The 144,179-nt window shown below is 43.0% G+C and overlaps 2 protein-coding genes and 1 pseudogene across 4 annotated transcripts; 1 reads left to right on the forward strand and 2 right to left on the reverse strand.

Annotated features, from left to right (window-relative positions):
- Window positions 1-60,803: 60,803 nt before the first annotated feature.
- Rpl37a (ribosomal protein L37a) lies at window positions 60,804-62,855 on the reverse strand. The gene is made up of 4 exons (XM_048344799.1): window positions 62,774-62,855; window positions 62,306-62,434; window positions 62,046-62,128; window positions 60,804-60,915 (listed from the first exon to the last, which is right to left on the reverse strand). Exons 1-4 carry the CDS (start codon window positions 62,774-62,776, stop codon window positions 60,852-60,854), a joined length of 279 nt encoding a protein of 92 aa, XP_048200756.1. The 5' UTR covers window positions 62,777-62,855; the 3' UTR covers window positions 60,804-60,851.
- Window positions 62,856-67,977: 5,122 nt separating this feature from the next.
- On the reverse strand, window positions 67,978-121,629 carry Smarcal1 (SWI/SNF related, matrix associated, actin dependent regulator of chromatin, subfamily a like 1). Of its 3 annotated transcripts, none has more exons than XM_048344796.1 (18): window positions 121,442-121,629; window positions 120,392-120,424; window positions 118,850-119,736; window positions 117,919-117,969; window positions 112,618-112,830; window positions 111,879-111,929; window positions 106,557-106,743; window positions 102,828-102,978; window positions 101,356-101,514; window positions 98,804-98,869; window positions 92,801-92,941; window positions 88,250-88,465; window positions 83,950-84,020; window positions 79,070-79,172; window positions 73,892-74,074; window positions 72,602-72,702; window positions 71,589-71,685; window positions 67,978-68,431 (listed from the first exon to the last, which is right to left on the reverse strand). In XM_048344796.1, exons 3-18 carry the CDS (start codon window positions 119,676-119,678, stop codon window positions 68,198-68,200), a joined length of 2,853 nt encoding a protein of 950 aa, XP_048200753.1. In that variant the 5' UTR covers window positions 119,679-119,736; window positions 120,392-120,424; window positions 121,442-121,629; the 3' UTR covers window positions 67,978-68,197. The 3 variants fall into 3 exon arrangements, with proteins under 3 accessions (XP_048200753.1, XP_048200754.1, XP_048200755.1); XM_048344797.1 differs by having other exon boundaries at window positions 121,409-121,629; XM_048344798.1 differs by lacking the exon at window positions 121,442-121,629 and adding an exon at window positions 120,913-121,163.
- Window positions 121,630-141,398: 19,769 nt separating this feature from the next.
- LOC125349906 lies at window positions 141,399-142,024 on the forward strand (annotated as a pseudogene).
- The last annotated feature ends 2,155 nt before the right edge of the window (window positions 142,025-144,179 follow it).

Genomic DNA, 144,179 nt, shown 5'->3' on the forward strand with positions numbered 1-144,179 from the left:
AGTCTGTTAGCCTCCCAGCCCCCACTCACATCCAGGTCTTACCTCTCCCCTCAGCATGCCTCCACCCTCCCATGGTTCCTCCCTGTGTGTCTCTGTGAACAAGACCCAGCAAGTCCTTCCAAGCCCACTGCTTCATTCCTGAAGAGAATAAACAGCTCCCGCCCTGGCCTGCCCAGTGGAATTTCTAGCGCTCTTACAGCAGTCCTGACCCTTTGCACTTGAGACCGTTTCCAAACCCCTTTCTCTGCATCTGAGGTGCAGGCCACATTCCTAGCTTCTAAAAATTTCTTGATTATAGTACTGGTCTCTGACTGATAGGATTCTCCTCTATCCCCAGGCCTCCCTTCACTGAGCTGCTGTCCTCTCCTTTCAGAAGGGAATCTCCCAAGAGGTTCCTTAGCAGGGCTGATTTCTCATGCTGCTGTTGTCTGGGGTAAAGCCCTAGAGACTGGAAGGACCTATAGGTTGATTTCTGAATCAACCTATATATCTGGAAACCTGCCTCTGCCTCTATTCTGTCAATAACGCTGTGCAAGTTGCTTCCCTTGGTAGAGCCTCAGTTTTCCCATTTATATAATGGGAAGGTGTGACAGGCTGGAAAAGGCCCCCTTCTGTGCTATCCACATCTCAATCTCTAGAAACTACAAATGTTACCCTTAGGTTGGAGTCTTTACAGGTGTAATTAAGGATCTTGAGATGAAGAGATTATCCTGGTGGATCTTAAAAGCCATCACAAATATCCTTTGAAGAGATTACAGATACACAGATAAGGCAGTGATCCCAGAAGCAGACACTAGGGTGATTGGCCACAGGTCAGGAATGCCTGTAGCGACCAGCATCTGGAGAAGGTGAGAACTGATTCTCCCTTAGGTCCTTACAGCTTTCTGCTGAGACTGAGCAAGGGTCTACTGCTTCAGGCTGAATTGTCTCCACCCCAAATTCATATGCTGAAGTTCCAACCCTCATACCTCAGAATATTGCCATACTTGGGGAAAAGGCCTTTAAGAGGTGAATCAAGTCAAAGGGAAACTCATAGAGAGTAGCTCTGAGCCAATAAATGATGTCCTTATAAGGAGAAGAAGAGATGCCAGGGATCTGCTGCACCAGTGAAGGCCATGTGAGGTCAAAATACTGAGGAAGCAGCTGTCTGCAGGCCAGAGAAAGAGGCTCTGGGAAAAGCTACCCCTGCTGCCATGATGGTCTTGGATGTCCAGCTGAAGTAATTTCTGCTGTTTAAGTCACACAGCCTGTGGCTCTGTGTTACAGCAGCCCTCACAAATAAATATATCTGTCAACACTGTAATTTCAATCCAGTGATGTTGAGCTTAGGCCTCTGGCTTACAGAGAAAGTCAATTTCTATTGTTTTAAGAAACCTAGCTTGTGGCATTTTGCTATGCCAGCTAATACACGGGATGCTATCTACCACAGACTCCAAGATCAAATGTCATAGATAGATTTGGAGTAGGGGCATTTATTTATTCTTTTGTGTGTTTTGTTTTTGTTTCTGCCAGACCTGGGACCTGACCTCAGGGCCTGGGCATTGAGCCTGAGCTTCATTTTTGCTCAACACTAGCACTCTACCACTCGAGACACAGTGCCACTTCTAGCTTTTGTATATGGTACTGAGGAATTAAAGCCAGGGCTTCTTGCATGCTAGGCAAGCACTCTACCAATAAGCCACATTTCCATCCCTTCTTGCTCCAGCTTCTTTTCATAAGCCTCATCTATGAAGAGCCACAGGAAGCCAAGTTGTGGTTCTATATCTGTGTCAACACTTCACCACGGCTATAGCTAACATTCTAGGATACTCATTCTATGCTAGTCCTTATGCTAACTGTTGTATCTAAATTATGTCATTTAATTCTATGAGAATACCTTTAGTATGGATACTACAGCCTTACAGGTAGGGAAACTGAGGCACAAAAGATGTAAGAGTTTGTACAAGGACATGACAGTACCAGAAGACAAATACAACGTGTTGATATTCAATCCCTCCTTTAATTCCTAATAAGCCCTAGGAGAGAGTAAATCCACCTTTTACTAGTTAACTTTAACTTTCCACTATGTGTTAAACAGAGTTTGGAGTCAATGGATAGATAGATGGATGGATGGATAGATGGATGGATGAATGGATGATGGAAGACAGTTTCTGCATTCCAAAGTAAAATCAAGACAACGATCTTCAGAAGACAAGGGTCTAAGGTCAAGAACCAATACTGGTGGGCAACAATGGTGCTCTCCAGTAATCCTAGCTATACAGGAGGCTAATATCTGAGAGGACTATGGTTCAAAGCCAGCCTGGGCAGAAAAGTCTGTAAGAGTCTGTCTCCAACAAACCATTAAAAAAGCTGGACTTGGAAAAAGCTGGACAGATGGCTCAAGTAGTAAACTGTCAGCCTTGAGCAGAAAAAGCTAAGTGAGAGCATTCTTGAATCTGAGTTCAAGCCCCAGTACCAGCACACACAAAACCCAATCAAACACTAATACCATAAATATATAAACAAACAAACAAATCCAGTGTTCTTTCCAATGCCCCAAATTAGTAAGAAAAGAGCCCAATCCAAATAGAGAAAATAGGACTTCAGGAACTCTTACAACTCTTGCTAGCTGTATGCTTTTAGTCATATAAACTCTCTATGTGGGAGTTCCTTTGTCAGTACAAAGAGATAAGGCTATCTCCCCAACCCCTGGTCAGGCTGCACTGGAACCCACAGAACTCCATCACTAAGATTCCTTGGAGAGAAGACTAGATTCAAGAGCTACACATTTCAGAAATTGATGAGGGCAGTCTTTGTCTTGTCTCATTAGACTCAGGTCCTTCCTGGGAAGAGAGCACATGTAATTCCCTATCCATAACATTGAAGGGTCCCCCTCAGAGATGGCTGATCAGTCTCCAGATCTGAATTAGAAAAATAAAGGACAAGTAGAGGCTAACCTGAACTCCTCCCCCTACTGAGTAAAACCCCATAACATCTCTTAGGAATCAGGAAAACATTTACCTGGCAATTATATTCTAACGCATTTGGTTGTCCCTCCCTTGGGATGGAGGCCTAATCACCATGGAAAATAATCTCTTTACAAAAGTGTGTATTTCATAACGTAACCTTTATTAGAAATGTTCCCCTATGCACATTTGTCTTCGAAATATTTTAAAGCACATCCAAATAGAGTAAAATGATGCTTCAAGTAGAGATTTACAGTTACATTTTCACTGAATATACAACAAGACAACCATGTGTGTCATCATCCTAGGTTTCAGAGGTTGGCTTTCTCAACCCTGGCACTGTGGATACTTCGGTCAGATAATTCTTTGTTTCAGGGGTTGTCCTATGTACTGCCTGTGTATTGGAGGATGTTGGACCACCCTTGTTTGTACCCAGTAATGCCAATAGTTTCTTGTCTCCAAGTTATGACAATATACAAAAGGCTACAGACACAGGCAAAGGTCCCCTTGGGGATAAAAATCATCCCCAGCTGAAAGCCATTGTTCCAGAAAGAAAGTCATGGCACATTTGAAATGAAGTATGGTAATTTCTGTTGACAATACAATGAATTCAAGTTAGGGGTCCCTACCTGATGCTTCAGCTGAAAAGAATATGCGCGCGCACACACACACACACACACACACACACAGAGTAAATCATATATATATAATACACACATATATAATATATATTGTAAATCAGATACACAAGATGTACATACCTTTAAAAGACATCTTCAAAGTTGGTCTCTGTAATGTGATGAACCGTCAATATTTCCTGGCATGCCAATGATGGCATTCCAGATGGATCAATTATTTATTATCTTGATTTCTTGTCTCTTCTTTTACAATGGTGCTTTCCAGTTTGGCACACCTGTAATACCAGCCATTGAAAGGTAGAGGCAGAAGGATTGCCAGTGGGAAGCCAGCCTGAGTTGCAGAGTTGTCTTGAAAATAAAGAGAGGCTAGGGCCATAGCTCAATTGGTAGAATACTTGCTTAGCATACACAAGGCCCTACATTTAATTCCCAGTACCATAAAAATAAAGTAAAATAATAAAAATAAAATGAGACTTTTTAATGGTGTTTTCCAAAACATGCCACCTTCTGATGAAGTGTTGCCATTAGTCAAGTTTTGTGCAGGAAAAAAAGTTCCCAATGAAGAAATTCCTGACCGACTTGTTAAAGTTTATGGAGAATGTTTTAACTCTGAAATGTGTGTAAAAATGGAGTATGAAGCCTTGGGAAGAGTGAAAAGAAGCTGGCTTCACTCAAGGCTATTTGAAGCTGAGAAAAAACTAATCATTGCTGTAAATAAGAGGCTCAGCAGGAAAATGATTGGATTAGAAGCCAAGAAGCCATCTGCAGAAACAGTTTCATGAGCCAGGTGCCTGTGGTTCAAGCCTGTTAGCCTAGCTCAATTGGAGGCTGAGATAAAGAGAATCATAGATAGAGGCCAGTCCAGACAGAAAAGTACATGAGTATCCCCAGCAAAAATCTTCACTGAAGCTCTAGTTCAACTGGTAGAGTGCCAGCTAAGCAAACAAGCCTAGCAAATATAAAACCTTGAATTCAAACACTAGTACCAGAAATGCATGCATGCATTCATGCATACATACATACATACATACATACATACATGAAAAAAGCATGTTTGTGGCTTTAGAAGTTGAACTGCTAATGTGTTTCCTTCCCTCAAAGACTACATTGACTCTGAGGATGAGCAGGTAAACAAACCAATCAGTTATAGAACTATGAGAAGCACAGAGCAGGAGCCTGCTGCTCTGTAGACCAGCCTAGCAGCAGGAACCTCTGATACTCTCTTGAGCACTCAAGGAACTGTGTGAAACTTTGGGCTTGAGGACACCAGGTCTGGAGAAACTTGTGACTAGGCCTCCTTTTCAGTTCTTATTGCTTCACTGCCTTGCAATCCTAACTATGTGGGGTTCTAAGCACAGTTTCTCCTCTTCAGCATTCGGTGTTTCTATAAAATCAAGAGGTTGGACCACATGATTTCTAGGTCCCCATGGAATATCTAGCTCAAATTATTTGCATCTCTCGTTGCCTGCAGGCTAGTGAGGACTGGTTTTCTGGGATTATGTTTTTTCTTTTTTGTTTGTTTTTGTTTTTTGAAATAGGGTCTTATTCTGTGGGCTAGGGTGAGCCTTGAACTTGTGATCTTCCTATCTCAGCCTCCTAAGTGCTAAGGTTATCGGCATGTCTGACCTTTTGTGGTTTTTATGGATTTGAATGTTCTGATGGCTTCAGTAGTTTCCAAGAAGGTCATAGGTTCTAGACTCTAGAAGTTTTCTCCTGAGGTAACAACCAGCCTGTTTTGGAAAGAGCCTACATGATTATCATTCCACCAGGAGGCTTTCTTTGGGTAGACCGCCATCCATGCTAGCACTGCAAAATGACTGTGCATTTGAAAGCAAAAGCTAATTGTGATCGTATAGTCTGAGCCTAAGCTTGACTGAACTGGAGTGGTAGTTTACTTATTTGGGCTCTCCAAAGAATCATATCTAACTTAATGAGAAACTAAACCTTGAAAATGTTAATAACAATCATAATAAGAGCAACTGTTTATTGATTGCTTACAGTATGTCAGATCATATGCTAAACACACATCTCATTTAATCTAAGTAATTTGTCCCAAGTCCCTCAACTACTAATCAACAGATCTGGAATGAGATCCAGGTTGGTCAGAGTGTTAGATCCTTGAGTATCCACCCTGCGATGCCCTCACTGTCCCGGGTAAAATCGGAGGAAAGCTTTTACTCATCATGCCTGCATCTGTGAGAGTTCTCAGAAGGATCACAATGTTCCTTTTTTCAAGATTTTGGGGTACACTTTGCAGAGTTTCTAAAGCCATTACCCTCACTTCTGGCTGTGTCTAAGCCGGTATGCCTCTTCCCCCACCCCTAGAAGTCTCTGGGTCATGTTAACATATATGGCTTATAAACTCACTGGATCTGCATTTTCCAGCCATTTCATTTAGCATCCTTAATCTTTGAAAGGCTGCAGGAAGGGGAATCAGTATAGTGGGCTGGACATATAAGGCAAACAGAGACATATTAAGAAAATATGATGTATCACTTATTTATACTCCCCCTGGCTTTGAAGCCCACCTGGGTTCTACTTGTCCAAATTACCCCTTTTCTGAGCCTCAGCTCCCTCACTCACCCAATGATGGGAGTAAGTCCATCACCTGAAGTTGTTTTGTATTCCCAGAGGTCATGCCTCCACCAGGTTCGACCAGTAAACGTTCCAAATGGGTACTGCTATCTGTACTGTTCTCGTTAGTTGCAAGCCTAGCTCCTTCTCACATTTACCCTGCTGGTCAATACCATGCCAATCCCGATAGGCTCAAAACCTTGCCTGCTTCTGGAACTCTCTTCTGACATTGTCACCTTCCCATTGCATGAGAAAAAATAGCTCAAATGAACTATGTACCCATCAGCAATTGAGGCACAGGGGACTGTGCTCCATAGAGCAGAGCATCAGTTGCAGAGATAAGGACAATACTCACGGGACTTGGCCATAAGAACATACACAACACTGGTACACAGGATAGTTGCTGTGTGTTGTCTGAGACTCGAAACCAGTGCTTTATCCAAGCCCAGGACAGAGCTGTATCAGAGGCCTGGAGAACCTAAGGAATCACTGGGTAGGTAAAAACACTAGTAACCTACCAGAGTCAGAGGTATCTTGCTGGCACTAGAGGTAGGTGCTGTTGCTCTGGTGGTGACAATGATTTGTGTGTGGGCTGCTGTTTCCACTCCCAGAGGGCAGAGCTCATGTTTGGTGTTTCCCATTCAATAAACAAAAAGTGACCACAACAGGGCTGGGGCAAAACCATGAAGAGAAAGAGCACTGACCTGGAGATCACGAGGCCTTCATCCTGGTTCCATCCTAACCATCAGCTCCTGGCATGGGCTTGAGCAAGTCCTCTACTCGGGGTTTTCCAAATTGTGCTCCATGGAAGGCGGGGTTCTGTAAGTTCTGGAGTACAAGGGCAATGTTGAGGCAGAGCAGGTAAGGAGCAGGCTGGGATAGCTGATTATCGCTCTTTCCCTGACTTCAACCAAAGAGGCCTTCTTATATCTTGTTTGTGCACACTGAGGTTCTTTTGTAGCTTCTTGGAAAAATCACCTAATTTGTTACACACCACATTACATAGGTCAAAGAGGCAAGTGAAAGAGTTTGGTCAACATCATGCAGTAAGGATAGAGATCGTCCTAATGTCTCTTTTCTTTCATGTTTTGGTGCTGAAAATTGAACCCAGGGCCTCAAGCATGACAAACTCATACTCCAGCCCCCAAAGTCTTCTTCTAGATAATAGCAACGATCATCCAGGGAGAAACCTTATCCTCAGTTCTTCCAGACTTGGAGGGAAATTATGGTTTCTAAATTCTTTAAAACCACCACCTGAAGAAAGGGCAAAGTAAAGTATGCCAGCACACCAGCTCTGCCAAAGACCACGTGACATCTGGGCCGTGCCCAAAGGTGACACTGGTATGTGGTTGAGTTCTTAACAATTCCACTCCCTACTAATAAAGAAGGGCACCTAAGTCAAGAGAAAGAGGCCCACTGGTCACTCTGAGGATGTTCTAGAGTAGCCATCACTTGCTCCACCATTTGCCTTTTAGCCACTGCCCAGAAGTTATTGTAACGTCTAAGGTTTCTCTTCCTTCTTTTTTTTCAGTCAAAATGGACTTTATTTTTCACAGGAAAAAAAATTGAACAGAAAGTATGCAGAGATTCTATAAACTAACTCTTCCTTTTTGCGTGTGTGAGTGTGTATGCTGGTTCTGGGGCTAGAATTCAGGGCCTGGGCTCTGCCCCTAAGCTTTTCTTTTTGCTCAGTGCTGGCATTCTACCACTTGAGTCACAGCTCCACTTCCAGCACTTCCAGGGTTTTAGTGGTTAACTGGAGATAAAGGTCTCACAGACTTGACTGGCCAAGCTGACTTTGAATCTCCATCCTCAGATCTCAGCCTCCGGAGTAGCTCGGATTACAGCCATGAGCCACTGGTGCCTGACTGGTTCTTCACTTTTACATTAGGATAGCGTGTTAGTTACAATGGATGAACCAATATGGATATGTTATTACTAAGTAAAGTCCATAGTTCATTCTAGGGTTTGTTCTATTTTTTTTCTTTTTTTTTTTCCTTTAAAAAAAATCAGCAAGCTATGGTTGGTACATTATGGCACAGAAATATATCTCAAATGACTTAAGTTCAACAACAAAGGGGAGAACTTATGGTACCCAGACTTTCTTTCCCCTGTCATCCTAGGATTAGATGACTATTTGATCTGTATGTCAGCTTTCTAGGCTTTGTTCCACATAATTTGTGCAGACTTTCATCATTATAATACTTAAACCTATTAGGAAAAAAATCAGCTCTCAAACCAACAAATGTCATCAAATCTACTGGGACAGTGTTCAAAGCAAAGTCCCTTTTGAGTATTGCTCCTCAAAAACAGAAATCCTCAAAACATTAGATGCTGTGCTTATTACAAATTTAAACTGGTTGCATTGTTTGAAAGTTTAACTGAGGAAAGTTTTTAATTAACAATGTACTTAAAAGTCAAAACAGTGTTACAGACACTTGATTTCAAACCAAGTAGCTTTTATGTTTAGAAACACAAAGGAGGAAGAGGGAAGAAAGGAAAGGGGAGAAAAAAGAGGAGAGAAGAAAAGGGGAAGGAAAGTAGAAGAAGAAAGAAAGGTGAAGGGAAAGGAAAGAAAAAGAAAATGGAAGGGAAAGAAAGGCAAGGGAACTTTTAAAAATTAATTTATTTATTGTCAAAATGATATACAGAGGGGTTATGGTTTTATATGCAAAGCAGCACGTACATTTCTTATCAAAGTTATTACCTCCTTCCTCATTTTTCTCTCATCTTTGCCCCTCCCCAAGCCCCTCTCCACCCCAAAGTTGTGCAGTAGTTTTACAGCATATTGTCTCCTAAGTCTCGCTGTTACATTGATTTGCCTTTTACCCTTTGTCTCTCCATTTTGATGTCCCCCTTTCCTTTCCTAGTTCCTATATATGTACATACCAAAATCAATTGCAGTGATACCAGGGGTAAAACTATGGGTAAGAAAAACAAAAGAAAAAGGCATAATTTCACGTGGTATGTTGAAAATAACAACTTATTTCCATAACTTGCAGTTCATTTTGCTTAGCATCATCTTATGTGTTCATATGTACATGGCTATTGAGCTACTATGATCTTCTGCTAGGACTATCCTAGACATGTACTAATCATTACCAATGAGGGAAACCATAGAGTCTATGTTTCTGTGGGTCTGGCTCACTTCACTTAGTATGATTTTTTTTTCCCAAGTCTTTCCATTTCCTTACAAATGGGCAATGTCATTCTTCCTGACAGAAGCATACAATTCAATTTTGTATATATGTACCACATTTTCTTGATCCATTCATCTACTGAGGGGCATTTGGGTTGGTACCATATTTTAAATTGTGCTGCAATAAACATAATTGTGCTGGTAGTTTTAGTGTGGTCTTGCTTGTAATCCTTTGGGTAGATGCCCAAAAGCAGGGTTGCTGGGTCATAGGGGAGCTCTATGTTTAGCTTTTTGAGGAATCTTCATACTACTTTTCAGAGTGGTTGAACAAGTTTACACTCCCACAACAACAGTGTATAGGGTTTGCTTTTGGCCACATCCCCAACAGCATCTGTTGTTATTGGTTTTTTTGATAATGGCCATTCTTACTGGGGTGAGGTGGAATCTCAATTCCAAATGGATCAAAGACCTTGAGGTAAAAGCAGATACCCTGAAAATGTTGCAGGAAGGAATAGGAGAAACACATAGGCTCCTTGGCACACGTTGAAACTTTCTTGATAAAGGCCCAGAAACACAACAAATCAAAAAAAGGTTGGACAAATGGGATTGAATCAAACTGCAGAGCTTCTACATGGCAAAGGACTTAGCTTGCAAGATGACTAGAAAGCTCTCAGATTGGGAGAAGGTCTTCACTGGCCATACAACAGACAAAGGGCCTCATATCTAAAATATACATAGAAGTAAAAAAATTAAGCTCCCCCAAAACAAATCCTTGAAGAAATACTGCCCCTTTAATAAATGGGCTAGAGACTTAAAAAGAGACTTATCTGAAGAGGAAATGAGAATGACCAAGAGGCACATGAAGACGTATTCAATATCACTGGCCATAAAAGGCGCTCTTGTTTACAACTATGTTAAGAACAAACTATCACTACGCCAAACTAGATAATATTTTTTTAAATACTGTGAAGACAAGAGATAAAAAATTTAGCCAACTTTGCTGTTCTCTGAGTTGTTAAATCCCTCAATATTTGCAAACGTACCTTAAAAATGCCAACTCCTAAAGCCTACATTTCTATTTCAGTTCTTTCCCGTGGAATATTTTGGAACTTTGTATGTTATGTTTTATTCATTCTGTTCCTAGTTGTATCTAAACAACTTAGACTGTTCTCATTATTACCAGTTATTTATTTGACCCTGATACTGACTCTTTTCATTTGAAAGGAAGACCACTGTTAGAGGAAGAGAAACCAAACATTCAATTGCAAAGTGGGAAAAGCCATGGAAGTCATGGCTTACAGTATACATTTTCTTCCTGTGTGACTAGTGGATTTTATTTTGGATCAGTGGGTTTTCTTCTTAGCACATTTTAGTTGGAAATTTTTGTTATGACACTTCCATATTTGCATACAAGCTACCCCATCGATCTCACCTCCATCACACTCTTTTATCTCCTTTCCCCACTTCTTAAAACAATTCCAGCAGGTTTCATTGTTCTGTTTTCTTTTCCCTCACATTTTTATTAGCATCAGCTAGTTGTACAAGGGGGCTTCATTCTGACATACTCTATACGCACACATGTGCCTTAACCACATGCAGACCATCACTTTGACTCCTTTCCGCTCTCCTTCCCAAACCAACCTCAGCAAACTTCATTTCCCCATTTTCACACGCACATAAAGTATTTTCAGACCCTTTCACTTGTTCCATTCACACTTCCCCTCCCACCAGTAGTCTCCCCAAAATGTCACTATTTTTTTTAGTTATACCAATGGGTTTCACCAGTATACTCTTAAGGGAAATTAGTGGACATGGCTAAAGTAAATAATAAAGAGCTGATCTGACTTCTGGAATCCAGTATCACTTTTATGATAAAGTTTCCAGCTACCAATTTCTTGATAATTTTTATTATGTCTCATGAATTATACATGGGGGTGAGGATTTCATTGTTACATTGCCATGAATATTTACAATGTATTCCAACCAATCTCACCTCTTAATGCCCAGCCAGTGGAACACTTGTGTTAAAATTCTCCCATAATTCTTTCATATTACTATTACTTAGCAAGTTAGTAAAGGCATGATACTCATTAGGAGTTGAGGAGCATATAGTAACACACAGTTTCTCTGTAGTTTAGCCAGCACATCCTGATCTCAGTCTAGAGCTCTCTGTGGGTCTGTCCTCCCTGCTAATCAACCCAGGAGAAGTTTATTTTCACCATGTTTTTCCAAAAGAGCCCATGACAGTAAAAAGGAGGACGCATTCTCATGCTCTTCCATAAAAGTAAATTAAGCCCATAATTCATTCCTTTCCTCATCTGTGGTATAAAATGAGTATATAAACTCACAGTATACTGGTATACCACTTTAGTGGGGGGGGGCTCCAAAAGAGAGAGCATGGTGAGAGAAAAAATCAGTTAAAGGACTACAAATACAGGGGTCAATAATGTATAAATAGTAATGTGCCAAATGGAATTATCTTCTCAAGAGAACTTTACCTATGGAGGAAAAATGTAGTTGTTGCTGCAAAAACACCCATCTATATGAAGTAGGACTTGGTGTCGATAGTATGACTGGAGAGAACATTGTGGGCAGCGGTTGTGATTGTATGTATGATTTTTGGCAACAATTTAATAAAATAGTTACATATAGTTAGACTACATGAACACTTAGGGTGAACAAAAAGCCTTGTCTGTGGGAGACTGTAGACAACATTGCTCTGTGCAAAAACCAAACTGAATTGTTTTCCCATGTATGAGGCTTCATACAATTAAAGAGTTTTCCCTACATGCACTTCAATTTCACAGCAATAATGGCATAGGAGAGAGGGGAGAGAAGAAAGGGAGAGAGAAAGGAAGGACAGAGAGAGGAGAGGGAAGATGGAGAGGGGAGAGTGAGGTAGAGTTGCAGTGTCCCCTTCAAGGGCACTATGCCCAATGACCTAAAGACCCCTGCCCACAATCTACCACCACTTCTAATAATAGCAAGCTAGGGACCAAGCCTCTGCCCCATGTACCTATGGGAGGCACTTAAGATACAAACTGTAGCTAGTATTTAAACGTCGAAGAACACACCCATGCAAGCTATCTAATCCCTTGATATAATAATGTATTCAATTCAAAATGATTACTCTATCATTACCTGGGCTCTTCCCACTACCAGGGCTTCCTGCAACTGCAAAATGGTGGTTATATAAAGCAGGAACCTCTGCATCCAGAAAGCAGCCACCACTTTCCATGTGTATGCTCTGTCTGCATCTTTTTTCTTTGTTTTTCTTAATCAGCTCTGCTCTTGTTTGCTGCTGCTTAGCAAGATTAGTGAAAGCAAAATTGTAATCACTGAACACAGCACTTTGGCAATCAAGATATTTAAAACTTTCAATCTTCAGCGGGTGGGAAAAGAAAATACAACATTCAAGACTCTGATTAATAAACAAGGTGGCCACAAATTTTCCTAATGAAGACTTCCCTGTCAGGCCATCATAGGAGATCTGACTTAAGTTTGTTTCAAAGCTACCATTAAATAAATCATTAATAACTCAGTTACATTCTAGAGTTTTGAGTCCATGATCTGTCAGCCCCACCATGAATGAAGAAAATGGTTGAGAATGTAGTATATTCTTAAAATATCCAGAAGCATGGTACGCCATGGCATCAATGACAGAAGTGGCATCAGACCAGGAACCCCATTCTCATGAGTTTCATCCTTTCCAGTGAAACACATTTCATGAAGGACTGGTTCATAATGACTGAGTGAATCTCACACATCAGAATTTCCAGAGTTCGATAAGACTGTCCCATTCATTACCTGACATTCGGATATCCAGAGCATACAAATACCAACAGCCCTAAATTGTATGTCCCACAGAAGATGTTGCTCCATATTGGAAAAATGGTATTTAGGAGGAGACTACTTCTTCCTGGAAGCAACAGTGGAAAATCCTCAGTAAAGAACCTCATGAAATTCTTAGGCGAATCTAAGAGTTACTGAACTAAGTCAAGCCCTCTGCAGTCCCTATTGAGCACTGAACCAGAGCTCTCAGGAGAGGCGGTAGTTCAGGTCTCCCAACTCCGGGAGTCCTTAGGATCAAGGCTTCTTCTAACGTTGGCTTACAAGACTGTTTCTGGTCTGACTCCTGCCTGACTTTCTAGCAACCTGCCTCATTGTTCACCTCCCATTTGGTGCACCATTACAAAAAAAAAAAAAAAAAAAGAACAACTTTCCATTCCTTTTCTCTTTCCTTCTGCTACTCGTACTTATGATTCACTCAATTATTGTTTCCCCCACTGCCATATTTATCCATCATAGAATACTTATAAAGCTCTTTCATAATGACCTATCTGCATCACACATTGGATCCTAAGTTTGAGAGGGCAGGGACTCTTGTCTCGAGTACTTAGTGTCCTTGGTACATTGTGTGTATCAACAATCTCGTAGTCCTCGCTTAATGGAAAGATTCTGATAGTACAAGCTCTCCTTGACTCTCCCTGGATCAGATGTGTTCTCCAAGTCACAGACCAAAGATAAAAGCTCTCAGTGAAGGATAGGATGAGTTGAGTGGTACCCAGTCGTCTCCTTATTCGCCTGGGGCCAGCCTTTCCTAATTTACTCAAAGGTCTTAGCAACTGTGCATGATTTCTTGGGCAAATGCTTCCCAATTTTCCATTTGTCAGAATGCTGGAGACTACCTAAAAATACTAGGGGCTGGGAATGTGCCTTAGTGATACAGTGCTTGCCTAGCATACATGAAGCCCTGGGTTCTATTCTTCAGTACCACATAAACAGAAAAGGCCAGGAGTGGTGTTGTGTGGCTCAAGTGGTAGAGTGCTAGCCTTAAGCAAAAGAAGTTCAGGGACAGTGCCCAGGCCCTGAACTCAAGCCCCAGGACTGGCAATAAATAAAATTACTAACCTATATGTACAATCAAAATTTTCAGAGACCTTCCCCAGACACTGAGAATACTCCTGTTTGGCACAACTTAAATAAGATCAATGTAATGTGATTGAGTACCGAGAGTAAAAAAGAAGTGGGACAACTTACTGCATCTTTATTGGACAATGTCAATGCTGCACATAGGATGATGTTTACGGGCTGGGAATATGGCCTAGTGGCAAGAGTGCTTGCCTCGTATACATGAAGCCCTGGGTTCGATTCCTCAGCACCACATATATAGAAAAGGCCTGAGGTGGCACTGTGGCTCAAGTGGTAAGAGTGCTAGCCTTGAGCAAAAAGAAGCCAGGGACAGTGCTCAGGCCCTGAGTCCAAGCCCCAGGACTGGCCAAGAAAAAAAAAAAAAAGGATGATGTTTACCTGGAGTCAAACAGCAAGCGCTTGCTCAAAATTGACTTAGCACTTTTCACAAAGCACATCAGATTGTTGCAAAAATGGTGCTAATCAAATTGAAGGAGGAGGAGGAGGAGGAAGAAGAAGAGGAGGAGAAGGAGAAGACAAAACAATACAAAGCAGCAGTTTGGAGTTGAGAACAAAGAGTCCCAGAATAGGCTGATTTCCACACCACAGTCACTGCAAAACAATCCTTTGGAAAATTCTTTTTCTTTAACAAGTCTATTTATCTTGTCTTACTGTATTCTTGCAACAACGTAAAAGTTCCAGGCAGTCTTCTGTACTGTCTAAAGCCTGTGGCCTATTTTTTTTTTTTTTTGTAATTGTTTTGTTCTGGGTGCTGGGGATCAAGCTCGGGGCCTTGGGAATAGAAGGTAGGCAAGTGTTCTCCCACAGATCTCATCCTCAGCCCTTAGTTTCTGGGACAGGGTCTCACTCTCTAGCTCAATCTCATTTTGAACTTGTTATATAGACCAGTATAGGCCAAGATGGCCTCAAACTTTTGAGCCTCCTGCCTCTGCAGAAGGATCCTCTCCAGAATACTGGGATGACAGGTTGTTTTACCTCTCCATACCTCAGTTTCCTCCTGTGGAAACAGCACTGGTGATAGTACCTGCCTCCAGGGGTATTACAGGAGTTACATGGGTCAGTATGGACAATAATCTCATTGCATGGTATCTGGTACTAAGGAACAAGAAATACTACCTGTCATTAGCAAAGCTGAGTGCACAGGATTTCCCAAGAGGGAACTGAGCATTAGGAAAGCAAGCCCCTCAGTTGTTCTTTGCAGCTCCCATGAACGAGTACAGCTGGGATTATAGCTGACATTAGAGGATTGGGTTTTAATATTGTCCAGGGACAGGAAATAAAGTCTAGATGTTGCAGGAGGTGGCGTGTTGGCACTGAGATATCAGCATAAAGCCAGACCTCTGAGAGGAAAACATCCTTTAAAATTTTGTAGAACATAAAAAGTCAATCTCTAGCATAGCAGAGAGAGAGAGAGAGAGAGAGAGAGAGAGAGAGAGAGAGAGAGAGAGAGAGAGAGAGAGGAAAGCTTGTTTATTTTGAACTGAACTCTAGCTCAGGAGGGGAAAATGTCTCTCTTAAGAATTCAAAACCACTGGCATGAGCCTTTGGTGGGTTTGGGGTTTGAATAAATAGTTCCTGTACAACTTAGAAATCCCTGGGCTAAGAAATAACATAAAATTTGGCTTAGGCCAATTATACTCTGTTAGAAGCAAACATTTTGATTACACTGGTTTCTCCAGATTAGAGCCCTGTTGAAGATGAGCTCACAATCTGAAATCATACAACACACAAAGAAAAAAATATGACAAGAGTCTGCAGGCCTAACAAACAACAGGATTAGACCTTGTAGAACCATAGATTATAATGCTACCATCAGAGATTTTGAACTAGGTCTGTTAAAATAGCTAATAAGATGCCATAAGGCTTTAAAAAGAGAAAAATCCAGAAAGTGAGTAAAATCAGGTAGACTATTTGTGTGTGTATATGATAGTACTCAGTGCCTTATCCTCTTGCTTGACTTTTTTGCTCAAGGTTGATGTTTTACTACTTGAGCCACACCTCCACTTTGAGTTTTTTGCTGGTCAATTGGAAATAAGAGTCTTATGGACTTTCCTGCCTAGCTTCAAATTGTGATCCTCAGATCTCAGTTTCCCCAGTGGCATTAACCACCAGCACACATTTAAACATAAAGCAAATAGTGCTTTTCTTTAGAAACTAAAAAAGTTTATTAAAATATAGCACATCACATATAGACTAATATATAGTTGAGACAAACATTGCTGAGAAAGAATGAGAAAACTTGAAGATAAATCTAGGAAATTATTTGAATGGAGATAAGAGAGGAAAAGAGAAAGATAACCTCCGGAGACAGATAGAATAAACTAAGACAGAAATTCTAAATGAGAGACTAGTTTGATAAGGCAGTGTTCAAAGAGAAAGTGGCTAAACCCTGATGAAAGATAAGAAGACTTTTGTTTCAGAAAATCACAGTAAACTTCAAACTAGATAAAAGAAACCAAACCATCTTTTTGATATACCATAATAGAACTAAACACAAAGGGCAAAGAGAAACTTTATGACAACAGAGAGAAGAAAGAAAAGAACACAAGGACATTTTGGGAGAAGCCATGAAGACTCTGTGAGCACAGTTGCTGCTAGAACCTGACACCCAGTAGTGGGCTTGCATAGAGGAGCCAGTGGGGGACTGACCGTGTTGGATGGGGACAGACACTTCAGAAGCACTTAGCGGTGAGGGGGGAAAAGAACTCAGATTTGAGATGTGGGCAAACTGATTTCAGACATCCTTATCGTTATTTCATTCAGGATATTTTTGTGTTTTTCTAATGTGAAACTAGTCTCCTTAGTGTGGTTTCACACAATTTGTCCCCAGACATATAAATCAATGATACCTGCATGAACACATATGATTTCTAACAGACAACCAGTAATTATTGATAGCCCACTTCCATAGGGAAAAGGCTAGCACTTGTGAGCGATGCCAAAAAACAAAACAAACAAACAACAACAACAACAAAACCAGCCTCCTCATGAGCACTTTGCTGCTAACTTAAAGTACAGGACTTGTAACCTGGACAAACCAGAGAAAGTCTTTTTCAAAGCCCAACACATGGACCATTTGCATTAAAATCAACCTAAAGTAGTTCTTTAAAATGCAGATTATGAAGCCCTACCCTCAAATGGACTAAATCAGAATTCCTGGAGTCTGATACAGGAATCTTTTTACTGAGTTCCAATTATAACATGCACAGGACCTAGAGAACTGGTAACCACTAATGACTAATCTAATCAAGGCAAGCACCTTGAAAGGCAAATTCACATTAATGCAGCTCCAAAGGTGTTTTTCTTGCTTCTTTTTAGCTAAAATTTTATGATGAAAGTTAAGCATGTCTTCCATCTTTATGACAGAAGTTGAGCATGTTCAAAAGTGTTCCTAATCACCATTTTAACCTTCCAAATATATTCTCCATGACCTTCAGTTAAGCATGTCCCAAAACATGTCCACTATCTTTACTTTTTGAACTCTGAGCTAAAACTGATAAGGTTAAGGCATGTACTCCTTAACTGAGTACGTTCAGGAATGTACTCACCTCTCAAGTGTTTTCCTATAAAATGACTATATATAGGAAATAATCACCTCTTGGAATAAAATCCCCATGCTTCCTGTGTTCCAGGAGGACATTGCTTTGTAAATAACTCCATGCTTCCTTATGTCCTGCAAGCAACAACTCTTTCTCTATTTCTTGGCCATGCCTACATTTGTCTTATACTGAAACATGTGGACGTACAGCATCATGTTACAGAACCACTCACTGTTTAGCATTTCCTTCAGCCCCCCAACCTGAGTCCATGTTCCTTCTCAATGTATGACACATCAAGAAGCCTCATGACAGGCACATCGAAGCCTCCTTACCTCGCTTTGTATGTTGTGTTACACTCAACCAACATATAGGATGCACACCCATAGAAGAGGATCCTCTAACTGGAGTCCCACAATGCTTCAGTGACTTTATCTTACCAATTTCTACCCTGTGGTAGAACGAATTGTCCTCATTCTTGGCTACTTCTTCATGTAGTCTGTGAAGGAAGAAAATATCCGTGGCCAACTCTGTATACCTGATGCATAGCACAGAACTTGGCAATGCTTGTGGAATGAATGGATACATTGATTTGAGTTGCTTATGAGCCACTTGCCAATCAATGGTGTTGCCAGGGCCACACCCAGGTCTTTAATTATCCCCAAAGGCTGTAAATCGTCCAACCTAGCCAGCTATTCCAGTAGTCATTTTTCCCTCCCAGTCTTTTGAAGGCAGATGGAATTTCTCTTTTGCCATAAGAAAATCTGGGGTGTGGGAAGGCAATACATTCCTTCTCCCCAACTGCCACACAGATTTCTGTCTATGTGCCTAATTGGGAAGGGAATAAGGGCTGAATGGGGCTGATCATTTAGAGGCTATAAAATGGGAACCAACCGGGAATGTAGTAGCTTAAAACAGTGATACAAACCAAAACACACATTGTTCTAGCTCTTTCTATGTGCCAGTCTGTTTCCTCCGAGGAGTACTGAGATGAGTAGGACTTGCATCCTACTCTGACCATTTCATAGGGAGGACAGATACACACACTACTCTGACCATTTCATAGGGAGGACAGATACACACACTACTCTGACCATTTCATAGGGAGGACAGACACACACACACACACACACACACACACACACACACACACACACACACAGAGCATAGATTTCTCTAGCCTAAACAGCTTCTGCCCTTGGGGGTTTCTCTGCAGATATCCATCCTTTTTTTTTTTTTTTTTTTTTTTTTTTTGCCAGTCCTAGGCCTTGAACTCAGGGCCTGGGCTCTGTCCCTGAGCTCCTTTTTCTCAAGGTTAGTGCTCTACCACTTGAGCTGTAGCATCGCTTCTGGCTTTTTCTGTGATCAACTGGAGACGAGTCTCATGGACTTTCCTGCCCAGGCTGGCTATAAACCTTGATCCTCAGACCTCAGTCTCCTGAGTAGCTAGGATTACAGGTGTGAGTGGGCTGGCACCCAACCCGGCTGATATCCATCCTTAAGGCTGCTGTTTTGGTGCTTACCGGGTCTATGTGCCATGAGGCACCAAGGCTCTACCAGTGCCTGGCATGCTTCAGTGTCGTGAAATCCTAGGCATCCCCAGAGATCTGGAATTTAGAAATAGCCTCAACTTCCCACCTGCACACATTCCCTACTCCCCACCCAACAGACTGGTTCCTGCCTGTCTCTCCAGGTGCTTTGCCTCCTTGTCTTTTAGCTTTGGGTTCATACTTGACTCCATGCCTATGTTTTCACTAGTTTGGAACCGTCTCACAATGAAAGGAAATGAAGTGTTAAGCCAGAAATAGAGTAAATACTGGCACCAAAAAAAAAAAAGTCAATAAAAATAAGTCCAAGTGACTAAAGAGGATATGGTGACTAGTCTATTCTCATTCAGCTCCTGTCCCATAGCCACAAAGCTGCTCCCTCTTGTACCGTTCCAGAGATACTCTGTACATATAAATACCAAATTCATACATACATACACACACATACATTTTATTTAAAAAAATGATAACATACTATACTCCTTGTTCTTCACCTTGTTGTTTTCTTTCAGCAGTACCCTCAGAGAATATTTCATGCACATTTATACAAAAGGATTTTCCTATTTTTGTTTTTATACCTGAGAAGAATTCCATTATATAGATACACAATGTACTTAGTCAACACCTTATTGATGGACTTTTGGGATATTTCTAATTATTTAGTATCACAAGCATTATACTAACAACTATAATTTTGTTATAAGCAAACACTACATTATTATATTACTATAATTACATATGTGTGTTATTTTACACATAAATAAGAATAATATGCTAGAAGTGAAATTACAGGGTGAAATAGTTCATGCTAAAATAAAGCTTTTAACAACTAATGAACAGTTTAACAAAATGAATACCCATAAGCTGACAAATGTTTTGTTGGTAGAAGGGGGTGTCATGGGATGAGGGTAGACAAATTAAGAGGGGACTGATGGGTGAATACAGTCATTATATTCCATGTTCCCATGTGCACACTTGAGGGTATAAGAGGGTTGGGAAAGATGGGGGAGAACAATAGAAGGGGTGACATTGATCAAGATGCATTGTACTTATAAACTGACTTGTTGAATTGAAACACCTTTATACAGCTACTTAAAGATAATAAAAATAAATAAAATGAAGCTTTTGTTTTTGTGCCAGTACTAGAGCATGAACTCAGAGACTAGGCACTGTCCTTTAGCTTTCTCACTCAATGCTGGCACTCTGCCACTTGAACCACAGCTCTACTTCTGGCTTTTTGCTGCCTAAGTGGAGATAAGAATCACACACATTTTCCTGCCCCAGCTGGCTTTAAACCACAATCTCAGATCTCAGCCTCCTGAGTAGTTGGGATTACAGTCATGAGCCACTGGTGCCCATCTAAATGAAGCTTGTAATTGCAGAATATGGTGTCAGAAAGACTTAAGACTAACGGTGGTTCTTGCTATACTTTCTCCACTCTATCATCTGAATCCATGGTGGTGCCTTGTTTTGTTTTAGTTATCTTTAAGTCATTGTATGAAGGGGTTTCAATTGAACATGTCAGTTTATGAGTTCAATACATCTTAATCAAGGTCACCCCTTCCATCATTCTCTCCTTGGTCAGTGATGGTGTTTACATTTATCTCTCTCATCAGACAATAAGTAAATGAAAGCAAGCACCTGTGTTATCAGTGACTGACATCTAGTACCATGCACAGAAAACAGTAAGGACTACTAAGTAGCAGCTAAAGAAAAGAGGGAAGAAGTTTTGTCTTGAATGGAGGTTAGGCACAAGGTATGATGACCCAGAAAAGGATTTGTTACCCAAGCCGTCAGATTCTGTGGTCTCCTAGAATTAGAAAGCTTTAGCTCTCAAACGTCTCCAAGCTGTACCACAAGGAAAATAAGAGTAACCACACCTCAAGTCCAGGTTGTAAGAGAGTAAACATACTTCCTAAGACAACAACCATGTTAGAGTCACAATCCTGGCTGAGCTGGGTAAAGACCGAGTGGTGAAAGGCAACCGCTCTCCATTCTAGAAAGGGGAAAAGTTGAGCTGGAAGTAGAAATAGAGTTTATCAGGGGAGAAAAAAAAGATAACCCTGTGGCTGGATTTTAGTTTTCATTAGATCCACATTTGCTCTCCAGCTTGGCAGAATGATTTTGACAACTGTCTGTCTGTTTTCATCTAAATATTCCCCAGATGGCTTCAGTATTTGACTATGTGGTGTAGGTCTTGGCATAAATCTACCCACAGGACCTTCAAAATATCTTATCACTAAGCAGATTCAGTAAAACAAAATGAACAAGTCATTGTTACTAAACTGAATTGTCTCTAAACCCAAGATTCAGGCTGGGTATTCTTTTCAAATATGGAAGCCACCAGAAGACCCTCCGTAGAATGTATTGAATCTAATAGTGCATGAAGGCAGAAGATTAAAGGTACAGGAAGAATGTGCAGAGGACTGAGAGCCTCTTCCTCCCCAAACCAACAAAATCAAGTTGAGGAGGAAGCAAGAGAAGAGGAAGGACAAGGCAAGAGGAGATAAAGGGAGAGGAAAACAGGGAGTAGTAAAAAGAGAGTTGTTCCTAAGAGAGATAGACAGACGAGCCTGGGGCAACTTCATATGCTCTGGTTCAAGAGAGGAGGAGGAAAGGAAGGGAAGAGAAAAAAGAAGGTGGAGGCATGTGGAGACCTGCAAGGTTGCTAGGTACCTTCTCCATGGACCAAGGGGAAAGCATGCCTAAATCCTACCCCCCACCTCTTCACTGCAAAGAGAGGTCTTCCTTAGGGAAGGCCTCAAGAGTCCACCCAAGAGGTTATGGAAACAGGATCTGTGGGTAGGCAGACTGGAGAGGCCTTTGGCAATGCTGCCCTGGTATGTGAAAAATTTGTTCTGCTTGGATAGTTGGCAAACATTTTAGAGGCAAAAATGGAATTTATTAACAGAAAATATTTATCAAGGATTGTTCTCTTCTCCCCCTCTCTGATCTTTTCTCCTTTTTAAATCTTCCTAGGGTGGAGGACTTCATCAACAAAGTTCTTTCATCTTTGCTTGTGGTTTGCATCCTTGAGCCTAACTTGAAAGAAGAAGAAGATGGCTTTAGGGGGAAATGTCTCTTGCTCTCTCCACCCTCCCCACCCCACCCCCCACTAAGCTTCCATCTCCAAAGGCAGGCACCAATTTTCTGCACTGGAAAGAGCTCAGGTGAACAGTGCAAGAATTCCAAAGGAATTCACAAGTGTTTAGTTGGTATAGGCTTAATGTCTGACAGTCAGATCTACTGACCTAGGTCTAAATCTATAATCCACTACATATAAGAAGTGTAGCTTTCATCTTTTTTAAGCCACCATTTTCTTGGGAGTGAAGTGAGGAGAAGAAGAATACTGAACACTCAACATTGCCATGAGAACTTAATGAGATACTTTATGTTCCATGTCAGATACAGGGTCTAGCCTAGAACAAAAACTTCAGTGGACACCAGTTCTGGTCCTTATAATACAGGACAGAGGCCTTAGCTGTAACCCTCTCCCAGATTGCTCAACCACGGATTAGGATGTGGCTGCTTTGGGCATCACTTAATCAAGGCCAGGAACGAGCCCTGCCTTCATGAAACCTACATTTAACCAAACTCAGCAAAGTAGATGACGTTCACTGAGGGTTCATTAAGGATCAAGTGTTCCAAATGTATTACCACTGTGAACTTACTTAACCTTCACAACCAGTCTAATATTATCCCTACTATTATGCTCAATGCTAGAGAATGACTGAACCAGTACAGGAACCCAGACCTTCTGGCCGAGTCAACTTTCTTACTGTAGTGAATGATATTGCTTCACTACAGGATCTACCATGGCCTTGGTCATTTTAGAAACACAATAGGCTAGAGAGAGAGAGAAGAGAGAAAGTGAGAGAGGGGGCAGTTTTTCTGTAGTAGAAGAAAGAGGGGGCAGAGGAGCCTTGTGACAGGCAGTGGCAGAGCCAGCTTCTAGAATCCTGAATTGATATCGCAACACCATGAAAGGGAGAGATGGTCAGATGTGTTATTAGTCAGCTGGGTACAGTTGGCTCATGCCTGTAATCCTAGCTACTTAGGAGGCTGAGGATCACAGTTCAAAATTAGCCCAGGCAGAAAAGTCTGTAAGACTCTTATCTCCAATTAACCACCAGAAAACTGGAAGTGGCACTGTGGCTCAAAGTGGTAGAGCCCTAGCCTTGAGCAAAAGTGCCCAGGATGGTGCCTAGGCCTTGAGTTCAAGCCCCACGACTGACAAAAAAGAAAAGAAAATCCAAAAAACAGTGTTAATGAGCCCCACTGGCCCTTTGGAACTTCAGGTTGTCACTTCAATTACCAAATGGAATTCAGTCCAAATGTAGCTGTTTTTCCAGGTACCTTTAGTAAGAGGTCTGCATTCAGCATAGTCTATGAGGGAAGTGGAAGACAGCAGGGCTCTCATTTGTGGAACTAGAAACAGGCTTTGGGTCATGTTAAGCTCAGTGCTAATGAGCTGGAACGGGCCACTGCCTGGCCCTGTCTCCAGAAACGGATGGTAAGTTCTGTGTGGCCCTACATCGAAAGAGGAGCATGTGCCATGCTTCGTCATGAACCAGGGAAGACATCCTTGGAATGACCTGGAGGAACCATAGGCAGGACTCCACTTCCTCCCTCTATCTAAGTAGAGCCACGACCCTAGCTGTATGAACTGGTATGGACATACCAGTTCCTAAAAATATTGGCGAACTTCTATACACCTTGGGAAGTAATCACTATCCTGAACCCATTAGTGTGCTCGATCACCCACTCTCCTGGCATCTTCAGATCTCACTCGGTCTAGCACCTAGGGCCTCTGGGAGTTGGCTATAATTTACATTGGCCTAGACTCCTTCTTACTGATTTTCAATAGTTTAATCCCCCCCCCCCACACGATGAAGCTACCACATGGGATGAAGTATCTAAATAAAGCCACACAGGACCCATCTAGGGCCTATCCCCTGAGGACAAGTCATACAAAGGAAATCAGAGGGAATAAAAGATGCAATTTAGTGGTGAGGAGAGTAAGGGCTTGGACCAAAGCTCTGATTAAGGAGCTATCCTCCTGTGGCCTACTAGGTTTTAAACACAGGGTTCAATGTTGCATGCATGCCTCCCCTCCCCCACTACTCCCGCCAGCCCTCCAATGCCCTCTGTGGCCCTTCTCTGCCACCAGATCTATGGACAAGTCTAGCAGCCAGTAGCCACATTATTAATCATCATGATCTTCTGTACTCTCTGTGGTTTCCCAGATCCTTGCTTTCCCTCTCCTCATTGCACACTCTCAGGACTTACACTCCTAGACAACATGTACTAGAAGAATGCAAGACAGAAGAGCCCCAACAGACTCCCCAGAGACCCATAGAATCCTCTGCCTAGTCGGGTCCTAAAGGTCACCCAAACAGGGCCAACTTCAAATCCATGGAAGGCGGGAGGGTAAAGGAAGGACAAAGCCCATTCACCTATTGCTATGGAAGGGTCAGAGCCTGATAAGGGGTTTCACAGGCTCTGGAGTTGGGTATCCAGGTCCCACACTTGGTCTCCATTCCTACCAACATCTGACACTAGACACATTATTGAAATTCTCAAAGCCCAGTTCCCTCAGTTACAGGAGAAAGATCATTATAGCCAATAATTCTTGTGAGGATTAAACATGGCATGTGACCATCATTAGCTTTCTCCTTTGCTTTCATCTTACTAGGTTGAAAGGATAAAAACAAAAGCTATCTCCCAAGCAATACAAATATCCATAAAAATAAATGGAATCTATTCTGCTATCTACATATATTCTCTCATGTCTTTATCTGGCCTTTCCTTCCTTTGGACTCCTCATCCCTGATCATTTCCTAGGAACAAAAGGGTAAGAAATGCCCAGGTAATGAGGAGATAGTTCCTGAATGCAGCAGGTATTCAGAAGGGCTGGTTTCTGCTATTTTATACTATGTATCAAGAATCAAAGTAAAGCATGTGAGCTGGAAGGAAATCCAACAGAATGGGAACTCTGGTAAGCTGAGGATTCACGTTGGAAATGTTTTATTTCCATTATTGAAGAAGTAATCTATATCCATTGTACAGAAATTGGAAAACGAAGAACATTATAACTAGAAAAACATTCAAAAGAAGAATGGCTGATTTCTGAATGATCTATCAGAAAACAGCAACAATCACAACCATTAGCTCCCTATGACCTGCTCACCACCAGCAATGTCTGCGGCACCATCCTGAGCACACACAAGTTAGGGTTACACCACAGCATGCAATGAGGTCCCCATGGAGACAGTTACGGGCACCCAAAGCTGACAAGAAGTGTCTGCCAGAAGAGGGAAAAGGAAATAGTTGGAGGGAGATGTGGAAGGCAATAGGCTTTAAGAGGTAAAACTCCTGCTCATCATCACCTTCCTTCAGAAAGAAGGACAGAGAGCTTGGGGCTAGAATAAGACAACTTTACAGGATGGCTGGGGCTGGTGCTGTTTTAAGATAAAGATCAGTAACCATCTGCTTGGCCTGAGGACTTGCTTCCTCACGCCAGGTGTGGCCAGGTTTCTTTTATGAATAACAAATCACTCACAGACTTCATGGTTAAAGGATAATAATCACAGTTTACACTTTATGGGCCTGCTACACTGTCTGGGCACAATAGGGCAGCTCATTTCCACTGATTACACAGCTGGGGTGCTTGCCTGGGAATATCCAAGATGGCTGCCCCCAGGGCTGGCATGCTGATGCTGGGGATAGCCAGGGACTTGGCCAGGACCTTTCCTCTCCACAGGCTACCCTGGCATCTTCTCTGCATGGTGGCTAGGTTCCAAGAGCAAATGTCCCAAGAGACAGGAAGTGCGAGCTGCCAGTTTCTGAAGGATTGGGTCCAGAAATTGACACAACACCTCCTCCACTGAATTTATTTGTCAAGGAAACCTGATGCCAGGTTCAAGGAGAGGAGAATGAGGGTCAAAGAATTAGGGGACTATATTTTAAAACTGTCACCAAGGGAGACAGACAAGTTCAATGCTAGGGAGGATGCCTTAGGTCATAAACATTGTGGTGCTCATGAAGGACAGATAGGATGAGAAGCTGTGTCCATCAGGTCAGGGCCCACTTTGGCCTGGGTAGTGAAAGCCCAGGGTCTCTCTTTGGTCCTATGAGAATACAATTTCTAAGTAGATCCCTACTTCCCTGGGCTACACAATATGGCTCTATTCAGCCTCTGGGCTTTCTCCTCCACCCTTCAGTCCCTCAACTCTAAAGAACTTCAAGTTCCTGAGGACTCCCTGGCCTGTGTGAGCATACACATTCCCATGGCTACTAGAGCCCCTCTGGTTAGGACTTCAGGAGCCAGCTCTAAAAGCCAGAGAATACCATGTTATGGAAACGACTGTTATATCATTGTTGTAATTACTTTCAACATGCCATGTGAAACTGTAGCTTCTATTGTAGATGATCCTCTTGTATCCCCTTCCTGTGGTTGTACCCGCACTATCACTGTATCTTATCTGAGTACATTGGAAACTGTATATACTGGTATTAGAACTAGGGAAGTGAAAGGGAATATCAAAATCAAGAGACAAAGGATAAAAAGACAAACTACTCCAAAAATAATACTTGCCAAACCATTTGGTGTAAACCAACTGAACAACTCATGGGAGGAGAGGGAAAGGGGGAGGAGGGAGTGGGTAATGAGGGAGGAGGTAACAAACAGTACAAGAAATGTACCCAAGGCCTAACATATGAAACTGATGTACCTCTCTGTACATCACTTTGACAATAAATGGGGGAAAAAATAAAAGCCAGGAATCATTCTGGTACCCATCTTGTCCAGTTTCTCAAAACCATCCTTGGAGGGTTCACACAGGGTCAGAAAAGCTACCCAGTCACACAATACTAGATTGGGATGATGGTCCTACAGCATGTTCTCTTTCTACCATATGCATGTCAACTTCTGGGAGTTAGGCTTTATTTTCTAGGGAACTGAGGTACTTTAACCCAAGCAGCTACTGTATAGGACACAATGTCTCACTCATCATGTGATCATGACAAATGCTTATCCTTTGGTCAGCAGCCTTGTCAATGGCAAACCACAAAAACTCTTACTAATAAATTCACTTTCCTTTCTTCCTATACTCCAAAAGGGCTGTGCATTTTATGAGATATTTGAAGTACAGAACAGAAAAAGAGGACTTCTAGATAGATCTATTACCTTACCTCCTCAAGTTCCTAGGTCTTTGGTTCCCCTCCACCTCAAAATAAAATTAAAAACCACGAAGAAAAATATACTGATATACAAGTAGAGCTATACAGGGGCCAAGCTTCAGAACAGAAAGGTCTGTGTCAACTTTATGGTTATGCTCTAGAAACCTTTGGTTTTCTGTAGTACAGGCCCTTGGAATTGAGTTCAAGGGACCAGAACATTCTGCAATGGGAATAGTCTACCACATCCTCTCTCTTGCTCTGCACTGAAAGGATCAAGAGACAGGCCAGACCAGTGCCATCTACATCCCAGGCCATGACCCATTAGTCAACAAGTTCCAGCATAGCAGACAGAAAACAATAGCCAAGTTGCTATAACTCACCTAAATGCCAAACCACTGGGCCCTTGTATTTACCCTGTGGAAGTACCAAGGTGTGTGTGTATGTGTGTGTGTGTGTGTGTGTGTGTGTGTAATTGGGGAGTTAGCAAGTAAGGCAAAAATAAATTTCCTTGTCAATCTGAAGATATGAGACATGTATTCCATCCATTTAATAGAGGAACTGTCTGTTACCTAGTCTTCCTTCTAAACCTTCTTTTATTCCTTTTCTGTATCGTCTCTCACACCTACTATACCTTAGCAGTCCTTTTCTCCTCTCCTATTGTCTGTCTCCTTCCATTTTCTCTTTTCTCCTTCTCTCCCCTTCCTCCTCCTTTTCTTTTTCTCTCTTCCTCCTCCTCTTAATCCTTCTTCTCTTTCTTTTCCTTCTCCTTCTCTTCCTCCGTGTACTCTCTCTCTCTCTCTTCCTCACTCTTTCTGTTTCTCACCACCACTACCACCACATACACATACAATCTAATACAATGGGCTATTTTTTTTCTTTAGAAGCCATTAGGAAATTCTCACATCTGGGAATCTGGCTTACAAATTTATAACATTTGTGTTCTGTTTTCTGGAATCTCAGAGTCAACCTCATGACCCTGTTCCCTTTATTAAAATCTAAGTTGCATAGCAAGACAGGCATATTTTCTGCTGTAGCACTGTGCTAGTTTTATGTTACTGTAACAAATGCCTGAGATAAAATCAGCTTATGAAGAGAAAAGTTTTATTTTGGCTCATAGTTTTAGAGCTTTCAGTTTATGGTCAGATAGTCTGTTGTTTTAGCGTCTATGATGAGGAGCTACAACATGGCAGGAGTGTATAGCAGAGAAAGGTGCTTACTTCATGGAGATTGAGAGGGAAGGAGAGAGGTGGGGGTCAAGGTCCCTATACCTAACTTCCCCCCACTAGTCCTGACCTCCTGACATTTCTACAGCCTCCTAATCGTGCCACGGCATGGGGACCAAATCTTTAAGACATGGACCTTTGGGGGAACACTTACCTCAACTTTAGCAGGCACAAGCCTTGTGAGAGAAGCACTTTCACCTGCATAGCCTCTTCTTTGGTGGTTTAATAGACTGTTACACAAGGATGCTTCAGAGATTTCTGGGCCTTTTCCTGCCAAACAAAAATTGTAGAACTCTTCTTCCAGAAAAAAATCAATAGGACATTAAAAAGAGACCATCAGTAATAAAACTTGTCTCTAGCTTCTCCAGAAAGATAATGAGCATTCAAGTACATAGGTTTAGGATACAAGGTTTCAAAATAAACACAGAAGGGATCGATGATAACCCATGTCAAACTCGCTAGTTCAATGTATTTGTGAATCCAACCTTGGAAAAGAGATAGGAAGTATGAAAATGCTAGTTACCAAGTAGCCCTGGTTTCCAATCCTATATCAATCACTTAGCATCTAAGATGTAAAGATACTTACTTCAAAGCTTCAGCTTCCTCATTTATAAAACAGAGGCAAATAAAATCCAACTCTGCCAGCTGCCCAGTGGCTCATACCTGAAATCCTAGCTATTCAGGAGGCTGAGATCTGAGGATCTTGGTTCAAAGCCAGCCAGAGCAAGAAAGTCCATGACACTTTTATCTCCAATTAAATGCTAAAAGGTGGGGCTGGGAATGTGGCTTAGTGGTAAAGTTCTTACCTAGCACACATGAAGCCCTGGGTTTGATTCCTCAGTACCACATAAAGAGAAAAGGCTGGGCTGGGAATATGACCCAGTGGTAGAATGCTTGCCTCATATACATGAAGCCTTGGGTTCGATTCCTCAGCACCACATACATAGAAAAAGCCAGAAGTGGCATTGTGGCTCAAGTGGTAGAGTGCTAGCCCTAAGCAAAAGAAGCTCAGGAATAGTGCCCAGGCCCTGAGCTCAAGCCCCAGGACTAGGAAACACACACACACACACACACACACACACACACACACACACACACACTGAGGGTTGAAAGGATTCAATGATATAGTGACTTAAGTTCTCAAAAACTGGTAATTTTCCCTATTCCAACATCATCATGTCCAGTGTAGTAGAGGTAATAAAGATATGTACTACCAGAATCCTACCAACGAGAAGACAAGGCCATGATGAAGGAAAGTGAAATGAAGAAGAAACTCAGTAGTCTACCAAAAAAAACTACCCAATTGGTGCCAGCCTGGAATTAATCCCAAACCAGGAAGGGCATGCCCTGAGACTGAAGGCTTCCTGGAGGAGATGAGCCTCTAAGAGTAGGAGGTTAGAGCCACATTGAGGCTGGCATTCCAGGCCCAGGTCTAGAGGGAAGAACCAGACTGACATGTTTGCAGGGGTGTAGGAATGAGAAGAGAAGCCCTGGGAAGAAAAAGAGCCAAAAGTGGTGTTGCAGGACAGGGCAGGAGCATGATGCGTAGATGCCAGAGAGAAAAGGAGAGAGAGGACGGCCGCCATGATTTCACCAGAATGGGGTTAGTTGTAGGTTCTGATATCATGAGATCAGAGAGTGATAGAACAAAACTCGAAAGGCCTCTCCACTGCTCTTCCTGGACAAGAGACAGGTCAGAGGAGCTAGTGGGAGAATTGTTAACCAAGGAGAGAATGGCGTGGAGGTGGAGGATACACAGGATCGGGAATCAGGGCTGCTTCCTGGCTGGAAACAGGATATAGCAAGGGAAGTATACTGACACGGAGGCTGAGAAATTAGAAAGGGAGTTTCCTGAAGAAAAAGCCATTTGTCAGTCTTGGACAAGTTTATGTGAGACACCTAAACCGTAGCCCTCCATATGGATGAGAGCATTTTCACCAGAGCAGGCAGAGCCTAGGTCTTCTTCTGTATAATTCTACTTCCCCTTTTTACTTTAGTCCAGTATTATTGTTCCTAAAATCTCAGTGGAATTCATAACTAGAACTGCCCACAGGCAGAGATTTAGGCAATCGGTCCAGAGGAAGCCAGAAGTGTGCTCAATACCTGAATTTCCTTAAGATAAGATCAGGCCCCTGAAATGATCAGCTAGTAGATTCCCCAAGTGCTCTGTTTGGACTCCTCCATTTTTTGGCGTAAGAATTCATACTGGGTAAAAAAAAAAAAAAAAAAAAAAATCTCATGTCTTCAGGGAGAGTAAATACTACAAAGAATGTTAGAGTCATCGGGCCCAAAGGTAACATGAGATGGTCTTTATGCTCTTGATAATATCCTTCCTGGGTTATTATATATGTTCCAGATAACTTCTAGTTTATAACATATCCTTCCACTGTCTTGAAGGATCCCTGGGGTGAATTGCAGAGGGAATATAGATGGGTCACCTTGTGTCTCCAGAGAAGCCCGCCCCTTTCTGGTACTGCAATTTAGCAGGGCTCTGGTTGGCAAAGCTGTGTGGGTTTCTGGGCACCAGAATAGCAAGCAAGCTCAGAGGCAGCCAGCAGCAGAAAGTGAGGAAGGAAGTTCCAGATGGAAGCAGCAGAGGGTGAAGATGCTTGACTGCAGGCCAGCTTCAGGATGGGGGGAGAGAAGTGGGGGCTTGGAATGCCCTAAAAGATTCCAGACCAATGGAGAAGTTGCTCAGAAAAGGCTAAGTGTAGCAGCACGCACACCCAAAGGAACGTCTGGTATTCAGCCCCCAAGTTAATAAGATTTAGGAAATTATTGACACCCCAGGATTAAAATCATCCCTCACTGTAAAAAAATATCATGTCTATCATCTAGTGTTTTGCCAAGATTATCAAAGCACTGTTCTCAGAGATGGTAATCTGATTCATTTGGAGCTCTTTGTACTTCTGCCTTCTATTCCATGTTGAGAAGGGAAAGAAGTCTGACTTCTGATTCTTCTGGACAATTTGAAGGAAACAGATGAATACAAAGGAAGTGGTTTCATCAATGGAAGAAATGAAAGTTAGAGAACAAAAAGACTTTCTTGGAGTCCAAGATGGTTGTGAGATAGACCACCTTAACAGAGAGTCTCTGTTCCTCTGGGGAAGAGACAATCACTCTGAGCCTCCATTTCCTCAGCTGTAAAATGGAAGACCATTCTATGACTTGCTTTAATTAACATTACAGAGAATAAAGTCCAGGGAGATGCCAAAGGCCATAGTATTTTATATGAACTAAGAGGTCATCCAACATAAAAAATGGCAAGATGAAGACTCTTTTTTGCCCCTAGATCATCTTCCAGAAGCACTCTATGGATGAATGGGGCCCATACCATCGGGAACATGTCACTAGACTATATTCGTTCTTCAAGCTATCTATTTTCAGATAATAACCTGCTTTCTTCCCCTAAAGAACTGTGCTTTAAATGCTACCAGTGCTTGGTCCCAAGTACTCCAAGAACCCTTCCAACTAGCCATCATCAAAGTTCCCAAGATGCATATGGCAGACCCCTCTTAGAGGCAACTGGAGGTTGGCTTATAGCCAGTGAAGCCTAAACAATCATCTCGATTATGGATTTCAACTGCAGCCCCAACAACTTTAGAGTCCTGCTGAGATGAATTGGTGGGGAATGGGAAAGCACCAGAACTACTTTGGGGTCTCCCACCCCTACAGAAGCCACAGCAGCTTTCGTGTCATTGACCTTACATATTGGATACAAAATATGCTTTTATGTGCAATGGGAGTTCTGTGGCACTAAACTATTTATAAAACATTTGTCTATCCTAATAAATTTTATAACGAAACCAAAGCCTAGAGAGGAAAAATTAATCATAGTTAAAACTTCTCTGGAATCAGATACGAAATGCAACAAAAGAATTTCACTGGGAAAGATGCCCAAGCTATTAATCCAAAGTTACTGTAAGATGCACATAAATCTCATTTATCCTCATGTTCTTACAGTTAATTCAATTTCCCCATTCCTACAAGCCCTAAATATGTCTAGGACAGGTAGAGATGCTGCCATTTCATAAAAAGTTCTCTGTGTATCCTTCCTCTTAGCGCTTCTCAGATTTTTTTTTTTTTTTGCCAGTCCTGGGGCTTGGATTTAGGGCTTGAGCACTGTCCCTGGATTCTTTTTGCTCAGGGCTAGCACTCTACCACTTAGGCCACAGCACCACTTGTGTTGCTAAGGAATCAAACTCAGGACTTCGTGCATGCAAGCCATATTCCCAGCCCTCTTCTCAGATGTTTTGAGCATGTTTACACTTGATACTCAGAAGTGCTGATAGGTCTGTACTGTGAATATTTTGAGTAGAGGAATCTGGTCTAATTTCATCAATGTGCATGCTTCATGCTAAACACAGTGCCAATAATAATTGATAGAGTTCAACAACAGACATTTACATAAATGAATAAATGAGTGAAGGAAGGAAGGAATTCTGCACAAACATTAATTCCCTGGCTTCTCTTCTCCAAGTAATATTCTCTAGAGTTTTGTCCTCTAGGTCACAGATAGTTGATGCTGAAATATTCTCTCTCAGGGGAAAGCTGGGCAGATGTACTTGGGAACATTTTTTTAACTAGGTTGGCATTGGAGAGGAAACAGCCAATATATTTAGCCACCCATGGCATGCCAAGGCCTTATTGAGACCGAAATAGGCACTGTAGGAGGAATCTCAATTAAATATTTTTCTAAGCAGTCAGTTCTGGGCTTTGCCTGAACATGGATACAGAGCAGGGATAAAGCACAGGACAGAAAAATCAAGAGGATTTTAAGTAGGACTTCTAAATCAAATCAGGGCACAGATCCTTGCCATGCAAACCTGACCCCAGAAAGTACAGGTGCTGCCCTGCACTCCACAGTTCAAGAAGCAGCACATCCTTCTTCCAGACACTTCCCAAACTCCTTACATTTGAGAAGACCCCACCTCCACACTCTAAAATAGTACCATATATTTGAAATCTTCTTCCCATGAACTCCAATCAACCATTGCTATTAGTCAACATTCTCTAAGAATCCTACCTCATCCAGAAAATGTTTCCGGAATTATTTGAAAGGAAACAATGACATTTGGAGCATGGAACTCGGCCATACATCCTGATTCTCTTTCCTTTAGTAAAACATGAAGCACCTCAGGCCAGAGGCATAGGAACCACGACCCTAAAGAGAAGGGGCTACTCAGGTAGGTTCTCACATTAAGTAGAATGTGGTGGAAAATGGTCCCTGGAAATGATATAGATAATCTAGTGTGGTTCATCTGCCAATATCTGCACATGTGAAAAATAACAAATATCTTTCATGGTTTTTTTTTCATATCTAGGCTCATACTATTTTGAAAACAGCTTTTACCACTTAAAAATGTATCATCAACATTTTCCCATGTCATTGAGTATTCTTTCGCAAAATGAGCTTTAACATCTATATGGCATGGCCTCATTTGGAAATCATATTTTATTCAGCCATCCTCCAGCTGTTAAGCATTTAGATTGCTTCCTGTTATTATAACATTAACTTGAGCACCCTCAGGGTGAGGTTTATATTCATTTCTAATCATTTCCAGGGCAGGACTGCCTGGTGGTTACCATGGCCCCAGCAGCTGCTCACCCTGATCTCAATCCCACTGTCATGTCTTGTTAGTCCTTAGATCTTGCTCAAGTCTCCCTGTGCTTCATCCTCTTTAGTGTAAGAAGCTCTTACCTTACATAGTGTAACCAATGTAAAGAACTAAAAACAAGGCCATCCTTCATACTGTGTTATTAACTTTATTAGATCTTTGTATTATGTTCTTTGAAGAATTTCTGAGCCAGCAATATTTTTTTTACATTGTTAAGGCTTTTGAACATTGTCAAATTGTCCTTCTGACAGATTATGCCAAATTACCTTCCCCAAAGCAAGTTGTGAAGACACTGGTTATCCACCATGTCCTATACCTCCTCTTTAAAAATACTCAAAATGTTTGCTTTTGGCAACCTGGACTTGAGCCAAGTGGTAGGATTCAACACTCTTAACCCCTTTCTCTCAGATCTCTCAATGGCTGGGTATTCTGTCTTCTAGGTTCTTTTTGTATGTCTCTGATGCCTCCTTCCTTTTTCTTCTGCACTCCCTTTCCTGGGACAAGGTGGTGTTGATGGTTCCTAAAACCAGACTTCAGCAATCTTCTCTCATTTCTCCACATCCTCATTTCCCACGACTCATCCACCCCATTATACCTCAGCTTCCTACTAGGCCTCTCTGGTTTTCACTTCCACTAACATCTTCACCCTATGCTTCCATTTACTTATTAATTATACATGAATATCCTGCCATTTCATATATCCAAGTCTGACACCAGAGCTCTATCATATTCTGTTCCCTCTCATTTCCCTCAGACATTCTAAGCTCCTGTCACCAAAGCTTGATATTGCAAAGGAACCTTGTACCATGTGTCCAGGATCTGTGGTTATCAACTAGGATGCAAGGTCTGATGGACCATCTCTCTCCTTCCATTTCTAAGCCTATCATTATATTTGTTTTGTTGGGGGTTTTTGGTAAGACAAAAATCAGCATTCCTACCAGCTCTCCCCACACACTTCTCCCTCGAATCATCTTGAAGATGGCTTTTTACACACACACCTAGTCTCCGCTTTCTCAGGGATGTTGTGTAAACTTCACAGCCTGAATAAAGTCCATACTCCTCCACACAGCAACTCAAGAACTTCATAGACCTGACCCCATTCTTCATTTTCAGCCCTGTCTTCTGAACCTGACCTTTTTGGTAGCCAAATCCTATCCATCCCTCCAATCATTTTACTCTTTGAAGGCTTTTCTAACTACTCCCACAATAATAACCCATGTAGCTAGGACAGTTGAACTACAGGTAATAAGCTAAAGAACATTCAAAAATGGTTCAACCATAAGAATATCTGTTATCCCACATTTCACAGGAAATCTACAGGGGTAGACTGTGCAAACAATCCAGATAGATACTAACCAGCATCTATTTCCCCTCCCTCTTCCCTACCAGAAGTTCAAGTGAACACTGCCTTAGGCTTCAAGTAAGTTGACTCTTTTCGTATCCCTAGTGAGAAGTTAGAGACCTAAGTTCTGGAGCCAGAGTTCAAAACTTAGTTATGCAGCTTCCTAGCTGAGAATCCCCTGGGAAAATTGTTTAAATGCTATGATTTGATTTCTCAAGTATAAAACTGAGGCTATCAACAGTTCTCCTTATCCAAAGCATTGCTAAGGAAGCGTATTAGATGAGAGGATATGTGTAAAGCATTTGGGACAGTGCCTGGCACACAATCAAAGTTGTATTTATGGAGCATGTGTGCTTTTTACACTGACTCACTCAACAATCATAGTATTTGCATATCCCTGGTCTTTGCCTGGTTTAGGAAAGCCATGGATCCAGTGTTGGACAAAAAAAGTCATGGGAAAAATCCCATAGAGAACCACTTTTATTCTCTGCAGTCGAACGTGATGCCCAGGCTGTGCAGCCAGGAGGGACGGAGTCACGTTTGATTGAATGACCATCAGAGACCCAAACTCTCGTCTCTGCTCATTCCTCTTCCCTGTACTGGCTTCTTCCAAGTTGCAAGTTGGTTTCAGAGTCCCAGCCATCATGTGTCAGATACAACAAAGCAGAGGAACAGAATTTTCCCTTCCTTGTGGCCATCTTTAGGAGGGAGTTTCCTAGTGGCTGCTCAGCAGATCTCCATTCTTTCTAGAATTATGTCACACGGTCTTTCTTGAACCAACTGGCAGTAAAGAAACTAGGATTCCTATAAGCTGATCATGGTAAGCCATGCCCTGGGAATTGAGGCCTTATTTCTGGAGATCATGTGCTTCTAACAACTTCCTTACTAGTTTGTTCACTGGCAGTACCTGGGTTCTGGCTGATACGGCTGCTACCCAGCTGGGTACCTTTGGAGTAGGTCATTCAATATTCCTGTGTCAGTGTGACATGTTTAAAGTGGCAATAGAAAACAAAAATCCATGGAGGTGTGGTAAGCACTGTATCAGCTTGAAGTGGCTGCGTGAATAAAAGGGTTTTATGAATGCTGAAGTACTGCTCTCTGCCTTTGGAGGAACCCATGTGCTTAGACAACTTTAGAGTGAGTAGTCACAGTGGTCTGAGTGAGAAGCCCCGGTCCTTTCTCTGTAGAGAGCTCTCCAAGCTGCCTTCTCTTAAAATCCACACCTGAACCAGGGTCCTCACTGTGGGCCATGCCTCCCTCTCCAGCACCCATCTTCCAAAGACCTTGTTTGGATTAAAGAATGTTCAGGGAAGAAAATGCCCAACCTTGCTCAGAAGCCCATGCCTACCAGTATCCAGTCTCCCTATCAGGAGGTCTGGAATGCTGCATTGTCATTGAAAAGTTGAAGGTCATCTGTCTTTGGCCCAGTCTCCAGAGGTCTGAAAGGGGCAGGTTTTAGTAGTAATAGTTTTCTGAAAGCGTGAGTTCCAGAGTCAGTCTCTGAGTTCACTTCTGAGCCTCATTATCCAGTGGTTCGAATGGTCTAAGGTAGACCATTTAGGCTTTGATCCTCAATTTCCCCAGCTTTAAAATAAGGATAAGGGCTGGGAGTATGGCCTAGTGGCAAGAGTGCTTGCCTCCTACACATGAAGCTCTCAGTTTGATTCCCCAGCACCACATATATGGAAAACGGCCAGAGGGGGCGCTGTGGCTCAAGTAGCAGAGTGCTAGCCTTGAGCAAGAAGAGGCCAGGGACAGTGCTCAGGCCCTGAGTCCAAGGCCCAGGACTGGCCAAAAAATAAAAATAAAAAATAAAAAAATAAGGATAAAGATGTCCACCTTACAAGGCTGTTTACATTGCTCCTGACATACAGCAAGAAGCCACCAGGCAGAAGCTGGGATCTACTCCTAACAACTGCTAGACAAAAGTTGAAGAGCCTAATTCTAGCTCCTTTCTATCCCCTGAAAAGGCCAGAGCCTTGGAAAGAGAGCAGGCAGTCTAGGCTAATCCTGGTGCTACCACCATAAACGTTGTGTCTTTGGTCTCCTGACTTTGACTTTCTCGTCTATGAAGTGGCAGGGACTGTATGTGGTAACACCCAAAGACCATCTTTATGCTCATGGTTCCCAAGGTTGTGGCTGCCTTGCTTGTTCATACTGAAACTCTAGTCTGCTTCTCCCAAGTCACTCTCTCAGCTGTCTATGTGCAGGCATTCAGTCCAAACAGCTCTTTGCCATTTGAGGGTATCAAGACTGCATCTCCAGGTCTGATTGTCACACCGCTGCCCTTTGACTTCCATTTGAGGTTGGTCTGAGATTTCCCAGAAAGGAATCCACCCCTTCTTCACCTCAGTTTCCTGCATCTTCCCATTTTCTTGTCTCATACCCAAATTTCTGTTTCCCTAGGCCATGTAGGAAAGCAATTTACTTCAACCCAAGCTGGCACTTTTTCAGAACCTCCCCTGCCTCTGCCACATTCCTTGAGTTTGGGCAGGACCCAGAGAGCTGGAGAATTCCTCTCCCTCCTTAGTGTGGGTCCCCATGTTGGCATGCCAACAGCCCCAAATATTTAAAGCAATCATGAAAATGAGCTCCAAGTCCCATGCCAGAGCCTTGAAAGGAATTAGGCTAAAAACAGGACAAAAAAAAGAGGTGAGGCCAAACGGAAAATGCCATGAAAGGCACTGCCCAGCATGGACGGGACCCAGAGCTCTCCTCACTGGCTTCATTCATCCACAGCCAGCCACTGTGCTGAGCACCATGGAGGCAAAGTTGAATGAATCACCATCCCGGCCCTCGAGGAGCTCTCAGTCCAGCCAGTAAGCCACACAGACAATCATGGTACAGTATACTAAGTATGGACAAAAGGCCACCAGAGGCACAAAGGAGCCATGGAAGAGGGAGGCAGAGGCTCTGCATCTGGGTCAGCGATGCAGCCCCAAGCCTCAGCCCAGACCTTAGAATAAGCCTTCTTCCAAGGGCTGAGGCAGAAGACATGTTTCCACACAGAGAGGAAGCAGCAGATACAAAGGCACAGGAGCATGCAATGAGGTGGAGAAAAGGAGGAAAGTGCTCAAGCGTGACTACTTTGTAAACGGCAAAGACTCAGCCTTTCTCCACTGGGCATGTTTATGCACATGTAATACACAGCATGGAGAATGGAATTAAGACTCAGCCCTATGAATTAAGAGTTTTGTTTTTTTTTTTAATCTGAGAGACGGGCACTCAAAGATAGATGTAGAGTTCTGAGCAGAATTTTTTTTTTTTTGGTCATATGATATTCTGAGTGCAAGCTAAGCATCTGGGAGGAGGTGGTGATGATAGCACTTTGTACCTCAAACGACAGCCCATTCTGTGATCCACCCAGAGAGACTCCCTGCTGGAGGGGAGGTGGGGTTTTCCCCATCACTTGAGTGATGGAAGAGGCAGTTTGGCAAGCTGGGAGGGCTGGTAGTGCCCCGGGCACCTGGCACAGCACAGGCGAAGGTACCAAGGTCAAAAGCAGATGCCTGCCTGAAAGAGCTGTGACAAAGGGAGCCCCAGGCCTCCTAGTTACCTGGAGAAGATGGGAGAGGTGGGCAGATCCAGTGCCTCCCCTTGCTAGGACAATCACAGCCCTCATGACAGAGGGTGGAGAGTGGCGTGGACCTAAGTCTGGAGTACTGGGCAGCAGCCCCAGGGAAGACTTGTGGAGAAATGAGAAAACTGAAAGTGGCACAACTCAAATATCACCAGGTGCTGTAGAAAGCCATTAGGACCAAGATACGTGCAGCTAACGGCTGGTGTGCACCATCATCATCGCCCTCATTGCCATTAAATGCTTCACACATTTACTAAGTGCTTATGAGCCAGGCTATGTTAAGCTTTACATGAATTTACTTAATCCTCCAAACAACCTGAAAAGATCAGAATTCTTACTAATCTCATTTTACAGAGGAAATGTTCTCTAGGAAGGTTAAATTAAATTCCAGCATTCAAGCTGGGCATTGGTGGCTTATGCCTGTAATCCCAGCTACTACTCAGGAAGCTGAGATCTGAGAATAAGAATCATGGTTCAAAGTCAGCCCTAGCAGGGCTGGGAATATGGCCTAGGGGTAGAGTGCTCGCCTCATATACATGAAGCCCTGGATTCGATTCCTCGGCACCACATATATAGAAAAAGGTGGAAGTTGCACTGGGGCTCAAGTGGTAGAGTGCTAGCCTTAAGCAAAAAGAAGCCAGAGATAGTGCTCAGGCCTCGAGTTCAAGTCCCAGGACTGGCAAAAAAACAAACAAACAAGCAAAGTCAGCCCTAGCAGAAAAGCACATGAGACTCTTATCTCTCATTAACTACTTAAAAACCGTAAGTGGAGTTGTGGCTCCAAGCAGTAGGGTACTAGCCTTGAACAGAAAAGCTCAGGAACAACACCCAGGCCCCAAGTTCAAGCTTCATGACTGACAGACCAAAAAAAAATGCCAGCACTTTTAATAAATAAGTAGTATATTTTTCATAAATAGAGCATACTGGGGGCCCAAGTTGTATTCCCAACCTGCAAAATTCAAACATTAGTATTTTAACCCTTGTCTTTAAAGACAGGGTCTTTAAAGAGGTGATTAAGCCAGTAAGGGCACTAGAGTGGGTTCTAATCCAATCTTTCTGGTGTCCTGATCTACAGCAAGAGAAGATTAGGACACAGGTTCAGAAGGGAGATGACATGAAGACACAGGTTAAAGGTGACAACTACATACCAATGTGACAGACCTCAAAAGTCACTGGCCCTGCGCATACCCACACTGCAAACTTTTATTCTCCATAACAGTGAGAAGTAAGGCCTTTTATGGGGTTTTTTGTCTTGTTCATGCTAGTACTGGGGCTTGAACTCAAGGCCCCATGCTCTTGCTTAGCTTTTTTGCTCAAGGCTGGTATAGTCGTCGCTCCCTATATCAAGGTTCACTCACTGGGGTTTCACTGTATTGCAGGTTTGTGCTTTGTTTTGTTTTTAAAGTAAGTAGTTATTCCCCTACCTATCATGGGGGTCTCTGGAACGTAACTCCCGTGCTAGGTGAGGGATCACTGTACTCTACCACTTGGGCCACACCTCCTGGCTTTTTGGTGGTTAATTAGAGATAAAAATCTCACCGATTTTTCTACATAGGCTGGCTTCAAACTATGATCCTCAGATCTCAGCCTCTTGACTAGTTAGGAATAAAGGCTTGAGACACCAGTGCTCAGTTTATTCTGGCAATTTAATGGTGAGGCTAACTTGGTGAGAAGTTAGGCTAACAGAGCCAGAGGTAGGTAGCAAAAGCAGGATTTGGAGCAAGAGAGGGGAGTCCAGCAGGGACCTTCCACGGCAAGGGAGAAGCCAGGAGATAGAGTCAAGATAGAGAGGCCTATTGGATTTTCAATCAGAATCATGGTGTCAAGTTTCCACTGACGTGATATCCAAGGGTCTCATATTTCCGTTTTTATCATTTCCATATTTACTTCCAGTAAGCAAAGCTTACCATCTGTACAATGTCCAGCCAAAGAAACAGAAACGAAGAGGAAATTGCTCTGCCGGGCAGCCTAATCAGTCTGATCCGCTGGGATATTGGTGGAGACATGTGTGTCTTCACATCTGAGTAGTAATGTCCTGATCAGTCCCCAGCAGGAAGTTTCCCATTTCATCTGGCTAAGAGGCAACTCCAGAATGAACCATCCTGTGTAGGTTTTCCGGTCTCACTGAGCTACCCTCCTCTGCTCCTAAATCCCATTGCTCTCCAGAGAGCAAATGATTCTCATGTGTTGACAGCTTCTATAGTTCAAGAAAGGCCACTGGCAGGAGCTCCTCGGGTTGGAGCAAGAACCAAACAGTACAGGGAGAGGCAATGGGAGATGGATGTTAAGTGACAGGAGCGAGAGGTAACCTGCCTGCTTCTCCCAGTTCTCTCCCTTCTGGCCCTGCTGATGTGTCCTCTGAAGACCTTGGGGGCAATGGTACATCTTAGGCTTTAGAGGAGGAGCAGGCTCAGTACTTTGCACCTGGAAAAGCTGTAGGGAGGATGAATGAGTTACATAGGGAAAGCTCCTTACACAGTTCCAGACACACAAGAAATGCTTTGAATAGAGTAATAATAGTAAACCCTCATCTTGTGCTTCCTACATGCCACCAGGGGTTTTCAGCACTTTATATATATTAACTAAATCCTCACAAGCTTGCCAACCAGCTTCCATTGTGACCTTCATTTTACAGAATTTAAGGCACAGAAAGGTTCTGTAACTTGCTATTTAGCTCCAGAGACTAAATGTGACTAAATAAACCTATGAAGCCAGGAACCAATGGCTCACACCTTTCTTAATTTTTTTCTTTCTTTCTTTCTTTTTTTTTGTCAGTCCTAGGCCTTGGACTCAGGGCCTGAGCGCTGTCCCTGGCTTCTTTTTGCTCAAGGCTACCACTCTGCCACTTGAGCCACAGTGCCACTTTGGGCCATTTTCTATATATGTGGTGGTGGGGAATCGAACCCAGGGCTTCATGTATATGAGGCAAGCATTCTTGCCACTAGGCCATATTCCCAGCCCCAGTGGCTCACACCTGAAATCTTAAGCTATTAGGGAGGCTAAAATCTGAGGATCACCATTCAAAGCCAGCCCAGGCAGACAAATTTGTGAAACTCTTCTGTTCAATTAACCAGCAAAAAGCCAGAAGTGGAGGTACGGCACAAGTGGCAGAGTAGCTAGCCTTGAGCAAGAAAGGTAAACAAGATTGAGCTACTGAGTTCAAGGCCAGTACTGGCACACACACACACACACACACACACACACACACACACACACACACACACACACACGAAAATAAAAAACAAATGCACAAGTTGATGTATTGTGGATGGGTAGAAAGCACACCCATCTTTATGTACTTCAGCAAGAGGCAAGAGGGTAGGTAGACAGAATGTGGATGACTGGCTCCCAACACATTTGGTGCACCAGTTAATGCTACCAGCAGCCTCACTTGGGCCAAGCTGGAGGTGAATGCTGTCTTCCTCATTTATGTAGGCTTAATAGGCCATAATTTAGAAGAGTGTAAATGGAAAGGACTCAGAGGTCATCTAACTCCCAATTTTGCACTTGAGTAAACTCAGGTGAGGGCCAGGCTCACACAGCGCCTACCAGGACTCGAGCTACCGCTGTGCCCAGCACTGACCTCAACACACCAACTTCATACCAGGAAACCACATCTGAAAGTCAGGAAGGTATTTAAAACATAAAGAACAGGTGTGAAAAGCCGATGGCCCTATACAGCAAATTGTTTTAAAATGAAAAGGCCTTGCTTCATTATAAGAAGTTCCTATTTATGTGTTTGTGGTGCAGTCATCAGACCTGCCTCTTCTCCACCCCTGCCTGAATTTAGACACACAGAAATCCAGACACTGGGCTGGGAAGATGGCCTAGTGGTAGAGTGCTTGCCTCAGCACCACATATATAGAAAAAGCCAGAAGTGGCACTGTGGCTCAAGAGGTAGAGTGCTAGCCTTAGGCCCTGAGCCCAAGCCCCAGGACTGGCAGAAAAGAAGAAAAGGAAAAAAAATCCAGGCACCCAGATAGGACAGCTATGTGGTGTACATCCTATGAAAGGCTGTTCCTTAAACATGCCTAGTGCATTCTATGTTCCTGCCAAGGGACATACGCTAATGCTGTTCCCGAGCCTGAATCCCTCCCATCTCTTAACTCCTATTCCCACCAACACCTGAGAAGACCTCCCCCAGGACTCAGGGGACAGCTAGAAATCTGTCCTCCCTGACACCTCCCCAGCCACCAGGGCCAGGAAGGATTCTGAGTTCTGGGGGCATGGTGAGCAGTAAGTAAATTTCTGGCTTCCTCATTATCCAGGCCTGTATTTGGTCCTTCATTCACACAGGTGTGACCTTTGGCAAGCGCCTTCTTGATCTCTGAAGCTCAGCACTATTTTCCAACTTGTCATAATAATGATCCCCCTTTCTGGACTTATATAAATACAATTAACATGTGTACAGGAAGACTTTAGCATCATGGAGCCTGGGGCTCAAAAATGGAAGGCACAATTTCTTTCCTAGGAGGTCTTATTCCACATGCTATTTTGATTTATGGTTATTTGGAATTGCACCTTATTTCCTTCCCTTTGTAAGTTGATATTCATCTGTTGGCCAGGACTATATCAAGTTCATCGTTTCATATCTCATTCACACTGCACCTGAGCCTGCACAAAGCCAATGCTCTGTGAGAATATGCTGAATTGATCTAGAAACAAAAAAAAAAATAGAATAAAATAAACAAAGATGATTTAATTGTAACAAAGAGTAGAGCTATAGCTTTTGTTAAAAGACTATGGTGATTGACTTTATAAACAGACTCCTCAGGTTCTACATAGTAACAGAGAATAAATTATTAGGTGCTTGAGTAATATTGAGAAAAGCAATTATAATAACCTCAACTGCCAGGTGCCAGTGCCCCCACTTGTACCCAAGCTACTCAAGGGGCTGAGATGGTGATTCAAAGCCAATGCATGCAAGAAAAGTCCCTCAGCCTCTTATCTCTAATTAAATAATTAAATACACACACACACACACACACACACACACACACACACACACACACACACACATACACACACACCCCAGAAGGCTGTGGCTCACATCGTAGAGCACCAGCCTTGAGTGGAAAAAGCTAAAGGATATTGCCATGCTCAGGCCCTGAGTTCAAGCCCCAGTACTGCTAATAAGTAAAGAAATAAAAATAAATACATCTACCTAATCAATGACTTTCAATAGTCTCTGTCAGAATCTTTTATTGCTTACTAACATCCTATTTAAGGCAGACAGTATCATCCCTATGTGTAGATAGGAAAACTGAGGTTCCAGGAGATTAAAGGTCACTCATTAAAGGTCAGATGTCAGGTGTGTATCCCAGCTGGCCTTAAGCTGGGGCCTGGGTGAATTCCATATCCACACTGTCTGCTTGGAAGTACAACAAATGATCTTTTGCAATCTGGCTGAGTATTGTTTGTTATGGCTTTATTATTTTATGCCATGTGGATATTACCCGAAATTTAAATTTGGGGCCCAATAAAGTTTTATTAGGACACTGTTACATCATTTAACTAACATCCAACTGTATTTGTGTTCCCACAGGTGAGTTAAGAATGTTTTCGGGAGAGATTCACGGCATGCACCAAACAGGTGAGATAGGTGCTCTCCAGCTTTTCAAAGAAAAGTTTGTTTCCCTGCTATCTGTCACACTGATGCTTTTATAGAAACTAACTTCAAGAAATTTCCCTTTCCATAAAAGTGCTATACAAAGGGCACCATCCCCACAGCAGTAAATCATCCTATTGGGATTCTGATTTTATGCATGCTGAGCCATTCTGGTTCTTACTGTCACCTGGCTTGCAATATGATTTGGAAAGCATTGCTGAGGGAAGCTGCTAGCCCCAGGGCTGACAGACAGGCCAGAGCAGGCCTGGAAGCCAAGGGAAAGAAAGGGATTTAGGCCCACAAACTAACTCAGATCCAAGAAGCCCTTCATCCCCTTGATTCATGGTTTCCTGCCACATCTTGTTCAGCTGTAGCCATGCCTCTGCCCCAAGCTGGGGTGGGCAGGCTAGAAAGGATAAATGCATGGGGCCTCCAGGCCCTTGATCTTGTATCCCGCCTCCACCCTAGCATGGAACAGAGGTTTCGTTCTGTAGATCCCTCTCCCCGATCCCTTTGGAGTCATCAATCTCCTATGTAAAGTGAGAGGCTGGCTCACATGCCACCTATACCTGCCCAAAGCCCCAAACAGCCTTGTTCCTTTAGCATACACACTCAATGGACTTGCAAACCTCTCCCTCCCTCTGCTCCCTCCTCACTCTCTATCTCTATCTGTATCCCCCTCTTTCTTTCTCTCTTCCTTTGTGCATTATGTCCCTGGGAGCTAAATTCAGACAGTTTTCCTCACCTCTCTGGACCTATTTCATAGCTGCTATACTGGAGTGAGGAAGGCCTAGTTCAGAGTCACAACTCCAGCTCTGAATCACAAAGTTCAGCCCAGGACTATTAAAAAAAAGAAAAATCAGAGAAGCCCTAATAGAACTCAATAGCCAAGCCACATGGGTCCAAGCCTTAAAAATCAAATTTCAACAAGTGAATTCTGCTTGATGTTTGTGGAATCTGCTTTCTAAAAGTCCCCCAAGCTCTGGTTGTATTTGAGTTTTTGGAGCCTCCTGGGGCAGGGACATCAAAGAAGAACTGGGTTGGGGTGATAGAAAGAGGATGGAGAAGTTAAGAATGAAGAAGATTTAGACAAAGTATAGGCAAGGATTTTTTTTTTTAATGTAGCTGGACATGGTGCAAGCTTAGGAGGTAGAAGCAGGAGGAGCTTAAGTCCAAGGCCTATCTCAAAGAGGATGGGGTGAGGGAGGGCGGCAGCTCAAGTGGTAGACTGCTTGTCTTACCTTAGCAAAAAGCTAAACTTCAATCCTCAGTACCTAAAAAAAAAAAAAATTAAAAGGCATTTTTGGGAAACAGTGAGGTTACTGGTTGGTTTGGGTTGGAATTATCATGGAATTAAGGAAAGACTGGAAATGTGGGTATCCTATGTGCTATCCGTAAATGTAAATCATGAGCTAGTACTGATTACCAACAAATAAACCAAGTAATCAGATCTTGATTCCAAAAACCATTGCCCAACTGAAAGAACTGAAGCTCCTTAGAGACATGTTTGTCAGTTTCTAGTAGGATTATGGTAACAAGTTATGTAAAATAAACCTGGAGTACCTCGTAATTCCAGAAAGTAAGGAAGTATTTAAAAAGTAGAAAAATACAAGAAAACAAATAAATTTTAAAAATGTAACCTCCAACGAACGGGGAACTGTCAAAGAGAAAGAAGACCCAACCAAAAGCACTCCATTCCCAGTGAACAAAGCTAGAAATAGTTGAGCATGAGAGAAAGAAGTAAATGGTTTATAACCCAAAGCACAAATCCATACTGATACAGAATACTGATCCAAATAGATGGTTGAATAAATGAGAAAAGGGGAAAACCTCTTACAGAAAAAAAAATTTTTTTTTACAGAATAATTTTTGAGGACTGCTGGAAATGACTGGGAGCCTAACTCCCCAGCCCTTGACAAGAAGTGTGTAGTCACTTCATTCTGGAGGATGGCTTGGAAAGGGGGAAAAGGGATACTGGCACAATAGGCCTGAGGACCAATGGAGTAGAAGATCCACAAATAAACCCATGGACATACAGCCACCTAATATTTGATAAAGCAACCAAAAACACAAGATGGAAAAAAGACGATATCTTCAATAGATGGTGAGTCATATAAAATTACAGTCACTCTGTGTGTAAAAGGTGCATGGGACATATAGGTGAACTTCACATAGAGCCTTGAGCAACATCCCCCAAGATAGCTCCACATGTTCGATATGCAACTGTGTCCCAAACATTTTTTTTTTTTTTTTTTTTTTTTTTTTTTTTTGGCCAGTCCTGGGCCTTGGACTCAGGGCCTGAGCACCGCCCCTGGCTTCTTCCCTCTCAAGGCTAGCACTCTGCCACCTGAGCCACAGCGCCCCTTCTGGCCATTTTCCATATATGTGGTGCTGGGGAATCGAACCAAGAGCTTCATGTGTAGCACTCTTGCCACTAGGCCATATTCCCAGCCCCCCAAACATTTTTTTTAAACTTTTAATCAGAAGCAATCTTGGCCCCAAGCATTTCAGATAAGGAATATTCAACCTGTATGGCCTCAGCTACACAGCAGCTCAGGAAGGATGGTGGAATTAAGAGTCTGGGACCAAAAAGAGGTATAGACACCACTGTCTGATTTTCTCAACAGGAAGCCTCTTCTGATCTCTCTTCTTGAACAAGCAAGGGCAGAGATCTCATGTTCTGGCTATTCTGAAAGCAACAGAATCCAGCAGGGATTGAACTGTATTTTGTTTTTTTTTTATTTTGTCAGTCACATTTATGGAAAAAAATATTGCTAATTTTCAGTTTGTGGTAGGGATAGAATAAAATTCATTTACAAATATTAAATAATCATCATCTGAATTTGGAGGGAAAAAAAGACCATAATCATATGTTGCTAGCATAACATAAGGGTACCCCCTTAGGAATGGTTATTTGGTATTGACCATCAAATTAGTAACTGCATACACACTGTGACACAGTGATTCCATGTTTCTATTTTTGTCTATTTAGCCTTTAAATATGCTTATTATATTAATCATCTCATACTGCCACAACAAAATACCACAGACTGGGGGCTGCATATTATACAACAGAATTTTTCTCACAATTGGCAGCTAGGAAATAAAATTAAGGTGATTGGTATGATGCTTAATTTTATGTGTCAATCTACTGAATTAAGGAATACTTAGAGAAATGATAAAGTATTTTCTTGGATCTGCCTGTGAGCGTATTTCCAAAAGAGACTGGCATGTGAGCACAGGGACTGACTTGGAAGATCTGCCCTCTCAGTCTGTGTGGGTACCATCCAGCAGGTTAGGGGCCCAGACAAACAAATGAAGAAACAAAGACTTTTCTTCTTCTATTGAGCGATCAGAAAATAGTTCTCTAAGGAGGCTACTTGCTATGATCTGGACTTTTATGTCCCTTTAAAAGTCTTCTACAGGCTGGGGATATGGCCTGGTGGCAAGAGTGCTTGCCTCATATACATGAGGCCCTGGGTTCGATTCCCCAGCACCATATATACAGAAAATGGCCAGAAGTGGCACTGTGGCTCAAGTGGCAGAGTGCTAGCCTTCAGCAAGAAGAAGCCAGGGACAGTGCTCAGGCCCTGAGTCCAAGCCCCAGGACTGGCAAAAAAAAAAAAAAAAGTCTTCTACAGAAGACATACAGGGTATGGCATTTGGGGGTAGGGATTTGGGGGTGTGATTAGATCATTAGATCTGCTCCTTTACATTTCTCCAAATTGTCCCAGTACTCAAAGCAAGAACATGCTCCTAGGAAGAGGAACACACCAGCTCTCTGATTATTTCACATTGAGAGAGTTTACAGGTCCTCTGGGAGAAAAAGCTGAAAGTTAGGCAAAGAAAAAGGGAGGGGGAGGGGAGGAGGAAAGTGTGCTACATTAGTTCAGTAGGTTACAGACAAGGGAATGGGAGAAGGCAGGCATCTTCTGACCTCTTCTTTGATCTTCTGTCCTGCTTCTCTTCCTCACACTCTCCAATATACTTCATTCTGATGGATCTAGTAGCACCAAAGGATGCCAGGAGCCAACATAGGGATCCAATGATCAAGGTGGGGCTCATGGAGACTCTTACTATTCATCCAGGATCATAAAAGACAGTGGAACGGTCCCATAAAGCCTTCCTTCTCAAAGACAGCCATCATTTATCAGCATGGCTAGCTTACACACTACCTTACTTGACCTTGAGCAGACAGCCTATCCCTCCCCACTGTTTCCTCAGTTGCAAATTGAGGCTAAGATCTATCCTTAAAGTGAGAATTAGATGAAGATCAAATGAGACAATTTAGGTTGTTTGTAAACTCTAACCCAACAGAGAGGTCATTATTCACTAATCATCTTTACTCTTAATTGGCTGTTCTACACAAAGTAGGTACCAGATTCTGCCATTAAACTATTTTATTGGAAGAGATGAAAGGAATGAAAGGCAGCAACTTTTTTTTCAAGTATCATGTTGGCATCAGAAGGCTTGAAGAGATGGTCCTGAACTCAAGTCACCAGCAGCCCTGAAAGAGAAATGCCACGTTCTCCAACCTTTCCCTCATACTTAAGGGCATTGGCCCCAACTCAGCTAAACAAATCCCTTTTGCTCCAATGTATGTCTTTGTTTTATATACTCATCCTGTTTCCAATGAACCCTCTTCACATGCATTAATATTATAGTTATCTTTTAAGCACTGGCTCTTAAACTTGGGGGGATAGAAAGATATAGATAGATGATAGATAGATAGATAATCTTTACCTATCTATATCAACGTATAGAGACATTATCTATCTACCTACCTACCTACCTATCATAAGCACTTGCTTAAAAATGCCAATTTCGGTTTCCTGCATCTATAGCTTCTAGGTTGAGACCCACAAATATGCACCATAAACAAGTTCCTTGGGAGGTTTATCTGTTCTTTGGAATGCATTCTGGTCTTCAAGAAAAAATCCATTTGGAAACCTCTGCCCGGCTTAGTGAAGTCTCAAAGGGCACTGAGTGAGTCATTTAACTCCCTGGCACATCAGTAGCATGCAACACTGAGAAATGAATGTTGCTAATATGAACAAAATATCAAGATGCTTCAACAGGTTTCTTACAGGTTATATAGCCATAACATTTCATAACTTCAACCAACTATATAATTTGCACCCCTCCTTCAGAATGAAATTCCAGCAATATCAGCTTTTCCAGATGAAACTTTTCTGAAAGTTTTCCCAGACCATGCCAGCACTCCCTTCCCATCTATATGTTGACTTTAGTGCACGTCTTCCCTGACTAGAGAGGAGTTTCCTTCCTTTCCTTTTGTGTTTATGGCAAATGGGTCATGGATTAGTAGTGAATCAGCATGCTCATAGAATGAGCCACAGGAGGCTGGAATCAGATGGGATAGAGGGAAGTCCTTTTGGATTGGAGGGAAGGGAAACCTTCCATGATGTCCTAACACAAGGGTCTGCTAATCCTAAATGAGCCACAGAATTGGGTGTTTGGCTTTTAGAATTTTTTTTCTTGGCCATGAGTTGTGTGGATTTTGAGAAAATATTACAGGGAGGCATTAAAAAAAAGACATTACTTTTAATTCTGTAGAAGATTTTTTTAGGATGCACACTGATTTTGACATCTTGGAGCTTATTTTTTAACACTGAGATCATCTTTGTTTATGCAGAGACCATCATATCATGTTACCTCCCTGTGAGAAAATCAGGCTTACCCATGCTGCGGGACCGCACATATGGCCATGTGGCTTTCTTTGGTCATCAAATGGGGGCAGAAGTAATATGAGTCACTTCTTAAGGATCAGTTGTGGGTATCATTGGATGAGATCCTGCAATAAGGATAGCAATAATAGTAGTGCCCACAGCTGACCATCAAGGATACAGAGCATAGGCTAGGAGTAGACATTTGGGAATTGTTACTGAGATGGGGTCCTTCCCTGGCTCATCTCCAGGTGTCTACATAACCCCATAGTGTGTGTGTGTGTGTGTGTGTGTGTGTGTGTGTGTGTGTGTGTGTGTGTGTGTGTGTGTAGTGTTGGTCCTGGAGTTTGAACTCAGGGCCTAGGCACTGTCACTGAGCTTTTTTGCTCAAGGTTAGCACTCTTCTATCACGAGATTTTTTTGGTGCTTAACTGAAGAACAAGACAAAAAATGTTTTAAATCACATATTAGCCAGGCATCACTCATGCCTGTAATCCTAACTACTCGGGAGGCTGAGATCTGAGGATCATGGTTTGAAGCCAGCCCATGCAGAAAAATTTGTGAGAGTCTTCATCTCCAATAAATAACTCAGAAAAAGCTGGAAGTGGCATTGTGGCTTAAGTGGTAGAGTGCTAGCCTTGAGTACAAAGAGCCTCAGGGACAGTACCCAGGCCCTGAGTTCAAGCCCCAGGGCCAACAATCACAACAATGACAATCAACGATTAATTGATGTTTAGGGTTCAGGCTTAGCACTTTAGAAAAATTATCTAACTTTGTCTTCTTAACAACTCATTGAGGTGGCTAAGTTTATTATCCTCCTATCACAGAGGGTCCTCATATCATAGAGGCCTCGACAGATTAGGAAATTTACCCAAAGATACTACAAAATGTAAATACTAAAAATGATCTACGTTATGAGAATGATTGGAGGAAGGAACAGGGTGTGACTCCCAAGCCCGGCCTCTTGACCTCCGAGCCACACCAGATTGTCTCCAAGTACTCATGTCCCTGGAGCACGCTGAGACTCTGACATCACCACCTGGTCTCAATAGCCTCTTCAGTTTTGAAAGCAAGGCCATTTTCAACACTGTTGTATTCTTGCAAGGTAAAGAAATCCATGTGTGCTGTGATTTGGATGCCTTGGAGAATTAAGAGTGACTGCCCTGGCCTATTGGAGGAGGCTGGGCCTCCCTACTGAGGATGGAGATCCACTCCAGCAACATTCCTTTCCACAGTCGCTGTCTCACTGGGTAAGAAATGTGCCATCAAAGCAGAAAGCCTTCCTGTTTGTGCCAGATTTTTTTTAATAAGGGGTAGAAAATCAGTTACTCAAGAAGTAAGGGAGCCTGGGTGTGGGTATGATCTCAACATGTGGCCATATGCTCAGGTTCACGGCTTCCGGTCCCAGGGAAATTTGCTCTTTATCCTCCTACTGCTCACAACAGGTGCTCCTCAGCCTCCTGGGAAAGGAACACGGGACCAGAGAGGCCCAGGAAAGGAACTCCGGCTCCTTTCCCAGAATAGCATTGGTAGATCACGTGCAGACTTCCCCTGTTTGCCCAGTGAGACCCTGAGCAAGCAGACCTTCCCACATCCTTCCAGGCTAGTTCTCCTCGTAGGTTAGGCAGAAATCCAAGGTATTTTTAGAGGACATTTTCACTCTCCATAGCCCTCTCCCTTAACAATCCATTTCTTGGAAATGAAAAAGACTCCAGAGAGTCCAACTGACCAAAAAGGAGATTACTTCCTTCAGAGAATAGAAGGGTCAAACCCAAAGCCCCAGGCCCTCATTCTCAACTCTGTGTCTGAAACAGCCCTGAATTCACCAGCGTCCTCTTACAGATCTGGTCCTCATTTGGGCATGGATATACTCAGGGTTAAGGCTCTCATATCACAGGTGGTATGAGTATGGGTAAGATGCTTCACTTTCCAGAACCTGCATCTCCTCTTTAATATGACAGAGTAGGAAAAGACCATCCTTCACCATGCCCCAGGATGTCATGTGGACTGTGATTCCAAGAGTAACAATGGCATAGCTATCTTACCCGACTGTTGGCAAGTGTAGCCTCATTGGCTTGCCTTTTCCCATCCATTCTCTCCCTAGTTTTGTCCCTCTATGTACCTTTCAGCCATATTCAATTCTCCTCTTGCCCCCCACTCACCCAAGGGTACAACCAGTGGATGGGGAAGTACATAAGGATGCCACCAAATACTACCAGAGTTTCTATCCTTAGGGATTCTGACAAAAAGACATGACTAAATTGTTACTGAGGTGTGCCCAAGAACTCCATTCATCCACCTTCTCCTTACCTTCCATTAGCAGAGTTCACAGAGGTCTGGCTCCCTTTGGACATCTTTCAGAGAGCAGAGCTGAAACATAGAAAGAGCACAACTGGGACTTTTTAGAGGTCTTAGTAACATTTAAATAACATCGTGTTTTCACATAAGAAAGAGTTCCGTTGACACCACAGGTCAGGAAGACTATGTTACCACTGAAGCCCTTTGGCCAGCGCCCTCTGCCCAGAGGCCTCTCACCAGTCCTTCCTTGGCGCCACTAAGTTTCTCTCTCTCCCAAGTTTCCTGAAGTCCTCCCTGGGTGCCCAGCTGATCTTGGCCTTGACTCCTTGGTGCTGACTCAACAAAGAAAAGCAGACCCCTCAGGCAGCCGGACAGTGGATGGAGGCCAGAGCCTGCAGGAGTGGGCAAGAAGGCAGGCAGAGGCGGGGGAATCCATCAATCAGCTTGTCACCAAGTCTTTACTGAGCTCCCCTGAAGACTTGGTCCCATGCCGAGCTGCACAGTGGGGGTCTCAAAGGAAGAAGGAAAGAAGAAGACAGGAGCCTTTATTTGATGGCAGCTGAAGATTTAGAATTGGAGCTCCTTGGCCTTGGAGGTCCTCAGGCACAACATAGCTTTACCCACCATCACTCCCAGGAGGAAGGGCACGTGTTGTAGTAGCAGCCAGCCCTGGTGTGCTTGAGGAAGGTCTGAGGGAGGCAGCCATGGAAGTGTTTTGAAGGTATGTTTGCAAGGCTTTGGACATAAGATGGTGTCAGCTGTGTATAAAGATGGATGAGAGTGAGGAATGGAAATTATGAGGAGCTTTTCTTTTGTTGTTGTTGGCTGTGGGGCTTGAACTCAGAGCCAGGGAGCTACCTCTGTGCCTGTTTGTGCTCAAGGCTAACACTCTATCACATGAGCCACAGAACCACTTCCGGTTTTTGAGTTGGAGCTGAGTCTCATGAGGACTTTTCTGCCCGGGCTGGCTTTGAACCGTGATTCTCAGATCTCAGCCTCCTGAGTAGCTAGGATTACAGGTGTGAGCCATAGGCACCACCCGGGGTAATTGTAAGGAGATTTTTAAACCCAAAGTCCACAGCATGGGTTCTCCATTGCTGTTATTAGCCTCATATTGCTCCCTCCCAGGTGTGGGACACTTCCTTAAAGGCACTGTTTTTACAATAGATCTGCCAAAATGATCCTACTGTATTACTAGGAAGTATCCTTTAAACCCCATTTGTATCTGCAGAAGAATAAAAAAAAAATGTGGGTGTGACAAATAAGGATTTGGATATGAGAAGGTAGAAGTTCAGAAACTTAAAGAGTACTAAGAAATGGAATCCTGCATGACTACCTACTATTTGTAAAACAGAACTTGGTGTGGTCGATTCCTTTCCTGGCCTTTGTTGCCCACATCTTATGAAGAAGGAAGCAGTGACCTCACTGGGCACCGGGAGGAGAGGCGGGATCACTAGCTCTTTCACTATGGCCACTTCTGTTATGGGAAATAGAAGTTTGTAGGTAAAGGCAAGAGTTGGAAGAAATAAGCTCTTTGTCAGTGATCACCAGGGAAGTCACTTTCTCATTTCTCTAGGTCTATTTGACCTCACTTCGATGAAACTTCTCAAGGAGCTCCCTCTGCTGGCCATCTCCTGCTTTCTTCTTAGGTAAAATACAATGTCCTTGATACTAGTTTGGGGCACAAAATCAGTATAGGCCCCAGGTTCATTGGCAGAATCCTATTTGCATTTTGTTAACATAATCTCTTGAAAATATTAATACCCTTTCCATTCTGTTGTTCTGACTCTAATTTTATGTCTTCATCATAGGTCTGAATTGGTCCTCCTATGATCAAAAACCACACAATAGCGGTGTGTGCCTCAGTCCCTTAACTGTAAAAAGAGAACAAACTTCTGATGTTTGTTAGTAAATGACAGAGATGAAGATGGATACAGTAATTCTGGATTCAATGTTCATCCCTTTCCCACACTTATTATCCCCTCTCTGAAGTGTATAATCTTAGACATAACATTTAACTTCCCTAAGTTTTTCCCCCTCATCTGTAAAATGAGAGAAACAATCACATTAATCTCATGAATTTGGTGCAAAGAGAAGGGAAAAATGAAGGAGGAAGGAAGACTTGGCAATAAAAGAGCACTATAATGCTAGCTATACTATTAAAGCACAGAGTGTTCAAGTTTAGCAGGGCTGGTGCTCACAATGGACAGGACATGATGATGGATGGGGTTGATGAGTTAGCAGGAGTCCATCATGAAGAGTTTTATAAACCCATAGTTACCCATAGTTACACAGTGCAAGACTGTTATGAGGATTAAACCAACTTATGCAGTTCAGGTCTTTAGAATACAGCCTAACTCATGGCAATGAACACATTGGGTATTTCTAATAAAACCTTCCCAAGAATAATCATGACTAAAGACTAAAACAGGGAAGCATATGAGCAGAACAGCCCTGAGTTATGAGACAAAAGAATAGGTTACTTGGTGGTTACAAGACAGAACATCAGGGAAGAGGTATCACTTCTATGGTACTGGTCCTTGACTGCAGAAACTCACACCGTACACATGTGCATACACAGCACAGAGCTTCCATTTGAGAGAAACAGCCCCTTTCCTACTGGCTCTCTTCCTAGTCAGGCCAATCCTGACAATATAGAGATAGTGTAAAGTAAAGTCCTATGTATTTTAATAGTACATTATCACTTCATAAGTTTTGTTTATACAATTAGTAAAACATAATTTAAATATCAACAAATGAAAATGCAAAATTAATATTTTCTTTTCTATCTAGCACATGATAGAAAATATACCCAAGTTTGTCTTAATTATATATTAGCAACATAGCTTTTGTTCCAGAAGACCTAGAATTATTAACTCCTTTGTCTCGTCTTTTCTTTAGCCAGCTTGGTCATATAATGGCACTGTGGAAAATTTAAAAAGACGTTTGCACTTACTGTAATCTTATGCATGCTTTTAAGTTTTGTAGATGCCCTCAAGAAGAATCCTGTATTCCTTCTTTCTCCCCTGGCTGTGGTTCCTTTCTTCAGCTGACATTGTATCGACCCCTAGTGGTATGTATGCATGTTTGCAGTCAATAAACAGAAGGAATGACTAGACAAGTCCTAATTTGTAGATTAGGTTCCCAAATTATTTATGTAAATACATTAGATTCCAAAGCCAGAGTTTGCTATACATATAAATCAAAACTAAAGGAACTAACAACTAAACTTTGATGTGTTATTAAGTTAATTTTCCAAAAACAACAGACAAAACATATTGTTAACATAGGGATATTATATGCAATGATTAACTTTACACATGGCTATCAATGTTGAATACCAATTCAGAAAACAGGTGGAGTAGCAAATCACAATTCTTCAAATTGTACCTCAAGAACCTTTTTCAGATATTTATCCAGTGTATTTTTTGTTAATGGCCTAGAAAACTGCTTGTGTTTCTATGGAACAACATGAAATTTTAACTTTTTTTTTTTTTTTTTGCCAGTCCTGGGGCTTGGACTCAGGGCCTGAGCACTGTCCCTGGCTTCTTTTGCTCAAGGCTATCACTCTACCACTTGAGCCACAGCGCCACTTCTGGCCATTTTCTACATATGTGGTGCTGGGGAATTGAACCCAGGGCTTCATGTACACAAGACAAGCACTCTTGCCACTAGGTCATATTCCCAGCCCTTAACTTTTTTTTTTTTTTTAACCTAAAAAAGCCCTCTTTTGCTGGGCACTGGTGGCTCACACCTGTAATGCTAGCTACTCAGAAGGCTGAGATCTGAGGATCTGAGGATCTGAGGATCACGGTTCAAAGGAGCCCAGGCAGGAAAGTCTGTAAGATTCTTATCTACAATTAACCACCAGAAAACCAGAAGTGTAGCTGTGGCTCAAAGTGGTACAGTGCTGGCCGTGAGTGCAAGAGCTCAGAGACCTTGCACATGTTCAGCAAGTGCTGTGCCACTAGGCTTACACTACCAGCCCTCTTTCCCTCCCTCTTCTGATTAAGTGCTTTTAATTCTATTTTTGCTGTATTAGTTACACGTTCTTTAGTCTTTTAATTACCAGAGGTTACAAAATGTATTTGTAGTTTTATCTCCCGATACAAAAACTTAGAGCATTTTAACACTAATCCCTTCCCAGTGTGATGTTGCTTTAATACATTTTAATATTAGGTCTCCAAAGTCATGGTTGCTATTACTTATATAGTCTATATTCACTTAGGCTTAGCTACAAATGTCCCATTGGTTGACCTTCACTCCTACTTGCATGTTCCAGTATGCCCTATTAATATTTACTCTTGGCAAGATAGTGGTATTCTCATAAAGATATGAACACTGAATCGTTATTTGAATATAAAGATATGATCACTGGGCAGGAAAGTCCATGACACTTAAATTAACCACCAGAAAACCACAAGTGCCCCCTGTGGCTCCAAGTAGTAGAGCACTAGCCTTAAGCAAGAGTTTAAGCACTAGTCTTAAGAAAAAAAAAAAAGGGCCCTGGCCCTGAGTTCAAGCCCCACCACTGACATAAAAAGAAAAAAAAAAAATCAACCAGATTGTCACAGCACTGTTCTTTTTATGATCTGCTTTTTGAGCTATTCGTCAGTATTTAATGCTATGACACTCGGTGATTTATTTTTTCTGGAACTCAGGGTCTGGGTGCTGTTAGCTTTTTTGTTTAAGGCTAGTGCTTTGCCATTTTTTTGGCTTTTTTGGTGGCTAACCAGAGTCTCACAAACTTCTTGCCCAGGCTGGCTTTGAACAGAGATCCTCAGATCTCAGTCTCTTGCATAACTATAGGATTACAGGCCTGGGCCAGTGGTGCCTGACTTTGGTGCAATTTTTTAGTTTGTGTAAAATTTACAGGGATTCATGAATCTGTGACTTGGTATCTGTCATTGGTTTTGGTAAATCATAAGCTATTTTTCCCATGTACTAGAACTCTTCACTGTAATTTCTCTCATACTAGTTTTCATTGCTTTTCTTTCTGGATTTCAATTTTTTCTATTTTACTTGATTCCCTTAAACTGCACCTAATGTTGCTAGAGCCACCCACAGAATTCTATTTTTTTTTACAATCTTTTTAAATAGGAGGAATAACTAGTGTTCTCTAACAGTGAAATGATTCGTTTTATTAGATATTTAATTTTAAAAATGTGCTGATTCCCAGCACAAAAATCTAGTAGGTATTTATGAAGAGGAAGGCTTATTATCCAGACCCTATTATGCAGCATATATGCATCAAAATGCCACTGTGCCCCAGAAAGTTGGTGATTTTTTTTTCCTTTTTGCCAATCCTGGGGTTTGAACTCAAGAGCCTGAGCACTGTCCCTGGCTTCCTTTTGCTCAAGGCTAGCACTCTACCTCTTGAGCCACAGCGCCACTTCCAGCTTTTTCTTTATATGTGGTGCTTAAGAATCAAAACCAGGGGGCCTGGGAATATGGCCTAGTGGTAAGAGCGCTTGTCTGGTATACATGAAGCCCTGGGTTCGATTCCCCAGCACCACATATATAGAAAATGGCCAGAAGTGGCGCTGTGGCTCAAGTGACAGAGCGCTAGCCTTGAGCAAAAAGGAGCCAGGGACAGTGCTCAGGCCCTGAGTCCAAGGTCCAGGACTGGCAAAAATAAAAAAATAAAATGTTAAACTGTTTTAAAAAAAGAATCAAAACCAGGGCTTCATGCATGCTAAGCAAGCACTCTATCTACCACGAGGCCATGTCCCCAGCTCCATAAAAAATATTTCAAAAGATTTAAAGCAAGTAAGAACTATCACCTATATATATAAAGCATTAATTTGAATTTTTTTCTTTTTCAGAAAGGACTCATTTGCTATATACAGGCTGTTAGAACATGAAAGGTTTTAGATTAACTAAAACCAATCATTGAATACGATCTTTTGGAGCTCATCTTTAGTATCATGGAAGACATTTACTTCTTATTCACTCCTAGGCTGTAGTTTTACTTTATATTCATGATTTATCTTCAGAGAAAACTGAGACAAAAGTCCTTCCTTTCCCCTGCCCTCTTCCCTTCTTTTTCTTCGGTTTTAGAGGCTTGAACTCAGGGCCTGGGTGATGATGTCCTTGAACTTACAAGGCTTTGAGCGACAGCACTACTTCATTTTCTGGTGATTAAATTAAACAAAGTCTTGCCCAAGTCCAGACCTTCTTGCCCAAGCTGGCTTCAAACAATCCTCAGATCTCAGCCTTCTGAGTAGCTAGGATTAGTTGTGAGCCACTTGCACCCAGCTTTTTCTCCTGCCCTCATTTTTTGGCATGTGATCTCACAATATAGCCTAGTCTGGCCTCAAATTAGCTATCCTACTCCCTCAACATCCCTAGTTGCTGTGATTATAGGTACTATCACTAAAAAACTATTCGATAGCCACCTTGGGTGACATTTTACAATTTCCCTGAAGGACGTTTTATCAGTTACGCAAGTTTAGATCATGTGGTCATCCTTCTACGGCCAAAGGAAAGGACTAAGTTCCTGGAAACCCTACATAACCCACTGGAGGTTAAGTTGCTCAAAAGTTTAGGGAGGCAAAATTTAAGGAGACTACAGGATATTTGGAAGCCAGTATGAAGTTCTGTTCTAGAAAAGCAGTTTGTTGTGAATCATTTGATCTTGTCAGATTCCTAACACTAAACCAACACTCAAATGATGTAACTGAGAATAAGGGAACTATGATTAATGGTGTTAGACAGGTTTGAGATTACTGTAGCAAAATGTTTGACACTATCATCCTAAGAAGGGAAAGGGGATTTTTTTTGGCCTATGTCCCAAAGTTTCAGTTCATGTTTGTTCTTACTGCCTGTGGCAAGGTAGTATATATACTATGGCAGGGGCTCTGTGGTAGGAAAAAGCTGCTCATCTGGAAGCTAGGAGGCAAAAAGGAAGAGGGTAAAGAACCAAATATCCTATTCCTGGGTGTACTGCACTGGCCTAACTTCCTCTGTGACCTACAACTTAAAAGATTCCAACAGCTCCAAAGGTTAGAAAAAAAGTAACACACAAGCCTTCCTGGGACAATACTGAAACCATAGAAAAGTGTGGGGGAGGCTAAGAGAAATAAAAAATAGGGAGATATCACCACCACCGGGCCTAGAGGAATAGTTACCAAGTCTCAGGAAGAGTATGTAGATCAACAACTAATGGTGTTGTAGCCATCTACAGAAGTATCTTTATAGCAACTCCCTAGAGAAGCCCAGGGGAAATCTCCTAGATGTGCTGGCACCTCCCATTTACTCAACTTACTGAATCCCGAGAACCCAGATAGTGAGATAGGTTAAATACCTGGAAAGACTTCTGCTGGCTGGTCCCATGTACAATGAGACCAAAATACTCAATATTTCAATTTAACCTAACTCAAGGTGCCACAGATATGGCATATATATATATAATAGAAAATTACTCAGCCAGTTTCAAAACATCAAAACCAGTTGGACATTAACCTTGAACAAAAAAATCTCAAGGACAGGAAGCCTGAGTTCAAGCCCCAAACACACACACACACACACAATTAAAAAGATGTGAAATACTCCTTAAAAGAGCCAGGCACCAATAGCTTACACCTGTAATCCGAATACATTCTCCAGAGTAGAAGATGGCAAATGGAAGGCAGCCTGGGAAAAAGTCTATGAAACTGCTGCCAAAAAAAATTGATTTAAAAACCATCAATAAAAGCCAAGTGCTGATGGCACACATGGCACCACCAAAATGTAATTCCTTAAAAGCAAAATTTTGCATTTGTTTCAGAAAAGCGGAATGCTTATAACTAAGGCATATAACAACTACCCTATAAAACCCATCTGTTCTTACACTTCACCAGAAGACTAGAAGAGATTTCCAAATCTTATCAGTGCAAGGTTGTGGAGATCAGAAAAATCCAGTGATTACAAATCAGTAGAGTTAATTACAAATAACCACAAGGAAGACCATGTTGTTATATAAATTAACCCATTTATTGTAGAGAAAAACTCAGATGGTAGAGCTTTTACTGGTCTTTTAATTCCTTCAGTCTTCTAATGGCAGACTTGACTGTGACGGCAGAAGTGGTGCTGTTAAGAAAAAGGCAATTTCCAACATAATTAGAGCGACAAGCAAGAAAAATCTTTATTGTAACATGCTCAATGGGAGAGTGATCACTTAAGCACATGTAAGACTCTGATGATCACTTAAGCACATGTAAGACTCTGGCTTTAATCCCTAGCACCCTAAGCAAAAACTTCACCACCATTCAAGGGACACCTAAAAATCAAGCAAACCACCTCACATTGATGAGTGTGCAAATACCCACACTTCACTGTTTTTAAGAACAGAGCACCTTTGTTCTCATTTTTCCATAGGTGCTTTTTTGTGTATGATCTTAACATTTCTCCAAAATTTGTATAGTGAAATTAGCTGGTTTCTTCAACTATACAGTCCTAAACTCCCAAGACCGGAGGTGTGAAGGATTCTTAACAACTAGCCATACCTTAGGAGGCTAGAGTAACACTCAAGGCTTCAGGATAGCAAACATGGTTAGGTCTTGGAAGGTGGGCCTAATTTCCAAAAATGAATAAACTTAAGAAAAAAAGTAACCAATAATCATCAGATAGGCTTAGCTCTCAGTCAAGGTTCAGAAGACTCAAAATCCATTAGTGAAGCCAGGTGCTGGTGGCTCACACCTGTAATCCTAGCTACTCAGGAGACAGAGATCTAAGACTGGGGGTTTGAAGTCAGCCCAGCCAGCAAAGTCTTGGAGACAGTGATCTCCAACAACCAAAACACTGGAAGTACAAATGTACAAGTGTGGCTCAAGTAGCAGAGCACCAGCCTTTGAAGAAGCTAATGGACAGTGTTCAAGCCCTTAGTTCAAGGGTCAGTAGCGGCACTCAGACACACAAAATTCACCAGTGGACCTGCCCAATAATGTTTATAGTGACTCTCCCCCCTCTATGACTACAAAATTCTAAAGTAATATATGAATCAGACGGCCAGCTTTCACTTCAGTAGCTCTATTTCTACTCTTTGAATAAACGGAAAGTAAACAGTTAACACTAAGGAATTTTGGGGAGACATCCAAAGCATCTTTACCTTCCTCGCCTATTATGCAATTAAAATCTGAAGACCAGGTGCCAAACTGTGGAAAACAGTCCCTGTCTGGTCCACAAATAGCTCTAAGTACCGCAAAGCAGTTAAGACTCACTTGTAGGTCCAGGCGCCCCCAGCAACTGTTTTCATGCAGGAACCACAGTGCCAGATGCCCACAGCTCGCCTCTTCATCTTGGTCTAAAAAAGAACCAATTTTCAGCATGAATACAACCAACCTTTGTACACAATAAACCAACTATCTACTCATGCACAATTGCAAGTCAATACGAAAACACCTTTCCAAGGAGGCCTACCTCAGCTGCAAAGAAACTTCGGCCCCCACCTCCAGAGACCTCTGCCCCCCCCCTTCCTTACCTTGCCACAGAAGGAGCAGGTGTACTTGGCGTGCTGACTGATTTCTATTTTTTTCACCATCTTCCGGAGTGAGGCACCGTATCGGGTGCCGTATTTACCGACGATGCCGACCTTCTTGGTGCGTTTGGCCTGTTTATATACGAAGGAACGTCTGAGTAACGACTTCTAGAGTCGAGCCCTGCATCTCCACCTCACCTCCGCTGTGACCTCATGTCCCCCACGTTCAGTGCCGCCATACCGGCGTCCCCAGTCTCCCCGTGCCCGGAGACAAGAAGGTTCGATGGGCTAGGCCCCACCAAGCCGCCCCCGCCTCAGCGCCTGGAATGAGGCCTACAAGCGCGGGGAGGGCACGGAGGCCGTGGTAGAACGCAAGACAAGGCAGATGGATGGAGGACGGTGTCGGCCAAAACGCTGAGAGGACGGATGCGGACGGATGAAGATTTATGCCATAGGAAAACCAACACTCACCATGTTGCCGCAACTCAGGTCCAGGCCCAGAGAGGAAGAGCCTTCCTGCGCAGGCGCGGTTTTAGGCAGGAGACCGGAAGTAATGATAACGTCCTTGCTAGGAACTCAGCTCTATGGTCTGGAGGATTTGGTTTTTTTCTGCCGTTTACTCCCCCTGGAGGCAGGTATGCATATTACAATGATTTCCTTCATGCTGTCCACAAGGAAACAAACGGGTTTTAAGTGACTTCTAAAACAAACAAGTTGTAAGGTTTTAGACAGCTCTCAGAACATGTTCACGTAAGTCACATTTATGAGTGATGCCGTTTCTGAAAGAATGAATGAAAGAACGGATAGGTAAAGAGCCTGAAGTTCCCTAAGCCTGACTTGAAAGCTGGGTGGAATTAACTGTTCCTGTAGAGTATCACCCTTCAGCTTCTTTCTGGGGGCTCTCGTTTTGTTTTGTTTTATTGGGGCGGGGGGGGGGGGGGAGACTTGTCTTGTGGGGGGGTTTTGTTGTTGGTAGTGGCATTTTTGACTTAAGGTTTTGTTTTTGTTTGGTCATGGTCCTGGGGCTTGACTTCTAGGCCTGGGCTCTGCCCTTGAGCTTCTTTGGCTCAAGGCTGGTACTCTACCACTTGACTCACACTTTCACTTCCCAGTTTCTGGTGGTTAACTGGCTATAAGAATCTCATGGACTTTCCTGCCCAGGCTGGCTTCAAACAGTGCCATGGTCAGATCTTTGGTTTTTTTTGTGTTTTTTTTTGCCAGTCCTGGGCCTTAAACTCAGGGCCTGAGCACTGTCCCTGGCTTCTTTTTGCTCAAGGCTAGCTAGCACTCTGCCACTTGAGCCACAGCGCCACTTCTGGCCATTTTCAATATATGTGGTGCTGGGGACTCGAACCCAGGGCTTCATGTATAGGAGGCAAGCACTCTTGCCACTAGGCCATATTCCCAGCCCTTTGTTTTGTTTTTGTTTTTGCCAGCCCTGGGCCTTGGACTCAGGGCCTCAGCACAGTCCCTGGCTTCTTTTTGCTCAAGGCTAGCACTCTGCCACTAGAGCCACAGCGCCACTTCTGGCCATTTTCAATATATGTGGTGCTGGGGACTCGAACCCAGGGCTTCATGTATAGGAGGCAAGCACTCTTGCCACTAGGCCATATTCCCAGCCCTTTGTTTTGTTTTTGTTTTTGCCAGCCCTGGGCCTTGGACTCAGGGCCTCAGCACAGTCCCTGGCTTCTTTTTGCTCAAGGCTAGCACTCTGCCACTTGAGTCACAGCGCCACTTCTGGCCATTTTCTACATATGTGGTGCTGGGGAATCGAACTCAGGGCTTCATATATATGAGGCAAGCACTCTTGCCACTAGGCCATATTCCCAGCCCCATGGTCAGATCTTAACCTCCGAAGTAGTTTAGTATTATAGGCATGAGACACCAGAGCCCAGTGGCTCTTTAATTTTGATGGCCTGCTCCAGCCTTTTCAGAATCTGCTTTCCAGGACCCTTCTTGAAGTGTCAGGCCCAAAGCCTTAAACACCGGCAAGTTGGTCTGTAACCACAATGATGTTAGCAGTCCCCCCAACCAAGGTCCACAAAGGGAGTGGAATGTGCTCAAGCTATGGCAGTCTGTGGATGTGATCACAAGGCTCTGACTTCTGATCACTCCTTCCCTCCATGGATGGAAGAATGGCATGATCCAAGGTGTTAAACCCTTCTTCTCTAAGAGGAAAAGGTTCTTGAGGATGATGCTAGAAGCTCTTCATAAAATGATGTTTGTTTGCTGAGTGCCAGTGGCTCAAACTGGTTTCCTAGCTACTCGGGAGGCTGATCTGAGGATTGCTGTTCAAAGCCAGCCAGGGCAGGAAAGTCTGTGAGACTCCTATCTCCAATTAATCACCAGAACACCAGAAGTAGAGCTGTGGCCCAAAGTGGTAGAGCTCTAGTCTTGAGCAAAAGAGCTCAGGGACAGCACCCAGGCCCTGAGTTCAAAGCCCCATGACCACCAACAATGAAATGATACCCGTCCCCAGGCACTATACATTAAGACAAAAATGTAGTCATAGTGGTGTAAACGAATGGGATTGGTCAATGAAGTGTTGAGAAATTGGTGATGGTCTTCATGTTCCAATCTGGGCCTCTCAGCCAAGCAGGAGTAATGCTAAGCTGCCTGTCCCAGTTTGGTTGAGCAGATCCAGTGGCCGGCTGCTGGGGCGGCCCACCCTGAGCTGAGGTAAGCCCTCTGGCTCTCTAGAGCCTAATTCTGATTACATTTAGACAATGTGCTGCCTATCTGTGCATCCTCTCCTGCCTCTGGCTTTTAGGGAATGGGGGTAGGGCAGTGCATGAGGAAGAATGTGACAGAAAGCAGCTGAAAATGAGCCACTCCATAATAAGAGGAAATTGCTCATGTTCAGAGCAATTTTATCAAAACTGAACAATTCTCCCTAAATAGCATGCCCAAGGATGTACAAATAGCACTGTCATAAAATCAGCCCTAAGTGACTTCGAAAATTGTCTCTCTCATAAAGTCTCAATTTGTCTTATCTGTGGGGCAGTAAATCTCCTCCCCTATTAGAGGACCATCAAGTATGGAGGGCATTTACAGCCGAAGCTGTGGTAAAAGTCTCTTTTGAGTCATCGGTGCTATTCAGGAGCACTCAAAGTTTTCTCGTCATCTGTGGAAAAATAAATAAGTTAAAAGTCACCCCCTTCCCCCCCAAAAGTTGTTCTTCCAGCCGTGAAGGCAACCAGACCTCACATGGAACAAGTTATTCTGGAAAGAAATCACGGGCACAAGTGTGGTTCTCAATTCATGTCACGCCAGAGATGCAAAAGGTTTTATGCAAAGAGTTTATTTAACCCGCTAATCTTCACAGAAGTACCTGGTAACCACAGACAAAACCTAGGCTTGAACAGCATGATGCAGGCTCAGGCTGAGCCATAGGCTCCGCAAGAAGAGGCAAGGCCTGGACATTGAGAAAGTATCAGGGTGTTTGAAGTGGATTCAGGAGTACATATGTGTTCTTTCCTTCCTTCCTCATCTCCCCAGCAGATTCTTTTTAAAATCAGTATAGTTACTATAATGGGGATTTCCAAGGGCATTTACCCAGACAATGCACCCAGCAGGAGACCAATAAGAAACAATATCCAAACATTTCAGAATGGGTCATTTTCACTATTACAAATGTGATAACACTTTTTATAAGAACAAATTCTAGATATTGGGAATGAATTATCATGGCCAGGTGCTTCTGGCTCACATCTGTAATTCTAGCTACTCAGTAGGCCGAGATCTGTGAATCCCAATTGTTTTTTTTCTGGTGGTTAATTGGAGCTAAATCTCATGGACTTTTCTGCCCGGGCAGGCTTTGAACGATGATCCTCAGATTTCAGCCTCCTAAGTAACTAGGATTACAGGAATGAGCCACCATTACCCAGCTTTCATGCGTGTTTCTTAAATATAGTATGATATAAATGCATAGAACCTATCTGTAGATATGGAGACAGGTGAGGAAATAATGTTCTTTCTGAAAGTTTCTCAAGCTCTATGACCACAAAATGTTTCTGCTTCCCAGGCCTAAACTCATCCCAAAGATTTTTCTCTAGTGGGATAATATCTTTTTTTCCATTAAAGAACTAAGTTGGGTGTCTCTGAGTCTGCCACTGACTGTCTATGAATCACCTTAAACTCAGCAAGTCCATCACCAAACCCTTCATTTCACTCTGCTCCCCACCTAGCTCTGGTTCTTTTGTCTCTTTGTTCAGATGAAACCTAAGGTTCCATCCCATCCCCTCTTCCTCATCTGCTCTCCTTCAAAATTCATATTGACTCTGACTACCTCTTACGTAGCCTTCACCTCTTCCCCTGCTTCAGCTACCCACCCGTAGTCACACCCAGCCTCAACCTTGGGAGAGCTGCAGGAGCTCAATAGCTTCCTACGCAATGCCAGCTCCTCCTGCTCTGTTTTCTATGTACATACGAATTGTTGTGAAATAGTTCTCTCTTTGTAAAATTGTTCTCTCTTTTAAGGTTATAATCAGACCATCTCCTACCTCTGCTCAAAACCATTCAGTGGTTGGTGTGGTGGCACAGATGTGTAGTCCCAGCACTTGGAAGGCAGAGACAGGAGGATGGCAAGTTGGAGGCCTGGTCTACGTAGTGAGTTTCTGTCTCAAGAATCAAACCAAACATAAACACACCACTTGTTGCTTTTTTATGCATACTTAAAACTAAGTCCAGATTCCTTTTTGTTTTCTTGTCTGCCAGGACTCAAAGTCGGTATCTGACACTTTTGCTGGAAGACACTCTACCACCTGATCCATGCCTCCAGCCTGGTGACCTTTACATTGAACTGTGTGCTCTCCATGACTCAGCTCTTTCTGAGCTAATAATGTCATTACCTATTGTTCTCCGCTGTCCCCATGACATTCTGCTGAGGGAACACAAGAGCCATCAGCCACATGTGGCAATTAAACACTTGAAGCATGGCTAGTCCAAACTAAGATGCCGTGATACACGTGCACTGGGATCTCAAAGACTGATAGAGCAAATAAATGATGAACTTTTCATTAATTTTTTTTTTTTAACGTGATAGGCATGAACTTCAGAGGTACAGCCTTTGCCCACCATCTGTAAGGCCCTGAGATGCTGAGTTCCCAGCAACAAACACACACACACACACACACACACACACACACACACACACACACACACAATTTATGCTGAAACGACATTTTGAATATATTGGTTCAATGTGTTATCTTTTTAAGACAGTTTATTAGAAAAGTGAAAATCACACACGTGGCTTGCATTACACTGCCATTCAATGAAGTTACTCATGTTACTCTAAGGAGCTGACAGCCTGTGGCGATGTGCCCCACCAATCCACTGCCTGCTCCCATGGACAGTGGGCTATGGATGGTTTTTACATGTAAGACAGTTACAAGAAAAGTCAAAAGAATAATTGGTAACACATGAAAATGTTAAAAATTCAAATCTCGGTGTTCATAAAAAGAACTTTATTGGAAAAGAGGATTACCAAGTATTGCTTCTTCTACTGAATAAACCCCCCAAATGCATATTTTTCTTTTGTACAGGGAGCTAGGATCAGCATTTAGGCACTGTCTGGCACAAATTAGGGGCTCTACACATACAGTCATAAAATTCTTAAAATCTAGATATTGGAGGTTGTGTAGGGAGCACTTCATTACTTAAAGAATGTGAATTACCACAATTACAAGCCACTCTTCTTTTCTAAGGTTAATTAAGCCCCCAGGCAAGTCCCCACATAGGAACACAGAATGGAAAATACTACTGGGTTTGGGGACAGACCCAGATAATGCTAGGTGACAAGAGGAACACGGGCATTATAAACAAGATTTCTGATTTGCTTTGAATAAATTCCATGATTTTTAATTACTTCGTTTTTTTCCCCCCTGAATCCTCTTAGAAAGGAGAAGTAAAGCTGTCCCAGTTATCAAAAAATTCAAATTTCCCTTTCTTTGGTGGACTGGCAGTCAATGTGTTTTCATCTAGGGTATCTCCTAAAGAACCATTTTCAGAGGTTGTTGAAGTACTTCCTGGGTCAAAGGACTCTGCTGCTTCCAGGAGCTCTAGGTCACTCCCATCTTCCTCAAATGACTTCTGGAATAGGTCATAGATTGTCTGCTGCTTTGGGTCCTTCATTAGAAAAAGGAAAGAAAAGGTAAAAGGAAGAACCCAAGTTCCATCACTGACCCTTCTCCCCTGTATCCTGCAAGAGAGCTCCACGGTGACAGACAGTACATTTTATGCCATCTGTGAGCTTCATGGTAATGAACCAAACTTCTCAGTAAATGATTTACCTAAAGCAGCCTCCCTCCTTTAGTGCCTGGCATCTTTTCTGCTGCTCATTGGGTTAGGAATAAAGAGGGGTGGGAGTGACAGTAACAAAGGAGCTGTTCCTCCACTATAACTTATGTTGGAGATATTTTCTCCCTTCCTTTCCAAATTCAGTGCTGTAGGATCTCTAGTATCTCATTTCCTCCTGACCCACCTTGTTTGCAGAGTGGATACCTATCCCTGTGTCTGATGATGTTCAAGCTCCATATGGTCAAAATGCCCACTGACTACTGATCTACTGAACTCTCCAAGGTCATTTCCCACCCTGACCATCTTTTGGCCAATTTAAACATTTTAAACATCTCCACAGACATCTACATTTCCATAAAACTAATCTGTTGTTTGTGTGTGTGTGTGTGTGTGTGTGTGTGTGTGTGTGTGTGTGTGTGTGTGTGTGTGTGTGTGTCTGGTCCTGGGGCTTGAGCCTCAAGGCCTGGGTGCTACCATTGGGCTCCTTTTGCTCAAGGCTAATACTTCACCACTTGAGCCACAGTGCCACTTCCAACTTTTTTTGTGATTAATTGGGAGATAAGAATCTCATGGACTTTCCTGCCCGAGCTGGCTTTGAATCCCAATCCTCAGATCTCAACCTCCAGAATAGGTAGGATTGGGGGGCTGGGAATATGGCCTAGTGGCAAGAGTGCTTGTCTCCTATACATGAAGCCCTGGGTTCAATTACCCAGCACCACATATATAGGAAACAGCCAGAAGTGGCGCTGTGGCTCAAGTGGCAGAGTGCTAGCCTTGAGCACAAAGAAGCCAGGGACAGTGCTCAGGCCCTGAGTCCAAGGCCCAGGACTGGCAAAAAAAAAAAAAAAACACAAACAAACAGAATAGGTAGGATTGCAGGCATGAGCCACCAGCGCCTGGCTTGGAACACAGCATTTTAACACACTTATATTCAAGATGGATCATCTCATAGCAGGATACAACAGGGGGCAGCAGCAAACCACTGCTAGTAGAAATACCTGTTCATTTGCATGTGATTAAGGTAATGGTAATACTACTGAAAACTTGGAGCATGCATAATTAGTTGGAAGAAAAGTCCAAGATCAGATTAATATTTCATTTCCCCTCTCAGAAGGAAGGCTATCTTACTGAAACAACCTCTTTTGCTTTTGTCTCCTGTATAGGAGGTAACATTATGTTCTTTTTCCTAGCTGTTAATAAAAATTTCACCCCATCTTAATAAAAATAAGCTGATATGGTTTTAATCAAAATAAGCACTGATAGCGCGTTTTTATCTCTGGAGCAAGGTTATGAGGAAAGGAGGACTTCATATCACGTGTCTTTGTGCCTTCCACAGCCCTTCCTGAAGCACCATGTAGACAGAGCATCTGTGGATGCACAACCTCTATGGTTCACTGGAGCCTCTACAGGGAGGGCCTTGGGAAGGATCTGCTATTTTCAGTGAAGGACAAGTGGTGGTTACTGGTTATGTGTACTGCACCTTTCTTTACACGAAGACACCAACTACTTAAGCTACAAGGGTATTTTAATTCATTCATTTAACTGAGAGGAAGATAGTCTTAAGAGGTATAATCTGGATATCTTTCTAAGTAGACTCATGACATGAATAATAAAAAATAAATACCGATAAGGTTCATTTACATTATTTTGCACTTGTATTTTAGGCAGAAATTCTTAGCTAATTCAGAGTAATTGAGGGAAGGTCAAGATGAGAAAATGAGTTCTCAAATGGGAATCCTTTTCCAGTGTCACAGGGCAACCTAGATTCTGTTAACACATAAATTCATCATTCTAGGCTGGGAATTTGGCTAAGTGGTAGAGTGCTTGCCTTGTATACAAGAAGCCCTGAGTTCGATTATTCAGCACCACATATATAGAAAAAGCCACAAGGGGTGCTGTGGCTCAAGTGGTAGAGTACTAGCCTTGAGCAAAAAGAAGCCAGGGAGAGTGCTCAGGCCCTGAGTTCAAGCCCCAGGACTGGCAAAAAATAAAAATAAAAATTCATCATTCTGCTGAGTTAGCTTTCAAAAGCTTAAAAATAAGATTGTTTTTAAATTGGCTTAGTAATTGTTTTTTGTCTAAAATGATAACTTAGTTGATATTTAAAAATATGATCTGAGGGCTGGGGATATAGCCTAGTGGCAAGAGTGCCTGCCTCGGATACACGAGGCCCTAGGTTCGATTCCCCAGCACCACATATACAGAAAACGGCCAGAAGCGGCGCTGTGGCTCAAGTGGCAGAGTGCTAGCCTTGAGCGGGAAGAAGCCAGGGACAGTGCTCAGGCCCTGAGTCCAAGGCCCAGGACTGGCAAAAAAAAAAAAAAAAAAAAATGATCTGAGTCTTGTCAATAATGACATGAGGAAAAATGGATTTACTTGGTATGTAAATGTAAATCAATAGTCAAACTCTTTTTTTTTTTTTTTTTTTGCCAGTCCTGGGGCTTGAACTCGGGGCCTGGGTATTGTCCCTAAGCTTCTTTTACTCAAGGCTAGCACTCTACCACTTGAGCCACAGCACCACTTCTGGCTTTTTCTGAGTAGTTTATTGGAAATAAGAGTCTCACTGACTTTCCTGCCCCAGCTGGCTTTGAACCATAGTCCTCGGATCTCAGCCTCTGGTAGCTGGGATTAAAGACATGAGCCAGTAGAACCTGGATCGGACTCTTAATGTTACAGTCACCTACAAAATCCATCCATTTAACTCAACTTCCAATATTCAGCAACTACAGAGGAAGGATAAGGCACCTCAGTTCCCGGATGACTATACCGCCACAAGGCTGCCTTTCTATCTGAGGCTCTGACTAGCCCAAATCCTTGACCATCTGAGCTAGTCCCAGAGCCTCTTGCTCCAGTGCCAGATGAAACCCTAGAGCCACAGACAGCCTGAGAAGTGAATCACACCTTGCTTCCCTAGGTCCCAAGGGCTAGGCTGACAGCTTGATGCCTCCCTTCCGTCCGGGGACAGGCAGCCAGGGGCTAGCCTTACCTTGTAGAAGTAATCAGTGGCTTCTGTCATTTCTGAGAAATTGGTCTCTGAAAGGCCAGCTTCTCCTAGAACTTTAATCTTCTCTTGAATCAAGGGCCTATCAGGGAGAAATGAACAGTAGTGAACACAATTTGCCAGAAGTAGCAGCTGATTAGAACAAAGCCGCCCTGCTCTTCTTTAAGGGACTGGGAGGTGGTAACTGGCTCCCATCTTTGCATCTCACAAGGCTTCAGGATCTACCCTGAAACATTTGCCCCTCTCAGTTGTAACCAACCTCCACCTTAGGGCTCATTAGACCTGGTTCAATATTCTTCCTAATGGAAGATGTGCAAGAAATAAACACTGCTTCACTATAAGAATTTTGCAAGCCTGGCGATGTTATGAGCTGTGCTATGAACCAGTCCACTGAACACAGAGGGAAATGAGCAGTCCACGTGCACTGCAGAGGTCCTACACTTTGGTCGATGAGGCTAGACGAAGGGGTCAGTGGACACTAAGGAGATAGCTGAGAAACAACATCAGGAATGAAGAAATGTGACTGGGAAAGAATACTGGGGAATTTGTTTTTAGGTGACAGACCCAAAACGCTGTGGTTGAACATGTGATCCCAGCCCTACTAATAGAACACTGCACAGTCTAGGCTGAGCCTGCCCCTCTTGGCATCCAGAAGCGGCAGATGTAGATGATCAATGCAGTGATCATCCTACATATCACAAAAGAGAAAAGGAGGCTGCTTATCCTAACAACCATCTTTCTACATTGTTACAACCACTTCCTACTGCTCTCCTCTTCATCTTGAGCCAGTGGGAAAGCAACCACCTCCCCTTAGTTCTACAGGATCTTCTCCTGCATCTGGCAAGTTCCCAGAGAATGACAGTGTCACAGTGCCAACACTGTCATGCTGGTGAGCCATGACTAATGGGTCTCCAGAGGTCTCAGCAAGAGTGAAAGCACCCCCGGAGCACAGAAAACAGTGTCCACCCTCGATTCACTCCACATCCAGCGAGGCATACCAAAGGTAGTCATCTGCCGTGCCTTTTGCAACCAGGTAGTGAATACCCACGGAGTTTGTCTGTCCGATGCGGTGCACCCGGTCCTCAGCCTGGATCAGTACCTGTGTGCCCAGGGATCAAGACAGCTTAGGGAGAGGCCTGGAGCAGTCCCCCCAATCACAGCATGTAACCTCTTGTCCCCGAGCCCCACCTCAGCCCTTCCTCCTCAGAGCATTTCACTATCTCTCAGACCTGACATTTAAGAATAGTTAAACCCGGGTGGGGGACCTAGAACTTTCAAGGATCTCTGTGGAGGTGCTGGGTGATGAAGTGAAGAATGTTCAGGCCCCATCATCGAGCTATATGCTGAGGGGAAACGAGGGAAACCTGGCACATCTTCCTCTCTCTCTCTCTCTCTCTCTCTCTCTCTCTCTCTCTCTCTGTGTGTGTGTGTGTGTGTGTGAGTGTTATTTGTTTGTCAGTTACGGGGCTTGAATGCAGGGCCTGGGCACTGTCTCTGAGCTTTTGAACTCTATCACTTTGAGCCACAGCTCTACTTCTGGTTTTCTGGTGGTTTAATCTTCTAAAGAACTAGAAACATCACACCCAGGAAAGTAGCCGTATATGGCTAGAAGTGGGGTGGTATTTTCATATGCCATATACTGCATAATAAGTAACTAAAATCAAGAGCATTGTTTCTTTCCTTGACAGCTGTGACCTTAGAGTCCACCTATTGTTAAAGCACTCACTGAAGTATGCCCAGCGAAAGCCACACATCAGAGCATGAGAGGGAAATAACTTGTTTTCTGAAGTTTAAGGAGAAAAATTTTGTGAGTTCTAATTATTCTGTTGTGGCAGCCTTCGGCATGACTGTGATCAGTCAGGCTGGGGGCTTGTGATATACAGGGAACACTCAGCACTGTCATTCTGGGTGAAGACCCCCTGGCCAAGCAGCTCACTGAGATGGCCAATAGAAAGAAGCACTGGCTTCTTTCCCAGTGGGCTTCAACCCAATGCTGCTGCACGCGCCCCTAAAGGTTCAGCTCTGCAGCACCGGCTGACCACCCGGGCTCTCTGTACCCAGGTTCCTCGCAGAGGTGAAGTCTAGGGCTCCTTTACCACCCTGGTTTTCCTTCTGATAAGATAGAACCACTGATTCTGCGGACTACCATGAAGACCTAAGAGGCAGTGCTTGAAAGGAGTGAAAACTCACGCAATGAAACTAGACCGGGGAAAGCTTGCAGACCCGTCTCTCTGACTCCCCCAGAAACAAGCGTGCCCAGGGAGATTCCAGTCCTCTGCGCCCCTTACCCCTGGGTTCCAAAAGAGCTCGGCAAACACTACTAGGTCAGCTGAGGAGAAGGTGAGGCCCATGTTGGCGGCCGTGATGGACAGCACTGCCACTGAGTGTCCCTCTGACAGCTGGAACCGCTGGCACAGCTCCTCTCGGTGGGCCGACGGGGTGGAGCCGTCAATGCGGATGTGCTGCACATGCTGCAGAGACAGGGGAAACTCAGGAGAAGGCCTGCTCAGCAGGGTCCCAGAGACTGCCTGGCCCTCTGCTCCGGGACACAACCGTGTACTCACATACCACCCTAAGAAAAAACTCGGAGACCCTTTGCACACAGTGCTCAAGTTCCCCCACGGCGAAATTGTGCGAAACGACAGGATGACATCAACCTGGACGCTGACTTCAGTACAACCCCCTGATCTTCAGATTTCCCTTCCTGCATGCACGGGTGCTCTACACATTTTTGTCACTCAAGTGCACTTTCATGTGGTCACCTCCGCAAGGATCCTTCTCTATTTCTTTTAGAACCACACTCACCTCCCTTCTTTCTTCTCAGTCCTTAACCTCTGCTACGAGCTGGTTCTGCAGTTCTAAAATATCTCATTTCCTGAATGCTATGCACATGTGATCATGCAATGTGTAATTTTTTGGGGGGAAAGGGCTTTTTTTTTTTTTCAGTCAGTACTATTTTGTGTGTGTTTATGGAGCCACCAAGTAACAATTATCTCTCTGTTATTGAGGAGGAGAATCCACTTATGTATATGCACATAATTTAATGTCTATCTACTGAAGGACATCTGAGCTGATGTAGACTGGGATACTACATATAAAGTAGGTAGGAATGGTCATGATCAGATTATTGTGTGAACATTAAGTTTTCCTTTCTGTCAGATAAATGCCCAAGAATTACTGCTGGACTGTATGTAACTGCATGCTTAGCTTAGCTGTGTTAAGGGGCATTTATGTTCACTCTTTCAAATGATAAAACACTATAAGGAAAATAGAAATAGTAATCATGCCAGTTTTTTTTTTATTTTCTGTCATTCTTTTCTCAGTGTATATGGTACATAGTTTAACTTAAAATTTTTATTTCCTATTTTCTCCAACAAATATCATATTTTGAGTAAGCTACTAACAAGCTTTCCAAAGTTTGATTTTTACTGGCTCTATTTTATTATGTGCCAATAGTACAACTCAACTGATTTCTCTTTCTGCTGACTTAGGGGGTTTCCAGTTTTCCCTCAAAAAGAAGGGTTGGCAGATGTCCATCCACAGGTAATTTTACACAAGAAGCACACATATACAATAGAATATTCTCAGCACTAAAAAGAATGGACTGATAACACATACAAATCCCAAAATACATCGAATGAAACTAGATCCCCCACGTACATATATACTCAGATTACACATTCACAAAAAAACTAAAAAATGCAAACTAACCCAGTGAAAATAAATCAGTGGAAGCCTGGAGATATTGAAGGAAAAACTGATGACAGGGGACCAAGTAAATGGGTTGATGGAGATGCTTGATATCCTCTCATCAAATTACATGCTTTATGTGCAGTGGCAATGATGATACTTGAAGACATGGTGGCTCATTCCTGTAATACCAGCATTCAGTAGGTTGGGGCAGGAGGATTGAAAAGTTCAAGGCCTGCTTGGGCTACACAGCAAGACCTTGTCTTAACTCCCCTCCCTCACTCTTGCAAGTAAAACATCTTTTTTTTTTTTTTTTTTTTGCCAGTCCTGGGCCTTGGACTCAGGGCCTGAGCACTGTCCCTGGCTTCTTTTTGCTCAAGGTTAGCACTCTACCACTTGAGCCACAGCGCCACTTCTGGCCTTTTTCTATATATGTGGTGCTTGGGAATCAAACCCAGGGCTTCATACATATGAGGCAAGCACTCTTGCCACTAGGCCATATTCCGAGCCCCGCAAGTAAAACATCTTCCTCTCCCTAAATGAAATCCAAGTATCAAGACATAAAGGATAAACTTAATTTAAGGCTCCTTGATATCACTGGTCAACTTCCCAACACAAAGTGGGAGCATGTTATCTTGGTGCACTTTTATCAACAGCGAGCATCACACATTTTTAAATCTTGGCTGATTTGATGAGGCAAAACATTTATCTTGTAGCTAGCTGTGGTGATGAACACTTGTAATCCCAGAACTAGGGAGGCTGAAGCAGGAGGTTTGGGGGTTCAAGGCCAAACCAGGCTATACTATAGTAAAACCTCATCAAACATTTTTCTTTTTATATTATCTTTCACCACCTTCTCTCCTCCTCCTCCTCCTCTTTTTCTCTTCAAGATTTTTTTTTCCAGTTCCACTCCTGGGGCTTAAGCTCAGGGTCCGGGTGCTCTCCCTGAGCTTTAGTGCACAAGGTATTAGTGCTCTAACCACTTGAGCCATTTCTAGCTTTTTTGTGGTGGTTAACTGGAAATAAAAGAGTCTGAGAGATTTTTCTACCCAGGCAGGTAAAAAAAAAGTTTGCAACTATGGAAATAGAATAATGAAACCTGTTGTTTAGAAAGGGGGAAGAGGGGAGGTAAGGAAAGTGATAGAGGGGTAAGACTGATTAGAAATATATAGTAAACATGTATGGAAATATAACAATGAAATCCTCTCCTCCATCACTGCTAATGCAAACTATTAAAATATGATTAAAAGGCAGAGATCTGAAAGAATAAAATACCTAGGTAAGATTTTTTTAAGTATAGAAAAACTAAAGAAGGTAATATAAACAACTTATAATCAACATTAATATTTTGGTATATATTTTCAGGTTTTCTTCTTCCACATGGTAATTTCTTTAAAAAATTAAATTACCATGACTAGTAAAGATGTTTCTATCCATCTTAATCCCCAAATATATCCAGGGCATACATGCTGTCCCTAAATCTTTTTTCTCAAGGCAAGAGCTCTACCACTGGAGCCACAGCCCAAACTTCTGGCTTTCTAGAGGTTAAATGAAGATAAGAGTTTCATAGGTTTTCCTTTCACAGAGTAACCCAAGATTACAGGTGTAAGCCAATGGCACTTGACCATATTGTTTTTTTAACAACATATCTCAGACTTTATTCCATACACATACATGCCAGACAAACATCAAGAGCTTCAACTTTAAAGCTTCCTTAGATTTTTATTTTATTTATTTATCTATCTATCTATCTATCTATCTATCTATCTATCTATCTATCTATCTATCTATCTATTTATGCCAGTCCTGGGGCTTGGATTCAGGGCCTGAGCACTGTCCCTGGCTTCTTTATGCTCAAGGCTAGCACTCTACCACTTGAGACACAGTGCCACTTCTGGCTTTTCCTGTTTATGTGGTACTGAGGAATTGAACCCAGGGCTTCGTGCATGCTAGGCAAGCACTCTACCACTAAGCCACATTCCCAGCCCCTCTTCCTTAGATTTTTAAAAGGTTAGGAAGGGTGAATGGTGATTTTTCTTTTTATAGCTTTGTATACTACAATTGATTTAGTGGGACATCTGCTGATAAATATTTAGATTTCTAAATATAAACAGAATGACTAATATCCTTCTAGATACATCATCTTTCTTTGCTAGTCTGATCATTTCCTTAGAAGATAAATTCCTAACAAGGAAAGTTTGAAAAAGTGAGTGTGTTCATTAAGTTATTGACAAATGTACAAATACAAGTAATACAATAACCATGAATAAATTCATATTTTTTACATAATTTGAATCACTTTGTTTGGGACAGTGCCCAGGCCAGGCCCTGAGTTCAGTCCCCGGGACTGGCAAAAAAAAAAATTAAAAGAAAATATATATGAAGCAAAAGTTGGTAGAATTGAAGGGCAGAAAGATAATAGAAGAAGAGAGATTAGTTGAAGACTTAAAATTTTCATTTATGCTATTGAATAGAAAACCTAAACAGAAGATCAACAAGTAAATTAAAGATTTGGAAAACATTTTAAACCAACTATATAAAACAAACTTTATGAAATTCTGAACAATACACAACACATTGTGTTGTGTGACAATACACAACACATTGTTTTCAGGTACATATGAAATGTCACATCATTAGACCACAAAACATGAAACAACCAATTTAAATGACTGACAGTCTTAAATGTATTCTCTGATCATAGTTCCTCAATAATTCAATATGGACTTCTGTATTACCTATCAATCCATTCCTCAGTTTTCACTCAGGGAACCAAGTACATATGCTGAACATGAAAGCTCAGCATTATAGCATAACGGCCAAAGTATGGCAGTATTATTCATATTTACAAAGAAAGGAATCAACCGAAATAGCCTCAACTGATGAGTGGATAAATAATAGTATCTCTATATGGTGGTGGAAAAAAAGCCTTGAAATTAATAAAATGAAACTTTCCATTTATTCAGTCTGAGTGGAAGATACATAGGTGCTATGTATGAACCTGTCTTTGTGTTTAACATAACAGCACTGTAAAGGATGAAGGAAGACAACAGGAAATCTATGGTCCTAAACCTAACCAAGAGTGGAAATACAGTTCTAACAAACACCCTTAGAAATCCCTGTGGACTTCCATGTGTACTTTGGTCAGCACACTGCTATATATAACAAACAAAGGATAATAATGAAGAGAAACAAAAGAAAGAAGAGATGGAAGAGGGGGCTGGAAATGTGGCCTAATGGTAGAGTGCTTGCCTAGCATACATGAAGCCCTGGGTTCAATTCCTCAGCACCACATAAATAGAAAAAGCTGGAAGTGGCACTGTGACTCAAGAGGTAGACTGCTAGCCATGAGCAAAAAGAAGCCAGGGATAGTGCTCAGGCCCTGAGTCCAAGCCCTGGGACTGGGGGAAAAAAAAAAAAAGAGATGGAAGAAATCCATACAAACACTTGTTTCCCCCAAAAAGGACAATCTTTGCTCCTTCTTTTCAGGAAGTTTTATAAATGAAGAATAGTGGAAGAGTCCCTGAAGACAGTCCCTAAAGTGAGGCTCTGGAGATGTGTGTCTAGGGCACAGGGAAATCAAAGTATTCCCCATGAGGAACTAACTGTGCCCACTTGTCCAACAAGTGAGAACTCTCCTTCAGAATATGGGATCTGGGAACTATCACTTCATTTCTTAGCTTAGCCCTGACCAGAAAAATTCAACAAATAAACAGTAAAAGCATCCTGGAGAGGTTCACTCAAATCCCTGTGGTTCAGTATCAAAGGGAGCTTACCTTTCTCTCAAGTGCATTCGTAATTGAATCCAGAACCACCTTATGGTGTGCAAACACTAGGAACTTCTCTCTTCCACTTTCCAGAAGATCCATGATATATTCACTGTATGGACAATGACAGTAAAATCAATTAAACATACACCCATCTAGTTGCGGTTAATTACTGAAAAGTACTACGAGAGCAACAAACCCCTTTCAACATTCCCTGCGCTCCACAGCTTACCCATTCCCTTCTCTGGGAGAAGACTGCTCCCCTGTTCCCTCACACCAGGTCATGTGGACAGGAGCAAACTTAGGAGCTGCTGAGAAGCTATCTTCTGCCATGTGCAGAAAGACTTCTACCCTCTTCAGTCATCTTGCCTACACAAGTTTTATGTGTCTTTGGTATGTTATTGAAACATTCTTCTTCACTGGATCAGAGAAGGTCATCAACAATTTTCACTTTGGTTGCTAACTTGTTACCTTTGGTTGTTAACCTGTTTTCCATACAAACTGAAGTGTCCATGCAGTCCTGGAGCACATAGGCAGGGCATTAAGGGATTCTTAACAGTTCACAAATTTCTAGAAGCTCAATATTAAGAAATAAATAATGCTCGGTGTGGTGGCTTAAGCCTAGAGTCCTAGGTACTTGGAAGGTGAAGATGGAGGGATTGTAGGTCAAGGTCAGCCTAGGCAAAAAAACAAGTTTGGGAGGCTCCATATCAACCTGTAGAGGAATGCAGGAGTGCACACCTGTTAGCCCATCTTCGGGGGAAGCACAATGACTAGGCACAGTAGACACACCTGGACATAAAACCAAGACCCTACCTTGAAAATAAAAATGCAAAAAGGGGCTGGAGGCATGCTCAAGTGGTAAAGTATCTGCCCAACAAGCATGAGGTTAGGCCCTGAGTGCAATTCCCAGTGCCACCACCAAATAATAATAGTAACAACAACAACAAAAATAATAAATGATACTAAAGAGATATTCAGAGAAGTCTCTTCAGTTCTATCCTTCCTCCTACTTAGATCTCAGAAACAGAGCCCATAGTTAAGACAGGGGTAACTAAGTTGTTTTCCAAAGCAAAGGAATATGGTAGAAAGGATCTCTCGTTTGGTCTCCCTTTATTTCTCCCCTCCACTCACTATTTTTTTTTGTTTTGTTTTGTGCTGGTCCTGGGGCTTGAACTCAGGACCTCTTGCTCTTGCTTTGATTTGTCACTCAAGGCCAGTGTGCTCAACCACTTCCAGCATTTTGCTGGCTAATTATAGACAGAGTGTGGCAGACATTTTTGCCAAGGCTAGCTTCAAACCTTGATTGTCAGGTATGCAACCAGCACTATCTCTTTTCTTCTTCTTTTTTTCTTTTTTTGGTACTGGGGATTGAACCCAGGACGTTGCACTTGCTAGGCAAGCACTTTGCCACTGAGGTACATCCCAGCCCCACTGTCTTATTCCTTAACATCACACTTCTTACCTGTAAACCCTCACATGAAAGGCCCCACTCCTGGGGGAGGTATGGTATGTGGGGGGTGACCTAGCCCGCAGACCCTTGTGGTTCCCCAGGGATTAGCACCATGCAGAGGTTCACAACTCCAGAGAAGAGGTGAGCCTGTGCAGGTAACTGCTGCTCACTTCCATAGACATAAGAACCCCACGCCTCCTCCCCAACCTGAGGGCATTCCTAAATATGGTAGTCTGCGCAAAGAGTATATACAGCCTTTCTTTAAAATAAATCTCAACAGCTTCCTGTCATAGGCAGGGTTGGAGAAACAAGTAGACTGTCCTCTAAATATCTAAGAATTGCTTTTAGACAACATTATGACTGATGAAAGGTACCAGATTTGAGTTCAGTTTGTGAACTGCTGTACTAATAAAACCACTTGAACCATTCTTGAGAGACATAAAATTTGCCGTTATGTAAGTGAAAAGTGTATTGCTACAGCATCAAAAAGTCACAGGACTGGGCTGGGGATATGGCCTAGTGGCAAGAGTGCCTGTCTCATATACATGAGGCCCTGGGTTCGATTCCCCAGCACCACATATACAGAAAATGGCCAGAAGTGGCGCAGTGGCTCAAGTGGCAGAGTGCTAGCCTTGAGCAAAAAGAAGCCAGGGACAGTGCTCAGGCCCTGAGTCCAAGCCCCAGGACTGGCCAAAAAAACAAAAACAAAACAAAACAAAACAAAAGTCACAGGACCACAAACAAAAAATTAACTTGGTGATCTCTGATCCCAATACCTCTTTTCCCTCCCCATCTGGCACAGCATTACTGTCCCACCCATTCCAAGTCCCTCACTCAATTACCAGGCTGGAAGCACTTGGCCACCATCGTAACTGCCCTATTATATAAAAAGATGCCCGTTAAAATGAAAACAAACAACAGCAAAAAAGGGGAAGAAAAACAGCTAGCAGAGGAAATTGGACTTTTAAGATTTACAACTCATTTCCACTAACTATATGTATGACTCAGAGGTCCAGAGATTTATAGACTTACTTGATGTCAACATTTTAAAAATAGGGCCAGAAGCTGGGTGCTGGTGGTTCATGCCTGTAATCCTAGCAACTCAAGAGAGCTGAGATCTGAGGATTGCAGTTCAAAGCCAGGTCTGACAGCCAAGTCCATGAAATTCTTACCTCCAATCAAACAGTAAAAATCTGGAAGTGGATGTGTGGCTCAAAGTGGCAGAGTGCCAGCCTTGATCAAAAAAGCTAAGCAAGAGGGAGAAGCCCTGTGTTCAAGCCCCAGTGCTAGCACACTCAAAAAAAAAAATTAATAGAGCTAAAAATTGCTTAGAAACTATAAAGTACTCCATAATTTACCACAGAACTTTGAAAAAGTATGTATGATGTATGACCAAAGTTTACTTATGAGATGGTAAAATGCTTAGACTTAGAGGCTGGAGATACCATTCAGTGGTAGAGGCCTTGCCTAGCATGAATGCGGCCCAAGGTCTCATCCTCAGCACTGTAAAAAATAAAATAAAACAAACAAACAAAAAATGGTTGGCCTTGTTAGGTGCCCGTGGCTCACACCTGTAATCCTAGCTACTCAGGGGGCTGAGATCTGAGGATCGTGGTTCAAGGCCAGCCGGGAAGCAAAGTCCATTCTACTCTTATCTCCAATTAACCACCAGAAAACCAAAAGTGGTGCTGAGGCTCAAAGTGGTAGAGCGCTAGCCTTGAGCCTCAGGGACAGTACCCAGGCCCAGAGTTCAAGCCCCATGACTGGGGAGAAAAAAAAAAAATTCTAAGGGCAATGAGTGGTTGTTGGTTCAACACCCAAAGACAATAGATAACCCCATAGACCCTGAATTTTGTGGGGCCTAGGAATTCACAAGTCCCAGAACAGTCTTATAAATGTAAAGGGCCCTGTCTAGAGGGCGAAGGAGAGCAGGCTGCAGTCAGTGGTCTCTTCTGGGGCATGTGGACCTGGGTGTAGCAGTAAAGGTGGCAGCCAGGCTGGTAGGCCGGGGATCTTAGGGCTGGGTGGGAGGGCAAAGCAGGCCACGTGTCTGTAAGTTCACCCACAGATCTCTATCCACCACGAGCCTGGCACCACTGAGCTTGAATTTATTTTCATTATGACTCCATCACTTGGACCATTACCCACCAAAGCCTCACATAAAAATGTTAAACAACTTAAAAAAGTAAGGCACACTGTCTGCCGTTAGGGTCGCCTGAAGTTCTAACCACAGTGATATTGGAACATGAGTGGGTTTTTCTTTCTTTAAGGAAGGCAGCAATCAAGGATCCTTAAAATCAGTGAAACTAGAACAGCAATTATTTCTTCAGCTTTCGTTTATAAGGTGGAAAAGAGAACTAAATAGTTCTAGAATAGTAGATAGAACTAACAGAACTAAATAGTGACAATAGCCCATCTTTTAAAAAATTTAGGTAAATAATGGCTGAAATCTCATGGCTCTGGAGAAGAGCAGAGTATTCTCATAAGCAGCTTCTCTACTTTCTTCCTTAAAGGCACATGACCACAGTTGTCCGAGTCAGGGAATACTCCTTTCTTGTGTGAGACAAGCCACCACCTTTTATTTTACCTATTTCTTTTTTTTTTCAGAGCAAGTTTCACGTTTTCACGTAGGCTGGCCTCAGACCTCAATTTTCCTATCTCTACTTCCCTAAAGTTGAGCCCTCAGGCATGTGTGTCACATCCAACTAGTTTTTGAGATAGGTTGAGAGGCTAGCCTCCAACCACAGTCCTTTCCTTTTTCTTTTTTCTTCTTATTTGTCAGTTGTAGGACTTGAATTCAGGAACCTGGGCGCTGTCCCCAGGCCTTTGCCCTGGAGGCTAGCACCCTACTACTTTGAGTCACAGCTCCACTTTCAGTTTTCTGGTGGTTAATTGGAGATATTGGTCACACGGGGACTTTTCTGCCCAGGCTGGTTTTAAATCACTATCCTCACAGCTCAGCCTCCTGAGTAGCTAGGATTACAGGTGTAAGCCACCAGCACTTGGCCACAGTCCTGTTATTTTTGCCTTCTAAGTAGCTTACCATTACATCTAGCCCCTCTACCTTCTAAGTCATAGTACCCTCAACACACTTGAGTTGAGAAAGGCTTTTCAGAGACTCCAACTACAGCCCAGTAGTGGCTCCAGTAACAGGGTGACTCAGGAGTGGTGGATGGAGTCCATGGAGACCAAAACTGATTTTCAAAATAGCTATAATTCAAAGCTCTAGTCAATTTTTTTTTTTTTTCAGCCAGAATCAGGGTTTGAACTCAGGGCCCTGAGGTTGCTCAGCTTCCTTGCTTGGCTAGCACTCTACCACTTAAGCCACACCTGTCGCCTTCTGGTCGACTCTTAAAGCAGTAAAATGATTCTGGCAGACTAACAGAGGTAATGGAGAAAAGAGAGAGAGAATGACAGATATGGGGTGAGCACTCACAGGACACATGGGATTTTGGCTTCAGCAGTTCTGTTGAAGAAGACAATGAGGGCTTCTTTCTGCTGCTGTTTCTGTTGAAAGAGGAGAGGAGAGCTGAAAGGTGCCCTGTGAGAACTCTGTAACAAGCTGACCCAACTGTGGCTACCCAGAGCTTCCCAACAATCACCAGTCTATGGGGAGACCCCAGCACCAACACTTGACCTATATGCTCGCTTTGCCCAGGTCAGAGGAACTGCTCTTGTTTTCTTTCTAAAAAGTTCTTCTGGAAAGTACTTCATCCCCCTAGGATCCAGAACTTACTCTATAATTTATAGTTTATTCACAAGCTAGAACTACATGGGCACAAATCCACAACACCAACTACTTCATCAGTATGGTGTTACTTGGGAATGAGGGAGTGCAGACAATTTCAAGATCCATCTAAAAATGGGTGGCAAAGATTTCACACGGCCAAGTGAGCAAAGACCAAACAGCCTTCAAACACTGGGTTTGAAGAACATTTGACAACACAGACAGACGTTCATGACAGTCTATCACGTGTTTCCTTCTCACTTGATACATATTTGCACGGTCCCAACTCTTCTCTTAAAATACAGACACTGTTTACATGCATTTTACATATAAGATACATGGTTTTACTGAGTTTTGCATATGTTTTACATATAAGTAATTATACTTATATAGAAGTATATACAAATATGTAGGGATATTTATATATAGTCATATAAGGCATATTTCATAGAGAAATTCTTATAGACATTTTAAAGCAAAATACACATATATAAGCATTATAGAAAAACATCCAAATGCTATATTCTAAATTATGTGAAAGCAAAGATAATTATTTTCTTTGTAGTAAAGAAATAAAAATAACAGCTAATGCTGTTAGCTACACCAGCGCTATGTGCTGAGTTCTAACTCAGTCATGATGATGGCTTTGAAGAAGGTACAATGACCTCATTTCCATTTCCATTCATGGAAAAACAAGAGCAGAAAAGACAAATGAGCTGACATCACACTGTTCCTAAAGGCAGAACTAGAATTTTTCCTTTTTTGTATGTGTACTTGTGTTGGTACTGGGGCTTGAAACTCAAGGCCTAGGAAGCCCCTTGCTTGTTGTTCAAGGCTAGCAGTCTACCACTTGAGCCCCAGCACCATGTCTGGCTGATTGCTGGTTAAATGAAGACAAAAGTCTCATGAGCTTTCCTGCCTGGGCTGGTTTCAAATCTTGATCCTCAGAGCTCTCAGCCTCCTGAGTAGCTGGGGTTACAAGTGTGAGTTCCTGATAGAACCAGAAATTGGCATTGGTAAATGTGGGCTTGGGAGCTCAAGTATATGAGCTTAGACCATGCTGGTGAGAGTTAAATAACTAAAACACATAAAAGCCCCATGCCTAGCATGTAGTATGTATTCAATGGTCATATAAGTATCTTTCCTTCTTTCCTTCTTTCACTCTGGGCAGGGGCTCTACCACTTGAGCCACACTATCAGCCCTAAATTCAAGTTCTTTTTTAGATAGTCTCATGTTTTTCCTAGGGATCCTAACTATCCCTCCCCAGTATTTTGGATTACAGAGGTACATGACCGTCTCTTGTCGTGGAATAGAGTACTGTTAAGTTTTTGCTTGGGCTGACCATGAATTGGGCTTCTCCCTGACCTCTCAGCCTTCTGAAGAGCAAAACTTAGGGGCACGAGTCACTGCATCGTGGGCCTTCAAACTATTTGTATTTTTTAGATTTTATAGAATAGATTTAGACTATACTATGTATCTACTTTTTTTAAAAATATCTCTGTTTTGGCAATGCTGAGGCCTAAACCCAAGCTTCTCAGCCTGCTAAAGCAAGTGTTCTACCATTGAGCTACCTCCCCAAACCTATGGATTTTTAATGTGGGAGAAATTAATAGTTTTATCTTAAAAAGAAAGGGAAAACTTTCCAAACTGGGTAGACATCACATATTAATGATCTCACTATTTTTTTTTTTTCGTTAGCTGTGAGCAAGGAAATCTTAAATGACCTGCATTCTTTGTTCCTGCCGCTTAGACTTTAATTAAATTAGATGCTCTGGAGTTTTTAAACTTTTTTTTTTAATGGAATGTCATCTGCCACGAGTGAACTGATCCTGCCCCCAGGAAGTCTGGGTGGACGGGACCCTTTTCTGCTCTCCCACTCTTGCTGATCAAAAGACTGCTTTAGACAAAAAGACAATTAGAGACGGCTTTTCCTTAGCCTTTGAAGAGAGATCTATTATTTCAGCCAAAAAATGAGGGAAAAAAGCTTTCATTATAACCTAGATTATCAACTGGCTACTTTACCTTGACTCTTATGATTTAAAGCTTTTCCCCTATCCTCCTCCCCAACCTCCCATTCCTGTTCTTCTCTTCTTCTAAAGCTTTTTTTTTTTTAATGTCTTCTAAATGGCAAGGTACAAAGAATCATTTCTTGACAGGCAGGTCAGCAGTGCTTGATGGAGCTGCCATGGTATACAAAACAGGAAACTGGGGCTAAAAAGTAACTCTTAAAACTGGGGAGGACATACTTTCCATAGTCAGAGGGCTTCCTTATTTGACTGAAACCATAACCGCATGATTCTCCATCTAACTCTGAACTCAGGATTTCATAGCTGGTCAGAGTATGGAAGGAATGCCTACAGCTCTCTAGTTCAATCCTGACATCATGATGCTGGCTCCCTTTCCCCAAGCAAATGCTAGGCGATTATTCTATCACCGAACTACATCCTTAGCCACCACCCTTTATATTTGCTGTCCTTGTTCACTGGTTCTTGTTTGGTGCTATTCCCTAGTGGACAGGAGTCAGCAGATATCAAAGGTTTAGGAAAAGACAACAAGAAACTTTAAAACCGAAAAGTTTCTATTCATTGAAATTTCAACCCCCATCAGGATAGGAGCACTGAGACTACTTATACAACAGCACCTTGCTTCTCTTCAAGGGTCCGCTGAAGTTGAAGAATAATATTCTATATGGCCACATCAGTGTTGTTGGACTTGAAAGGTCCACAGCAAAGAGACTGTGCTTGCCCTATTTTCCTGGAATCATCCAGGTTATTATATGTAACTTAGTATAAATTAAATACAGTGTAACAGTGGCTGGGAATATGGCCTAGTGTGCTTGCCTCATATACATGAAGCCCTGGATTCGATTCCTCAGCACCACATATATAGAAAAAGCCAGAAGTGGCACTGTGGCTCAAGTGGTAGAGTGCCAGCCTTGAGCAAAAAGAAGCCAGGGACAGTGCTCAGACCCTGAGTTCAAGCCCCAGGACTGGCAATAATAATAATAATAATAATAAAATAAATACACTGAAACAATTTATCAACACATTTCCTTCTTAAAAGTTATGGGCTAGTTTTACTTACAGTAAAAATGACACTAAAAATTTCACGTACTGTGTCTCTTGTTATTTTTATTTATTTTGTCATCTCCTACAAGTATCTTATTTATCTCTATTAATCTCTATTTAACCTTCTTTATGAAATGATATGACAATGCTTTGTGACAATGGCAAACATTATCAGTGATTATTTTCTGACCAATTACAATAATCCCAGGGCAAAGAGGATATTGCCCTAAGAGACACAAACAGAGCTGGAACAGATTACACTATAGCACTTGGTATATATGGCAAGACACTGAAGACAAATGTAAAATAAATGTTTTTGAAAAGATAAAACCACTACAGTAGAAAAATCCCTAAATTACAGGGACAGGAGGCTTGGTTCTAGCCTTGCCTCTATTGTGAAATAGACATAATACCCTGGGCACCGTGTGAGCCTTGGTTTGCTTCTGTCAAATGGACTTGCCAACTTCCTGCTGGCCATTATTAGATGAATTAAGGATTTCCAAGGCTAAGAGGGTTCAAAAAGTCTGCTTTGGGACCCATGTCCACTTGTTATCTTGACTGGTGCCAATGCCCAGGTGTGATCTGAGGGGTGACTTAACATAGGGTGCACTAATTGTCTTAACAACCGCCACCATACTGAGGCAGTCTCAATATACACTGAGGATAAATTTCAGCTTTCTTCCAGAATATGCATGTATGTCACCATCTTGCTTCTCTGCCCTGAGGTTATTTTTATGATAATCTGTCACCAGTCATGAAGAATAAGAGATTATCCAAACAGATTAGGAAGGGTGAGAACTACAAAGGGCTGGCTGTTCTTGTCTGGGTGGAGCAGGTGTGGAAAGGCAAGATGAGAAACCTTGGGCCATGTTCACAGAGTTGTGCAGAAAGGAACCCCTCCCCACGTCAGTCTGCAGCCTGTCTCCAGGCCAGCACTCACCGTTTTGTCGGTGGTCATTTCCTTGGCTGCTGCTTCCAGAGCAGCCCTGTCCCTGGCACTGATCTGTCCTGGGGCAACCACTACTATCTTGCGCTGTTTGGCAGGTAGCTGGGAAAGGACATCGGATTTGAGGCGGCGCAGCATTATGGCTTCCTCCAGCAGGAGCTTCAGCTCTCCCAGGTTGGAGGAGCCGGAGTAGTCCCAGCCCCAGGATAGCTGAGGAGAAATGAGGCTGAGTTATTAGCCTGTTCTCTGCTGTGAACTCTCGTCAAGTTGTTCTTCTCATCACCACCCAGGAGAAATTAGCCCCCGTAAGACAAATGAGGGAAAAAAGGAGGGGAAATACAGCCAGGAGATCATAAAAATGACATGTCATGGCATCCTAAGGTTTGGCATCAACTTTCGAGCTGCAAATGCAGAACAGCAGGAGATTAAGTGTTTATTAAAATTTAAAAAAAATACTAAGGTTTCAGACTATTCCTATATACTAAATACAGAAAGAAATCCTCTTCACGGTGAATCCTACACAGGCCATTACACTATGCCATAAACACCACCAGTAACATCTTTATTTGATGGGATTTCTAGGAGTAAAAAAACTGTTATGGAAGTGGCACTGTGGCTCAAGTGGTATAGAGCTAGCCTTGAGCACAAGGAGTTTCGGACGGACAAAAACAAAAGGCAAAAAACCTGCTATTTCTCAGTGTGGATCACAGCAACCCAGATCAAATGCAATGCAGTGTTATGGTGGTTAATGGTGGCTGGGGCTGGCGAGAGGAGCCAGGACACAGGCTTTCACTAGTTCCACTGCACCCAGGAGATTTCTGGAAGGCTAAGCAGTCGCTCACAACCAGTTTCGCCAAACAGCAGCTCCTGGGAAGCAGTGAGCTCAAAGGCCTATTTCCTGTCATATAGCCAGAGAAAATGTGGTAGTAGTACATCTAGCGTGTATGAGGCCCCAGGCTCCATTCAGCCCCACACTATGCAAACAAGTCAAATAAATAAAAATTCCACCCTTCACCAACAAGCTTACAGGAAACAGGACTCACTTCCACAGTTGAACACCAGAGAGCCTATTTTGTTCTCCTCTCCCTCTCCTATTCTCCCCCCCCCCACCCACCCTTCTTCTTCTCTCTCTTTTTGTGCCAGTCCTGGGGCTTTTACTCAGGTCCTTGTACTCTCGCTTCACTTTTTCTGATCAAGGTTGGCACTCTAACACATGTGCCACACCTCCACTTCTGGTTTTTGGGTGGTTAATTGGGGATAAAGAGTCTCATGGACTTTCTTGCCCAGGATGGCTTCAAACTATAACCCTCAGATTTCAGCCTCCTAAGTAGCTCCTAACTTGAGCCACCAGTACATGGCTTGCTCTGCTTTTTCAACTCCTCATGTCCCTCTTGCTTTGTGTTTTGTTGGACTATGAGCAGCCTGAGGGGAGGGGCTGGGCTTGCTCACTTTAGAGGGCCCAAGGGCCCAGCATAGTAGTGGGAAAAGGCTGTGTCCTATAGAGTTTTGGTAAATTGAAAACCAAAAAAAGACAGACAAAGATGAAGCTATATAATGACTCAAAGCTTTCTTTTTTTTTTTTTAAAGAAAAAAATATGTTGGGGCTGGCTGGGAGTAGCTTAGTAGTAGAGTGCTTGCCTAGCATGCACAGAGCCCTGGGTTCAATTCTTCAGCACCACATAAACAGAAAAAGCTGGAAGTGGCACTGTGCCTCAAGAGATAGATTGCTAACCTTAAGTAGAAAGAAGTCAGGGACAGTGCTCAAGCCCCAAGTCCAAGCTCCAGGACTAGCAAAAAAGAAAAAAAGAATTATGTTAAGTGAAGTAAGGCAGGCTCAGAGACAAAGGGCAAATGTTTTCACTCATATGTGGAAGTCAGATCTAAATTATAAATATATGAAAACATGTACAGGGCCATACATATATACATACAAGCATATTACTACAGTATGAAACACGCAGGGGAGAATTCCAGTGGTCTAACTCTTTTGGACAACTGAGTTACAGTTTTAACAGAATAAACACAAGAAGTGTGAAAAGCATTTTGGTGGGGGTTGGAGGCAAAGGGGGGACAAATGCAGAGAGGAAAGGTGGGAGATGCAGTCATAACATTCAATGTACGTGTGTGAACACGGAGCCAGGTAATTTGAGGGGATAGGTGGCATTGGGAAAGTTGGGGGAGAATGACAGAAGTGGCGACATCGATCAAGATGCACTGTACTCACAATCTGACATGCTGACTCAAAATCCCTTTGTAGGAGTACTTAACAGTAATAAAAAAAATTTTTTTAAGACAGAAATCAATGGAACGTTCTCAGCAGATTCCTTCAGATAGCCACTGGGCAGCAAATGAGCTCAGCATGGGTACTCTTTTCAGTGGCTTCCCTTAATGCATGAAGCTGGAAATTAAAAAGGAAAAAAAGCATGCTGGGCACAAGAGGGTATCAGAATTAATTTGGACATCAGGCTCTAAGATTAATATTGTTTCCTCTTAATCTTGTAGGTTAAAGCCCAATAATACCACCAATGATTTTAAACTGGACTTTAGAACAATCACAACTCAACAAACTTTCACTGAAAGCTTACTGGTCCCAGACACTGGGCTGGGGAAAGGAGGTGAAGAGAAAAGCACTAACCACATTTAGAAATGGGGGTGAGTGCTCGCCTCATATACATGAAGCCCTGGGTTTGATTCCCCAGCACCACATAGAAAACGACCAGAAGTGGCGCTGTGGCTCAAGTGGCAGAGTGCTTGCCTTGAGCAAAAAGAAGCCAGAGACAGTGCTCAGGCCCTGAGTCCAAGGCCCAGGACTGGAAAAAAAAAAAAAAAAAGAAGAAGTGGGGGTGAGGGAGTGAAGAGAAGAGGGGCATGGGAGAATTCACGAATGATACCCTGAGTTTAGTATGAGCCTTGATACAGACAGCATAGGAAGGGAGGACCATGGAATACTGACAGTGACTCAGCCTTCAGCCCTGTTTATCACCAGCTGTAGACCCAGCTAGCTGAGGGAGAAATCCCGATCAGAAGCATTAGTTGTAAACAAAGTCACCTGTACAAAGCACACGTGAAACTGACACAAAATCAATTTGATCTAGATCCAACCCTAGAGAAAAGGAGTCACGGACTGTGTTAAAGAAGCAGGTGGTGAGAAGTGAGCACACTGGCACACATCGGCTAATCTCAACGTTCTGGAGGCAGAGGCAGGAGGATCAAACACTCAGAGGCCAGTCTGGGCTACATGGGTGGTCACAGGCCGGCCTGAACCATATAGCAAGACCCTGTCTCAACCGTTCCTCCCCTCAGGAGAGAAGTGCTTGGCAACATAGAGACACTCCCCACAGAAAAAGAAAAATACGCTTTCCAATGCACTTAGCAATTGAGAAATTTCCTGCCTCAACAATCAGCTACAAAGGTTTGGAATTAACTTTGGAAATCATTGTAACTTGTGTTATATAACATTGCTACTTGTGCCTATAAATGGGAATCTTGAAATACTTTTATCAATTAAATGTATAAAGTATTTTTCTTCTTAAAAAAAGTATTTTAAGTCAAGCATTGGTGGCTGAGATCTGAGGATCATGGTTTGAAGCCAGCCCAGACAGGAAATCCTGTCTGTGAGACTCTTATCTCCACTAAACTACCAAAAAAAAATGCCAGAAGTAGATCTGTGGCTCAGTGGTAGTACAATAGCCTTGAGCAAAAGAAGCTCAGGGACAGCACTCAGGCCCTGAGTTCAAGCCCCAGAACTGTGGACACCAAAGAAAGAAAAAAGTATTTTAAAAATACAGCAAACAAACTTGAATTTCCATAGCAGGAATTTTCCCTCACAGGTGGCTTGTGAATAATGGCAGCCATTTTCCCACAGTGTCGTAAGAACCGAGTACCTACTTGTGATTTGGCTTTTACAACGGCAATATTGACAGTAGCACATTTTCCACTTACAGACTTCCTGCTCCACAGACAGTGCATTCACGTAAGAAGCGGGAGGGTCAGGAGTGTCAGGCCCACCGGCCAGGTGATGACACATGTGAGTCACCATTAGGAATAAAGACTCTGCAGAAAAACCTACCATGGCAGCTCTGGATCATGCTCCCCACTTTGCCTGCTCCAAGGCTCTTTTGTCTTTTTTATAGAGAGGGTTTCCCCCACTCCCCCAATTTTACTTCAGATTCCTCCCAAGCAACTCTTGCCTCCTCATCTGCTTTCCTGCCTCTGCCTAGGGCTTCCCTCTCACCACCGTGGTACCTTCAAGGGGCCGGCATCTGGTATGAACTTTCCTTCCACAGCCCAGGCTACCCTGCCTGGTGTAGGAGCTGAGAGCGCAGGCCAGGGCTGTGACTCTCAGAGCTGGACACGCCCCTGCACGATCTGCTGGTCCCTTTTGCAGACAGTGCTGATCTAGACTCACTACAGACCTTAAAACTAGGAGGCACTGAATACATCTTGCCTTTGAGAGTATGCCAAGGTCAGGGTCAGGAGGAGCAACAAGACAACGTGTCAAAGTCATGGTGAGCAATGGAGGCTAGGGAAGGACAGAGAGAATACCCTTTTGGCATCACAGTAGCGAAGTCCGAAGGCATGAAACTGAGGGAAGAATGTCGGCTTGACAGCGATGATCTGCGTGTAGAGCTCTGAGGGCCGGGACATGGCCGGCGTGCCTGACAGTAAGATCACTCTCTTGGCAACCTGGAAGACAAATGACAAGAGGTGCTCAGGACACAGGGAATATGCAAAATGCCCCAGTGAGCAAGAGCTGCACCCTTTGCAACAGAAGGATACCTTGGAATCCAGCCTGGCAATCCTCCGCTTCCTGGAAGCTCTCGCTGCTCGTGGTTCTTAAGTTCAAATATCTTAGCTCTCAGGGTAGGTCTAAATTCCAAAGTTGCTAGAGGCCAACCTCTTGCCACAATTCTGTGTGGCTGACAACCTGGGATTTCTAGGCCAAGGCATCATGACCATGTTTTGAGAACCTAATGCCATTGTGCATGTCTATAGTCAGGTGTCCTCTCCTGAGCTCTAACTGCTTCCTAGCTATTCTCATGGCATTGACTACAATACGCTAGATTCTCTTTCCCTTGCCTCCCTCACTAGACTGCAAGCTTCTTGAGATGAAGAACTGGGTTGTTGTGCCCCTTATTTTCTGTAGTAGTCTGTGCCCAGCACAAAAGTAAGTCACCAATAAATGTTCACTATATGCTGAGAAATAATTGAAGGAAGCTGGTTAATGTTGTAGAAAACACGGTGTGAACTCAAAGATTCCATCATTAGAACAAGAAGTGGGAGAATAGAGCCATAGAGCTGAACTTCCTACAAAATGCATACTGTCAGATACTGCAGGACCAGAAGGAAGAGAGAGAGATTGTCTAGCTACAAACCTTCATTGCCTTTGGGGGTTTTGTTTTAAGGGAAAAAAGCTATAATTCTAGCTACTTAGAAAGCACAGATCTGGAGTATCACAGTTCAAGGTCAGCCCAGGAAAAAAGTTAATGAATTACTTTCTCACACCTCTTCACACACCCGTCTCAACAAGCTGGACACGGTAGTGCATGCCAGTGGTCCCTCAGCTATTCAGGAGGCCAGAGATAGGATAACAGTCCAAGGCTGGCTTGTGAAGAAACATGAGCCCCCTACCTGAAAGATAACTAAAGCAAAAAGGACTGTCTGTGGGTATGGCTTCAGTGGTAGAGCCCCTGCATAGCAAGCATGAGGCCCCGAATTCAAACCCTATCACAACTCCTAAAAAGGAAAAATACCTTTAAAAACTCCATTCTGGTTCAAGCCTACAAACCCCTGCTTCACATTAATTTTGGGGTCTTTAAGTGACTCTAAATTCAGTCTAGATTTACAGCAGCCCACTCAGCAGTGGCCAGAACCAAAATAAATAGTTGGTCAACCCCAATGACAAATTCTAGACCCTTCACCACCCTGACACTGAGAGATCAGACTCGTTTCCCACCTCTTGGTCAGGGGGGAAAGTGGGCGAAACTAAGGAAAGACACCTCTTACCACATTGGAACAAAAACTCTCCACAATTGCCGGAGGCAAAATTCATGTCAGCTCTGAGCAGAGCTCAGTTGTCTAGAAACAGCTTGTTAACCACTATAACCTTGAGTTAATGACAGTAATATAAGGTGGTGGCATGAAGTCAATCTCCTAGGGGAGGAAATTAGATTTTCAAATAAATACACTGCCTCATAAAAATAAATAAATAAGATGTAACAGTGGGAAGAAAGATGATTCCTCATAAATATACTATATATATATAATTCTCAGAGTGCACTTTTGCCCTCTCGGCCACTGCCAATACCTAATTCCATTCTGATGGTAGAGCTATGAATTTCTCCAGCTATAATTTTCCACAGTTCAATTACTCAGGCCTTCTAATTTCCTGCACGGTTTAGTGCAGACTCATTAAAATAACAATGAGCTTCTTGAATAATGTCTGTAGCATCTCTCTGCATGGTCTGAGCCCATTTCAATGAAGGGGCAAAATGAAAAGTTCCATCAAGAAGAGAACAATCTGTCCATCCTTTCAAACCCGCTCCCCATGTCACTGTGTTTGCCTGAGGCAGGAAGCTGGGCCAAAGTGACTCCTGAATCAGGTGATGAAAATGAACTCCAACCTCTGGAGGACATGTATGAGATGCAGTTAGTACGGAGTCAGTTCCCCCATAGGGTTCCCAGACTGGAACAATGGGAGTGGGGCAAAGGGACATGTGTAGGTGTGAAAAAGCAGAGGTTGCATTATGGAAAAAGAAAAACGCTGGCTGTAAAAAGAAACCAGAGTAACATCTCATCTGTTGTAAATGATTTAGCCTGATTCCTGCTCAGCCCCAACATGTATGTGGTGTCATTACTGCCACCCCTAAGGCCTTTAATCTGTGCTTAGCTGCAAATGATTTGTATGTCTCCACCTCTGAGAAGTTCCAACCTAGGGAAATATAAATGCACAAAGCTATACATAAATCAAAATTGCCAAACACTTCATAGGTGCCGCTCCAGGGGAAGGAAAGAAACGTGGTATCCAAGAAAGCAACAAGGAAACAACGTAAAAAAGAATGTGATGTTGGAAAGGTGATGAAGTTATGAACAGACACTAGGGGCAGATGAGCTTCCAAGACAGGCTTACTCATGGTTTTAGAGGGGAAAAAACTCTGTACAAAAGGTTGATAATTGACTAAGTTGGTAGATTTACTGAGAGGAATCTTGAGTGTCATTTACTCAAAGTAGACAACATACACAAATGTATTAAAATATGATCCCAGAGAATTTAAATCATGTAAGAAGCAGCCCAGAAATTTTTAGCATCTGAGCCAGATGCTAATTTAGAATCTGAGACAGATTCATTTATTGAATATCTTTTTTTTTTTTTTTTTTTTTGCCAGTCCTGGGCCTTGGACTCAGGGCCTGAGCACTGTCCCTGGCTTCTTCCCGCTCAAGGCTAGCACTCTGCCACTTGAGCCACAGCGCCGCTTCTGGCCATTTTCTGTATATGTGGTGCTGGGGAATCGAACCCAGGGCCTCCTGTATCCGAGGCAGGCACTCTTGCCACTAGGCTATATCCCCAGCCCCCATTTATTGAATATCTTGATTGGTTATAACGCATTTCACCAACACCCCAGGCCAGAAATAAAATCAGGCTCCCCAGAGCTTGGTGCTATTCTTATACCTAGAACTACTATTACAGTTTAAGTGAAACTTAATGCTATATACACAATGTAGGAGCAGGATTTGCCTCAGGTGGGTAACAAACTCAAAGCCACATTGATACCACCCAAATGTCGTAACACTCACTAATCCTGACATGATAAAAACCTTGGAGCTAGTAAGTTTTAATTTGTTCTAAGTCACTGCAGAATCTTCAAAAATATGGACAGTGGCAAGCATACTTTGGGGACAAATGACCAAAAAGCACCCAGATCTCAAACAAATGCAGCATGTAAGTCCAGTACTCAGGAGGGGAAGGCAGGAGGAGCAAGTTTGTGGCTAGCTTGGGTTACATAGTGAGACTCTGTATCAAAAAAAAAAAACAAAAAACAAACAAAAAAAAAAAAACCAAGAAAAAAGAAAAAAGAAAAAGAAAAAGCTGTGTCTCAGGCCATACTTTAGGAATAACAACAACAAAAACCAAAAACACGTAAGAGTCAATATCTTTAGGTGAATGGAAGGCTGAAGAATGGAAAGAAAGCTCAATAGGCAGGAAAGAAAAAATCAGTAATGATGTTCTATTCTTTTTTTTAAATTGTTATTGTAAAGGTGATGTATACAGGGGTTACAGTTACAGAAGTCAGATAAAGAGTACATTTATTTTTAACAATGCAACCACTTCCTTCACAGTGCTCTCTCCCAGTTTTCCCCCCCATTCCCACCCACAAGTTGTATAGTTCCTTGTCAACATAGTATCTAGTGAATATCACTGCTGTATTTGTTCATCCTTTGTCCCACCATTTCTGTGTTCCTGTCACCCTCCCAAAGACAGACAAACAAAAGGAAAACAAAAACAGCAGCAAAGAAAACTATTGTTTCCATTTTCTGCAGTTCATTTTGATAAGTATTATTTTATATGATCAGATGCATATAGCTGTTGCACTTCTGTGATCCTCTCCTAAGAACATCCTCCTTTGGTCTATCTCTGTGCGGACACCTAGAGACCTGTATAATTTATCATGTCCCAAAGAAATACCCATCAAAATCCCAACAACATTCTTCAATGAAATAGAGAAAGCAATCAAAAAATTCATACGGAATAACAGACTCCAAGAATAGCAAAAAGAATCCTTAGCAAAAAGGACAGTGTTGAAAGAATATCAACACCAAATTTCAAACTCTATAACAAAGCCACAGTGATAAAAACAGCCTGGTACTGGCACAAGAATATGCCTGAGAACCAATGGAACAGAATAAAAGACCCAGAAATGAATCTGCAGATTGATAGCCACATAATATTTGATAAAGGAACCTAAAACACAGGATTCTATCTGTTGTGTACGTTCTTTGTCTAAACAATCAGGGGTAGAGATTTAATTTTAGTTATGGTCATAATATTGGTATCAAGGTATAGGAATACTTTTCTATGAACACATACTAACACCTCCCAAAAGATGGATCACTACTCCAGGGTAAAACATTTCATTTATGGATATCCATAAGTGATTACTGACATATAAATATCTATAGGCAACACTATCATGGAGCCAAGCTTTTTAAGTAAAAGACTTATTTTTAGGTTTCAAGCATATGACATAACACTGCCTTCAAAGATACATTACGTAACTTGTTATTCCTTAGAGAATTAAAACTTGAAATGAGTAAACATGTATTTGGGGGGAGATCGGAAAATAAAGTTAATTTTCAAGTGCTAAACTGTGCGCATATATATATATATATACATACATACATGCACACACACACACACATATACTTTTTTGCATGAGTGTGTGTATTGAGCTTTTTTTGCTCAAGGCTAGTGCTCTATTACCTGAGCCATAGCTCTACTTCCAGCTTTTTAGTGATTAATTGGAGATAAGTGTCTCATGGACTTTCCTGCGTGGGCTGGATTTGAACCACAATACTCAGATTTCAGCCTCCTGAGTAGTTAGGATTAGTGGCATGAGCCACTGGCACCTGACTTTAAACCTTGCCATTATTTAGTAAATTTGTGTCCCTTAGTTTAGGCCAAACTAAGAGCTTCTTTTAAGCAATAAAAGCCGCAATAAGAAAACACTCATGGGATGCAAGGCCTGCCTTAATAGATCGAACAAAGATGAGCTCTCAGTTGTCTGCTTAGTCTCCACCAACCAAAGTGGATCCTCCAGTCTTCTGTGAGAAGCTGCTAACTGATCAAGAGAAAATGATACTTGCATATTCTCCCAACCCAAATTTTAGGGAAAAAAGTAGAAAGGAAATTTCTCTTCTATGAGGAGTGGGGGCCTAGGACACAGATAGAACCTAGAACCTAAGCTGCACGTCAACACATGGAGAGAAAGACTGGACCCTACCCCTTGTAGGCATCTGCTCTGAAGCCAGAACTCACAGCCTCCACGTGTGCAGGGACATGGAGGCCCCCATGGAAAGGAATGTGGATGGCTGGCCCTCCAGTTACCCAAAGGTCACAGGTGGCACAGAAAATAGGCAGGCTTACAAGGCATGTCTCAGCTCTACAGTGCTTCCTGCTGATGCCCACTGGCCCCAGCCTGATTCTAGGTTTGGATAACTCATCTCCCTGGTTCCCAGCACCTGAATGGCTTTGCCACAATGGGTGACTTGGTTTCGTGTGAGTTGTTTCGTGGAAAAAACTTCTGCAGGCCCTCTCCTGCTAGTCAGGATTCTGGAGTCCAGGACCAATCAAGCCTGTCTTCCTCAACAGGTCTTCCTCGGAACCGACATGCAAACCCAAGGAAGGATGCGGGAAGCAATACTGAGCACAGCCCTCAGCTCACAGGCCTGGGCAGCAGCCTGCCCTAACAAGATGCCTACATGCATGGACCAAAGACAGTGGCTTTCAAGCCCAGTGAGCACAGGCCCAAGTCTCTTCCCGGCAGCACTCACCTTTAGGATGGGCACAGCTGCTCGACAGCGCGCGGTCTTGCTGTTTTTGAGGAAGTGAGATTCATCCTGAAACAAACAGCCATGTGGTAAACAAAAAACAGTCTTTTTTTTTTTAAGTTTTTTTTTTTTGGCCAGTCCTAGGGCTTGGACTCAGGGCCTGAGCACTGTCCCTGGCTTCTTTTTGCTCAAGGCTAGCACTCTGCCGCTTGAGCCACAGCGCCACTTCTGGCCATTTTCTGTATATGTGGTGCTGAGGAATTGAACCCAGGGCCTCATGTATAGGAGGCAAGCACTCTTGCCACTAGGCCATATCCCCAGCCCCAAGAAACAGTCTTGAGTTGCTAGACAGTTCACCTTAAGCCTGACCTCAGCCAGGCCTAAGGAAGGACCCAGGGCTCCGGGCCTATACAAGTCCCTTCATCTCTCTGAGGATCCGAAAACTAGGAGTGGTGCTATGGCTCAAAATGGTAGAGCACTAGCCTTGAGTGATAAAGCTCAGGGACAGAGCCTTGAGTTCAAGCCTCATGACTGACCAAAAAAAAAAAAGTGTTAAAGACCTACTGTGTCCCCTATACTGGGACAAGCTCTGAGTCCAGTGTCCACCCTTTGTGCTCCAAGTACATCAAAGTCAGGTGCACTGACAACTGCCCAGGCAATCAGTACTGTCACCATGGCAATGAGCACAAAGCACTGTGGGAAAAAGAGAAGAGGATGTTGTGATTTCCATCCTCCAAGGTCTGACCACTAGAGAACATACAATTTGCTTGTTTGCAGCTCTGCATTCTCTGTGTAAGCAAGCACAGAATAACTAAAGCCAGCTGAATAACTAATACATTATTAGTGCCTGGGGAGAAACTTCTAGGCTGGCACATTCCAATTCCTTGCTACATGACTCTGAGTCACTAAGTGACCTTTCTATGGTGCCAATCTCTCCATGTGTAAAATGGTTATAATGCTAATTCTTAATATGTCAGGTGCGTAAAAGTTTTAAGTGGACTAACACAAGGGCAGCCCTGAGAAGAGTCTTGCCATTCAGTGAATACCTGGACTAGAATACCAGAGACATCCTATTTCTGTACTTCCCCAACCCCATTCCATTCCATTTCAGCTCAGATGAACAAAAGAACTCAAAAGCACAGCAGAGAGGAATGGAGATGACCCCTTGGCTATCAGACCATATGGAGCCTAGAAGCCTGGGGTGCTACATTCATAGTCTTATTTTACAATGAAGCCTCCTGACAATCCCAGAAGAGGCATTTACAAAGAGAGACACCAGGAAGGGCAAAGCATATGAAAGGGCACTTCGGACTATGGATAAAAAAGCAGCATCACTGGACCAAGTCCCAAGCCATGGCTTAAAGCTGAAGCCTCTTCTAAGGGTGACCCCTAGAGCTGGCACTTTACTGCTTCCTATAAGGAATCTCTGAAACCACAAGAGGACAGGGATTTTATTTCACTCAAGAACCAACCAACACTCATGGTAAGTGACTTGCCAGAAATCAAATGGTAGGTAAAGTGATGAACCAGAAACAGAAAAGCATGGATTCTGAAGTCAGATACAACCAGGATGAGTCAATGACCTTCCAGCTTCATGTCTACGGGCAAAGAATTCTCACTGTCAAGTTTCATCAGCACAGGAGTGGATAGCAAGCTCCCAGAAAAAAGGCAAACACTGCCCAGGGGCATTGGGAAGATTCATGGTTAGATATGAAGTCCTAATAGAGGAAAACATACGGGAAATGAAAGCATTCTTCTCCTCACATCCTGGAAAACTATCACCCCCATCCTAGGAGGCTTCTTTTCATGTTTTCATTTCACGTGTGTTTCTTCTCGCTTGCATTTCACTTGAAAAATGCTCACTTTTTTTCAAAGCCATATTTGAATCTGTGCCAAGCCAGAAATGACTCCCCTAAAGACTCACTCACTACCTCTATAGCTTTAAAAAAAAACACGTTCATTTCTGCTTACTTATGCCAAGAACCCGTATTTCTCAGGTCTAGAACCTAAGAGATTCCACAGAGGACAGCAATTGTGTTGCCTTCCCCCCACCTGAGCTCCCACCATGTTTTTATTTGGGAACTATTTCGACGCATTCAGTAATGACAACTGGCTGGGTACCAAGTCAGCCCAGATGTTCCTCGTGAAACGTGTAACTGAACTATGTGCTGCAGAATCTGGGAACGGGGCTCCATACAGCCTTCTTTTAAAAAAGCAACTCAAATGAAAAGACAAAATTTTACTTTTATCTCAGTCCCTGGATTCCTGGGTGGTCTGGTCGCCAGGTGATCACTTCTACCTGGCCTCATACTGCAGAAGAGATGTGCTAGGAACTCCAGCATGGACCCATCCCACCCATTTACAAAGCTCCCCGGGAGATGCTAACAGTCTGGTTTAAGAACTGCTACTTGAGAGGAATGAAACACCAGGTCCCTGCAGCAATAAAGATAGGGATTTCCATTCCTTAAGAGACACAGTAAGGCTCAGTGAGATCACAGAGTCCTTGGGGCTTCTAAGAGATAAAAGTATTTTAAGGCTTTGCCAAGTTCACTTACAATGATAACAACTTTGAAAGAGGTTTTCAGCTGTTTTTCCAACTTGCTAAGAAGGTCAAAACTAATGATGTTGACCAAGCCGGCTGTGAGTCGACCCTTTCCGGTCACCACCACGTTGATATCCTCTGGGTTGAGAGATGGCAGCCACCGAAGGAAAGCCTGAAGGCGACAGGGAAGAACGAAGCAAAATGATGATGGTGACAGCAGCTGCCAGCTGTGACTGCAGCCACACCATCAATAGCACTTTGTCAACGTGAAGGAATTCCAACATTTCTTAACATGAACTGGGGTCTCTCTCCCTCCACATCCTCCTCCATTTTCCAGAATCCTGGCCACCTGCACCTGTACCCATGACCACCCTTCCCTCCTCTGCTACTAGGCACTTCGTGTGTCTGTTTGTTTCATCTCTGTGATTTCCAACTAGACGGCAAGTTTCTGCTATGGCAGAGTATGATTTTAGAATGGGATTCCTTTTCGGAAGAATGTCATAAAGGACCCAGAAGAAGCTTGTACATTGAAGGCAAACTGTGTTTATTGATAATGATGAAAATATCTATGTCAGAAACCTGAAGCCTTAGGAAGGTCCCCAGGTGCCTCGACATCAGCCTCTAAGCAGGCAGATTCTCCCACATTGCCTGGGCCACACTGTTCTGACACTGGGGATGCTGGCCTGTTCTCTGGTCCTGGCCCTGCTCAGAACCATCTATGCCACAGTTCCCTCAAATTTCTGTGGATGCTGAGGAATCAAACACACAGGAAATATGCATTAAATAACTGCTTTCTATCAGCACTGGCAGAATCCAGATCATAAAGCCAGGACATGAATAAGATATTGCTTTAAAGAACTTTTTTTTGGGGGGGTGGGGGGCCACAGGGACCTTAGGATGAGGCCAAGCTGCAGGAAGCTGTTGCTCGACACCAGTTTCCCACAGCCCAAAAGAGCTAGGCCTTCCTATTTCACTGAGTTGGCTCACAGGGACCAGATAACTCAATATGCACATCAGGTCTTCCATCCATTTGCTTATTCTGGTGACAGTGAACATACCACCACACCACCCTCTATGCTGAACCAAGTCCTGCCTTGCTCTCCATTAGCCAGAGGCATGGCATTCAACCTCTGTGAAAGTCAATTTGCTCAACTGTAAAGGAAATTGCTGCCTGTGGTGTCATGCAACTAAGGGAGATAGAGGAGGTAAAGATGTTCTGGAAATGAAATGTGCTGCAGACAGAAGACATTATTTCCAGGGGCCAGAGCCACAGCAAGTATCGGCTGAGGTACTGGCATATCACTAAGCCAGTGACTTTTTGGCTTTCTTCCCTGGAGCTATAACCTGACTCTAATCCAGAAAACTATTAGCCTACCCTGAGGGACCAGTTCATTTTTCTCCTGGCCTTTCAAGATCCCAGGCCTTGTCTCCCAAGTGTTATTTTCATACTCTAACTATGAGGATTCCAAACCAAAGAGAACCAACCTGCTCCCAGGTGAAACGCACAGAGGAAGGCACCACCACCAGGAGCGGCCACTCCTTCCGGTAAAAGGCTGCTATGCAGATGGCTTGGATGGTCTTCCCCAGGCCCATGTCATCAGCAAGCAGCAGGCGGCCTCTTTTTGCTATGGCAAAACTGCAAGCAGACAGAGAAAGTGAGCAGCACAGCAAAGGCTCTGTCCCATCCATTTTAGGTAGTCTGGCCTCCTCATGCAGAATGAAGGGACATCACTTGATGCTGGCTTTCACACCAGCTAGGCATGGGCCCTTCTCACAGCAAAACTCTCCTTGAAGAGGGCTGGAAAGGAGCCAAGTAGGGGTGCAGAATAAAAGTAAGAAAGACATTCAAGATAGGGAAGATGTGGAATGGAGATTCCAATGCAGGGAGCTGAAAAGGCAATAGGGTCGAGAGAGTTCAGAGGGGAGGTTTCAGTAAGAAACATCAGCCCAAACCAAGCCCCAAACAGCCCAGGGGAATACGCAACAGAGCGTGATGAGCTCTCCACAACAGGGCTATGGCTCACTTGAAGAATAAGCCCAGGAAGAACAAGAAGAAAGAAGAGCTGGTGGTGTAGGAGGAAGATATTCTGAAGATCAGAGTGCACTCTGTATGCGTAAAGGAACAGAGCAGAGCTGGCAGGAAATGCTGGAGAAAAGGGAATGACAGGAGCCCAGATGCCTGTCTCAGAGGAAGCATAGTCTTAGCACTGCACAGGATTTTTCAGGAACTGGCAGCTTCCAGGAGCCTAAAGCCCTTAAGTGCACCAAGCCTTGCTAATAAGTCTGCGGACGAGACTGGAGTCCACTATTTTGGAACCAGACTGGTTTGGGTTGGATCTTAATTCCACCATAAAGGTACATACACCTTTGCAAATCCCTCAGCAATGAGATGGAAATAATAGCATTACCTATCCCACAGAGCAGTTAAAGAAAATACAGAGCACTTAAAATGGTATGCAGCCCCTCCGTAAGTACTAGGAAGTGTTTCTATTATACCCATCATCACACAAAATGAGACATAACCAGGACACAAACAGTAAAATGACTTGCTTCAGTGGTGAGATGAATCACCAAGACGCTAAAAGGATCTGTAGTGGCAGGCATCTGCTTCCTGCTCCAAATCCCAGTCAGCTTTTTATCTAATTCCCGTTCAGATCGCTGGTGATAAGCCCATGGAAGAGTTCTTTTTCTTTCCTTCTAACTCAGAAAGTCACCTCTTCTAATCAGCAGCTTGTGTGGCCCACAAGAATTCTGCTGGCTTGGAAATCTTGTTTCCTGAGATGGAAAAAATCCGAGCAGAAGCACTCTAGAGACCAGAGCACCTCAGCAGTATGCAGGCCATGGGTGCCATGTCATAGGAAATTCTTCCATCAGCCATATCAACCACAGTGAGAAGGCACCCCCACCCCCACCCCGTCATGCCCACCCTTACCAGGGCATCCTCCTCCCCAGGGAAAGCAGGAGCCTAGAGAGGCACTACTTCCCTCCACTGAGCACATAGGCCCCCTGCTGCATACCTGCCTCCATGAACTATAATCAGTGCACAGTACCGATGAATGGGGGGGTGGGAGGTGGGTATGAGGAGATTCATGTCTTACTACACTTCCTGATGTGTAGAATCGGTGACCATACAGGACAGGCAGCACCCAACAAACAAAGTCCTCAGAAACTCCAACCCTTCTAAGTGCCCTCATCTTTGCTGTCCATAAGTTCCAGATGGTTTGGCCCATTTGGACATTCTTAAATGAGAATAGACCTTTGAATTTCATGTTCTTTCCCTTTTCCCTGTATTAAGGTGCCCAACTAAGGGGGTTGGGGGGAAACAGCAACAAAGAAAAGACATGAATAAAAGAAATACAGTTAAACATATTTTCTATAGTTTGGCATGAAAGGAAAAAATGCTTCAGAAACCACAGATTTAAGCCTCAATTCTCCTTGTTTTGCTGGATGGGATAATTTAGCTATTAGAAGCTGATGCATTGAGGAGTTCTGTTCCATAAATTTGAAGACACATCCAATTCTTACTTTAAAACAAAAAGGAACATCTCCCTGTGCTCAATATACTAAACCTCTATATTCTCAGAGACTAAAAGTAAAGAAACTAGACTTAATTACAAATATGAGAAGAAAGGCTAGGAGAACAGCAGCAGCTTTAGAGTCAGAGAGAAAGAGATGAAAACTGGTCCCACTGCTTCAGCTGTAGTCACCACCACACACCAGCCTGGGGTGTGTCCCACACAGCCTCCTCCGTGCATTGGGGTGAACTGGTAACGCTAGCATTGACCACGTGGATGTAGGAATTTCTACCAGAGTATGAAAAGCTTGGCTACCATAGACAGAGGTTGAAAACCTGGGTGTGAGGCCGGGCAATTGTCTCTGCTTTAGCAAAGGAGCCACAGGAAGAAAAAATGGTCTCTTCACAGGAATAAATCACACTGAGCCTGGGGAAGTGGAGGCCCAAAGGACATCTCAACAGATGAAGTTCTAGCAAAGTGTGTTATCTGAGGAAGATAGAAGATAGATAGGGGAAAGGAGGAAAAGGGTTGTCCACAGAATAAGAGCCATGAGGGGCTGGGGATATGGCCTAGTGGCAAGAGTGCTGCTTGCCTCCCATACATGAAGCCCTAGGTTCGATTCCCCAGCACCACGTATACAGAAAATGGCCAGAAGTGGCGCTGTGGCTCAAGTGGCAGAGTGCTAGCCTTGAACAAAAAGAAACAAAAGGGCAAAAAGAAAAGGGACAGTGCTCAGGCCCTGAGTCCAAGGCCTAGGACCGGCCACAAAAAAAAAAAAAAGTCAACAGAATAAGAGCCATGAGAAAGGAAATTGTGGCAATGCCTAGACAACACAAAGAAATAAAAATCCCACCAGAGCAGTAGCCAAATTTTCACCACAACACCACAGTAGGCTCCAGGCAGGCCAGCTCCATGTCTGTCAGTCCCACATGCCTTGCCTGGAGTTCTGTCTCCAGCCACACTGTCTACCAACAGCTCTGACTCTCAATATTCTGGACAGATCATCAAGACTTCTTTCTACTCCTTCAACTCCTATATTTTCATGATAAAGCTAAGCTCATCCCTGTCATTTGGTTCTCAGCATCTCTAAGAAGAAACAGTACAGGTTAAGGCATAAGTTTTATCCTTTGTCTTTCTCTACCAAGAACATTCTATTGAGGAGCCACTCTCAGTCCTCATACTTTGGATGGGGTGGACCCTACTTTTGGCTCTTGAGACAGGCCTGTCTCTGGGGCTCACTGGTAAAACTTCAAGCATGCTATGTCACATGACTAGGGATGGCATCACCACCAGCCTTAAGCCACAGCAGGTCAGATCTGTCAGCTCAGGCTGGGTGGCTCATGGCATCCCTAGCTGCTGCAAGGAGGGGGCACCTAGAAGACAGCAAACTAGGAAGAACACAAGGCTGAAAAGGGAAAACGGTAAACACGGATGAGATCTTAGAGATCTTGGATTTTCTGTTCATGCACACATCTTTCCTGGGGTTTTGCACACCTGTAATCCAGAGTTCCACTTAACTCCTGGAATTTGAAATCAATGGCTACAGTAAAGTTTCCGAAAAAGGACACCTGGCCGTTTTAGAGTCTAGATGCTTTTAGTCATTGATGCCAGATGAAGAGTTCACAGAGAAGCTTTGAACCCAGCCTGTGGAGAGATGAAATTCAAGCAAGAGAAAGCGAAAGGAAGATCAAGAACTTACTTAACTCCAACCCTCTGAAAGGGCATCAGATTAGATACGAGCTTGGCGTCCACTCCAGAAAGGTCAGCCTCTGGGATGTCTGCTGTGGGATGGAGAGACGTCTTCTCCAGCTGAGAAGCAAATGCCAGGGTGACAGTCTTGGGCAGAGGCTCCAGCTGAATTTGTGGGAGGTTGCGCACTCCTGCAACTGCAAAGAAGAACAGAGGCATGAAGGTAAAGGTGTTTGGTATATCAGTTCAGGCAGCAGAATTATGCTACAAGCCTTCTCAAGAAGGCTAACTAAGCCCATAGAATGAGTTTTCCCTCTATTCCTGAGTTTCTAAAAATAAGAGGGCACTTGATACTGTAAAAGTGACTTGGCATACTACACAGATGCTGCAAAGAACTGAAAGTTGTGACTGATTTTTTTTTTAACCTCAAATAGTATTAAAAGAATGTTGCCAGGCACTGGTGTCTCAAACCTGTAATCCTAGCTGAGGCTGAGACCTGAGGACTGTAGTTTGAAGCTAGCCTGGGCAGGAAAGTCCATGAGATTTTCTCCAATTAACCACCAAAAATCTGAAAGTGGAGCTGTGATTCAAGTGGTAGAGCACTAGGCCTTGAGCAAAAACACTCAAGGACAGTGTCTAGGCCCTGAGTTCAAGCACCAGGACCAGCAGGAAAGAGAAAGAGAAAAAGAGAGAGAAAGAAAGAGGAAGGAAGGGAGGAAGGGAGGGCAGGTGGGGGGAAGAAGAGTGTCATTTACAAACAGAGAGCGCAGAAGGCAGAGTCCAAATGAAGGCCACAAACTTTTTTTTTTTTTGGCCAGACTGAGGTCCCTGAGCACTGTCCCTGGCTTCTTTTTGCTCAAGGCTAGCACTCTGCCTCTTGAGCCACAGCACCACTTCTGGCCGTTTTCTATATGTGTGGTGCTGAGGAATCGAGCCCAGGGCTTCATGTATACAAGGCAAGCACTCTTTGCCACTAGGCCATATTCCCAGCCCCCAACGCCACAAACTTTTAAGAATGTATTTTTGCATTTTACAGTAGTGCTCTGTGGTGAAGAAGCTCAAGTGTGCAATGGTCTGGAGGTGATTTTAATAGCTCAACACATAGTTTCTAAGGCAGGGCTCTGCAAGCTAAGGCCCATGGGCCACATCAGCCTGCTGCTTGTTTTTCTTTTCTTTTCTTCACTTTTCTTTTCTTGCCAGTCCTGGGGCTGGAACTGAGGGCCTGGGAGCTGTTCCTGAGCCTCTTTGTGCTCAAGGCTAGTGCTCTACCACTTGAGCTACAGTACCACTTCCGGCTTTTTCTGAGTAGTTTCTTGGAGATAGGAGGCTTACAGACTTTACTGCCTGGGCTGGCTTTGAACCGCGATCCTCAATTCTCAGCCTCCTGAGTAGCTAGGATTACAAGCATGAGCCAGTGGTACCCCACCTGTTTTTCTTTTTCAGGAAAAGTTTTATTGGAACACAACCATGCCACTCACCATGGACTGCCTATAGCTACTTACATGCGACAATGGCAGGGTGGAGTAGTTGGGACTGAGTCTGCATGGTCCACAAGCCTTATATACTCAACATATGGCCACTGTTTAACAAGTTACTGGACTAGGGGTTATAGCACAGTGGTAAGAGCACATGCCAAACAGGTAACAAGGCACTGGGGCTCGATCTCAAGTACTCTAAACTAAGCTTAAGAGTCTTCATTATTAGTTGGTGTGACCATTACTCAGACTTCTTCAATTTGGGCACCCTTTTTTCCCTTCTGAGTTGATTCTAAACCCTTATAACATGCATGAAGAAATCTCTTCTAGGCAGAACAATTAACCCAATAGAAAGAAAATAAATGACTTGGAATATACATAGAAATTAAAGCAAATTAATTGTACTATAGAGTTAAAGAGTTTAGTCCCACCTGATTTCAAAATTAAAGAAGCAAAAAAAAATCCCACATCTTTATTCAACAGAGAAGCAAAATGAATAAACCGGAGATTAAAACATTAAACAAACAAATAACAGACCAGGTGAACTCTGGTAGAAGAATGATTAAATCACTAAGCATAGCTCCTCTGGAGCTTCTCTTTCATCATTTTTCCATTAAAAAAAAACACTAAGCAGAAGAGTAAGCATTATTCACAAATATACAATTATTCTTTAACCCATCAAGGGGTTCACTGTCCTCAGGTTTCCAGGAAAAAAAACATACAGACAAACTAGACATATTTCATGTCTACTTAGCATTACTTGAAATCCTGGGGTTGTTGGCTCTCTATTCCCTAGAGTCACGCATGATCACATGTGGTCTTAACATCCTCACAAGATAGTCCTAGAGCCCTTGGCCACACCATCAAGTTGTTAGCAGGGCGAATGCTGTGGGAATATACAGGGCAGCACCACCCATGGTTACTTCCAATGGTGTTGTATTTCCAATATATTTAAATCTATTTCTGTCCTTCACTGAATAGAAGTACCAGTTATTTTTGGAAAGTTTCCAGGTAAAGTTGATCGCTTTAAAATAAAATAGGCTGTCCATGTTTTTGGAGGGAAATGCTTTCATACCTCCAAATTAAATCCGAACATGCTGATTTCTGTGCATTTCAGGAGGCTGAACACTTGGTGTACTTATAAAAGGCCACTCTCATTTTAATCCTAGTGATCTTCAGAACTTGAATACCCAATGAAAGCCAAGGGCTGGTGATCCAGCTTGTGTGAAATACGGTACTTTATACCAACCAGGTTTTCTCAGCCTCTCAAAAGGGAAGAAAAATCCAACCACCACTGTGTCTACCACCAGCTTCTGCCTCCAAAATCCTATGCTGCTGGTTTAGCCCACTGGGTGTGTTTCTGAAAACACCACCATTCTTGGCCAATGGCTGTCTCTATTGTCCTTTCCCTGGTGGTGGGAAATGACAGGCTTCGTGAGTCATTTACAAGTCATTTCTGCAAAAAGATCTTTGGCAGAATGCTCCTAGCCACACAGCTGGGAGAAGCTACTGTTTTCAAATAGCAGCTGACAAGACAAGATCGTGGAGAACCCTTCTGGACTGTGACAGCCAAGAGAAAACAAGAGGCCCCGTGCCAATTTCACTATGGGCAGAAGGCCTCAAGTCACATGAAATGAAAAGAGAAGGAAGCTCTGAGATTTACTTTTCTAGAGAAAGTAACTCTCACCACATTACAGATAAGTACTCACAGACTCAAGCCTAACTGCCATTTCTTAATTAGTTTCCAATGTACAAGCTCAGTAGCTCAGGGTCAGTAATCTAATTTCACACACGAAGAAGAAGACCTCAGGGTGAGGAGAGTGCACACTCCCCAGATCTACAGCATTAATGGTAGGATCAGAACCGAATTGGGGTCTGTGCTATATTCAGCAATGCCTTCCCTTCTCAGCTTCTTAGTGCAATATAGCTGGCTTCTAAATTCCATAATGGGTCATGTTACTAATGCAGATGGCAATGTGAGTCTCACTAAAATTTCTGTCACTAACTTTACTGTGGCCCTGAAATATTTCCAAAAAGGAAAGTAGCTCTTTCCTCCCCCTCCTCCCAAGCCCAAGCTTTCATCCATCTGCAAAAATGGGGAGGTTCCATCTTACCTTCTAGGAGACATTGTAATGAGGAGAAAGCCTATAAAAGCTCTAAATGCAGGCTCCATGGAATTATTAATGTCAACTGCAAACATAATGAATGTCATAATGTGCATTTTTTTCCTGGGTGAAGAAGCCACTGGGTTCATTAGTGATTTTAGAGCCTCTAGTCCACACACTGACTAGAGACTATCACATAATGCTGTGTGTCACGAGTCACTGTTTCCCACCATTACCTTCATCCACTAGTGCTCAAAGTACCCTGCCTTTTGTCATTCCACAAAAGCCAAAGTCTTTATAGTAAAAAAGACAACAATGTGAGAGGAAAGAACTAACTCCTATTTCTCATCAAAAAACAGTTTTAGCTGGGTGCCAGAGCCAGCTGGGCACTGGTGGCTCTTTCCTGTAATCCTCCTAGATACTCAGGAAGCTGAGATCTGAAGATCTCAGGTTGAAGCCAGCCCCAACAGGAAAGTCAGTAAGACTCTTATCGCCAACTAACCACCAAAAAAGCCAGGAGTCAAGTTGTGGCTCAAGTGGTAAAATACTAATCTTGAGCAAAAGCCCAGGGGTAGCACCCAGGCCATGAGTTAAAGCCCCAGGACTGGCAAACCACCACCCCCCATCTCCCAATACAGTTTTGGCCAAAAAGATCACAAACTGCAAATAGCAACAGCCAGGGAGATTCAGATGAACACTGGCTGTGCTTTGTGCTTGAGCCAAGCTTCTCCTGACACTAAATAGCCTCACAACATTTTCAGACTTAACCATGTAGACTATACCAAGTCCTTCCTCAAAGAAAACTACTGGATATCACACAGTCATATACACAGGAGACACAGGCAAGGAACCCAGCACTTCCCTCTTCCTTAAAGCCCTAGCCAGATTAGCAAGTAGGCCTGCGGCTCCTACCTCCCAGGACAAGGTCAGGTCTCTGCTAGCTGAGTGGTTTCAACACACCACTCCTGCCACTGTCTGGGAGGCCTGACAAGCCCACCAGGGTCAGGCAGGGGGAATATAAGCTGTGCCAGGTGAAAACCCCCAGCACAATCACCACAGCTTGCAAGAGACTGCCATTCCAAGACAGGCTAAGACCATAGTACCCTCTGTGAGGCATATTAGAATTTACAGTCCCATCTAAGCAGAGCACACCGAAGAAACATGATCATCCAAATCCTCCTTCTGTAGTTATGACACCTGTACACACATCCCCTTCCCTTGGGCAGTCTGTAAAGCACCTGTTAAAATGCTTATGTTTCTGGCCTATAGTTCTGCATCTCACAGAAGTGGGCCCATGCTGAGTTCCATAAACCACTGGAGACTGCTACCTTCTTGATCAACTGGTTCTACAAAAAGCCTGAGAGCTTGTTCCCAGAGCGGTCATCTCATCTAAGGAGTTTCCATTTGAGCTCATCAAACCCAGTGTGTCTCCCATTCCCCAAATCACCATCCTTCAATTCCACCCTGGAATGGTTTCCAAGGCCCTGCATTTTGATGAGCACCATTTCACCCTTGAGAACAGAGGGTTCTACATTGTTTCAGGCCATCACAAAGCCACTATGTGTTAGGTAGACCTGGACAAGGCTGCCCGTGAACCCACCTTTACCTATCCACTCCTCAAGCATCTGAATGACAGCAGAGGGAGGAGGGGTCTCTTCAAAGACATTACAGCTAATGCAGACTTTCAAAGCTTAACAACAGCAAGATTCAAAACAAAACAAAACAAAAAAAAGCAGAAAAAGAGTTTCTCACTTAGTTTATTGTATTCTTCCAAGAGAAAGCTCCACTTCCTGGTCTTCACATCTGCAAAACAAGAAGAAATTGGTAAGCAAACAGGACATGCTGCCCTCCCACTAATCCATCACACCTGCTTATTTGCTCCTTGCCTTCAAAAGCTCCAGGATGTTCTGAGGATGTGACTGGCCTAGTGCTTGTCACTGAGGCTATAAAATTAAGAGACTTGCCCTCACGACATGCACCATATACAGGGAGAAAACACAATTAGAAATGGTGGCAAGCCAGGGCTGATAAAAAGGTGTTACAGGGCTCAGGTCAGAAATGCCTGGGTGTCAACTACAGCTCTCATGTACTCAGCACTTACTTCAAGCCAAGCCTGGTGCCTGAGCAGGGACTTGTGAGATCTGCAACTTATAGCTATATGAGGTAGGCTCTGTTACCAGCTCCACTTTGCACATGGAAAAGGAGGTGCACATGGTCAAAAACAGTCAACTCACTTATTCTGAAATCCCAGCTCTACTTCCTACTAGCCTGGAGATCACAGACAAATTATGTAAAATCTTGGTGCCTCAGTTTCCACATGTTAAGAATGAGGATGTAAGCCGGCTCCTACTACATGTTCACTCTATGGAACAATTCAGGTGTTATCTTCCTACAATATGAGGAGAACCAAGGGTGCTCTATGACACGAATCACTGAGATGACAGACCACTCCCTACACATCCTGAGAATCACACAGAGACCAATTACTTGCCATACTGTCTGGAATCCATCTGCTTAAACAGACTGATCAGCTCCTCTGAGTAGCCAATGTCTACCTCGAAGCGGGCCCGGGAAATGAGTATGCACCTTCCTTTGACAAAAGCCAGGGATGAAGCTAAAGGCAGACTGGTCTGTCTCTGACTGCTGACATCAACCTCTTCCAATGGCTGGAGGGTGACTGAGGGAAGGCGTTTAGCTGCGTCCACTACGGAAGAAGAACAAGAGGACAAGAGTGACAAAATGGACAACAATAGATAATTTTATACCTAGCCCTAGCATGCTCAGGCAGGCAGGAAGGGCAGGAGAAAAGTAAGGCAGAGACAGGGTTAAGAAGGGATTAGGTGGGCTGGGAATACGGCAAGAGTGCTTGCCTCGTATTCATGAAGCCCTGGGTTCGATTCCTCAGCACCACATATATAGAAAAGGCCAGAGGTGGCGCTGTGGCACATGTGGCAGAGTGCTAGCCTTGAGCAAAAAGAAGCCAGGGACAGTGCTCAGGCCCTGAGTCCAAGCCCCAGGACTGGCACAAAAAAAAAAAAAAAGAAGAAGAAGGGATTAGGTTTGGCAGCTTGGTAAGAAAAGGCACTATTTGATTATAAAGGCTGATAAATCGTCTTTAACTGGAGCTTTGGAACTTACAGCAGAAACGGAAGGTACTGAGAAGGGGGATGTGTGCTCAGAGTTCCAGCTACTTGAGAGGCTGAGGCAGAAGGATCACTTGAACCCAGGAGTTGAAGGCTAGCCTGAGAAACAGTGAGAGCCTTGTTTCTTTACAAAAAACAAAAACCCTCCCAATGTAAATTTTCTGTTCCTTTAATGTTTCAAATAAAAACAATTAGAACTCAAGCCAGATGTAGGAGTGCATGCCTCTAATTCTAGTAAGTTCTTTTTTTTTTTTTTTTTGTGCCAGTCCTGGGCCTTGGACTCCGGGCCTGAGCACTGTCCCTGGCTTCTTCCCGCTCAAGGCTAGCACTCTGCCACTTGAGCGACAGCGCCGCTTCTGGCCGTTTTTCTGTATATGTGGTGCTGGGGAATCGAACCTAGGGCCTCTTGTATCCGAAGCAGGCACTCTTGCCACTAGGCTATATCCCCAGCCCCTCTAGTAAGTTCTTGAAGGCCAACATGAACTACAAATTGAGTAAGAGGCTAGCCTGGGAAAGACAAGGCCTCAAACATTAAAAATAAATAAATAGGGGATAAACAGTGGTAGAGTGCTTGCCTAGCATGAATAAGGCCCTAGGTCCAACCTGCAGTAGCACAAAAAAAAAATTAAACAAATAAAAGATAAAAAAAATTTAAAAATTAGAATTCAGAAACTAACAGGGGGAAAAGCTCATCACAATGAGCACACTTACTTACTGGCTAAGTAATGTTGTATTGGAGAAGTTTCTAAAATCAACACAGCACCTCTCATTGAACCCTCCTCTTCCCAGCTCCCAACTCAGTCAACTGCTTGGAGAACAAGGAATGAAAAGGAAGACCAGCAGGCCATACATCCATGGTTCTGAACAGTACCTGTCATTGATGGACTTTATGAATTTAATTACATACAACTAAACTGTCAAAAAACAAAAACAAAAACCCACAAGATGAACTAAAAGGAAAAACTACTAAGAGACTTGCAGCCAAGTGCTGGTGGTACATGCCTGTACTAACTACATAGGAAGCTGAGATCTGAGGATCTCAGTCTGAAGCCAGCCAGGGCAGGAAAGTCCATGAGATTCTTATCTCTAATAAACTACTCAGAAAAAGCCAGAAGAAAGCCAAAAGCTCAAGCAGTAGAGTATTAGCTTTGAGAAAAAGCAGCTCGGGGATAGCGCCCAGGCCCTGAGTTCAAGACTCAGTATTGGCATTAAGAAAAGAGGGAGAGAGACTTGCAAGAAACATCACAAAGCACAAGCTTAAAAAGCATTAAGACCACAAAAACCAGAGTACAGAGATACAGTCAATTCGACATAGGAGGAAAAAGGAGTAGAAAATATTCAGAGAAATGTCCAGCTTCCCAAGTAATCAGGGAACTAAAAAGACTTTTTAAAAAACTTATCAAAGTTACAGGATGAAAAACACAATTAGGCTAGTTTTGGAAAAACTTGGCAATATATACATGAGCTCTAAAGCATGATGATAGGTAGTTTAAATTGGAATTTAAGCCAAGTAACAACTGAAATTCAAACATCAGTTTGCGCAGAGGTGTTGTCAAAGCAGTAAAACAGGAAAAAATGGGGCAAATTCAATAGTTTAAACAAGTATTACCCACTCATACAATGGAATGTCCTAGACATTAATATGTGCATGCATGTGTGCATATATGTGTGTGTGTATTTGTTCTGTGTGGATGTGTATGTGCACAAACCAGTCATAGGGCTTGAGCTCAAGGCCCAGGTTCTATCCCTGAGTACTTTTTGCTCAAGGCTAGCATTCTACCATTTGAACCACAGTTGCACTTCTGGCTTTTTGCTGGTTAACTGGAGATAAAGAATCTCATAGATTTTCCTGCATGGGCTGTCTTCAACCAGTGATTCTCTAGATCTCAGCCTCTTGAGTAGCTAGAATTACAGGTATGAGCTACTGGCACCCAGCAAATTAATTTATTTGTACCCAGAAAATTTTGGAAAAGACCAAAGTACAAAAAATACTATGTTCAGTAACATGAGATCCATTTTTGAGGATCACAATACTCCATTATAATAACCAACTCCCACATTTTCATCACTCTGAATTAACTAGTAATATTCAATTTAAAAAAATGTATCCTAGAACAGTGAATGAAAAAGGCAAGATACACATTATATACAAATATAAAATCTGTTGCTTGTAATGCAGAGAAGAAAGGCTGGTAGAAACACAATTAAATGTGAGTAATGGCTGAGTGTAGATTACACGAGACATGCGTTATACCATAATGCCCTTTGCATGTCCAGAAATGAATATGTGGCAGGGTTAAAACACAAAATCCATGTTAGGGCTGTAGCTCAGTGGCAGAACACTGGCCCCACTGTCCAAAGCCCTGGTTCAATCCCCAGCAACATAGAAAGAAAAAAGGAAAGCAATGCCAGCCACCCATGGTTCACACTTTGTAATGCTAGCTACTCAGGAGGCTGAGATCTGAGGATTGCTGTTTCAAGCCAGCCTGGACAGGGAAAGTTTAGGTGTAGGACTCTTATCTCCAGTTAACTGGCAAAAGCTAGAAGTGGAGCTGTGGCTCAAGTGGTAGAGAACTGGCTTAGAAGAAGCTTAGGTATAGCGCCCCAGGCCCTAAATTCAAGCCCCAGAACCAACACAAAATAAAATAAAAGAAAAAGAAAAAACAAAAATCCAGATATCCTCAAAGCAAAATGATAGGAAGACAGACAGACCATCTTCACATTTTGTATATATAACTGGGCTGAGGGTGTGGTTGAGCAGTAGAGAACCCATTTAGCATGTGTCAGACCCTGAGTTCTATCTGTAGTACTGGAAAAGAAAAAAGTGCAACCTATTAAAAACACACAACAATGATAGCTCTCTATGTGAAACATAGAAATATAAAGACAAATTCACTAATCCCAAATTACTGCAGACAATTTCAAGGTACACTGAAGAGCTAAACACTTTATCAGTAAACTTCATTTGAAAACTACATGGGGAATTTTGTGTCTGATAAGCGGTTTTCAAAAAATATGTGAAGCATTACAAAAGCCAATCATTCCATAGGAAAAAAAACAAAAACTTAAATGACCCCCAAGCACTATGGTTGGAGAAAAAGGAATAAGAGATGGCAAAAACAAATAAAACTGATAACGTAAATTTCAGGTGTCCAAACCTAGAATGAGTCTCCTCCTAATGCTGAACTGAATGAATTAAAAATGGGCTTCCCAACCAGGGCATGGTAGCTCATTGCCTGCTGTCCTGGCATTTGGGAGGTTGAGGCAGGAAGATCATGAGTTCATGGCCAGCCAGGGTTACAGTGTCACGCTCATGAAAAGAGTGAAGGCCTTCCCAAAAGAGATCAGTAGCAGCCTTACAGGCTGAATTATGTCCCTCCAAAACACCTGTGCTGGAGCCCTAATCCCAAGTACTTTAGCTTACTTTAAGTTTTCAAGTTAAGTGAGGTCATTAGGGGTAAACCCTAATCCAAAACGCCCACACAAGAGAAAAAAAAAATCACCAGACATTTGTATGCTCAGTAGCCATGAGAGGACAGAAAGAAGCTGACCCTCTGCTATTCAATGGGAATTCAAGAAACCAAGAGCTTCATCTCCAATTTGTTTCCTCTAAGACCATGAGGAAATAAAATTCAGTTTAGCCACCACTCTGTTATGGCAGCCCTAAGAAACTATTGTACCAGCAGCCACCAATGAATGGGATACTACGAACACCACATGATTCACACAGAGCGAGCCCCAAAGAGAAAACCAAGAGATTTTGCCACAGAAATTATACTAGTGACCCCAGAGAATTATACTGCATTATCAGAGAAGTGGTCTGAGCACAAGCCATCTTTTCCCTGTTTTGCATGGGTGTAGAAAGGGCTGCTGGAAGGATTAGTAAGGTGGAAGAGAAGATGCAGGCTGCTTCTTTGACAGAGATGTTAGGCTCTAGGACAAGGGAATTAAAATGCTGGTCAACAAGATCTCAGAAGACGAGTGGTGGACCCAGGGCTGATGCTAACTCTCAGCACCGTCTAGTCCTTCCTGGGCAGTTCCTCTCTGTACTCTGTAGTTTGTTCATCAGACAGTGCCGTCTGCTGAGCTGTGTGATCCCTCCATCCTTCCAGCAGTAGCACCTGGCACAACTGCCTGGCACCACCAGAGCTGGCGATGTCCAATGGAAATATGCAGTCTGTGGTTTCAATCCTAGATGTATAACTTATTGGCTATGTGACCCTGTATAAGTTATTCATCCCTTTCTGGGAACCATTTTCCCCATCTATAAAATGGTTCTTATAAGGTTTCTTATAAGAAAGCCACTGTAACTTAAGCACTTAGAATAGCCTAGTACATGTGGCAGATAACATGCAGGCCTATCATGGGACTTCAGTGCCTCGTTCCCATAGTGCTTGAGGTCCCGGCTCAAATGCTTCTTCCCATAATGCTCTGGGTGTCTGCTCAACCAAGGAAAAGAGCTGGAGTGGCACATTCACAAGCCATCAAGCAATCAACACAAAGCCCAAGGGAGGAGAATCACCTTCCAAATCATGAGGCACTAGCCTTAGCAGGAAGAAGGGTGGGGATGAGACCAGCTAAACTGTATCTCCTACTCCAGAGAAAACTTTCAATGTGGGATCTCCCTCCACAGGAGCCAATCTACTTACACAGGTCATGGTAATCTGTCATGCTGAAATCCCATGTTTTCGTATTAGGATCTGAAATGAAACAGAAGACTCTTGTTTTAATCTGTGCTTGGGCACTTAATAAAAGCTTGTTTTCTGACTGACAGATGTCAAGCATAATATGGCCAGCAAGCCCCTACAATCTCTACAGAAGACCAATTGCAGATACAGATCATTCTTTTGTTGCCTTCTAGTAGAACTGGACTAAGACCCTGGAAAAGTCACAGGCCTTATTAAACTACATGGGCTGAAACAGAGTAAGGACTAGAATATAATTTCTCCATGTTCCAGTGCAGCCAGGCACAGCAATATGAAAATGATGAACCACATCCTGCTGTTACCACCAACCAACTAAAGCATGTTACTTAACCTTTTAAGCCGGTTCCACTGCTTTAAAAATCAAGCTGGGCATTAGTGACTCATGCTTGTAATCCTAGCTACTCAGAAGGCTGAGATCTGAGATGGAAGTTCAAAGCCAGCCCAGGCAGGAAAGTTTGTAACACTGTCATCTCCAGTTAATCAGCAAAAAGCCAGAAGTGGAGCTTGTTTCAAGTGGTAAGAGTGCTAGCCTTGAGCAAAAAAATAAATAAGCTCAGGGACAGCACCCAGGCCTTATTGAGTTCAAGCCCCAGGACACACACACACACTTATTTTTAGGCTTAAATGCTACAGTGCATATAGATCACCTAGTAGAGGAACTGGCTTCTCAGTAAATATTCACCTGCTCTCTCCATGCCTGGGAGGAACTCCAAAATATGGCAGTGACTAATATAAAGGGAAACACCAGCTAAAATTGAAAAAAACGGATAACTAGATGGACAGAATGTGCCAGTGCATTCTTGTACTATGTATGAGAAACCCATGATTAGAAGAGACTCCAAAAATAAACATGTGCAGAACAAAACCTCATTACCATAACTTCTGCTGGGCAGACTCTTAAACACTGCAATGAGGTCCTTGTTGTAGCCAATCTTCACCGTGAAGCGATCCCCATTCTGGATGCACATCCCTTTCTGACAGCTCACTGGGTTTTGGGCCGGGGCTCTCAATGTCTCTTGGAAGTTCCCTTCTAGCCTGGACATCACACCCCCCGAGTTGTTACGAGTGTCAAAAATGCTCTGTCCAGAAGTGGTCGTTTTCACGGTCTTCTCAAATTCAGGATCCTTGAGAGGTGGTCCGGAGGAAGAAGTAGGAGTTTCCTGGGAATTCTTTGCTTTGGCCAAAGGCTCATGAGTGGTAGTAGTAGCCACAGGTGTTGATTTGATCTTCTCTGAAGCCTGGGTATGACTCTGACCTAATTTATATCCCAAGAGCTGTTTGTTAGATATGTTGGGAGGACTTTGTGCCAAGGGTGGAGAGAGCCTACTAAGAGCTGTTTGAATTAGTGGGCTGCGGCTAGGGCAAGCTACAGACATCTCTTCTTGGCTCTTCCATGTCCTCTCGGCCTGGTTTGATGAGTTGGGCTGGCAATGGTGGGGATTATGAAGTCTTTGGTCATGATGAAATGAGTTACTGAGATTCTGTTGTTTAACAGTAACACCATGGCCTGCCGGCTTAGAAGGCTGCCTCAGGAGATTCTGGGAAGGTCCCTGCTTGGGCTGAGTAGTGTTAGCAGTAATGGAGGATCCAGAACCTTTGCTGGGAGGCTGTTCTGCTAATAACTTCTCGGCTCTACGAGCAAGAGCTTTTTGTCGATTCTCTTCAATCTTCTTCTTCTGCTCCTCCGTAAGGGGCAAGGACATTGTAGCAGGGAAATGTCTATGCAGGGATGTCAATCTTTAAGTGGGAACTTGGCAGAAGCTGTGACAGATTAAAAAAAAAAAAAGACTAAAATTAACATTAAACTCACCATGCTCCTGCCTTGACTTTTTTTTGGCGGGGAGGGGGTCAGTTATGGGGCTTGAACTAAGGGGCCTGGGCACTGTCCTTGAACTTTTTTGCTCAAGGCTTGTGCTCTACCACTCTGAGCCACAGCTCCACTTTCGGTTTTCTGGTGGTTAAGTGGAGATAAGAGGCTCATGGATTTGCCTGCTTGAACTGGTTTCACCCTTATCCTCAGATCTCAGCTTCCTGAGTAGCTAGATTTACAGGCATGAGCCACCAGTGCTTGGCTCCTACCTTGATTTTTAACAAGCTTTTGTCCTAGGAAATCTGTAAGAATGACTAAAAGACATATTAAATTCCTTTCAAAATAAAAAAAGTGCACACACAGGGATAATAGAGAGCAGATGCTAAAATAATGACCCAGATGAAAAAAAAGTATAAATCAAATTCAAAGCTAAAAATAAGGTATTTCAACTGCAATATGTTTTTCCTTCCCATCTCCCTGTCAAGGTAAATTATCAGATCCCAAGAAAGTTCTACAGTATAAACTAAATTCACCAGGAAAAAAAAGGCAACATTTTAAACTAGAAAGATAGCAGGATAGACAGAAATAGACCAAACAACCACATACCATGGCGTGATACTTGCTCAAATGGACTCCAACCTGGAAGAAGGAAAAACCATTAACCTCACATAGACGAACACCCTAGTTTTTCCCCTTGCATTTAAACCTTTGATTATCCTTGGTAAATCAGCCTGTATGTGACCCAGGGTAAATCTGAGCAAGTTAGTCCCTGAACAAAAATGCAACAACAGAGTGACTTTTTTTTGGGGGGGGGGGGAGTAAGGAGGAAATAAAAATGTAATACTCTTTAAACAAAATCCTGGTGCTAACTCAGGAGGCTGAAAACTGAAGGACTGCGGTTTGAGGTCAGCCTGGGCAAAAAAGTTTACCAGATCCTCATCTCCAAAATAACCAGCAAGAAAGCAGGGTTAAGAGGTGTGAATCACGCAGCAGAGGGGTAAAATGCTACTGGAATGTCACCAGCCATTAATAACCAACATTAATTCACATTACCACACAATTCTGACTTCTTTTTTTCCCCTCTATTATATTCTCAGGCAATATAGGGAAGTAGGATCATTCTGTACATTTTATATTGTTGTCCAACTTTCTTCTCCCCCATGAATTGCACTATGAGTTGGACCACAGGAATGAGGCTGAGTTTGGAGTAGGGGGGTCCTCAAATGTCACCCCACATAGGTTAGGAGTACCCCAGGTGTCTAGTTAGGCCTCTGCGAGGGAGATGGGGGAGTTCACAGCTTTTCTTCCCTGCCCGGGGGCTCCCTCCAGTCAAAGCACCCCAACACCTCAGAGAAGTTACACCTCCTACCAGGGTGGTTAGGAAGGGGCTAAGGAATGGGGTGTGTTCCCAGCACACAGCAGCCAAGATTTTCCTGAACTCCCCAACTTCCCAGATTGGAGACCACACGGATGAGAAAGTCTCAAACGTTAAAGCGTCTCCCCTTTTCCCCCAACCCCGGCTGTGGAGCCCCCACTCCGCCCCTGTTACTTCCCACTTGGACTCTCCCAGTGCACCTCTGCCCGCCCCCGCCTCCAGGTTGGCATTTGGTCTGGTCCACCTTCCTTTGCTGCCTTCCTCCCAGTTCGCTTTCTCACCCGGCGAGGCCTAGAATGCAGCGCGCCCTCGCAGCCTCGGCCAGGCGCGTCTCAGGAGCCCCCCACAACCGTTGTTTGCTTCCAGCGGTGCGGTTGGACAAACTGTAACTGAAGCGCTGCCAGGGGAACTGGAATTGAAGCGCTGCCTGTTCACCGGCCTTGCTGCAACGGCCTGGCCTAGATGGCTTGGTTGCCTCTAAACTACACTTCCCAGTAGGCAGCGCGGCCGAGGTTCTGCTTCAGATAGTGGGAGTAATGAAACTGTTGCTACAAGTCCTTCTGGGATTTGTAGTTTATATGAGTAGTCCGGCGAGAACTAGAAGTGACGCAACGTCGGGGGCGGGGCAAAAAAAACAAGTGTGGCGATGCGCCCTGGGAGTTGTAGTTCTCAATTTTCCCCAAAGCTTTTTTTTTTTTTTTTGGGCCAGTCCTGGGGCTTGGACTCAGGGCCTGAGCACTGTCCCTGGCTTCTTTTTGCTCAAGGCTAGCACTCTGCCACTTGAGCCACAGCGCCACTTCTGGCCATTTTCTGTATATGTGGTGCTGGGGAATCGAACCCAGGGCCTCATGTATATGAGGCAGGCACTCTTGCCACTAGGCCATATCCCCAGCCCTCCCCAAAGCTTTTACCCAAGCTAAAAGATCCTAGCTAGGATATTGAAGATTCCAAAACTGGAGTTTCTTTCTTAGAGCTACCCCCTGGAAAGCAATCCAAACAGGTCGATTTGGTCGCTCTTATTAAAAGTATTTTCCAGAGCATCCATACTTAGTACTGCTACCCTTACAATGTAAGCCCCCCTCTTTCACACCTGCTGTCCCAACCCATGTCTTCCTGGACCAAAGGAGAATTGGCACGGCCCTTATCATTGATTGTCACCTTCTTCAGCATTGTTATCATCAGCATTGTTATATCAGCATTGGACTGATCAATATAAACTATCATTTAATTCTTGACTACAACTTATGGGATACAAACTATTCTTATCCCCATTTGACAAAACCCTTCAGAGTTTCCTTAATTTTTAAGCACCTTGTTCCTTCACACCCAATTATGATGACATATTGCTTATAAATATTTTCCTATCATGAATATATCTGTAAAAGTATGATTCTTTTTTTCAAAGAAGGCTCATTTACCAAGAGGCACCTCTCTCTCTCTCTCTCTCTCTCTCTCTCTCTCTCTCTCTCTGGATCTGGAAAATGGAAATGTCATATTAAGAAAAAAGAGGAGGAGCAAATTGTGTAGGAAAGAGGGAGGGGAAGGAGGGGAAAAGAAGAAATCCTGTAAGTGCAAAGAAAGTTCTGGGAAGGAGGAGGGTAGGGTGGGGTGTATATTTCAACCTTTTAATTTTTTTCCCGAATTATTTGAATTTTCTTACAGTCATCATGTAGAACTTGCATGACTTGAAACTATAAGTCACTGTTTAAATGAGTGAGACCTTGGCCTGTCTTGCAGGATGTGAGACTTAAGGATAGAAAGTGTTCAAATCTCAGCTCTACACACCCTTTTTTTTTTTTTTTTTTTGGCCAGTCCTGGGCCTTGGACTCAGGGCCTGAGCACTGTCCCTGGCTTCTTCCCGCTCAAGGCTAGCACTCTGCCACTTGAGCCACAGCGCCACTTCTGGCCGTTTTCTGTATATGTGGTGCTGGGGAATCGAACCTAGGGCCTCGTGTATCTGAGGCAGGCACTCTTGCCACTAGGCTATATCCTCAGCCCCGTCTACACACCCTTTTAATTGGCCTTGTAAACATAGGGACTGAGCCTTCATTTTCCATTCCATAAAGATGGGAAAATAACACCTCATTAAACCTTCTTATTGTTAAAATTGATACAAGCTAATATGGAGAAAATGCTCAGTAAACTGTGAAATCTCCAAACAGATGGGAGAGGGATGTTGCCACTTCCAGGGTCAATCTTAGATTTCTTTATGCTCACAACTTAGTTCCTGCTGTATTGTGAATAGATACTAATTAATAACTTAGTCCTGCTCTTCCAGCCCCAACAGTCAGCTAATTTGCAAAGAAAGTCCTTCACCATGCCTGTCACTGGGGCAGTCATTCACTTTCCTGACTCTCAGTTGTCTCTCCTATAAACAACATCATGCTCTTTGGTTCTTGGTAAGAGGTTTGGTGCATCCTAATTGCGAATGCTTAGAATTTGTATGATGAACTCATAGGTCCTCAATACTTTCATAAACCCTAATTTGGGAAGTCTAGAATTGCTCTAAAAGATGTGACTTACCTTTCTAGCTCTAATGTCCTAAAATTCTAGGAATTAAAATAAAAATCCAGTGTAAGGTATTTTCTGTGTGAAAATGGGACTATGTAGCCTGCTAGTAGAGATGGGATTGACAAAGCTGGGGGGAGAATGGTGGAAAGGGTAACATTGATCAAGAGGTATTGTCCTCATAACCTGATATGGACCTGAAACCTCTTTGTACAACTATTTAATTTTTTTTTTACAAATAAAGAAATATAATAGAAGCATCTTAACTCTTTTGTTGTTGTCGTTGTTGTTTGTGAGGCTTGAACTCAAGGCCTAGGCACTGTCCCTGAGCACTTTTTGCTCAAGGTCAGGGCTCTACCACTTGGAGTCACAGTGCCATTTCCAGTTTTCTTGATGGTTATTGAAGATAAGAGTCTCACAGCCTTTCTTGCCTGGGCTGGCTTTGAAGTACAATCCTCAGATCTCAGCCTCCTGAGGAGCTAGAATTACAGGTATGAGCCCCTAGCTCCTGGGGCATATTAACTCTTGATTTACTTTACAAATATATTTCCAAGTCGTTTTCTTACCTTCTTGTGATGCTTCTTATTAACTTCCATTAAACTAGAAAAAAATCATTTTCAGAAAGTAATCTAATGAGATTCATGTCTTTTGTTTTTCAGTAACATTATTGATTGAATCTTGCTATTATATGCAGTTTTTAAAACAATTCTATGCTTCAGAAGTTCTTAAGAGTTTATAATGAAAATGTATTCTATAAAAATAATTTAAAGGCCTAGCGGGATACACAAGAGCCAAGGAATGAAAATAGAAGATCGGATACATGGAGCATCTCAGTTCTAATTTAGCTTTGAGATTCCTGGCAGCTAACACAAAAGAGTTAAGAAGTCATGCAAGCCCATCAACTGACCAGCATCACTGACATTCCAAATACCAGCTGGACAGCACTGGTCCAGTCGGAGCTTTACATGGTTGACTTAGAAATAAACAAAAGGAGCTAAATCCTTATCATTAAGTGTAAAATCTTTAGAGTTGCTAGCTAGCTACTAATATCTAATTAGTTTTCCACCAGTAGAGGTTTGATGATTTTTTTTTTTTTTTTTGGCCAGTGCTGGGGCTTGGACTCAGGGCCTGAGCACTGTCCCCTGGCTTCTTTTTGCTCAAGGCTAGCACTCTGCCACTTGAGCCACAGCGCCACTTCTGGCCGTCTTCTGTATATGTGGTGCTGGGGAATTGAACCCAGGGCCTCATGTATACGAGGCAAGCACTCTTGCCACTAGGCCATATCCCCAGCCCCAGGTTTGATGATTTTTTTTTTTTTTTTTTTTTTGGCCAGTCCTGGGCCTTGGACTCAGGGCCTGAGCACTGTCCCTGGCTTCTTCCCGCTCAAGGCTAGCACTCTGCCACTTGAGCCACAGCGCCGCTTCTGGCCGTTTTCTGTATATGTGGTGCTGGGGAATCGAACCTAGGGCCTCGTGTATCCGAGGCAGGCACTCTTGCCGCTAGGCTATATCCCCAGCCCAGGTTTGATGATTTTTAAGTACCTTTATCTGGTAAAATATGCCTTTCTTTCTTTAAAAAGAAATCTAATAATGTTCAGTTTGTAAATCCCCCAGTGCGGCAGACACGATTGAAAGGAATCCAAAGATAAGTCAAGTCTGCTTCCATCCCTTTACTGGGTTACAGTTTCAGAGGATAGAAGACAAGTAGCTAGAATTGCCAGGTTTAGCAAGTGTCCCTAAATGTCTGTTCCAATAGCACCGGTGACACACATACACTGCAAAAGGAATCATTGCTCATCTGAAATGCATGTTTAACAGTGTTATGCATTTTACCTGAAGCCATAAAAGCAGTCTGTTCTCGCTAGTGGCTCAGACTGAGTTGAGCAGCATAGAAATATGCATTGATAGGTAGCTGAATCATAGGTGAATCATGGAGACATTGACTTCTTTGTATTTGAATAGACAGGCTGTCTACAATCTGTTCTTTAAATATGTATATATATATATATACATAATTTCATTGTTACTCTTAAGGTGTTGTAGAGAGAGGTTAACATTTCATAAGTCAGGTAATGAGTACAATTCTTTTTGTACAATGTCACCTCTTCCTTTGCTTTTCTCCAATTTGCCTCTCTGATCCCCACCCACAGTGGCATAATTCATTTTCCACATAGTGTCTACTGAATACCATGACTGCATTTGTTCAACCTTCCTCCCTCCATTTCTGTGCCCTCCTTTGCCTTTCTAGAAAGAAAAATCAGAAACAAACAAAAGCACCATGTTCCTATCCCATGGAATTTGCTTGGATAAATAGTATTTGAACTGTCCAGAGGAATTACAGCTTTGCATTCCTCCCCTAAGGGTATCCTCCTGTAGTCTGATTGTGTGTGAATACCTAGAGTCCTGAACAAGTTATCGTGTCCGGTTCTATTTTAGATCAAGCTTCCACATATGAAACATGTACCATATGTAAGATTATGCTGGAGATTGAACCCATGCCTTTGTTGACTAGAAATTCTAGACAAGTACTTTATTCCTGAGCTACATGCAGCCCTGTTTTTATTTTGAGGCATTAATTTACTAAATCACCCAGGCTGGTCTAGAACTTGTGATTCTTCTGCCTCTGCCTCCTGAGTAGCTGGGAATCACAGATTGCACCAACATACCCACAGGTGTCTCTTCGTAGAAAGGCTCACATCCTGTCACATACAAATTGTCCTTTATGATCTCACTTAATCTGAATTACCTCCTTGTAGGTCCTAGCTCCAAATACAGGTGACTTTTCAATATTTTTACTTTGGGGAAACACAATTCAGTGTATAGGAGCTGTATGTTGCAAGATATCCCCATCCCAGATAGCTTTATTCCAGGGCTCACTTCAAGCACAGCAAGGGTTTTCAGCTTCCTTTGGCTAGCATTCGTGGCTTCTTGGAGGAGACACAACATGGCTTTGGGAGAGCGTTAATCCACAGATCTCACAGTGGGTGTGGGACACAAGTGGAAATAATCAGACTGAGAGTCTTCCTGCCATCCAGTCTTAAGCAGGAGGCACAGCAGTGGAGGAAGAGAGACGACACAACAATTGCACTGCTCTAGCTCAGCGGTGGCTTTGAGTAGACACTGCCTTAGTTTCTACTGTCCAGCTTTCCAGACAGGCCTGGATCCTGTTATTCTTGAGTTTGCTGTTCACTGCTGTTATGAATTTCTCGTAGCTTGCCAGTTGATTATTTTGAGGGAAGGCATCCTTCAACCAATGCCAGTCTCTGTTGCTTACATCCGAAGATGGCTGACTTCTACCTCTTAGGCCAAACTTCTCCCTCCCTCTTTTTTTCCTTTCCTTCCTACCTTGGAAGTGCTACAAGGTGTTTTCTATGAAACACAGACACAAAATGGCAATGATTACGAAATGGTGTGACTTGGTCATTCAGGGATTCAACATAGTCCTTTCAGCCCCTACCAAGTCCTCCCTAGATTCTCTCTTGGACTCAACCCCTTGATGACGAGAGTTGTAACTTAAAACATATTCCTAGCTGAGTGCTGTTGGTTCATGCCTGCAATCCTAGTTACTCAGGAGGCTGAGACTTGAGAATCCAATCTCAAGTAGACTTACCCAGGATGTAAGTCTGTGAGACTCTTACCTCTAATTAACTACCAAAAAGCTGGAAGATGAGTTGTGGCTCAAGTAGTGATACTCTAGTCTTTTTTTTTTTTTTTTTTTGCCAGTCCTGGGCCTTGGACTCAGGGCCTGAGCACTGTCCCTGGCTTCTTCCCGCTCAAGGCTAGCACTCTGCCACTTGAGCCACAGCGCCGCTTCTGGCCGTTTTCTATATATGTGGTGCTGGGGAATAGAACCCAGGGCTTCATGGATACGAGGCAAGCACTCTTACCACTAGGCCATATCCCCAGTCCCAATGCTCTAGCCTTGAGAGAGAAAGAAAGAGAAAAAACAAACAACAAAACCCAGAGACAGTGCCCAGGTCCAGAGATTCAAGCCCTAGGACTGGCAAAACAACAATAAACATATTCCTTTCAGTGTATAACTTTTTGCTTCTACTTTTATTTGCTTTTAGTTTTTCAAAATGAGGTCTCACTATGGAAGCCGAGACTAACCTCAAACTCATAAGTCTCCCACCTCTGCCTCCTGATTGCTGTGATTACAAGCATGTACCATTATATCCATTCCCATCAATAAACACTAATTTTCCACCTCCTGTTCTCTGGAGTCTTGACTACAATAGCAGTTTTATTAACACATTTCAGTTTTCTTTACCCATAAAGTAAAACTGTGACACATCCTTAGCATTAATCTCTTTCCCTAGAGTGTAGAGATCTTAGTTAAATGTATTAAAAAGTTATGGAGTGCCCCATCGCCTATCTGGACACCCAGATCACATTTTAGACTTCTAGTAAGGTAAGTGATGGGCTCCCCTCTTCCTCCCTTGCTAATTTCCCAGAAAGGCCATAGTAATCTTTTAGCAGGCACCTCAAGGGCACACCACCTCTCAGGTTCATTATGCCTGGAGCACTTTGATAATGTGATAAGATGGGGAGGGTGGCAAAGCTTGAGTGGCTAAGAAGTCTGCCCCCCTCCCAGGGTGTTGCCAGTCCCACAAGGCATTTGCATATGCAAAGCACCGAGGAGCACTGTGGAGTTTTATAACGCAAGAAATTCGCCCTCCTTAGCGGCTGTTCCGTTCTGATGGATTTAATTGCTTTCAGCCTGACAGTTCAGTTTTTCTCCTTGCTCTGGTCCACCTCCCCCAGCCCCTCTCTCTCAAACTCCAAATGACAGAATCTGCAAGAGAATTTCTACAGCAGGAAGGTCAGAGCTAGGTGCAGTAGTTCTCCAAGGACCTTCATTTCCCAGGCTGTTTGACTTTCCTACCTGGGACTGATTCACCTGTTCCCTTCTCAACTCTGGTACATTAGCTGACGGGATGACTTTGTACATCCTTTGCCAAAAGCATTCTCCCTGGATACCCTGCTCCAGTTTTCTTTAACTTGTAAGATAACTGCTTTTTCTTTTCCTCCAATATTGCAAATTTCACTTTCTTCACTCATTCATGCATGCATTCACTAAAGGAAAATGCAAGGAGCCACACCTTGTGTAAAAGCACTGGGGCTGCAACATCAAATAAGAAACCAAAGTGAGACATCCGAGGGGAGAGGGGAAGGCAAAGAGTCCATAGGGAGACCCCCAGGAGTCTGGGACAAAGTGTAGAAACAGGGCTAGATGGCTGGAAGGATTCTTGGTCTGTTTGCTGTTGCCATTACATGATGCCACAGACTGGGGAAGATGTAAAGAAAAAAGGTGGAACCAGGCACTGGCCGCTCACGCCTGTCATCCTGGCTACGAGGAGGCTGAGATCTGAGGATCATGTCTCAAAGCCAGCCTAGGCAGGAAAGGCTGTGAGACTCCTCTCCGATTCACTACCAGAAAACCAGAAGTCACACCGTGGCTCAGAGTGGTAGAGTGTTAGCCTTGAGTAAAAGAGCTCAAGGAAGGTACCTCGGACCTAAGTTCAAACCGCACTACTGACCAAGAAAAAAAAAAGTTGACTTTGCCTTACAGTTCTGGTTTAAATTTGAGAGCCGGCATCTGGTGATGGTTTTGTTGATAGAATCCCAAAGGGATGTAGACCAAAATATGATGTGACACAGTGTATCTGGAAGAAATATAACCAAACTAGCTTTTATAGCAGACTTGATCTAGAGATAACAAATTCACTATCATCCAATAATGAGAGCACTGTCCTAATCACTTCTTAACGATTTCACCATATAATGTCTCCTCTTAGGGATTAAATTTCAACGAGAAAACTGCTTTGTTAAATGGAAACTCCTTTATACAAGTATGTAAAGATTTCACACACACACACACCCCAGAGAAACAATTCAGCATGAGTTTGAGAGAGACAAGCCATAATGAAACCATGGCAGATAACAGACTCCAGAGAACCATCTCTGTCTCACAAAGCCAAGTGTCTGAGTCCAGTACACAATCATATAGCCTCTTCATTCATGCAGTACACCTAAACATGGCTTTAAAAGTTGAGATAGGGCTGGGAATATGGCCTAGTGGTAGAGTGCTTGCCTTCCGTACATGAAGACCTGAGTTTGCTTCCTCAGTACCACATACATAGAAAAAGCTGGAAGTGATGCTGTGGCTCAAGTGGTAGACTGCTAGCCTTGAGCAAAAAGAAGCCAAGGAGTGCTCAGGCCCTGAGTTCAAGCCCCAGGACTGACAAAAATCAAAACTAACTAAACTGAGAATTGAGGTAATGCACTGAACTTACAGAATGACATTGTTTTCCCTGCGTCCCTTCCAAATATAAATTTGAGAATCAATGTTTGTTCGAGACTACTAATGAAAAATGACAGCAAAAGGGTAAAGTAACATGAAGAATATCACAGTCCAAACTAAATCTTAGATGTTCTGGCTCCTATTTCTGGCCCAGTATGCTATTATGTGGATTCCACCACAGTGGCAAGCCATCAGCTTCTATTCTGTAGTCCACTCTTTATCCCATGAGAAATTGCCTAAGTGATGATATCCCCTTTGTGTCTACAGATGGGAAGCTTTCACACTGGATTTCACATCAGGCAACTGCAATATCCTTAAGTGCCACAAGGGGGCAGGCAACATCCCATGAGCGCTGGCCTATATCCTTTGATCTCTCTGACAGGCCTCATTTTTCTCTCATCCCCACTTTTTGGTTCTGTATGTTCTGTCTCTTCCTATTCCTTTTGGTTTCATTTTGTATTGTACTCATTTACTTTGTTATCATATCTTGTTTCTCTACTCCTTTACTTGCATTTCTGGACTGATTGTCCACAGCATGGAAATGAAGCTTACTTTTAATAGTTTGCTTTATGACTTGAATTGCTCCTAGTTTTCAGTTCAGCTCTTAATAGAAGCATTAGTGAAATTCTTTGTACTATTATCTTCTAGCTTCTCTGCATCCTTGTTTGTTTGATTTTTGCTTCTCCAGCCACCAGTTGCTTTCCTCTCTCACAGATGAGTGATCTTCAACAGAAAAAGAAAGTCCTACCCTTGACCAAAATGAAGCAAGACACAAACAAACCAAAAAGTCACTGAAGAGTTTCAAGAGTGAGGGAAACATTAAGAGACTTTTGGGCTAATCATCAGTAGCTCATACTTGTAGTCCTGGTTACTCAGGATGCTGAGAGCTGAGGATCACAGTATGAAACTAGCCTGGACAAACAAATGGGTGAGACTCTTATCTCCAGTTAATCAGCAAAAAGCTGGAAGTAGAGATGTGAAGCAAGTAGTGGAGTGCCATCCTTGAATGAAGACAGAGACAGAGACCAAGGCCTCTTTACTATAACTCAGAGAACATCTAAACAACTAAAGGGAAACCCCTTCTTGCTCTACTCCAGTATTTCATACCTCTTACAGTCAGAAGATTCTTTTTAGAATTCACTCCAGATTTTCTTAAAGTTCAGATCTGTTTTTGTTTTTTTTCTGGAGAGAAAGATCTATGGAGAAAACCGATGGTTATTTTATGCCTCTGTGACCTGGGTGGTCATGAACTGCCAGGCTACAAACTGCAAATTCAGACCTCAGAGTGGTGAGGATGGAGGGTTAGATTTCTGAAGCAAACAGAACTTATTCATGCTGCACTTGATGGAGGCACTCTCCGACTAAATTGAGAAAAAGGAACCATTCCATTCATCACAAATGTAAATGATCCTAATTGAACAGTTAAGAGCATGGATGCTTTCTAGGTAGTTTACAGTAAGGGGACCTCCCGCTCCTGGATGCAATCACAGAAAACCACCGGCCATCAGCTCCATTTGGGAAAGAGCATTAGCATCCCCTCTAGTCACCTCCTTGGTTCTTAGCACTAGCTTCCAGGAAAGCAGCTCCTTCTTGGCAATCAGTTCAATATTATTTGAGTTTTTATTTCATTTTTTTCTTGCAAGATTAAAAAAAAAGCAGGCTCACTCTTCTTTAACTCTATGTAGGGCAAGTAATATGCAGTCCAGTCTCGGAGCCTTTGAGAATTCTAGCACAAAGCTCTGATTTTGGATTATGGAAACAAATTTCCATCTCTCACTACTCTGCTTCTGTTAAATTGACAGTTCTACATAGTTTCTCACTATTCCCTCCAACTTGGCTACAGGCATATCATTGTCTACCTGTACACAAGTGAAAGTCTTTATTTTCTTTTTTTCTTTCTTTTTTTTATTTTTACCAGTCCTGGGGCTTGGACTCAGGGCATGAGCACTGTCCCTGGCTTCTTCTTTTTGCTCAAGGCTAGCACTCTACTTCTTGAGCTATGGCAATACTTCTGGCTTTTTCTGTTTGTGCTGAGGAATCAAACCCACGACTTCGTGCATGCTAGGCAAGCACTCTACTGCTAAGCCACATTTCCAGCCCCTCTTTTATTCTTTTTTGAGACATGGTTTTGATATGTTGTCCCAGCTAATTTTGAACTTTCCATCTTAGCCTCCCAAGTACTGAGATTACAGGTGTGTACCATCATACTTAGCTTGAAAAAAAAATTGTAACAATGGGATTTGAATTTAGGGCCTCAAGCTTGCTAGGCTAGTACTCTACCACTTGAGCCATTACTTCAGCCCAACTTTTTGCTAGTCATTTTGGAGATAGAATCTAGTGAACTTTTCTGCTGGTGTTGGCCTTGAACTATGATCCTTCAGATCTCAGCTTCCTGAATAGCTAGGATTACTGACATGAGCCATTATTAGCACTCTGATGCTCTTTGAAATATTTTAAAAGCCAGTTTTGTCAGAAACAAAACTATATACATTGTAAATAATCAACATATTTACATGCTGCAAACTCCATGCACATATAAAAGTCTGTACTCTGCAATGGCTCCTATTGGATGGCGATTCAAACTATGAAGCTACTCATAGACTCTCATTCACACATTCTTAGTCTAAGATCCTATAACTAATTCTGCATTCATGATTTTGAGGAGTGCGTGTGTGTGTGTGTGTGTGTGTGTGTGCGCGTGCGCGCGCGTGCACACATGCAAAAGTATCTCTCCTAATTTTTTTTTCCTGGTACTGGGGCTTGAACCCAGAGCCTGGGCAATGTCCCTTCGCTTTGTTTGCTCAAGGCTGGTTCTCAATCACTTGAGCCACATCTCACATCTGGTATTTTTGCTGTAATTCAGTCTTCATTATCTGTGTTTAAGATCCTATTGACAATGAGTGGAATACAAACTCCTGTCTTGAAGAGGTTGCTGCTTATGGAAAGAGAAGGTGTATTGAAAATAGCACACAGGGCTAGGAATGTGGCTTAGTGGTAGAGTGCATGCCTAGCATGCCTGAGGTCCTAAGTTCAATTCCTTGGCACCACATAAACAAACAAAGAAAGAAGAAAATACAACACAGTAGGGCAATGGAGAAATTGCTGTTGGGGTTTAGTAAGGAGCACTGCTAGAGGAGCTGCAGAACAAGGGGAATAGAACAAGGAAGTAAAATGGATGAAGTAGTATCTGCACTGGCTTTTAAAAGTAAGTAGGAATTTGACAACTCAGAAATAAGGATGGTAGTTATCAGATCAAGAATGATCTAATTTGTCAGAAGCACAAATGTTGAGGAATTTTTTGTTAATCAAAATAATGTTTAAAAGAGATGATGATGAAGAAGATGAAGATTATGATGATGATGGTATGGTGATGGTGATAGTGATAATGATAACGATGATGGCAATAATGATGATAATGGTGATGATGATGATGATGATGATGATGATGATGATGATGAAGGACTGAGCATCAAACCCAGGTCCTCACACATGCTATCACTGATCTACATTCCAACCTAAGATTTTTTTTATTTATCAGAAAATTATAGGTTGGCAGGATGTTTTCCTATGTGATATGATCTTTGGGAGCCTCTCAAGAAACCTGAGCAAGGGAAGGAGAGCCAGAAGTCCCTGTGTATGCATGGATTGAACTTGGCATCTTGGTGTGACTCTCAACTAGCATGTAAAGGGGGAAAGCACTATCAATGCAAGGCCGACCCCTCATGGACACTCAGAGGCTAAATCCTTAGCTAACACTTTATTAATAACATATGGCAGTGAGACTTTGAAAATATATATGATAATTTCTGTAAGGTATACTTAGTCACAAGGACATACAAATTGCAGCTGATCTAAAGAAATAGAGAGCATATCTAACTGTGTCATTTAGTTGAAACTGAAGATACCAATGCTATAATATTCAGAATGGTGCTCCCACTCCAGCTCCCACTACCTTTTCTGTATATCAGGTGAATAAGTTATACGACATATTCAAAATGGTCCCAAAGCCCACATGGGGCTTTGAAGGAATGGAGTGGTCATACCTAGAGGCTCAGAAATGCAAAAACTTTCTGATTCAGTCAGCTCCCAGACAAAATCAGGTACTCAAGAAGAATCAATTCCCTAAGGCTCTGTCATCAGATCAAACTCATTTCAGACTTGCAGAGGAGCGAGCCCACATAGGGCGGGATATCTTCTGCCCATCTGGTGCCTCTTTATCCAACTCCTCCTCTCAATCTAGCGTTCTCCGAGCCCCTCAGTTCCTCGCCCCACCCATGTGTGCTGTCTGTGTGATCAACAACTCATTTAGGAAAAGCCTTTTAATTAAGAGGAGAGCAACAAATTATTAAATCAGAGTCATTTATTACCCTACCATCTGTCCAGGGCTTTTTCTACTCCCCTCCCTTTTTTTGCCCCCCTCCCTTTTTTGCCAAGCCTGCACAAACATAAAACAAGATACAGAGAATGGAAACAGAGGAGTTGTATGTCCCCTGGACTCGAAAAGGACCAACCATTCCTGTCAAGAAGCAGGCAAGTGAGGGTTCTAGGAAGGTCTTTAGGTGCCTTCCCATGTTGAAGAAGCTGTACCTGTTTTGTTCAAGAAAAGATGGGATGATAATGTCTCTGCAGGTGCTGAGAGATGGCTGGCATGATGGCTGGTTTGGCTGAGGTGCTCAGGAAATGGAAACCGAATCTGAAACATACATACAAGAAATGTTGCTATAGACGATGGTGGCAAGGCCACTAAATGTTTCCTCCCGGTAAGCCTCACCGGTTCTCCTTTGTGGCGACTCCTAGGTGTGTTCCTTTGTTTCCTTCCCCAACATGTCCAGGGGCATTATGTCAGGAAATCCATGTCCACATTTTGGCCCCAACCCCACCTGGGTGTCAGCCCATTACCTGCAGAGAAAATGCAGCTGGAGACTTGGGTGTCTGTTTTGATCATGTTGAGAAGAGGGGCTGAGAGAGATTTAGAGCAGGAAGAGGCTAAAGAACCAAACTTCAGAGCGCATTTCAATAAGTGACAGCCCAGAGTGGAGTGCACTGGTAAACACAATGAAATAGTCAGACAGTATTTCCTGAAAGCAAACTCACCATGGATGTGACAGCTATGAATGAACACCAACACAGGTAGGTTGGAGACTCAATTCACCATGAGCGGCATGGCTGTCAGCAATGTTTTTGTTGTTTTTTCCTGAGTGGCGAAGATCCCTAGGAAAGGTCTGAACAAAAGATGCACGTGCCATCTTTTCAATTCATAAAAAGCCTCATTCTTATTGTATATGAAGTGTTTAATCCAGTTTAAAGCTGGGCACTGGTGGCTCATGCCAGGCGTAGGAGCATATGTGTCGCCTTGGAAACAGAGCCTCTAACCCCAGCCAAGAGTCCTTGGATGACCATAGCCCCTGCCAGCATCTTGATTAGAATATCGTGATGGACCTGAAATACTGCAAATGTGAGCTAATAAATGTTTGCTATTGTTTTGAGAAACTTTCTCACACCCAAATAGATTTAAAAAAAGATTAAAGGGCTGGGGATATAGCCTAGTGGCAAGAGTGCCTGCCTCAGATACACGAGGCCCTAGGTTCGATTCCCCAGCACCACATATACAGAAAACGGCCAGAAGCGGCGCTGTGGCTCAAGTGGCGGAGTGCTAGCCTTGAGTGGGAAGAAGCCAGGGACAGTGCTCAGGCCCTGAGTCCAAGGCCCGGGAGTGGCCAAAAAAAAAAAAAAAAAAAAAAAAAAAAGATTAAAAATGTAGCCTGGTATTGATGGTATATGCCTGTAATCCTAGCTACTTGGGAGGCTGAGATCTGGAGGACTGTGATTCAAAGCCAACCTAAGCATGAAAGCCCACAAGACTCCATCTTCACGTATAGCTCAAGTGGTAGAACACCAGAAGGAAACACAAGGCCCTGAGTTCAAGCCCCTGTACTGGCAAAATGAAAGAAGGAGGAGGAGGAAGGAGGGAGGGAGGGAGGGAGGGAGGGAGGGAGGGAGGGAGGGAGGGAGGGAGGAAGGACTTAAAAATCTAGCCTTTCAGACTCTATAATGATCCATAAGACCCTAGAGAGTCTGTCACCTTCCTTTCCTTAGCCACGCCTTTGACTTGATCGCTAAGCCTTTCTTTCATTTTGCTTCAGATTCCCTGGTTACCTTACTTCTCCTGGAATGTGCCAGGCCCACTCTTACCTCAGACACTTCGTATTTGGGGGTTTCTCTGCCTGGACCACTCTTCTTCCAAATACTCAAGTAACTTTCTCTTTCTACCTCCTGCAAGTCTTGGTTGAATCTCATGTTCTCAGTGAAACCTTCCCTGGTCCCATTGCCCCCAAGTAGAAATACAATCCCTTACCCCTGCTTTACTTTGTCTTCTCCATATTCCTTATCATTATTTCTACAAGGGCAAGGGCTTTGTTTACTGCTTCCTTCAGGTCCAGCACAGTGTCTGACACATAATTTTCCCCCCAATGGTAGTGGAGTTTAAATTCAGGGTCTCAAGCTTGCGAGGCAGGCACTCTACCACTTGAACCATGTCTTCAGCCATTTTTAAGTTATTTTTGAGATATCTGGTTTTTGCTGGGGCCAGTCAAAGCCTGTGAGCCTCTTACTTAGCTGGTCTCACATGCTTGTACCTCCAGATTTGACTTGTTGATTAAGAGGAGGATCTTGCTAACGTTTTGCCCAGAATTGGCTCTGAATTGTGGTCTTCCTGACATCTTCCTCCCAAGTAGCTGGGATTACAGTTATAAGCCACTAATTACACCCAGCTTCCATAATTATTTAAATGAATGAATCAATGAATAAATAAATTAGTTTATGAGTAATGAATAATGCATAAAAATTAGTTTAAAACACGTTAAATGAATTTCTTATAGAAAAAATAGAAACTGCAATAAAGCTTAGGAAGAAATAAGAACTATAGTCTGGAAAGATCCATTACTAACACTTCCTATATCCTTCCTGACTCCTTCTGTCAAGATCCTTGGGCTTACAAGGAATGAAAATCCCTGTAGCTGACAAAGGGCCATTTATTAAAGGGGGCAGTGGATTCTAAAGGAGCTTGCAAGACACATAGGAACTCCAGGCATTAAGGGAATTAGACACTAACAGACACTAAAGCTTCTGTCTGGCTTATGGGACCTTAGAACCTCCTTCTGGTGACATCTCTACATCCTCTTTCTATATGCTCCAATAAGCTCCCAGCAGATCACTTTCTCTTGCTCATTTACTGGTAGCCTTCATATTTGCCTTGGGACCACCAGGACCACCATGCTCATTGTTCTAGTCTTTCTTTCCCCAATTACTAATTCCAAGAAGTTGCTGATTATGCTAGCTTGGGCTAGGCATCCTTGTCTAGTATAAAAGATCATAAATCTGTATGAGTTTGCTAGGGCTATCATAAAGCCCCAGAAACTGGGTGCCTGAAGCAACATAAATTTATTGTCTCATGGTTCAGGAAGCTGGAAATAGGAGACCAACGTGTTGGCAGGGTTAGTTCCTTCTGAGAGCTGGGTAGGGAATTTTGTTCCACACTTATTTCCTAGCTTTTGGTAGTTCTTTGGACTTGGTTTCTACTACCATCTTCCTGTGTCTGCCTTCATCTTCACATGGCATTTTCTCTGTAACTATCTCTGTGTTCAATTTCCCTCTTTTTTTTTTTTATAAGGACACCAGTGGCATTAGATGGGGACCCACCTCAATCCCTTCCTTCACTTAATTATCTGCAAAGACCTTATTTCCAAACAAGGTCTTCATCCAGAGTTACGACTTTAGCATCTTCTGAGGGGATAGAATAAAACCCATGAAGCTACAATGAAATAATCAGATTTGCCCCTTCAAATAGCTCAAGTAATGGAAGCAATACCATTTGTCTAGCACCAAGCTTTTCTCATGTAAATATATTTTCTTGCAAAAATTGGATCATACAACATAATTTCTTTTTAACAACATATTGTGAAGTTTTTTGCATGTCCAAAAACATGTTTTCACCATTGTTTGTGGCTATATACTATTAACCTGTGAAAATATAATCTATTTAAGCAATCTTTGATTACTAGATTTCTTCTTCAAACTGGAGTTTTAGACCCCAGATCCAAAATCCCAGGAGTCCCACGTGTGTAGTCTGGTTGCTTGCCTCTATATACCGAATAACAAATCATCGTGAAGAGCAGAAAAATGAGATTTACTGCATGCTATGGGCAACCATGGGAAGAAGCACTGGAGTACATCTTCAGCCATCCTATCAGACAGGAGATATAGGTTATAATAGACAATATAACATAAACAATATAATAATAGACAAAGAACAGGGAGCAGGGAGAGAGAGATATGCATACACAGTCCTTGTTACAGATATGTTAAAGTGTTCAGAGGTGTCATATATGAGTTGATAGCCTGTTGTCTCAAGATTGATCAGCTAGGTATTTATTACAATAAGGATCATTGATGCCAGGCAGGTGGTTTGGGTCTTCCTGTCTATTACTTTCTAGATTCCAAAATGGTGGTAAAGTGACTACAGGAGAGAATGGCCGAGAGTGAAAGACATAGATACAGAATAGAGATTGGGATAACAAGCTTTTCTCCTAGTTAGCTCATGGGTGTAAGACAGTCAGTGCCTTTTAATAAATTAACATCTGCTGCATTATGATTTTTTTTTGTTTTTATTTCACTCACTACTGAAGTGAATATTTTTGTCCATGCCTCTCTGTGCAGGACACATTCCTTAAAGTAGAATTAGATGATTAAAGAATATGACATTGCTGGGCACTGGTAACTCATACACCTATAATCCTAGCTACTCAGGAGGCTGAGATCTGAGGATTTCAGTTTGAGTCAGCCCAGGTAGGAAAGTCCTTGAGAATCTTATCTCCAATAAACTACAAAAAAGCCAGAAGTGGAGCTATGGCTCAAGTGGTAGAGTGATAGCCTTGAGCAAAATAAACTCAGACCAGCATCCAGGTCCTGAGTTCAAGCCCCAGGACCACAACAACAAAAAGCCCACAAAAAGAATATAACATTAAAAGTCTTTTGATATATATTATGAAGCTCATTTCCGGAATGAAAAGAATGCTAATCACATACCTTTTTGCCGGTGCTTAAGGGGATAATTTTTAGTCAGCTCAAGTTGAGAGATGTAAAAATATCTTGAAATATGTTAAAATATTTTTAATTTCTACTTTTGCAGTTTTTATCCTGTACATTTATTAGTGATTGCACTTCTTGTTTGGGAAATTGTCTATTCATTTGCTTAGCCTAATTTTGCTATTGAATTTTTTTCTTATAGATGTTAACTTCTTATATGATGAAGGTGTTTAGTTGATGGTGTGAGCTTGTGAAATTGTCAGGCTCAAAATGGAGTGACCTTTGTCAGACTCTGAAGTGAATAGAACCAATAGGCCACAATTTGCTTGGCTACAGAAACCATCACGAGAGGATCTACTTAGTCACTGCTTGTTCCACAAGTCATAAAGACAGCTAAATCAATGTCTAAGAGCACTTACCTGATGTATTCACTACCAATGAGCTCAGAGCAACTCCTGCCATAACTCCCATGACCAATATTCTCTTTTCTCAGAACAATGAATGTAATCTTCACTTTACCTCTGAAAACTCCAGCTTTTCTTTGTCTCCTCGTCCCCATGGCATGTCTATAGACCCCCATAGCTTTCCATGGAGTGTGTAGCTCAGATTTCAGTCTTCTACCTGGCAACCCTAGACAGAGTAGAAGAATGAGCCAGCTGAGCCCTGCCAAAATTCTTGACCCATAAACTCACAAGGTAGAAACACATACAGTTGCTGTTTTAGGCCACCAAGTTTTAGGGAAATTTGTTGCATGGCAATAGATAACTGAATCATTACCTCTCACCTAGAGTGTTTTTGGGGTTTCCCTAGAATTTCTTTTTTTCAGTACTGACTATTAAACTCAGGGCCTCCCCTTTACTAAGCATGCCCCAAATCCTTGCCTGGAGTATCATAACAATTGTAATTCTCTGTGAGGTTCAGAAAGAAAGAGGAAATGAGAGAGCCAAGAATTTCAAGAAACACAATCTTTTATTTTTCTGGTCCTGAGGCTTGAACTCATGGCCTGGGCACTGTCTCTGAGCTTCTTTTTCTACTATTTGAGCCTCAGCTATGGACTTTCCAGAGTAGGCTGGCTTTGAACCATGATCCTCAGATCTCAGACCCCTGAGTAGCTACAATTAAAGGTGTGATGCATCTGCACCCAGAAGGGAGCATATTCTTATCATTTGGTAATATCTAACGTTATTAAATCCAGCAGACTTTACAGCTGACATGTATGTCGGGGGCAGGACAAGAAGACAAATTAGCCCTAACTCCAACAGATTGAGAGGCAAAAATCTTTCTTTCTATACCTTCATTTTATAGAACAGCATCATTTTTAAAGTACCAGCCACAAAACTAAGGCTTTGACAGATTTTCCTCATTTAATCCCCTCTGTGAGTGCATGCCATTAGTGGCCTCATTTTACAAATGAGAAAATGGAGGCTTTGAGAGGCTCAGTCAGACTACCTGAGAAAAACAACTTATAAAAATGCATGTGTGCTTACAGTTTCAGAGGTTTTGGTCCATGCTTACTTGACTTTATTGCTTTGGGATCCATGTTTTGGGACGCAGGACAGGTGAGGAACATGTGCAGAGGAAACTGACTCCTATCATGGTGAATAGAAGGAAGACAGGATCTAGGGACAAGATGCCCTTCCAAGACAAACACCCTACCTCATGTCACCAAGCAGGCTTCTCCTCTTAATAGTCCATTCACCTATGGATAAATGACTCCAGCAATGAAGTTAGAATCCTCATATTCCAATCATCTCTCAAAAGCCCAGCATTTAACAATCAAGCCATCAGGTTGTCTTGGGAGAACTTTCACCCTCAAGGGTGAACCTTCAGGAAACATTTTTAGATTCAGACCATAACACACTCAGAGGGAGGGTCATGCTTACTTGTCAACTTACACAAAGTGTCCTTTCTCAAAGACCAGGTCTGGATACCCTCTTCTTTACCAAATTATGCCACATAAATATTTCCAAACCTGTGAAATCAAAGAGTTGAGGAAAATACTCTTGGGCCGTACAAACTTGGGGTTCCTAAAACCCAGCAATGGGCTCAGCAATATGTACAAGGCACAAGCTGTTGTTCTGAGCCCAGGACCCAGGAGCATCTGGTTCTAGACATTTGGAGGGACAGGGTAAAGTCACCTAGAGGAGAAAGTATTTGAAGGGAGGCATCTGAAGGGAGGCATTGAATCCATCTTGGTCCCTACACGCAACCCAATGCCATGCCTCTCAGGACATATTTGATACACGGGAAAATGCCACAGATCCCAGTGGACTAGCCTCAGCTAACTCTCTAAAGACCTTCATACCATTTCAGAGAGTTTCCCAAAGAGCTGCGTCAGGGCTCTTCCTGTATGCGGCCTGAGGTAACCTGTGAAAATGGTTCGCTACTCCCTAGACCCAGAAAACCCCACAAAATCATGCAAGTCACGAGGTTCGTATCTTCGTGTTCACTTTAAGAACACCAGAGAAACAGCCCAGGCCATCAAGGGTATGCATATCCGAAAAGCTACCAAATACCTGAAAGATGTCACTTTAAAGAAGCAATGTGTGCCCTTCCGCGTTACAATGGTGGAGTTGGCAGGTATGCCCAGGCCAAACAGTGGGGTTGGACACAGGGTCGGTGGCCCAAAAAGAGTGCTGAATTTCTGCTGCACATGCTTAAGAATGCAGAGATTAATACTGAACTGAAGGGTTTAGATGTAGATTCCCTGGTCATTGAACACATCCAGGTGAACAAAGCACCCAAGATGCGCTGCCAAACTTACAGAGCCCATGGTAGGATTAACCCTTAAATGAGCTCCCCCTGCCACATTGAGATGATACTCACTGAAAAGGAGCAGATTGTTCCTAAACCAGAAGAGGAAGTTGCACAGAAGAAAAAGGTATCCCAGAAGAAACAGAAGAAACAAAAACTTATGGCACGGGAATAAGTTTAGCATAAAATTGCAAATAAATGAATGTTACCATTATTATAAAAAAAAAAAAGAGCTGTGTTAGGGAACAAGTTCATGAGGTTATTTCATTCTGCCTTCTTCCCCAGTTACTGTTTCATCCATCTACCTGCATGAAAGCCCTGCTGGGTACAGTTGCCCTGCAACTGCTACTGACTCTACTTGATTGGCTTCCAGGCAAAACACGCTGCTCACTGCTCTGGTTTTGTGGTTGGTCTCTCCCATAAGCTCTAGAAGTTCACTGAGATTCAGCTATAAATGATAAAGAGGCTTTTCTGTAAGCCTAACATAGTGGGGAGACATGAAAACTGAGAATGAACCCATTTTCCTCCATATCACATTCATCCTTTGAATCTGTTTCCCTGCCTGGCTCCCACCAACCTGTGTTGGACAAATGGCAGTCATCCTGCTGTCTCAGTGTGCACCCACACTAGATAGAGCCCAAGATTCTCTTAGCCTTGGAGGACGGCGACACCAACTGAAGAGATATCCTATTCAAGGTAACATGAATACATAAATGCTTTTTTTTATATCCATATAGCTAGCACTGAATTAAATTCTTGTCAGGATGATTAACAATGAGGGTATTCATTTGCTTCCAAAGCAAGACCTCCTACCTTCTTCCACCGTGGTATATCTGACTCAGATAAGATGATCGTGAAACAACCTGACATTCAGCAGTCTCTTCAATGGGGTTTTCCAGTCTTAGCCAGGTGTACCTTGCTAATAAATGAAGAAGTGATAAACCTGACCAAAATCAAGGCTCCCATCCTGATTCCAACTGACAAGATGTTCACCAAGCATCTTCTTAAGTATTCTGGAAGCTTCCCCATTCACACCAGAGCTTATACATTCTTAGCACAATTCCCAACCCAATCAGTACTATCTTTCCTTCTCTGGCCATTGTCTGCTCCCCAACATCAAGATCATTAATCATTCTGCTGCCTGGCAGGCCCTATCTGTCAGTGACTGTTCCTCTCTGACCCACTCTGTTAGTCTCTCTCCTTTGCTCCAGACTCTGACAGAGCAGAGCTGAGGGTCACACCTGTTGGAATGGAGTGGACAAAACCAATCAACAGGGTTATGACTCCCCTCTGCTGCCTTCTCATGCCCCCCAATATTTCATTCCTCTACTTCTAAAACGCATGCTAAGATCTAAGGCATCTGTTTTATTGTTTTATTTTAGTTTCTTCTGGAATTAGCCAAGGGATCAGAGGAAATAGGGAAGAACTTAGGGAAGAGAAATACAATACTTAAATGATCCTGCTACATTTTGGGATATTGTGATAACATACTAACCCCACTCATGTGGAAGAGTTTGGACCCAGAATCCACAGGAGGAAGATGCCTAAATGGCACTACAGAGGAGAGGCAGAATCTGGTGCTTTCCTTGTAACACTACTTAACTGCATTTAAGTCTGTTGCCTAATTTCAAGGCCCTGGTCACAGGGGCATGAAAGAATGGAGTGCCGGGTGTCTCAGTGGGAGGCAAAATGATAAACTAGGGCACTCTTGTGTGCTCTGAGCCTCTGGCAGCATTAGCTCTTTGTGCTGAAAGGGGCACAGTCAAGGGCCTCTCTTCTTCCTCTCCCGCCTCCCTCCACAGGAAACCTGCGTTAATGGTGACCTGCTGAGAAATATGCCCACTTGTATTTTATCTAAGGCCTTTGCAACTGGAATGGTAGGAACTACAGGTCTGATAAGGAAAGGTACCCTAGGTAGGTGGGTACTAGAGATATTTTTAGGCAGGCAGAGCAGTTGAGAACCTGTCAAATCCCAGAGGCCCACCCACTCACTCCACCTAGGTGTCAGCTTTAAATGTGGATTGGATTTTTAGTGATACAAAAGATTCTATGTCTTCTGCCACAAGGAGGGTTCGTTCTCCCCCCAGGGCTGTCTCTGGTTATTTTGCCCTTCCAGCATCCACCTGGCTTGTCTCAGCCTAGAGGACAAGCCTCTCTAAGCTGGAGATCTGAACCCATGAAGGTGGTGGTCCTTCCTGCTCAGCCTCCCCCAGCTACAGACATAGGCCTTTGTTTACCTGGGTGCCACCACCTGGGAAGATCCAGGCGCCGAGATAGTAATTTCTAGCACTTCAGGAAAAGCAGAGCAGATCCTCACTCACCGCATGAACCATTTAGAAAGTGGGCTTCAAGGTCATGCAGGGGAGGCAA

The sequence above is a fragment of the Perognathus longimembris genome, chromosome 4 (assembly GCF_023159225.1).
Source record: "Perognathus longimembris pacificus isolate PPM17 chromosome 4, ASM2315922v1, whole genome shotgun sequence".
In the NCBI taxonomy this organism is placed as follows: Eukaryota; Metazoa; Chordata; class Mammalia; order Rodentia; family Heteromyidae; genus Perognathus; species Perognathus longimembris.

Coding starts and splice junctions, on each gene's coding strand:
- Smarcal1 (XM_048344796.1), bottom strand. CDS start 119,678: ATGTCCTTGCCCCTTACGGAGGAGCAGAAGAAGAAGATTGAAGAGAAT. Junction 101,515..102,827: donor TGCGTTTCACCTGGGAGCAG/GTTGGTTCTCTT, acceptor TGTCGCCTTCAG/GCTTTCCTTCGGTGGCTGCC. Junction 72,703..73,891: donor AGCTCTTTTGGAACCCAGGG/GTAAGGGGCGCA, acceptor CTGGGCACACAG/GTACTGATCCAGGCTGAGGA.
- Rpl37a (XM_048344799.1), bottom strand. Junction 62,129..62,305: donor CCTGCTCCTTCTGTGGCAAG/GTAAGGAAGGGG, acceptor GTTCTTTTTTAG/ACCAAGATGAAGAGGCGAGC. Junction 60,916..62,045: donor GGGGGCGCCTGGACCTACAA/GTGAGTCTTAAC, acceptor TTTTCTTAACAG/CACCACTTCTGCCGTCACAG.